The 117,006-nt window shown below is 41.9% G+C and overlaps 5 protein-coding genes across 10 annotated transcripts; 2 read left to right on the top strand and 3 right to left on the bottom strand.

Moving 5' to 3' along the window:
- Positions 1 to 7,657: 7,657 nt before the first annotated feature.
- pak4 (p21 protein (Cdc42/Rac)-activated kinase 4) lies at positions 7,658 to 35,769 on the top strand. Of its 4 annotated transcripts, none has more exons than XM_047594136.1 (11): positions 7,658 to 7,876; positions 23,390 to 23,626; positions 24,094 to 24,293; positions 24,575 to 24,791; positions 24,888 to 25,115; positions 25,565 to 26,011; positions 26,109 to 26,242; positions 27,663 to 27,789; positions 30,118 to 30,243; positions 30,334 to 30,468; positions 31,911 to 35,769. In XM_047594136.1, exons 2-11 carry the CDS (start codon positions 23,426 to 23,428, stop codon positions 32,064 to 32,066), a joined length of 1,971 nt encoding a protein of 656 aa, XP_047450092.1. In that variant the 5' UTR covers positions 7,658 to 7,876; positions 23,390 to 23,425; the 3' UTR covers positions 32,067 to 35,769. The 4 variants fall into 4 exon arrangements, with proteins under 4 accessions (XP_047450092.1, XP_047450089.1, XP_047450090.1 ...); XM_047594133.1 differs by having other exon boundaries at positions 24,882 to 25,115; XM_047594134.1 differs by lacking the exon at positions 7,658 to 7,876 and adding an exon at positions 15,385 to 15,657 and having other exon boundaries at positions 24,882 to 25,115.
- A 3,748-nt stretch (positions 35,770 to 39,517) lies between these two features.
- Positions 39,518 to 48,928, top strand: zgc:152863 (uncharacterized protein LOC562658 homolog). Its single transcript, XM_047594150.1, has 5 exons — positions 39,518 to 39,955; positions 44,094 to 44,207; positions 45,285 to 45,488; positions 47,191 to 47,335; positions 47,447 to 48,928. Exons 2-5 carry the CDS (start codon positions 44,108 to 44,110, stop codon positions 47,757 to 47,759), a joined length of 762 nt encoding a protein of 253 aa, XP_047450106.1. The 5' UTR covers positions 39,518 to 39,955; positions 44,094 to 44,107; the 3' UTR covers positions 47,760 to 48,928.
- Positions 48,929 to 52,231: 3,303 nt separating this feature from the next.
- hif1al (hypoxia inducible factor 1 subunit alpha, like) lies at positions 52,232 to 70,082 on the bottom strand. Of its 2 annotated transcripts, none has more exons than XM_047594130.1 (15): positions 69,939 to 70,082; positions 64,323 to 64,513; positions 63,723 to 63,868; positions 61,408 to 61,492; positions 61,050 to 61,165; positions 60,085 to 60,269; positions 59,880 to 59,986; positions 58,088 to 58,235; positions 57,749 to 58,002; positions 57,459 to 57,649; positions 56,709 to 56,801; positions 56,460 to 56,623; positions 55,360 to 55,471; positions 54,943 to 55,066; positions 52,232 to 53,926 (listed from the first exon to the last, which is right to left on the bottom strand). In XM_047594130.1, the coding sequence occupies exons 1-15, from the start codon at positions 69,971 to 69,973 to the stop codon at positions 53,859 to 53,861; spliced, it is 2,019 nt and encodes a 672-aa protein (XP_047450086.1). In that variant the 5' UTR covers positions 69,974 to 70,082; the 3' UTR covers positions 52,232 to 53,858. The 2 variants fall into 2 exon arrangements, with proteins under 2 accessions (XP_047450086.1, XP_047450087.1); XM_047594131.1 differs by lacking the exon at positions 69,939 to 70,082 and adding an exon at positions 68,915 to 69,922.
- A 1,069-nt stretch (positions 70,083 to 71,151) lies between these two features.
- On the bottom strand, positions 71,152 to 81,117 carry zmp:0000000529 (WD repeat-containing protein 20). Its single transcript, XM_047594129.1, has 4 exons — positions 80,327 to 81,117; positions 77,249 to 77,431; positions 75,330 to 76,736; positions 71,152 to 75,136 (listed from the first exon to the last, which is right to left on the bottom strand). Exons 1-4 carry the CDS (start codon positions 80,723 to 80,725, stop codon positions 75,089 to 75,091), a joined length of 2,037 nt encoding a protein of 678 aa, XP_047450085.1. The 5' UTR covers positions 80,726 to 81,117; the 3' UTR covers positions 71,152 to 75,088.
- Positions 81,118 to 81,645: 528 nt separating this feature from the next.
- Positions 81,646 to 115,635, bottom strand: LOC125013439 (mitogen-activated protein kinase kinase kinase kinase 5-like). Of its 2 annotated transcripts, none has more exons than XM_047594122.1 (32): positions 115,319 to 115,635; positions 101,332 to 101,389; positions 98,988 to 99,078; positions 98,844 to 98,908; positions 97,218 to 97,273; positions 97,056 to 97,103; positions 96,568 to 96,610; positions 96,180 to 96,252; positions 95,444 to 95,575; positions 94,019 to 94,081; positions 93,746 to 93,827; positions 93,011 to 93,127; positions 91,629 to 91,710; positions 91,345 to 91,397; positions 90,844 to 90,890; positions 90,723 to 90,767; positions 90,514 to 90,534; positions 90,384 to 90,429; positions 89,203 to 89,362; positions 88,991 to 89,091; positions 88,035 to 88,076; positions 87,732 to 87,810; positions 87,557 to 87,633; positions 87,391 to 87,451; positions 86,666 to 86,768; positions 86,520 to 86,578; positions 86,214 to 86,317; positions 85,241 to 85,418; positions 85,080 to 85,148; positions 84,212 to 84,304; positions 84,013 to 84,139; positions 81,646 to 82,256 (listed from the first exon to the last, which is right to left on the bottom strand). In XM_047594122.1, exons 1-32 carry the CDS (start codon positions 115,424 to 115,426, stop codon positions 82,160 to 82,162), a joined length of 2,580 nt encoding a protein of 859 aa, XP_047450078.1. In that variant the 5' UTR covers positions 115,427 to 115,635; the 3' UTR covers positions 81,646 to 82,159. The 2 variants fall into 2 exon arrangements, with proteins under 2 accessions (XP_047450078.1, XP_047450080.1); XM_047594124.1 differs by having other exon boundaries at positions 91,629 to 91,707.
- Between the last annotated feature and the right edge of the window lie 1,371 nt (positions 115,636 to 117,006).

The following is a 117,006-nucleotide window of genomic DNA, read 5'->3' as shown; positions in this document are numbered from 1 at the left end:
TGAGAGGAAAAAAAGGAGAAAGACAGGACAGTTCTCAGCTGGGTTTTGGACTTTTATTTGCTAACTGACAAAAAAATATGAAAACACAGGAACTTTAATTATGAGAAACATGCAATAATTAGTCTCCATGTTGGTCAAAGGAGAATTAAAACTCTTAAAGCCAGATCTCTCTAAGGAAACTGTGATGAATTAAAGACAATTAAAAAACAAACTCTTTATCTCGACTTGAGCATCACTGCATTAGTCATTTATCTAAAGTATGATATAGTTTTAATATTGAATTCTTTGTCAATAACAAGAGAAACATTGTGTTTCATCCAAAGACATGTGTGTGTGTGTGTCTGTGTGTGTGTCTGTGTGTGTCCGTGTGTGTCCGTGTGTTTGTGTGTTTTTGTGTGTGTGTGCGTGTGTGTGTTGGCCCTGAAATAGACTGGGACGGGCTCCAACCTCACAGGGACGACTCCAAAGTACAAACAGTCACAAAAACAAATCCATGAATTAAACAGTAAAGTAAATTACACACAGACGTTACAATAACTTCATCAACTGGTCAGGAGCCGGATGAAAGGTACAACACAAACACAGGACGCAGGAGGAGATAACAAAAGATCTTTAATGAAAACTTAACAATAACTTAACAGAAAGCAGAAGACACTGCAGCGACAGGGCAGAAAGTCCAAATAACTAAAGATGCAATTTATTATATAACAGAAGAAACAAATAAAAAAACAAAGGATAATTATGAAAATGAACTTTAATCGACTCCTTTTATACATTATGTTTCTGTTTATAATACAACGTAACAGCAAAAGAAAATACATTTGCTTGATGTGACCTGTGGAGATGGGTCGAGATCATATAAACACTTCTCGAACAAAAAATTTATTAGTGGAAAAAGAAGAGACTGTTTGTGTTTGACATGATGTTGTTATATTGTTTTATGTTTGTTTTATTCTTTCATGTTCTTTTTACTTTTCTTTTAACTGACAGGAGACAAACACAGAGACATAGAAGTAGAACAAAGGCACTGAAAGTAAAGGACTTTTATAAAGTAGAAGAGGAAGAACAAAGAAAACCAAACAGGATTAAAAAAAAAATTGTTCATGAAGAAACAGAAGAGCTTAAAACCCAGGGTTTCGACCCATCTGTCCTCTCCGTCCTCTCCGTCCTCTCTGTCCTCTCCGTCCTCTTATTAACCGTCATGTCCAGTCATCGTGCGCTAATGTCATCACACGTGCTGCAGAGAATTATTAAAGGTGATTCTCGTCCAGCTGAGACGCAGGAACTCGGAAATGATCGAATCAACAGCTGCAGCTGAACGTGATTCAGGTGCAGAGATGATTCCTGAGGTTGAATCGTGGCGTCGGACAGAAGAGCTGCAGCCGATGGTTTAACTGTGTGGATGAACATGAGCTGGGGCGAAGTTAACGGGATCTGACGCCTCTTTCTATACTGATGCACCAGAAAACATCTTCACACACTGAAGTTAACTCCTGGTAAATTCAGGCCCGTCTCATTTTCATCATTTTCTTCCTCTACCAGAGTCATTTCTTCGATATTGGCTCAAATGTTTCATTAATATTCAGATTTAAACTGCAGAAGCCAGGACGGACATTTGTTGCAGGGTGAGAAGTGATGTGAAGGACGGTGACGCTGCTTCTCCTCAGGAAGGTTGGTCCAGAGCCAGACGCAGGGTTTAAGCTTCAGGCACCAGGACGCAAAAGGGCAAATGATTCGGTCAACACATGTCATCAGCTGAAGCATTTAAACAGCTGCAAACAGGAGACTCAAATGGTAGAAATATATAGCTGGGTCAGTATATAACTGTGGCACTTTTTGAGTGGTTGACAGGTTTCATGTCTGTTTTCAGGCCTAAAACCAACATGGCCGCCTTTAACCAGTCACCACGTGGTATATTTATTAGAATCAGAATCAGAAAAAACTTTATTTATCCCTGAAGGACAATTAGGAGGGCGAAGAGCGGTACATAAAATAAGAGCAGGAGAATAAAATAACAAAAGGATAAAAATTGCAAAAGTTGGCAAAAAAAAACAAAAAAAAAACCAGCATATTATGTACATGTGCAGATATGTGCAGATAAAGTATGACAAATAAATAAATAAAGTGAGGCTTGGTTAAAAAAAAATTAAAATTAAAAATGACATTGAAGTTTAAGTGACAGGAAAACATGGAAAGATTCTTCTAAATATAATATATACAACTGAGTCAATTGGACTTGAAAGTTATTTTTAAATATATTGTAGTGAAACTGTTGACATGTCTTGACTCACACACTACTTTATAGTAAATAAATAAGAAAGAGGAGGAAGAACAAACCTGGGAGCAGCTCATGTGTTTTGGATGTGACGTATAACACAGATATATTTTGTTATTTTCCATTTAAAATTTGATATATTGCCGAAAAAAGAAATATCTGTCATGATTATCTCAACTTAACAAAAAGAACACAATCAAGACTAATTTTATTATTGTTAAGCTAATTAGAAGGTGGTTGTTGTTAAATTTGGGAGTTTTTAGTGATGTCTAGTAATTTTTTTAATAATTAATTTTATTAATAAAAATATTTTTAATTTTAATAAAAATATTGACCTAACTGTTGAAACTCTAAAACAGAGTTTTCCTCCTTATATTTAAAAATAATAATAATATAAAATATATAATCCTCTGCGTCTTCCATTTATCTAATGTAACATTTCCAGTGTTCAGACAGTAAAACCTGAGATTTATGGGTCGTGATGAAACAGACTATCCAGTGGTTTCTCTCCTTCCTCTGATGCGCTCGACCTGCTGCTCCAGTAATTAGTCAGACCCCGGCAGGATTGATGATGAAGCTGTGCTCTGTACGACTTTCATTACATCAGAGGAGGATTGGAACCAGCGAGGCCGCTCCCTCAACTGCTGAGCCGAGTAATTTAGGAAAGAGTTTCCTGTTTGTTGATCCAGAGTGTTTCATATTTTAAACACAGAGTCAAACCTGGAACCTGAGCTCTGCTGGTGCCTTAAAACTTTCCTTTTCTACACTTTTTCTCTGCAACACAAACAAACAAAATCCTCTCTTCTGATATTTATATTCGAGGCATGTTCATATGTATAAGGATAGATTCAGTAAACTACATTTGTCTCCTCAACTTTGACCTTTGACCTTAACACTTCACATCTGGATTTATTCACAACAACATAATAAAGAGAAACATACATTCAGCCATAAGAAAAAAATAAAATACAGTAAGAAACTCAAACGTGATCCACAGTGTAAGAGCACAGTGGAGAATAAATAGCTTAAACCAGCTAATGCTAGCTTTACCCAACTAACAGTGACCTAAGCAATGTTAGCTTAGACCTACTAATGTTAGCGTAGATCTGCTAACTTCAACATAAACCAGCTAATGTTAGCCTAAACCAGCTAACAATGACCTAAGCAATGTTAGCTTAGACCTACTAATGTTAGCGTAGATCTGCTAACTTCAACATAAACCAGCTAATGTTAGCCTAAACCAGCTAACAATGACCTAAACAACGTTGAACCAGTGAATCTAAAACAGCTAATGTTAGCCTACAACAGCTAATGTTAGTCCTAGCTTAAACCAGTTAACATTAATCTAACTCAACTAATATTAGCCTAAACCAGCTAATATTGTTCTAAAACAGCTAATATCAAATAATGGTCTAAACCAGCTAATGTTAGCCTAAACCAGCTAATATTAGCCTACAACAGCTAATGTTAGTCCTAGCCTAAACCAGCTAATATTAGCCTAAACCAGCTAGTGTTAGTCCTAGCCGCAACCAGCTAATATTGGCCTAAACCAGCTAATATTGGTCTAAAACAGCTAATATCAAATAATGGTCTAAACCAGCTAATGCTAGCCTAACCAGCTAATATTGGTCTAAAACAGCTAATATCAAATAATGGTCTAAACCAGCTAATGTTAGCCTAAACCAGCTAACAAAGACCTAAACAATGTTGAACCAGTGAATCTAAACCAGCTAATGTTAGCCTACAACAGTTAGTCCCTAGCCTAAACCAGTTAACATTAATCTAACTCAACTAATATTAGCCTAAACCAGCTAATATTGTTCTAAAACAGCTAATATTAGCCTAAACCAGTTAATATTTGCTTAAATCAGCTATTATTATTCTATATATTAGCTGAGGCCAGCTAACCAAAACATAAATCAGCTAATGTAAGTAAAAACCTGATAATGTATCAGTCTAAACCAGCTGATTTTAACCTAAACCAGCTAATATTAGTCTAAACCAGTTAATGTTAGCCTAACCATATAATATTAGCCTAAACCAGCTAATATTAGTCTGAACCAGCTGATTTCAACCTAAACCTGCCAATGTTAGCCTAAGGAGGAAAGCAGGAGAAGAGCAAACAGGCTCAGCAACGCCTCCCTGGATAATTAACGATCGGAAATAAACTTGGAAGAAACACCAGGAATCAGCACTTTCAGCACATATTGATCCGAATCTGCAAGGTGACAAGAAAAAGTCGCTGTTACTTTACCAAACCTGCTTCCACTGCAGGATTTAATGATTTAAATAAATGGAGCTGGGCTTGTTTTTTTTCTCATGTAAAAGGTTAATTTCTCAACTCTTTTATATCTGTGATGTGATCTTTTCATCTTATGTTTCATTGTTGTGTTTGTAATTATAATATAATAATAATGTAGCATTTATACAAAGCTAGAGGTGCACAAGGTCAAAAAAAAGGAACAAGATGTTTCTTTCTTTCTTTCTTTCTTTCTTTCTTTCTTTCTTTCTTTCTTTCTTTCTTTCTTTCTTTCTTTCTTTCTTTCTTGTGTACATTTAACCACTAGAGGCCAGTGTTGTGCAAATTAAACTTTTAGAGACTTTAAGGCATATGACACAATAAACAGATAATTTCTAGTAAATTAACTGTTGTTTTTGTCCAAAAACACAATTTAGATGATTCATGCAATAGATGCTGTATTAAAAGCAAAGTGTCCTGTTTATAAAAGCACATAATATCACTAGAATCTCCCTGTAACGTCAAATTAAAAGAAAATTATCAGTTACATCACAATACATTACATTAAAGAGAAGAGAAGAGAAGAGAAGAGAAGAGAAGAGAAGAGAAGAGAAGAGAAGAGAAGAGAAGAGAAGAGAAGAGAAGAGAAATAGTAAAAAATGTAGAACAAATAGCAACTAACATAATAAATTGTTCCTTCTTCTTTTTACAGAGTTTCTGTGAATTTAATTTGAGATTAATTTGCATGTAATGCTGCAAAAATGCATCTTAAAGCATTATTTACATCCACACCTGGAAGGAAAACATAGAATAAGGTCTGTTATTAAAACAATTATATGTACCCTATATTTATATATATATATATCCCTATATTTATATCCCATGTTCTTTCAACCTGTCCTTATTTGTGCAACCTTTGCATTCAAAGCAGAAATCCTTCTTTAGATGTGGTACATTTATGTTTTTATAGCTCAGAGTGAGAATCCTCTCCAAGGTGACGTCTTAAGTTCAGGAGCAGTGTAATAATGACATCCCATGATCGTTTTACAGACTCCTGGTGCCTGTTGTAAAATAAATGTCTTCCAGCCTCCCTGTCTCTATGTGACAAGCTGCATCTGAGTATGAATAAACGTCTCTGACATGCCTGGATGACGTGAGGATGTTCTGGGTCGGGGATTAAAAACGGTTTTAGGGCCTTTATTTCCTCTTCAGTCGAGCCGAGAGATGCTTTTCTGTGCCACCTGCTTTGACGGCAGCGCTCCTCGGCATCATTAATTCCTGTGAAACATTTTTATTTCAGGAAGGCGAGGAGACTTGGTACAAGCTCCTTATCTGCTCAGAACCAAACCCTGAGCTTTTGTTCCCTGCTCTGGATGATCACCTTCCTCCTCTGCCAGCCTCACTGTGCAGCCACCTCCTCCTCTACCCACCTCTTCTCCAGCTCCTGCAGGAAAAAACTGCAGCACAGCGCTCATGTCGAACTCCTGATATCTGTCCTCAGAGGCCGTGTCCTGTCATTACTCCTCTGTCAAACAGGAGAGACAGAGAATAGGCCCAATGGGAGTCTGATAGTACATGAGCGATATCTGTCCCCACGCTGTCTCTGCGGCTGAATCAATAACCTGCAGTTTCCTCGGCACCGTGACGCCGTGACACCGTTGTCTATCACAGTTTTAATGAGACTAAGCTGAAGTCAATGTTTAGTTTCTGTCTCCTTTCTTAATTGAAAAGATTAACTGTTTACATAGCAATAAATAAAGAAGTAAATAGCTCTTTTAAGGAATAAACCAAATTAGAATCATAGTTATTGGGCTGAGAATGTGTCTTTGCATTAAATCTTCACTGAGTTTCTCACTGACCCATATCACTCTGATGAACCTTTTCAAATCCATTTCTTCTCTTATGTTAGAGCATAAAAACATATTCAAGGTAAAACGTCTACATTTAGAGCAGGTGTGTCGATTCAGTCTCCCATGGGACCAAATAACATATTGATTATGGAAATGATCCCCAGGCGTACACTGACCTCTGGTCCCCTCTAATCCACCTATTAACCTCTGACCTTAAAAACCTGATGAACCTCATGAGACTCATGAGACAGTCTCGACTCCTTATGATTGATTTGTGGAAACATTTTGACCATTAAACATTATTATGACTGTGTAACAGTGAGACAACACTATCACCATGAGGATAAACTGGAAATTACAACTTTTATGTTCTTTTCTTGTAAATTTTTACTGATGATAGTGTGTTAATACACACACTTAAATTATTATAACATTTCAAAAGTCCACCTTTTTAGAGTGGGGAGTACATTCAGTTTCTCTGCTAAATATTCTCAAACCTTATTTCATTATTTTGTGGAAGAAATTATTCAGAGACATTATCTTGTAAAGTTTGATTTGTTGTTTTGGTTTGGTTTCTTAGCTGATTTGGCACCGAACACTTCTTATACTTTTATCAGCTACATCATTGTCAGAAGCTGCTGAAAATTAATCCATTTTATTGGCTTTTATCACTTTATTACATTGTGCAACTGAGCCGAAAATGTAAAAATGTAGCAAATATCAAATCTAATATCAAAAAAAGTGTTTTTTCTTGTTTTCCAAAAACGTTTAAATGTGCCTCAGCAATTATGCTATTAGGCCAACGATATAAAAAAAAAAGGTGCTACAGATTTAGGCCTATTATTTAGATAATTGATCAATGGAGTTTGAAAAGTTAGTTTACAATCATTTTAAATTAATATCGAGGCGTCTACAAATTGGATTATTATATTATATTTATGTATGTTTGTCATGTTGTAATGTTTATATGTTTACTATTTGTTTGTACCATTAGTACCAGTCTTTAATCAGTATCCTTGATGATAATGAATATTAAATATGACAAGACGAAAAAGTAGTAGTAGTAGTAGAAGAAGAAGAAGAAGAAGAAGAAGAAGAAGAAGAAGAAGAAGAAGAAGAAGAAGAAGAAGAAGAAGAAGAAGAAGAAGAAGAAGAAGAAGAAGAAGAATATCGGTAAAAAGAAAATAAGCAGACGAATGTGTTTAGGTGTCTCCTATTTCATCACAACCATTTATGTTTTCTTAAAATAAATCAATATTAATAAATTAGATAAATAGCTTCTGAGCTGTCTTCCCAGTGGAGCGGATCGGCCCAGGCTGGGTTTCCATGGTGATCCACTGCAGTGTCCCGGATGTACTATTTCCCTCTGTCCAACATGGCGTCGGGAAAGTGAGACTTCGGCTAATGTCAGACAGTTTGCCCAAAGTTAACCCGCTCCCGCTCTTCTAATCACCGGAAAGTTTGCCACCACTCCGCGGTGGGAGCAGAAAAAGTTTTCCCGTGACTCCCTGTGTGAGTAAGCTATTTGGTTTCTCGTAACTTTAGTTAAATTGTGTTGTGTGTGTGTGTTTCACTGTTGACGAACGAGCGGCTAACGTTAGCCGCTCTCCGGTCTGACCAGGCTGCGTCTGAGACCCCTCCAACCACCTCCGGTCCGCTCTCTCTCTGCCTTAATTATGAGAGAAACCCCTTCCAGTCACGAATTAAGTTTGCCCTTCATAAGATGGGACAAAAGCACCAAGTTATGAGTCATTTCTTAAAGTTGTGGAACAATTAAAAGCTACTTTGTTTTGTGTAGCCGAGCTAATTTCATGTTACTGTTACTTAGCTAAGACCCTCGTAGCTCGGTGCACGGCTTAATGGGATATTCAGGAGACTGGTCTGCTAATATTGTCTTATCTTGTTGCGTTTTCTACGGAGCGCTTGTCTCCAGTGACGTTTCTCTATTATTTAACCGGTTCCTGTAAATCACGACTTTTGTTAAACTTCCGTTGTCAGGACTGAGTGTGGCTCATTTTCTGTGCAGGATAAAAAAAAAGGAACAGGACGGGATATATTGTCCATTCATCCTCCATATCCTTTTGTTTGTTTTGCTTGTGTAACCCCCCCCCCTCGCAAACTGTGATCCATCCAGATGATCTGAATCATCCAGTGCCCTGTATTATGCACATGTCTGCACTGAGCAATTGGTACTGGGCACAGTACCACACATTCCTGGGATACCAGAGCCGTATGCAAGGGTCTCTCCCTGTCTCTCTCACACACGGATATAGCAGCATCGACATCGTGTTTTGGAAATTCCTCAGACAGGAAAGCTATGTCGGGGAGGAAGTGCGCGTCCCGTTGGTAAATCGCCAGACTCTGCAGGTCAGATGACAAAACTGGTTGCGTGATGCATTGATGCACGTATTCCTCCTATAATTGTCTACTTACTCTTACTTATTCTTATTGCCTACATTGCTCTTTGTTCTTAACACTGGTGCAGTTTGAGTAGAAGCTGCTGTAACAAAAACTCATTTCCCCCCGGGATCAAGAAAGTGATTCTGGTAGATCTAGTGTATTTTAGTATCTGTTGATTTAAGCTTGATTTAAGCTTGATGGTATATAATTTTATAGATTCTAATTTGGGTTATTGAAATGAGAATCTCAGAATATACTCAGCTCCTTAGGTACACTGGTGAAAATGAGGGCATAACAGTCCTGCACATAATCTTGATTCAGATGTGGTTTTCACATCTTGTGGCTTTCTTTTGTGGTATTTTTTTTTTTTTTTTTTGTGTGTGTTGTGTTGCCCCGACGCATGATCCTATTATTATTATTATAAGATTTGAGGCAGAGGGCTGGGCTAAATTACACTTGAACCACACCATAAGCTCCATCCTCCAAAAATGATCATTCAGTTGAAAAACCACCTTTCTGACGCCGTTTCAACATAAACTGAAACTTCTAACAGACACGGAGCAGATTTTAGTCTAGGGCAGTTATATAAGAATTAATTTAGTGTACATAAGGTTCTGACAAATGAGTGCAGGAAGCATCCTGTCTTGCTTGGTGGTAGTCGTGGAAGCATTCAGATGCTGTGCAGTGTAAAAAAGAAGTGTGAGCATAAGTCATCATACAGGAAAAACAGGTTAAACGCTCCTCACTTAAATTCAGGACATTTGTTTGATTAACACAATTCAAGTGTGTCACAGTCAAATGTGCACTTGAGGTGACTTGTGGAAAATTTTATAACCTTGCATTCCTAATGATGGATATGGACCTTTTGGTAAATACGCGTTTTGGTTTTGTATTAGTTTTTTGTTTCTTCTGCTCCTGGCACTATATGATGTTTTTGAATAAGCTGGGACGTCCATAGAAATATCATTCAGGAGGCTTCAGTCACATCTCTTTTCCCTCCCTGCAGGAGTAAGACAGGGGCTCTGTGTGTTACCCTGGAGGCTGGAGAATTAACCTGAACAAAAAAATCTGTTCTTCTCTCAGTATGAGCTATTAAGCCTTTCCAAAAATGATTCTAAGCTCAAAATTTACTACAAGACTCTTCACGTCCTGGAAATTTAGGTGCATCTAAACTTTGTTCTACTTCCTGTTCAGTCAGGAAAAGCATCCATCTTAACTATATCTAAATTATTTCCATTTGATTATGAAGGATGTTCAGACTAAAGTAGACCACATTCTTTTACTCCTTCAATGAAGAAAAGTTAGAGGGATCTGCCCATTTCTTTGGTTTGATGAAACCTGTTGCTGACACATATGATCCACAGTAGCTTTTATGTAACATTAGTGATAATGACTAATGTAGTGGGTAGGAAAGGTGAGTTTCTGGAATCGCCAACTAATGTGTTGTCAGATTTCCCTGCAGGTCTCCCAGGTTTTGGAGGAGGGGTGTTTCTGGTGGATCACAGCAGGGAAGTCGAGCCGTGATAGCGGAGATAGTCAGGAAGTGTCGATGACTGTTGACAGACGAGTCCAGCAGGGGGCAGAGCTGATGGGCAGGAGGAATGTTGTCATTACTTTGATGCGAGCTGACCTGACCCGACGGTCCTTCAGAGAGTGAAAGAGGGTGAACACAGCTGCTGCTCAGACGTCTGCTGTGAACTCCAAGCAGCTTTCACGTTGGCACTGGAAGCCCGGGGACACATCACTGTGAAAACTGCCATGTGTGGTTATTTATCATCAAGCGTTAAAATTCTGATGCTGAAGGAAAATGTCCCTTTCTCCTGTGAGAGGCAAGTAAGCTAAGATAATCCTTTAAAAAAAAAAAAAAATCATGGACCAGAAGGTGTCAGTGAATTCTTTTAAAATAATTCCTGACTTCTTAACAAGTAAAATATTCATTGTTTTGTCCAATTCATTGACAGTTTTCTTCTGTCATGTCTTTGCAGTTTTTTTTTTTGTAGTGGATGAGCAAACATCTAAAGATTAAAAGTCTCTTACCTTTTCTCCTGGTATCAGGTTTCACAGAAAGGGGGCATTGGATTGAAAAAGAAGCAGGGAGATCTATTTGTGTGAGGGACGGAGACCTGGTGTCGAATTATGTGGCAAAGAGGGAGAGAGAGCGAAGATATAGGTGTAAATACGCAGGAAGGTGTGAGTGTTTGTTGGGAGAGAGCTTAAAGGGATTCAGAGCTAGACTCTGTTCAACAACCACATCTGCAGAGAAAACAGTGAAAATGAAAACAGTGACTTCACCGTGTATCAACAAGGTGATGGAGAAAAGTTCTCATCTTTTTTACAGTCACACAACCGTGGGGTTTTCCGGGATAACAGTGGTTCAGACCGGTTGTCTTCCCATGAGACACTACTGGCAGCAACAGACCAGTTTTAGTTGTGATGTCAGCGAGGAACAATCAACATGCTTGGAGTTAGCCTGTGACGTGCTGTGCTACCAGTTAGCTGACACATAGAAGGCTGAATATGAGCTTTTAGACAACATGATGACTGTGCTATTTAAGAAGTCGCATCTTAGTCTCTTTTTTTTGCTTAAACTTCTGGGTTGATGCTTCCAGCATAAGAGAAACTTTAGCAATGATGCAAGTGTTCATTGATTGTTCTAACAAATAAATGAAACACTGGCAGCTGCACTTTAATAAATGTAATCTAATGTGTAAACATTACATAAGCAAAGAACCACTCTAAAAAAAATATTATTCAAAACAGAGAAATGAACTGACCTCAGACACCAGGTTTTACCTCGCTGACATGCGACGCCGTATAACGTTTTCTACGTTCGGGTTATTTAGACGTTCGATAGAGACCAGCTACAGTTGCTCGTTAATAAAATGATCCCAACCCAACCCTTCAGAAAAATGTAAAAGTGTCTGGAGGATCAAGCTAAGCTGGATTAAATAACTCCTGGGTGGGGAAGAGAAAGGAGAATGGATAGGAGAGAAAGAAAAAACCCACAGGGGGTCATATCAGACGTGGTGTTATGATTCTTCCCTGTAACAGGGAGAAAGGGCCAAGCTTATTGCCTTAGAGGAAATAAAAATCCTCTCTGGAATGACTGCAGCCGCCAACATCAACAAAGCCCTCTAGGTGCTCAGGAACAGAGGCAAGAACACTGTATGAATTAAAAAAAAAAAAGTATCCTAACAATAGTAGGTTTTAATGTTTGAGTCTTAGTTTCAGCCGCTGTTTTGTTGCTGTGTGTTTGGTTTTATTTAATTCACGTGTGTTAGCATTGTAGATATTTTCTTTACATTTATAGACAAAATCCGTCTGTTGTCGTGTTTTCTAGGGCAGTCGTTTTAATTTTAAACCTTAATAAAAACAAGCTGGGGCCAGTTTGTTCTTTGCTATATGCAGGTTTCAGAAAACACAGGCACAGCACAGAGAGACTTTCTGGATGGTGGCCACGCTTCACCTCAGCTGCACCGGTGTTGCAATTGTAGTGAATCACTGTTTGCTACAGAGGGGAGGGAAACAAGAGGGAAAGATCTCCTTTTTTTTTTTGTTGTTGTTGTTGTTGACATTTTTTTTTTTTTTTACACCCAGACGTGGAATTATCTGGTTGACATAGACCCGCCTGTGAGTAGGAGTCTTTCTCACGGTCCTGCTGCTGAAGTGGGCCCTCAAAACATAAGACTTTGTTTATATATCCCACTTAGGGGGAAATTTTGCTTGTCACAGTGGTGCAAGAATGTATACAAAAAAACAATATCAAGATTGAAAGAATACACAAAATAATGCTCATAAATTGTCAAATATTTTAACAATTCACGATGGGATTTCTGTTTTTGTCGTGGATACCTGGACACCGTATTTTTCCGGATGATGTTATAACCATCATAACGGATCACGGTTTCCCACCCTCCTCAGGCTTATAGCCGTAACACGCTGTAAGCCAACGTGCTGCATGTGGCAGAGCTGTGTTTATGTGCTGTAATGAGTAGAACAGATGATGACTGGCTTCACTAATGGGGGGGGGGTCTCTGTTTTCAGCAGCGTGCCGTCATTATGTAATGATGGAGCTGCACCTGGTGGCTGGTGGCTGCTCTGAGTCACATGCTTTACAGTGTTCTTTGAAGTTTTAATACATTATACATCATACATGCGGCGTGGAGGTAAGTACACAGGAATGTTTGTCTAAATAAATAAATGAAATTCTAAAGAAACTGGATTGTACCTGCCCTGGTTATACATAACATAGTGAGCGTTTCTTATGGTGTTTGGAGCTTAAAATCATGTTGAAATCCTGCAGCTTTCTCTACAACTACTAGCACTTTTAGCACCTCTGTGTCATAATTAGTGCAGTGGGTTCCCACTAATAGTAGAGAACCTAATTAAGTAAGTTGTGCAGGTGTTAAATTTCTGTTATTGTGCCAGATTCAAGCGAATAACACGGTTTGCTTCATCATTTTTGTTCCAATTTTAGAGACTTTGACAAACTGTGATGGGTGAAATTTTTATACACAGCCCAGTTCCAAAAAAGTGTGATAGATCCGATTCAATAGATCAGCTACTAAGGTTAAAGCTGGTCCTGAACACACAGTGGATCACGGTTTTGGGCTGAACCCTGACCTCTGGAGAGGAGGTGGTTCTGGTGGCGCTTTCTGCAGCAATGTTCAGATACATATCAGAGTAACATCTACACAGATGGTTTACTTCTTGGGTGCTTTGGCGTAGGCGTGGACTCCACCACCTTTCACCAACCGCTGTGTTTGCTTAAGCAGTATTTTTCTTTCTCTTTCCCTCTAACATCCCGTCTTGTACCTGTAGGCTGCACATGGGCTGCAAACATATTTGTATCAGTCAGTAACTGTGAAGCAAAAGATGTGAAGGTCGTATTCGCAGTCAAACACTGTGTATGTGTGTGGTGAAATATGTGTAAGCTAGCTTGTGTGCTCTCTCTTTCTGCCGTCCTTATCATTGACCTTTCCACATTCCACAACCTGCCTCTGAACGTCGGCCCTCATTGGCTGCAACACTGCGTGCTTTGTTTGAACTCGGCCTCGGGATTGGCAGGTTTGTGTGTTTCTGGCTCTGATACGCGAGAGTGGATCAGTTCCTGCTGTATTTTTTTTACTCGGGAGGAATGTCAACAGGCCTTTTCCTCGTTGAGGCTGACACTTTGTAGTCTGTTCGATGGTAGATAGTGGACGATAAGGAACTCTTATTATAAACTTATAAACTCCTGTGTCATCTAATGCATATTTACTGTATTCTCATAAAAAGGGCAAAAGATTTTTAAAGTAGCGGGTTTATTCGTTCACCTCGCCTCCTTTAACCCAAAATAACTCCCATGAGAGCCGTAAAAAACCTTTAAACACTGTATTCATCTTAAATTGTCTCATTCACCTCTTTTAAAAACCAACTTTCCAAGCAGCATTTAAATATGCAATTAAAGCAAGAATACAGTGAGTGTAGCCCACAGTTCAGCTGTGTTTAGTCATTTAGCCTTGACTCACTATCTTTGTCCTCATTGGTGACATGGTTGTTTATATTGGCAGGCGGACTCGGTATTTCACAGTAGCCTGCCTCGATCAGACGTCTATGAATAGCGCTAATTTGAGCTGCGCTGTCAGCGCCTGTTGGTCCAGAGTGACACTTTTTAAAAGTTAATCTGTAAAAATTAAATGTGTGGCCTTCTCATTAGCCTAAATTACCGACTGCAACAGGCATTTCACCACTGAGTAAATGATTGTTGTGTCTGAATGAAACATGAATACTGATTCGATCTGTGTGCATATTAATATTTGGGGTGTGGTTTGTCATTAAAACAATACGGATTTATATGATTAGCCACTTAATTAATCGTATTTTTTTGTTTTTTAAGGTCAGTTTTCCTTTGTTTTATCTTTGTCTTTACACACAAGTGAGAAATGACCGTGAATTTTCCTAGACCCATGCGTATTCATGTGTCATTTATCATTAAAAACAGTACTGGTGAGCCTTAATTAGTCATATTATGTTTTTTTTATTATTATTGTTCTTGCAAAAATACCTAGACAATAATATGTTTTACGTCTTTGATGAACCAGGTCACGGATTGTCCAAAAACAAAGCTGGACTTGCCCACTTGAGACCGGCATGACTCAGGTCTGCTTTGACCGTCATGACAACGCATTGTTGTGTTTTTGTCTGCGTTTTTAAATCATTGTAAAGAAAATAAGTTTAGCCCAAAACAAACAAAACAAAAAAAAAAAAAAAAGAAGGTGTCATCTCTTTGTTTAGATGTCAAATTATCCTTATCTTAATTGATAATCATAGTATAGTTGCATTCCTGAAATCAACCCAGCAGGAAGTAGTCATAGAGTCAGAGGGAGTCACGTGACACGCACAGGTAAGAAAAAAAAACACCTGTGTCAGGAAGGAGGAGGAGGAAATGGTTTCACAGCTCTTCTTCTTTCTTTTCTAATTATTTGTAACCTTTATTTGACGGGTTATACGGAAATGTTATTAATAGCTAGTGTTAATAGACCCCCCCCCCCTTCCCTCCCTCCCTCCCTCCTCAATCCCTCCCCGTGACGTCATGATACTGGGCCGCGTTTTGCTGAAACCATAGGAATGCGACACACTTTGTATTTACAGCCCAGAGCTACGACACTTTTCTCTCTCGTGTGTGTGTGTGTGTGTGTGCGTGTGTTTTTACGCGGCTGTTCGCCGTCTTTACTCGTTTATTTATCTCGGTGTCTTTAACGGAGTTTAATTTGTCCGCGGAAACAACTTTGTTCCTGCAGAGACTCTGTTTTCTTTTTGTTTCTCCGCCTCGTCCTCTTCGCTCGTTTCCGACATGCGATCAGGTGGATAGTGTGTCGGTGCTGGATAAAGGGAGTACCTGTGTTTCTGACGTGAGTATTTTAACGCAGCAGCTGTCGGGTTTTACGCACTGTTTGTGTCGCGATACATTTACAGTTTTGTCGTGTATATATGTGTGTGTGTGTGGATTAAAGTTACAACTTCTCCTGCAGGAGGCTTGAGCTGTGACCGAGCGAAAGTTACAAAACTCACAGCGTGGATTAACTGTGAGTCAGAGGAAAGAAAAGGGGGCATAATAACTTTATTGTTTGCCTTGTGGTAGAGGGGGGGTAGTTTGAGACCAGGGATGATTTCTGCTGCCTTCCTTTAACTCTCCTCCTCCCTCCTCCTCCCTCCTTCTCCCTCCTCTCCGCTGCCTTTCAAACCTGTTACTGACTTCTCATATTTGTGGCTGTCATGACAGCTGCTGAACTCTTTGCACAAGTGTTGGTGACACATGGAGATGAGTCGAAAGGGAGAAAGGGGGTTCATTGTGTCTTTAGCGTCGGTCTATTTTAAACAAAAGGGAGTAGCCCGGAGTCTGCATCGAGAGGTGGGTTTGCTGATGATTTTTCTGTTTGTCATTCGAAAGCTGAGATAATGATGTGTTGTTCAGTGATGCGTTAGGTTATTGTGGGTGGTTGTGGATCAGTCTCAAAGTCCTTTATGTCCTGTTTGTTAGTTATAAATAACTAAGTTTCTTTGTTGTTGTTGTTTTTGAATTAATTTGATGCAGTTAAAGTATAACAAATTAAAGTCCTGATCATTTTTAATTATAAATATTCCACAAAAGAGTTGCTCAAATCTCCACTTGACGCATATTCCGGTTGAAAATATTAATATTTTAAATTGTATTAATACCTGAAGAGTTGCAGCCGAGTGGATTCAGGTTATTCCAAGATGGCGGCGGCCGGAGACGCCGCACTGAGCTTCTAAACTGCTCTTTAGGAATTTCTTGACGTGGATATGAGAAAATGTTCCTCAAACCTTTTTAAACAGTGAGTAGTCGTCAGTGTTTTCAAGCTGCTCTACTGTCTTTCTAGATTATACTTCTTGCTCACATATGCAGAGATTCAGTCAGAACTTCGCTAAGTTGTACAATCTGCGTCTCTACTGCCTTATTTACAGTACGGGCGGATTAAAACCAGCTCACTCCGTGTTATATTGCAGTTAAGACTGTAACAAACGCACACAATGTTGTTGTCGGAGTAGTCGGTAGCTCCAAGGTCACACTGTGCACAGTGTGTTTGTGCAGCACTTTGTAAATCTGGGAAATGGTGGGAGAGAGCTGCTGTCCTGTGTGTGTGTTTGCAGTAGTGAGAGAAGAGGCTATTAATTATCACCCCTGATTCAGCAGCAAGCCAATGTTAGCGCGCCACAACAACAGCGGTAACCTGAATACTGAGGTCTGCTTCTGAATCAGTGTCTCTGTTCTGTCTCTCTCTCTTATTACCGGTGGACTCGTCTTTCAACAAGCGTGAGAAACAGTCGTCTGGTATTTTTGTTTTTCTTTTTTGTCTTGGCTGGTAATTTTGTGTTTTCTCTGCAACAGTTTTTGTCTGGTCGGTTGCCAGACACCGTTTTCAGTCTGCTTAATGCCCCGATTCTGGAAATGTGGTGAGCTGTAAAGTTTGAGAGGTTTATCAAGGCAGTGTGGCCTCCATGTAAACAGTTTCTAGGCTTTAATTAAACGTATTCCCAAGCTCCAAAAGCGTGAGTTAATGCCCCCAATTAAACTCTTCAAGCATTGTTTTTTTGGTGATATTTGTTTTTCACATTGAGTTTATTATTTTAGTTTTTGCTTCTATAATGAATTTTGTAATGAATTAATTGGCTGCACACTTGGTAATTACATAATTTTATTTGCATTCTCTGCAGACTGTGACCTACAGATTTGTGTTGGCTTTTTGAAGTTTGTTTACGTTGGCCTTTTCAACCCTTCGGTGTTGTTAGAGTCCTCATGATGATAGTTATTCAAGGTATGCCTCAGTGCAGCCGCAGAGAGAAAGTCATTAGAGCAGAGCGATGAAATGTGGAATGCATGCGGAGATGTTTTCAACTAATCCTGTGTCTTTTCACATATCCATAAACGTATGACAAGACGGATCTAATATGGTGAAACATTCCTGTCTTTAATTAGGGAAAGGAACATGTGACCTTTGCGAGTATTTCCAATAAAAAAAAATTCAAAAATGTTACTTCATGTCCTGTTTATAATGAGAAAATAACTGACGGCTAAACATCCATACCACAAAACATCTTAATATTCTGCACATATCATCAGTTTTTCTTAAAATGCAGAATGCACTGAATTAAAAGCGTCTGTGTGCAGTTTTAAGCTCTACATTAAATCCTCTGCTGTGGAAAAATATCATCTCTAAGGTCGTGTCGTTCTTATCGAAAAACACGTTTCCAGTTTTGTCAATATTTGAATAGAAATAAAACCAAACAACATTGAAAGACGTGTGTGAAGTACCTGAGCCACTACACTGATTACTAAGGGCGGGTATCGGCAAAGGACGTCACGATACGATACGTGTGACGATACTAGAGCCACGATAACAATATTATGATATTTCGATATATTGTAGTTCACTGAGAGATTTTAAATACACATTGTATGTATGGACATCAGATGACAGTGATAATTCGTTGGACAAATTGAGTAAAAAAAAACCAATATGATCCATTTCCAATTTATTGCACTTATACAGAAAAAGAAAAAGTGTGTGGAAGTCGTTCACAATCGACCCAAATTGTGGCTTTTTCTTTTAAATTCTTTTTTCCCACTCCCACTGATTACACTGTACACGTGTTGCCAGGTTTTGTATTCCTTTCAGATATTAAACACATGAAGGGCGTCTTTCCCTCTCGACCAGGACTCGACACAAGCTGCATGTCTGGTGCAGCTCAATCACATATCTCACTGACTTTCCCCTCCCCAAAAGTTAAGGTTTATATACGTATTTGGATCTGGATCTGAGACCTGGCGCTCCACACCACGGCCCCTATCACCACACTGACTGATGGTGTGTTTTTAGAGTGCAGACCACCCATGTGCGACGCTCGATTGAGGCCAGAGGACAGCGGCTTCATCCAGAGCTCGTCAAGCCCGGCTCTGGCCCACTGACCGGACAGGCTTTCTCACTGCTCAGCCAGGCATAGCATACATGGCTGCAACGGAGCAATGCAAGAGGGGTCGAAGCTTAGGAGGGAGAAGGCACATGAGGGAGGAGGGTGGGAAGCTATTAAATGGTAAAAAAAAAAAAAAAAAAGGGAGTGGTGGGGTTCAGAGGGAGCTGGAGGAGGAGGATGATTATGATGATGATGATGATGAGAGAAGGGGGGACACACAGGGAAGCTCTTAACTACAGTGATTGTTGTGTTTAGGGAGGGATGTGTTTGTTTTGTTTGGTGAGAGGAGCGGCCCACTTTAGCATCTGGTGCACTCCACCAGTGTTTGAGTGGGTGGCAGCGGCGTAGCCTCCTGTTGACAGCACTTTTTTTTTTATAAGAGTGTCTTTTACAGCACATAATTTATACCTTGGCTTAAAATCAGTGGGAGCACTTTTTGGGGGCAGTTAAACTCAATCATCACAACTTTAGTGAAATACATTTGACTTGACAAGATGTTTTTGTTGCATTTAATCGTCGTTTTTTAAGTCCTTGTCCATTTTTTTTTCTGTCTGCTACTACTTGGGAACTTTACTTGAACAAGTACCTCTTAAAATATCAAACAGTAAGAGCATTTAAAAATAAATTGATTGCCTGGACAGGTCAACAGATCATAACAGGGGGTTAATACAGACACATGCATGTAAGCTAACTTTAGCTTTTGTCAACAGTGTGTCGACAGATGTGAACACTGTGATGACAAGTTGTTGAGATAATCTCTATCTCACAGTGGACTGTATGTCTCTGGATGTCTCTGTTTGGGCTGCTCAGATAAGTTTGAGGTGTTTCCTCCTTTTATTCAAAATGCTTGGACGCAGTGTTTGCATATTGACTTTTGGTTGTCGTATAACGCCTCCCTCATCATCGGACTTAAACGCTGTGCATCTCAAAACCATGTGCAATGCTGCACTTTCACTTGCCGTGCCCCGTCTTTTTGTACAGGGTTTCTGCAGAGTCTTAAAATGTCTTAAATAGTCTTAAGTATGAGCATGTTTTGCATCGTAGATCTTAAATTACATTTACTCTTAAATCCTTACGTCCATTTATTACGACTTCATTTGCGTAGACCCCCTCCTCATTAGTGGAATGACGATAAATTCTCTCTGATTTTTCTTATTTTTCATACTTTGTGTACTTAAATCTAACCCGCAACGGTCTCAAAAAGGTCTTAAAAAGTCTTGTTCTTGCAGGAGATTGTTCAAACCTGCAGAAACACTGCCGTCGTAATTCATTTTAGGTTTTGCCATAAACCGAAACCACACCCATGTAGCATCAAAACGTGGCAGAAGAAACAATACAGTCAAAATTAAGCTTTTTTTTTTTTTTAACTTGTGCAGGAGGTTTCTTCACCATTAACTTTGACAGAATATTTATTGGACCAAATTCAGTCACGTGTAGGAGAACGCGAGGAAGACGAGAAAGACCTGATTGGACTTGAATCGAGTATTACACAATATTAAAGGATTGGATCAGAGGGCAAAACAGCTTGATCGAGACGTCTCATCTGCAGTTTTTAATATGTTGTCGTCGTCTTTTTGCCCAAGTGTTTGTTCTTAATCTTCAGTGAGACCAGGACGTCCACCTGTCTCCTTAGCACCTGTCTCCCAGTACAAAGCGTGTATTTTAAGATAATACATGTGTATTAAATTATGTAGACTTTATTCTACTTTAATTCGCAGTATTTTGACGATGATCTTGGCTGAGTGAGTGTCATCACTGACTCGTCTCTGTTATCTCCCGTTGACTGAGTGGACTCACATGTCATGTAAACTTTGCACTCGCTCGGCCCACAGCAGAAATATTCGCTCAGCAGCTCGCTCTCTCAAATCAAACGTCGGATCTTTGGGGTCACGGCTCTGTATCGTGTTTGTCATTCAGCCTTTCCCTTCGCATTAATCTTATCTTCTTCTCTCTGGCTCCCGAACAGCGGCAGTAAAATTTTAGTTTTTTGCACCCACAGCCGCTTGGCTCGGAGGTTTTAGATATCTCCAGATGTAGGAGGAAAGCCGAGGATTTTAAAGCCACAGCGCTGTCGGCCAGACCGCTGTCTGTGAATAAGAGATGCTCGGTGTCGCTGTCAGTCCTCACATGACGCTGATTTAACCGATGTGGGAAGCTCTTTGTGCTTTTCATCTAATCACACGGCTCATGTAGTACAGGTTTCTGTTACTGTACTCAGTAGGTGTCATCATTCATTTCAGTAGATTAACCGCTATCTGTGTCCCATAGTTTAAGGTGCGTTGATTGATTGTGTTGGTGTCTCAGCCAAACAACAATGATGGGTCTTCTGCTGTGATTTATACGCCTGTTTTCTGTTCACCAGAGTCATCATAACTGGAACAGGCATTTACCACCAGTGGTATAACCAAAACTGAGATGGTTTTACTTCAGTGTCGTGTGGATGAATGTACGAAATGAAATAACTTTTTCAGTATCTGGATTTGGGAGCAAACTATTAATGTTTGATTTGATGTGTTTGGAACGGGACAGTTTCGCTCTGTAAGCTGTGGGGATGACAGCGATTGCAACATCTGGCACATTCATGCAGCTTCTAATACGTTTTAGCTGATGATTTATATTCGTATTCTACCCTCTCATTAAAAACTGTGACACTGAAGAGTAATTTATACGCGAAGCTGCAGTAAATCTGTGCAGTGAGCCAGTCATTCCTAAGAATATTAGCCGAGTTGTTGTTGTTGTTTTTGTAATGTCTTTGGCCATTTTGTCGCTAATTACCGTTCATAACTGGACTGGTGAGTGAAATGTTGCGTCCTCGCTGCAGTTTATCCTGATTTCCCTCAGTTTTTTTTTTTTTTTTTTGCAGCAGGGCGTGGTGGTGTTGAAGTTCTGTGTCGGGTCTGCGTTGTTGGCTGTGAACCTCTCTTTTCTCAGTGTGTTCCTGGGCGGGTCTTGGTTGACTTCAAACACTTCACGCTGTGAAAGACTTTATGAACACTGCAGTCAGTGAGCTCGAATATGACTCACGCCCTCTAACTTATGACCTGCCCAGAACACCCTCCATCAGCTCGCCCACCCTCCATCCAGCCGTCCCCGCGACCCTGCATCTTTTTCCATTCCCGCTTTTGAGCTTTCTCCAGTTTTTGTTCTTTTCTGTTCAAGTAGGGCTTGTAGACAACAAGACCAAACAGAATTTAAAAGGCCAAATGCTGCCCCAGCGCCTCATCTGGTCAGCTGCTTAGCCCGGATCCGCTTCCAGCACACGGATCACCAGCTCCGACTACTGGGAGTGTCTCTTTTGATACCCATAAACAAAGCAGAAAGGTTCAGCATCTGCAGCTTTTTGTTTCAGCCAAACTGCGCAGCAGATGATTTTAATTACTACACAACTGCATTTGAGAATGCAATACTAAAAAAACTGAGACTGAAACACAAAGACGTCTGCTATTTTCATTCCTGTTTATTGTTATTTGTTGCTGTCCCGTCTCATTGTCAATTAGTTGATAGAAGGATTATTTTTTAATGCTTTTCCTCGGGGTTTAGAATAACTAAACCACACCCTGTGTCTTATTTAGTCCTGCTTGCAGCCCTTTAGATACTATCAGGTTGTCCTCAAAGCAAAATGTCACCAGGCAGAATGTTTAGATAACAAGTCTGGGAAAGTTCTCCGAGCCGCCCTTCAACTTTCACAGTCCATTAAGTTCCAGTAGCAATTATTTTTAACTAATGCCGTGTCCAGAACAGACCATGCATCTGTTTTAATCTGCTGTTAACAGCGAAATGTTTTGTGCATGCACAGTATCTATATGACACAGTGCAGAGCTGAGATTGTAACGCTGCATTTTGAGACGGTGGGAAAAACCGGGGATGGAATAACTCGTTGAATGTGCTGCTCTGTGAGCTGTTTATCCCCCTCCAGGCTGGCTGGGCTGATGCCTGTCAGAAAATGCTAGAGCCCGGGCTGGGTTGTCTTGTCATCCGTGATGGGGGGGGGGCAGCAGCAGTGTGAGCCTATTGTGGAGCCCGCTGATGACCTTCAGTTAAAGGGCACAGCTCATTTTTTACGGCACTAAATGCTCAGTGGGCTGAAATGAACCAGTTGGGTGAAAGTTTATTGATCAAATGTGCAGACACAACACAAATCATATAGAATAAGGCTTTGAGGAGTTTAGTTTGAGTCGATAATTGGTTGAATCCTGGAAAGGACACAGCTGTCAGGTTTTGACAGATTCATAAAATCTTGCGTAGATCTTTTAAGTGTATGTACGACGTATCAGGATCCTCTTGTTAGAAAACTTACAAGGTTGTTTAAACGTGAAGCTCAAACTCTGAGATGATTGGATTTATAAAAAAAATGTGACAAAAGGGGAAAAGCTGCATGAAAGCAAAGCGATGATGTGAAGATTTTTAGAATTGCCAAGGACAACATTAATTTTGTGAAAATCTCTTTCATAACTTAAAACCTTGTGAAGCAAATTGAAATGAGTTCCCAGCTCTCGCTCTTGAAATACTTTTTTCCCCTGAGGGTGGTTTTTACTTTCATGCATCCTTAAGAAGTTTTCTGAAGTTTCTTTTTGTGCCTGTGGCTGTTATCTGCTTTACATTTGCAGGTTTCATTCCGCTCACCCTTCACCTCTTTCCTCCTCCGTGCAGGTCTGATGCTCGGCTGCAGCCGCCTCAGCCGCCATCATGTTCACCAAGAAGAAGAAGTCTCGCATCCAGATCTCGGCTCCATCGAACTTTGAGCATCGCGTGCACACGGACTTTGACGAGCAGGAGCAGAAGTTCGTCGGGTTGCCGCGGCAATGGCAGTCACTGATCGAAGACACGGCCAAAAGGCCCAAACCCTTCATCGACGCGACGATCATCACTACTGTGGAGCCACGGAAGGTGGGTCGAGCAAAAGTAGAATCAAATAGCCATAAAAAGTCATTCATAATAAGACTTTTATTCCTTTTATTTGTGATTATTATTTCATTTCTGATCATGCTCCACCTGCACTGAAAGAGGGAAATGATGTTGCTCAGTTTCACCCACAAGTGAAAGATCTGTTCGTGCACAGACTGATGTGTTTATTTCACAGATTTAAGGATGTTATTGTGTTGCTTCTGTTTTGTGCGTAAACTTCCTTTTATTGGAAAGAATCAAAAGAACCTTGCAGACATATCGAGTTTGTCTTATTCTGTAAAACCAAGTTTGCATGACAGTTATGTTTAAGTTTGTGATCGTATCTTTGGGTGATACTATAAAACTACACAGATAATTTGATGAAAGAGGAGGAAACAAATATCAAAGCAGTGACAGTTATAGTCACAGTTTCACACGAACGATTTTTCTTTCCCCCCGTAAACGTCCAGACGATCGTTCGTGGCACTAAGCTGGCGGCGGATGGTTCTCTGACGTGGCTGCTGGATGAGTTTGACACTATGTCCGTGACTCGCTCTAACTCCCTGCGGCGAGGCAGCCCCCCCATCCAGCCCCGCAGGGACTCCAGCTCTTCAGGAGGAGGCCAGGAGAACGGAGATCCCCACCACAGACACTACTCACACTCAGACAGGTGCTCAGGACTTAATTGATAATTGATCGTATACAATCATGCTGCACAGTCATAATGAAGCGATGGACACAGATTTACCACTGAATCTGAAATTATTAGGCGCTTTTTTGACTTGACAGACGGGTTTTTGTGCAGAGTTTGTAGAGTGGTGTTGTATGTTGCTTTGTATTTTTATTTTTGCACTATAGATGGAAATTGCTAAATCTGATGCACACGTATATTCATGTCTTTGACACTGTTTTAACGTACGTTCACATCGTCTGAATCCGTCTCACTCTCAGAGACCGACCCAGACAAGAGGCCCCGGGTGGAGGTGACCCCCGTCAGGCTCAGCGTGGCGTCCGCCCCCCTCACAGAGACGAGGGAGTCCAGAGTCGACCCCAGCAGCAGCCCCGGGGACAAGAGCCCAGCAGGGCCCACAGAGACAAACCGGGCTCTGGTCCTCCCCCCCCTCCCCCTCACAGAGACAGAGAGCATCGGGACCGGGACCGGGACCAGGTAGAGATGCAAGATGAGCCCAGACCCAAAGCTTAGTATTTATTTGTGCTACGGTCAAACCAAAAAATGTCTTTATCGTTCTCTCTTCAGGACCAGGTGGTTCGTAGAGATCAGTCCGGGGACCAGAGGCCCAAGTCCAGCTATGTGGTGCGGGACGGAAGTCCTCAGTCCCCCAGAGACAAGAGGCCTCTCTCAGGACCCAACATCCGCACCCCAAACCTGCCGGTAACCGAGGGGGTGATGAAGACAGCGCAGCAGAACACGCGTCCGTTCAATACCTACCCAAGGACGGACAGCGAGGGAGGACGCAGCCCCACGGGACAGGTAGGGACGGCAGCATGAACAATAATCCAACAGCAAACCGAGCCCAGCGGCTGATGGATAACAGCTCTTATCACCTTGGTCTTTGTTCTCTAGCTCAGATTTAGCCGCTTCTGTCCTGGTTCTCCCCTGAAATGTGTCAGTGATGTATGGGTGAGACTGTGACACAGTTCAGGGACAATGTTGTGTCAAAGAAATATGTGATGAATGAAACTACTCAGGGAGTTTGAGGGTAAACAAACCGGTCTTGGGTTTTAAGTTTGATGCTAGTTTTGTTTTTCCACTTTAGTAACTTTCATATCGGGGACGTTTAAATTGTAAATCTGTTAGCACTTATTACAGTTGTTTACGTTTTCCTTTCACACGATGAAATAAAAATGCAAGTTGAGGTCCAATCCTGTAAAGCAGCTCGTGTTGCGTTGGTGATTGCGTCTCGTGTTTTTGTCGTCCAGGCGGCTCGACACCAGGAAGCCTCCCCTCAGAACGGCCCCACCCGAGGCTCCTCGGGCTCCAAGCCTCCCGCAAACCACCAGCAGCCTCATCACATGTCCCACCCGAGCCTGAACCCCGAGGCCCCCCACCACCCGCACACCCCTCACCCCAGCGTTCCCGCCCCGCGGCCCCCTGCCCCCTCCGGGCCCCCGGCGTCGGGCGCCCAACCTCAGGGCCGCTCGCCCCAGAGGGAACCCCAGAGAGTCTCCCACGAGCAGTTCAGAGCCGCGCTGCAGATGGTGGTCGACCCCGGCGACCCGCGGACCTACCTGGACCACTACATCAAGATAGGGGAGGGGTCCACGGGGATCGTGTGCATAGCCACGGTGAAGACGACGGGGAAACTGGTGGCCGTGAAGAAGATGGACCTGAGGAAGCAGCAGCGTAGGGAACTCCTCTTCAATGAGGTGAGAGGTCGCCTGCGAATGATTCGCTCAGAAGAGTCAGGAAGGTATTTTTTTTTCCGCTTGTCTCTGTGCTGATGCGTTTCCACGGTGACCGCAGGTGGTGATCATGCGCGACTATCACCATGAGAACGTGGTGGAGATGTACAACAGTTACCTGGTCGGGGACGAGCTCTGGGTCGTCATGGAGTTTCTGGAAGGAGGAGCTCTCACTGACATCGTGACGCACACCAGGTGAGAGGTTCATTTATGTAAAGGAGACTGTACCTGGCTTGTTTTTATTCTACTGAAATCAGTTTAAGGTGAGACACTACAGGTGGATAGAATAAAATCTTTAACTATGAGATATCACCAGGAAACTCCTCCACGTCATTACTTGCGTAAATAAAATCATTGTTTGTATTACAAGTTTTCTGTGAATTTTTCTGAGGGGTTATCTACTTAAATATGCACTAATTTGCAATAAAAAGTCTGAATAATGGCTAAAATGAGGTTTAAAAATCTTGTTTTAACTTCTTAACATATTATATTATTCCAGGTATTTACAGAGGGAATTTTGGATAAAAACAAAGTCAGTTTTTTGCCATGTTTTTAGGAGTAAAATGTTGTATAAACCAGCCTCTGAGTGATATATGACTGAAGAATGTAGTTAGGAATAAATCTGTAAAGTTTGGTGTGTGTAAGTGAATCTGAAGTGGATATTTCTGGCTCAGAGAAGCAGAAAAAATCACAGCCTTTGACGTTTTACATTGAAAAATCATGTATATTTTTATTGGAAACCACTAGGAACCAAAACCAGATCCTCTCAAATCCTTCAAAATATATCATGTAATCATATTAACATGTGTAATATCAAAATATCAGATTCAATTTTTATTCAAGTGTGAAACATGAATGATGATTCATTGCTGATCGTTTCCACCTTCATCTCCTTTTACTAAAATAAAACATGAGTCAGATGAGTCTCTCTTCTCCTTCATCTGTCTTTTCTTTGACTTTTCTTGCTAATTTTAGCTGTAATTTTCTTCTTATATCAGACTTCACAGCATTTTTAAATGTCCCTCTCAGATAAATACAAACCTGCAGAATATCTGTTCACGTGACACTTTTGAACGAATCTCGTTGTCACAAATCGGCACCAACCGACGAGAGTGAGAGTTTAGCTTCGGATCGGCATTTCTGCTTTTACGATTGGTTGCTTATACGAAGGATACGAACATATTAGGACCTGACTGACTTCTGCAGGAGATTAAGAGCTTCACAACGTTACCTCATATGTCAGGGTAAAGGTCACTTTTAGCCAATTTAGGAGAAAACTAGAGGCGCAACACAGACAAAGTGTTATGAAATAAACACCTGACTGTGCATTTTTATAAACTAGTTTGATAGAAGACATGTTAATGAAGCAACTGATCAGTCAGTGGCAAAAAATGTTTCACTTGACATGTGTTGTTGTCCACAAGGGGGCAGTGTAACCTCATGTTTAGTTCATAGTGTAACACCGATACTTTCTTTCACTACCGGCGTCTTTTCTGTAGTTTTTTTTTGTATCGAGTTGCAGGATTTCACATCTCTGAACTGTAAAACAAAAAGTGAAAACTGCTTAAAGCGGCTGAAATAAATAAAATAAAGTCTGATCTGACTCCGTCTCCAGGATGAACGAGGAGCAGATTGCCACCGTGTGTCTGTCTGTCCTGAAGGCGTTGTCCGTCCTCCACACACAAGGTGTGATCCACAGAGACATAAAGAGCGACTCCATCCTCCTCACACATGACGGACGGGTACGTTAAAAACACCTTCTCACTACGATTCCTGCAGGATAACGTAAAACTGCTGCATTTTAGTTATTTTAAAACATTAAAATATGTGTTCTCTCAGAAAAAAAGATGTTTGTACGATGTATCTGCTTTTACATATGAAACCGCAACTCTGTGGTTTCCAGGCCATTAGCTTTGTACCGTAATCGACCTTTTTAAAAAGCAGATGCCTTGATTAGATAGAGGAGAGGAGCACAGGTGACAGTCATAACATTATATATATATATATCATGCCCCCCCACCACCACACCTTTTATTTTTACTTAGTTGTGTAATCTTGTAGCGCAGCTCTGCAGCCACAAACTTGACCCACTTATAGATAACTGGGAGGAAAATGGTGGCTGAAAAAGAGGAACAGCAAACCACTATTGTAGAGCCGAGGCAGATGCCAAATCACTTCCTGTCTGGTTACAGGCAAGTTTCTGCTTTCTACATAACATGAAACCAATATGGTTGCACAGCAGGACTGGCAGAAAAAAGGAACTCGGCCTCTGTCGTGTCACAGTTACCGGACAGATAAATCCGATCAGTCATAACATTATGGCCACCTCCCTAATAAAGTGTAGGTTTTGCTTGTGCCTCCAAAACAATATGAGAGAATGAACATGGGCCTTCTGAGTTTATGGTAAAGGTGTTGTTAGTGGGGGCATATGAAGGGAGGGCAACTCTCGGGGAGTGTCACTGCTATGAGGGTCCGAGAGTTTCCCAGCAGAAAACCGAATTGTGTTTCGATGTTGTTTACTCGATTGTTTACTCTCGATCGCGACGTTGCGGCCGATGGGGCTGTGTTTCTCTTTGAGTCGGCGTGCGATGCTGAAAAATGATGCAGCGCTGCAGCTGTGTGCGTCACACGTTCGATGTTCTGCAGAACTCACAGCTGTGAGATGCAAGGGTCGAGGTTTCACACCATTACTGGGCATTTCTGCGAGGCCGTTAAATGAGGTCTGCGCTTTTCGTCACAGCGTTACGGGGTCACATGTTTGTTAAACAAGCTGCTACACCTTCAGTTTGTGAGAGAGTGCAGATTGAGGGGACGGGAGTTATTTCAGGCCTTCACATGTGTTGAAGTTGTTAATGTTGGAAAGGATTCCCCTCAAACTTAGGCTGTTGTTACAAAAAAAACCTACACTGACACACGAGCCTGTTAGAGCTGCGATGAGCTCCACGAGCAACACATTCATTTTTAACACGGTTCGTATAAACCACAGCATCCTTGATAACGGAGGATGAGTGTCTGTGGTTGGATGTCTTTATATGCTGTGGTTTCACCCTTCATCTCAGCCTCCAGCTCTTTGCACGGCCTGGTCTTCCTCCTCATTTACACCAAAGTGCTGACTGTTGTTCTGATAAAGATAAAGAAGCACCCGAAGCCACGGTTTCATGTTGCCTGTGCTGCTGCTGCTGCTAATGAGGACGTTTGCATTGTCCACAGCGCTCTGTGGTGTCTCGGTGCATGTGACAATGGCCTTCAGTCATCTAGAAGTTACGAAAAAGTTAATTTATCCGAGCACAGTCGACTTAAATACAGTGAACAATATCAAAGGCTAATGCTAAACCGATTTTGCATAAATTCAATGCACTTCCCAGTACGTGCATTCTGCATGAAACACTTCAAAGAAAAGAAAAAGTTTGGTTAGTTACACCTGTGAATGGTGGCAGAGTCTCACTGAAAGTCCCCTGCAGCCAGCTGTGGTGTTTGGGTTTGACTTGTTGCTCGTGGTTTGTTTTGGCCCGAGAGGGGAAGCAGGTTCAACCAAGCCTGAAGCGTTTCTCATCAGTCGTGTGACTGAGTTCGTTTTGGTGTGTTTGGTGCGTCTGAATGCATCTGTGTGCAGGTTTTCATGTGTTTAATCTCTAAAAAAACAAGGTCCAGACACTGGATTTAGTTTTAAGAGTACAAGCACTAATAGCTGGATTAGACTGATAGTGTTTTGTTTCTGTGGAGCTCAGCCCCGTCGGTGGAAGCCATCGTGTTGTCTGCAGCACTTCTCTTATCTAGTTCGTTTCATTTCTTCTTACGTGCCATCTGGGGTTATCACTCAGCACTGTGGCCAAGATTAAAGTCAGGTTCTCTGTCTAAATATGCAGCCATGCACAGACTTTCTGAGAAAGAGGTGTGGTCAGCAGCAAGGCCACTGAAGTATAAAAAAAAAAACATCTTATACTGTTATAGGAAGTAAGATGTGCTTAAGATGCACCACCCAATGTAGAGTTAAAAATATAAATATTACAGGGAGGTTTTTATGTCACGTTAAAATAATCCACCTCTGTCTGGTTATAATCTCTCTGCAGGTGAAGCTGTCAGACTTCGGTTTCTGTGCTCAGGTGTCGAAGGAAGTGCAGAGACGGAAGTCTCTGGTTGGGACGCCCTACTGGATGGCGCCGGAGCTCATATCCAGACTGCCCTACGGACCGGAGGTAACTCCTTCTTCTTCTTCCTCTCTTAAGATTTTTAACATTTATTCGTGTCTTTCCACTCGCTGACTGTCCCTCTTCACCGCGTCCCAGGTGGATATCTGGTCTCTGGGCATCATGGTCATAGAGATGGTGGACGGGGAGCCGCCTTACTTCAACGAGCCGCCGCTCAAAGCCATGAAGATGATCCGAGACAACCTGCCTCCAAAACTGAAGAACCTGCACAAGGTACAACGCTAGAAACCTTTTTAGCCGTCAAGATATACATAGGATATCAGAAAGTCTTTGCATGCACAAGAGGAAGAGAAACAACATCAGCTGGCTTCATGAAAAAGGGTGTAGCTATAAGTGTGTCACTGTTTTATTGCAGCAATTCAGAGGTACACTAGATTAAAGGAGTAATCTTTGACCGTGCATTGACCTCGGCTGTCATAGTAGAGCTGTCGTGACTTGGGTTAGGTCCAGTGCTGCTCAATAATCATCCCCTAAAGACGACGCATTCTCATAATTAGAAGGAGTGAATGGCCGAAGCGGAAATGTCTGGCGTAGACGGAGAAATAACACCGCTTCCTCCTCCTTTGAAATGTGGTTCTGCCAACAGCTGCATAAAATGTCATTCTCACATCTATATTAATCACATCTATATTTATTTAGGCCTATATCAGCCGCCAGACATAAACGTGACCAAAACGTAAAGTATTATCTCGGTTATTTTAGTTGGAGGAGTTTAAACGGGCACGTGTGCAGACTTCAGTACAGATGTTGGCGTCTGAAACAGATTGAATGGATGAACTAAGACCATTGTCGTTGTTTTGAAACCGAAACTGAAACATCTGATTTTCACTGCTAGAAAATATGATCATACTCACGTTTTGTCGATGGGGCGCCAGTCAAAGTCCTCTGTCTCTGTGAGACGTCTTCAGTCTGCGCCGTCGCATCAGGTTTCAACGTTTAAGACTGTTTTAGTCTGTATAACTTTATTAGAGAAAAACGCTGAAAGAAAGCTCACTTTCTCTGGTGCTGTATTGCTACTTAGATGTGGTCTGATTGACTCTCAGCATTCATAGCTACTTCCTGCTTGACTTCCTACCACGTAATAGATTTAAATGATCCTATCAATACTGTCTTAGTCAGTGCGTTTACATGCACGGCTGAATCGAGATGTGCATCGAAATTAAATTCCACTTTTCTGAAATGTGGTTCTTGTCCCCGTTTACGTGCAGCTGAGATAAAACGAATAAGTAACGGGAACATGTCCCCCCTCCTCCACACTAGGTGGCGATATGTGTGATATGGTTGACCCATCACGTCATATAATAAACAAGAGTTGTTCATGTGTCAGACCGACATTTCAAACAACAACCAGATGGATAATAGTTCATCTTATGGTGCAGATAGATGGCGCTATCCCTCAGGTGGTTCTGCTACCGGCTCTGTTTACCTTCTTCTTCTTCTTTGACCGACTTTCTTGGATGTTCTTGTGCATGCACACATTTGTTATCCACAGAAAACTGATTTCTAATCTCATTGGCTATGATTTTAGCTGGACTAACGTGTTTACGTGCACTTAAGTTGTCCAGTTAAAGTCTAATTAAGGTAATAGTTTCTTTTGTTTTTTCCGTGTGCATGTAAACCCACTGATTGACTTTGATATTTCTATGTTTGTCCAGGTCTCCCCCATCCTCAAAGGCTTCCTGGACAGGATGTTGGTTCGGGACCCGGCTCAGAGGGCGACGGCCAGCGAGCTCCTCAAACACCCCTTCCTGGCGAAGGCCGGCCCTCCGTCCTGCATCGTCCCCCTGATGCGGCAGAACCGGATGAGATGAGACGAGACGAGACGACGCGCGGCGCTGAGACTTCGCCCGACTCTGGAGGAGAAGAGCGTGCAGGCTCAGGTGGAACAGAATACTCCTGCACACGGAGGAGGTCACAGGTCACAGGTCACAGGTCACAGGTTCGCGGACGAGAGGAACTGAGCCTCCAGTCGGACCCTGAGAGACGTGTTGAGAGCTGTGAAGCTTTATCTGGGTGTGCAGGAGTATTCTCTTTTCTGATGTGAGTCACTGAACCGTGGGGAGTGAACCCCCCCCACAAAACAAGAGGCAATAAGTTGGTGTGTGTGTGTGTTTGAGTGTGTGTGTGTGTGTTGCCATGCTGTTATAACAGTGTTTCATGGTGTGTGTGAGTGTGAATGAGTGGGAGAGAGAGAGAGCTCTCACTTGGAGTCATGAAGGTGGAGTAAACACAGCAGAGGAGCTACAACTCGCCTGTGATTTTAACTGATTTCATGTAAACGTGTGTTTTAAGTGAAGAGCTTCACCTGGAAACGTTGAGCTCTTTCCCTTTTTGTTCCCGTTTTGTTGGATTTTACCTGGATTTTTTTTTTTTTTTTTTGCGTGTGAAAGTGGGAGGTTTGCACACGGGGTCCGATGCTCTTTAAAGGAGCCCGGGAGCCGGAGCGACGTTTTTATTAATCTCACCGTTGGACAATCTGGAAGCAGGTTTTATGTTTTTTTTTTTTTCCACTACGGAGACGTCCCTCAAGGACGGACACTGTCCTCTGTCCTCGCCACACCCAGAACTTACTACTGAGAGAGGAAATGTTTGGACTCTGGAAATGAGTCGGACAGACTTTTAATTTTGTAGACATGACACAAAAAAAAAAAAAAAAATTGTTAGGTTCCTGTTGTAAAGAAGCAAACGTTACACTAAGTGAAAAGGTAAACACTGGAGTCGTGGATGAATCTTTCTCTTATTTCCTGTGTAATTACAATGAACATAGAGAGATATATCGGTTTGGATGTTTTACTATCTCTTATTTTTGATTGTTTTTAATTGTTTCCAGGTTTATTTTAGAATGAGATGTGATGATTTTTTTTTTTTTTTTTTAAAGCACTGTTGATGAGAGATAGAAGCTGCACTCACCCAGGTGATCTCAGCAGATTACACACACACTACACTTTAGTTTTAGACCGGATAGAACGCAGCCCCTTAAAAAACACTGAGACTAAATGAGTCGTTGCTTTTAGAAGAGAGGAGGCCTTTTTCCACGCCCTCCGTTAATGAACTCAGCTCGATGTGGAGGATGAATTATCAGCTCGTCCCGTTGTCCTGCTACGCCAGCTGTCCAATTAATGTTCGGTTATCAGGTTAACGAATCCATCAGGCTGCTGGTAGTTTGAGCTCTAACCCAGAGATGAGGAAAACTCTACTGTGCAGGAAGGAGGAAGAAAAGTGGAGGTTTATATCACTAATGTACTTTGTGTTTGTTTGTTTGTGTGTGAGTGGAAATGTGGGATAGGCCATTATTGTAGTGTTTTGTGTGGGATCATTAGGCAGACGAGGAAAATCCACTCGAAATAATAGCTGGCTATAATATTCAAACATTTATAATCAGACCTGCAGGAAAAAAAAAAAACAATGATACAGCCTCAGCAGCTGAGCAAAAACACCCTGCACAGCTAAGAACAGTTGAGCTGGTTATTATACGCCCACTCGCAGATAAGTGGAGCTTCTTGCTGCACCTTGTAGCAGTGAAGACGACACTGAAGAGAAGGATGTTTCTCTGGTGTAAGAAGTCCTCCCCTCTCGCAACATAAAGAGCCTGTAGATACATTCGTGCCTCAGTCAAGGCTGTTGTTTCCATTCCTTCTATGTCTCCCAGTTCAGAGACGCCTCTCGTCTCCTCAGAGCCCAGAACGCTCTCAGTTTGAAGCTGAAACAACAACAACAACCTGGAGGTTTATTAGATGACTCACGTTACGTTGTCCTGCAGATTTTTTTTTTTACGTGCATACACCACTACAAGTGTGAGGCCTTGTGCAAAGCGCAGCAGCGACAGTCGGATGCGGACGTCGTCGTCTCTGGGCAGGAAGTCAGACGCTAGTTGTCTAATATTGCTGGTAATGTCTGCAAAGCGCAGCTGGGAGAGGTTTGAACCGAGGTTCCTGTCTAATGTTGTGGAGTTGCAGTGTTGTTTGTCACTGTGGTTACTGTTATGATGCCGACTCCATTATCTGCACCTTAACCTCAGTAGAAATACTTCCTCTCTGCTGTTTTTGTTTCTCTGGGCTCAAAGTTGAAAAAAAAAAATGAGAAAATGGTAGTTTCCATTTCCGTGATTATTTCCATGCCCAGGCCTTCGCTGTTCCAGTCGCTTGTAGGTTAATTGTAAACCTGACACTTTTCCCTTCACCCAGTAAAAAATGTGCAGCAGGAGTTGTGTTCTTTGCCACCGTGCCACTCGCTTGTGCGTCTTTGTTGTGGTTTAAAGAGGGGGAAAAACCTGCAGAAAGAAACGTGTCAAAGTTTATCGCGTCGGTTGGTGTTTGCTTTATAACGAGGGGGAAACGGCCGCCGCGCGGAGAGAAAATCAGTTTGGGCTGTAAAACTTTATAATGACACACTTTGAACTCTTCTGTTTTCTGTGAACAGATCACAGCTTTGAAAAGATGAACAGAAACTACACAGATTGATTATAGAACACTAACTAAGATTTCACATCCTGGTAAACATCTGTGAGCGGCCTCTCGGTGATTCCTGCTGTATTGATACTGTTAAAAAAAACAACTGGATCGGACGCAGCTTCAGCAGAGTTTCAGGATATTTTGTCATGAAAGTAGAATTATTGGAGGAAACGTTTTCACTCATTTGACACAGAAAAGCTGAAGCGTACGCTAATGTTTTATTTTTGGTCCAAATAACCAACTCCTCACAGAATATTCTCTCTTATTCTCTGAACTTTAGACTCTTTCTCTGCTGTGTCCTACTTTTCTTTATCAATGTGAAAATCTCCGGATCTGTTCCCTGCCCTGGTGTGACCGACATTACGTCGACTCTAACTGTGTTATGTGTTTGTTTTTTATTTTTTTATGGACCACATCCTACTGCTGTGTTTGTGTACGAGTGTGTCAGGTTTTCATGCCTTAACATTTACAACCGTCACCACATGACGCATTATAAGAAACTCCCGCGTAATCTCAAAGCGTCTCGGAGTAATTTCGATGCGTTTAAAGAGTCATTAACATTCCTCACTGTCTTCACATTGCTGAGCATCGAGGAGTTTCTGGGTTTTATTTTATTTTAAGAGGCAGAACTACTGGGGTTCGTTTCTCTGTCGCTTCCAGAGGTTTTCTGTGGATCTCTTTTTATAATTTTTTATTTTTTTAGTGCCTTTCTTTAGCATCATCTTTCCAGACATTTCCGGGATCATTCTGCTTTTGTCTTGCGTCTTTGAAACTCCCTACAGGATCTGTGGCCTCTGGATTCTACAGAAAAGTGAATGAGGTCATTTCCAGAAACCACTGAGACTGAAATGAATTCTCCTTATCTTCCTCCTCTGATGGACTCTTCTGATTCACACTGACTCACCTCGTGTTTAGACTCTGTTGATGTGATGTGTCAGATACACAAGAAACTGAACCTGCACCGTCTTATTTTTGTAAATTTCACTGGTATTGTAAAAACATAGACTTCACTTTGCAAATTTTACCTTTTTTTTTTTTTGCAAATACAATTTTTGTAAAAGATCCGCGGTGTCTGTTCTTCTGTTCCACTTTAACGTGAAGTTTGTTCCGAAGGGGAAACCACGCGTTCTCCTGGGACGTGTCGACCTGGTAACAGCAGGTCTGTGATTACATTTATTATGCAACACGTAGCATGTTGGCGTTAAAGGTTTATGTGAATTAACCGAGACTCCAGCGGCGCTCTGACACCGTTTCTGCAGACGAACACAACATAACCACACTCCACCAAGACCAGCGTCTGTCTCTGCAGAGAAGCAGTTCGATCGCTGCAGACACTCAGAACGAAATATTAGCACATTGCTTTTGCACCATCCGCTCAGTCCTGAGAGAGTTGTTGAGATCTCTGTGAACATTAAGGAACAAAACTTATCGAAGGAACTTGACTTGACCTTGACGCCCGTTTTGAAAAGCCGTTCCTCTTTTGCTTTAGAAACAAGAAGGTGCTTAGCAACAAGATTATCTGTGTTTTAAAAATATTCATGACTTCACAGAGTGAATAACTATGAGTGCACATGTTCAGCAGATGTTCGCTGAGCGTATGTTCGTGTGTTCGATGGAGTCGATGGAGTCGGTGACTCTGTGGAGCCGTAGAAAGAACTTGAACTTGACACTTGTTTGAAAAGCAGCGTCCTCCTTCCTGAGATGCTGCAACCAGATATTAATTATCACACTTTAAAAACAAGAAGGTACTTAGCAACAGAAGTAAATGCAGCTTCAGCGTGATGAAAGTTTTATTTTTTTTTAGCCGTTCTGAACGTTATCTTGCAGGATGTTTACATGGTGCTGATTTTAACCTGTGAAATCTCTCACATACTGGGGTGATTGTCTTTTTTTGTGCAGCATTCTGCAGCATGTGATGTCATGACCGAGGGTTTATGGTCGACAGCGTGTGACTTAAGATGATGCAGTTATTTATTGCAAGATTCCAGTGGCTGAAAAGTTTCAGAAATGCTCAAATCTGACACCAGCATGGATGCAACAGGTAGCGTGTCACATTCTCAGGCTTTTACCTGTAACACATGACGGGATAAACTGCACCTGATTAACAGGAGCTCGGTGAGTGTAGAAACTGGATGAATCCACAGTCGTCCTGCAGCGTATTTATATCCTTTATAAAGTAAAAAGAAGCCGGCAACAAATTAAAACCGGGATCAACCATTTCAGACAAACTGTCACAGTCAAACTCGCTCCGATCACATTTATTTCAGGATCAGAATCAGATTTATTTTATTGGCCATGTATGTGAACACATACAAGGAATTTGACTCCTCCTCAAGAAAATAAAAAACAACATTTAAATAAGCATAAAAATAAAAATGTACGCAAAATAGAAATACCATGCAACATAAATAAAGACTTTCAGAATAAAAAATAGTATATCTGTATATAGATTTATGCATCTGCATATAGTATACATAGTGAATATGAGCATGAATATGAACAGTCGTATGTAGAAAGCTGTAATGAGAGTTTCTGGGAGCGGTCAGGTCACATGCAGGACGATGTTCTCCTGTAGCTGGTGATTGTCAAAAGGTTTGAAAACTTTTCAGTGTAGTTCCTCTTTGCTGCCTTTTTGCCTGAACATGCAGAGTTTTCCTTATGAGTGGATGCACACAGAACAAATCCTCAAACCTTTTCCTCTTATTTTAAACAGTGACATTAAACGTGCATTAGGTAGATTTGGACTGGAGCTTTTTTCTTTTTTTGTTCTCTGTAACGTGGTGTCTCTGCTCGGTGTCTTGCAGCTTCCTGCAGCCTGTGGCGCCGTAAACGAGGATCTAAAGCCACGCGTTTAGAGACGAGGAGGCGCTTAGCAATGTGAACGTATGCATTTTAAAAAAACACGCACGACTCCGCGGAGGTTAATGAAAGATTCGCTGAGATCACGTGTTTTTCTCCCTCCTCTGAAAATGAATATGAAACCAGCCCACCCGACACCAACATGGATGCCACATTAAAAGCAAAAAAAGCTGTTGTGAAACCGAGTGTGGGTCTATCACGTGAGTGGAAGACTGCGCGCGATAAGCCGAAGGTTTGTTTGGACAAAATACTCAAAACTTTTTGTCAACGAGTCTTCGATAAATCAGGATGGTTGACTAAAGCTTGTGGTCTTCTGTTCTGACTAGCAGCATCCTGCCTGTGAAACTGTCACACTGTATAAACCTCTATAAGAGGGTGCTAACCAAAGCGAAGTCCTGGGCCTTAAAATGGCACATGATTTAGAAGAGATGGATTCGTCGTCACGATTCGGTGAAGAGACGTGAGCGCAGTGAAGTCACTGCGAGGCCAAAATGAAAAGCGGATCCTTCACAGTCGCCCTAAATGACTGATGACCTGCCTCTCACGCTTCCTGACGAGCAGATTCAGCCGCCGGTGGAAACCAGAAGATGCCTCCCTCTCTTTCTTTCTCTCTGTGCTGCATCACAGTAGCAGGCACAGTCAGCAGCGCCGTATTTTTAGCACTTCCGTCAAGTCGAACCTGTCAGTCAAGTGAGTAGTAGCTGCAGCCCTGCAGCCTTCTCCAGCGCAGCTCTTACTGTAAACCATGAGGCCCTGGAGGGTGGGCCCCTCAAAACAATGACAACTATTATACACCACAGTACAGCTGTGTGCTTGTGGTCGCTGTCAGGGTTTGTGTGACTACCACACAGACGGGAGAGAAGAGAGAGCACCGTGCTGGTGTGTGAGTTTAAGATTTAACGTTGTGTTATTATGGACGGATAGATGGGTGGATGCTGAAACCTTCCTCTGAGTTTCTGTTTGATGCATGCAGGAGATAGACGTCGGCGGCTCAGACAGACGGACGGATTCACTGCAGGCAGTCAAGCTGAGCTTCCTTCTGCAGCCTCAGCGGGAACTGGGGTTCAGCAGACCAGACCTGGTTTAGTCCTGGCCTAGTTTTTTGTCTGGGACCTTATCTTATAATGCTGGAGTTGATCTAGTTCATGATTAATTAAGTTCCACTGGATGTTTTTATGTTTAGTTTACTCACCGGTCAGAGTAAACAAACCGTCTTAGGCCGCATGCACATCAATGATCCCTGGCTCTGTTTTTCATTTTTAGATTTATGATCATTTCAAATGGTTTATTTATTGAGTTTTTAACTGAAAACTTACTGCACAACAATGTCAATTAAGGAATGGAGATTTGATCCCGACCCTGAAGAGGAACTGAAGCTGCTGACCTTTAGTGACAGGACTTTGTGCCGCGGCCGTTAGCGAAACATTATTTCATGTCACAGCCAGCGAGGACGGTACGTTTGTGCTGAGTAACATATATTTCTCCTTCGTCGCTGTGGCTCAGTCTCCTGTCATTAGTCATTTGTTATTTTTTGTCACTTCCTCTTTTCTAATAAAGTGCTCATATATTATGATGTATGTGCATGACGGCTAAATAAACCGGGATCATATGTCGCCTTTGTATAAAAATAGGTTGTTTTTTCTTTTCTTTTCTTATAATAACAAACACATTTCACACTAATTCCCACCAGCCTCAGCTATACTTGGTATTTACCACCAACATGGCCTGCAGCCACCATGAATAGAATAGAAATGTCTTCTCAGAAAAACTAAAAAGGTCTAGTCTGACTAGGTGTAAGTTTCTTTTTTTTTTTTTCCAGGAAGTGACTTTTCATTGGTATTCAGAAGGATATGTAAATGTATTTATTGCTGTGACATATTGCTTCAGGTTATTTTTATGCAAGCATTTCCTTTTTCTTCTGTGTGTGTGTGTGTGTGTGTGTGTGTGTGTGTGTGTGTGTGTGTGTGTGTGTGTGTGTGTGTGTGTGTGTGTGTGTGTGAGCGTGTGAGAGGAACATACTGGGTGAGGTGTTGCAGCTCTGTGGGTTTGTCTCTGTGGCATAAAAGGAGCGTTTCCAGAATATGACGGAGCGGCACACGAGGGCGGGGTCTGTGGTCCGCACCGGCCAATGCGGAGCCCGGGTGGCGCTGTCAAACACAGCTGATCGATGAGTCAGGGGGACAGACGCCGAAAAGGTCACACTTGTTGCTGAGCAGGAGCGGCTATCGTCAGCTGACCGCGCGGCTCGGATCCATCCTGCACCGTGTGCGCCCCCGAGAGCGGTCCGCGAACGCAACAAGGAGTCCTCAGCCCCCCGATTCGGAACCCGGACCCGGATCCCTCCAGGAGCTGCTTCCTCCTCAAACCTCCTCATCCTCTTAGGTTTCCAGGTGAGACACTGTTTTTATCATTTAAGGTCCTTGATTAATGGAGAGGAGGTTTTAACTTTGTGGGAGCTGCTGAAAGAGGAATAAAGCCTCGACACATGCGGATTTAACTTGACTACTAATCATCATTTTTATATTTACTAAATAAAATAAGAAATAAAATGCATCGTATATGCATTTATCTATTTGTTTTTTTATCGCTATGACTGATTATCACCTGTGTCAGTGGAGAAAAGAAAGTCGGTTCCTTTAAATGAGGGGCTCCACCATCACCAGAATAGACTGTTATCATGAAGCTGACACACACCACCGAGCAACGAAGAAGCCTCTTCACACATTTAATGAAACAGAAAGAGGCTCCAGCTTGTGGAGAGGGTTTTTCAGAGGAACATATTCGAGATGATTCACGGGTTTGATTCTGGTTTTCTCCCTTTAAAGCAGCTCAAGGGTTAAATTAAAGGAGCTCACACTGTCTTAGAGGCTGTAGTCCATGCAGCTATTTTGACCGTTCATTATATTTTCAGCCATTTTTTTTCTTTCCTGCAAATGCACCTAATGATATTTGTTAACATTGAGGGAAATATAAAAGGCAAATCTACTGAGGAGGAGTGTGACTCCAGGCAGCACAGATAAAAACACTTTAATCCCATCAGCAATAATCAAAGAGTGACGTTTAAAAAAGTGAAGGTGAGGAGGGAGGAAAGTAGTTTGAGTTGACTAACATCAAGACTTTACTGCTGAACCGTTTGATGAGTGTTTTTTTATGAGTAAAAGCTGGAGCACAGAGAAAACACAGAACCTCGCTGCATCCCTGCGGCCGGTCCACAAACGCAACATCAGCACTTCCACGGTGAACTGCTGCTGCTACTGTGTGTCCTCTGTTCATTGTGTGCATTTAGGTGCACAAGGTTTGTGTTTGGTTACATTTGTCTGAAAAGAACCTGAATCTCTTGTGTTTTCATCGTAAAGTTTCTGTTGTGCAGCTTTAAAGCTCCCTTTTTTTTTTTTAACAGACTGACGTCTCAAAAGACTCATTTGAGTATTGTGAAAACACAAAGTGCTGCAAATGAGATGTAAATAATCAGGTTAAAGCCTGTTTTTAGCCGAGCCTCGTAAAGTGATTCAAGTCTGGAAACTGAAGCAGTTTCATTTCGCCAGCCACCAAAAAGCTGCGAAGCACCAGAGAAGAAAGAGCAAAGTTCAGGTCTGGTGGAGTCTGGAGTCTCCTGCTCAGCTACTGATCAACCAGACCGTCACAAGTGGATCAGTGGGTGAGGAGGCTGTTTACTACACGCCTCCACTGACCTCCTTTTCCCTTCTTCTTTTGTTGATTGTTGTCGTCCAGCTCTGTGGACGCGGGCTCTTCCTGCAGCGCGTTTTTTTTTTTTGTCTTTTCCTGGGATTTTTCCTCAGTGGAAGTTTCTGAGGTGCCTCCACGCTGTGATGCAAAACCCACCCAGCGCTTCCTCTGTTTGCGCCAAACAAGAAGCTGTTTTGGCTGGAAACATTAAAACGCATCACTTCCTGTGCGCCAGAAAATATTTCCAAGAAAATGACAACAAAAACAGAAGCAAATTTACCTCGTTTGACACCATTAAATGCGTGAGTTTACTCATGAAGGGAGGATATAGACCACAGGTGTCAGACATAAACAAACGGCCCGCGGGCCCAAAGCAGACAATTAAAATAACTTCTATTCCTAATTGTTTTAATATGCACTTAATTTTATTTAAAAATATTATTTGTCATTTGTTTAAAGGATATTTTCTCCTAATTTTCTTGTTTTGTTTTTTTTGCACTTAAACAACTGGAAAAAAAACAGTCCTTACTTAAAGCTTATTGTTATTTTACTAGTCCGTCCCACTTGAAAACAAATTAAAATAATTTTGACCCTCCTGCTCCAGGAGTTCTACTATTTTTTTTTATAATTATTTCATAATTATTATTATATTTTATTATTTGCAAAATTTCTCCTGAAATGTGACGCCTCAGTCGTATTTTTGTGCAGCGCCGGATTTTCCCAGCTCACCCTGAACTCAGCAGGAAATGTGGCGTTTTGAGAGTTTGTGGTGACGCATCACATCTTTTTCAGCAGGAATTTAATCCACATGTTTTGTGGAGCTGTGGCCGGAGCGAAGCCATAAACAGACTTTAGGCACGAAATCTTGTGACAATAACGCGACACGGTGCAGCAGAAGATCTAATATCACACGGGGCCACGATGACTAAGATGCAAACCTCCCACACAAGTTGTGGTGGTTTAACATAGAGCTCTGAACGTGTGTGTTTCAGTGTGTTGAACCTCAGCGATGTTTGGTTGTGCGTGACCTCTCTGCTCTGAGGCTTTCCGGCCTCCCCCCCCACCCCACCCCTCCTCACTGCCAATCAAGAGATGACTGGCATCTCCCTCAACATGAAAGCACAGAAACACACACGAAAGGCAGCTCAGCACACCTACCCACACACACACTAACACACACATCTTCACACTCTCCGGTGCATTCAGCCTGGCACTCATCGGTTCATCGGCTCGTCGTCTGGGAATGAGGACGCCGAGTCATCTGGAGCGAGGGTTGGGGTCGTTGTGGGGTTTCGGTTGAGGGAGTTTGTGTTGCTGCAGTTTGCTGCTGTGGCCTCAGGTGTCGTCAATATGGGCCGTGTTGAAACAATCAACACACGGAGGTGATAGTTGCGCTGTGGGTCAGCTGAGGGGTTAAAGTCAGACCCGGTTCACATGCAGCGGCTGGGACAGGTGAGAGTCAAAGTGGGTCAGTTATTGAAACGGAGACTTTTTCATTTCTGTCTGATGAGATGATGAGATGATGATGATGATGATGATGATGGATTTTTGCAAATTTTGAGTCTGAAGATGAACCGAGAGTCACATCGTAAAGGAAAGTTGTACCGTGGGATTCATAGTGAAGCCGACTCACACAGATCAAACCAGGTCCCCAGAGTCTGAGGATGAGTTAAAATCCCCTTTACGTGTAGTTTATTGTATTGTAGTTTTTTGTTTGTTTGTTTATTTGTTTTTTTTCTGACAAGATCATGCATCATCAAGCGAAGTTCCTCCTGATCTGTTGGTTAATTCAGCCTCAGGCGCTGATAAGGACAAACGTGTGCTTTTCTGTTTTATTTATTTTTTTTGATAACTTAATGGTAGTTCTGCTTTTTGTTCTCATATTCGTCAGAGGTGTCTATATTTCAAACTCACAGTGTGACCGAAATTGCTACATTGTTACTATTAAGGGACAAAAGTGTCGTCTTCAAAAACGCCCGAGCATATTTTATAAATTTATAATTTTTTTTATCTTTTCAGTATTAATCACAAATACACAAATTTTAATTAATTTCTGACTTTTAACTTTACTTTTACTTTTGACATAAAAAAAAAATTCTAATATATATATATTTATTTACAAAAATATAAATGCAAAGTGGATTTTTTTCTTTGGGGGATTATTATTATTAGAGCCTTGAACGTGTCAATGATTTACAGAAATTTTTACATTGTTGCCATTAAGGGACAAAAGTGTCCTCTTCAAAACTAATCAAACTTTTGTTATTTGTGGTTAAGAGGGTTAAAAGAATTATGTAAAAAAAATAATAATAATAATAATTAAAATGCCATTTTTAGGGTGTTTTTGAAGAGGACAATTTTGTCTCTTAATGGCAACAATGTAACAAATTTTTAAAATCATGTTTGAGGGTGAAACAATTAGTTGTTCAAGTGGAACTTAATCATTGAGTCTCTCTAAGGAGGTCAGAGGAAAATGTCAAACAGCCACCGTGAAGCAGAATAAACAGAACCACTATTGATTGCTGTTAATAATAATAATGATAATAATAATAATCAGCTTTGACACGTCTGTGGCTGCAGGACGAGTGAGTCCAAGTAAAAAAAAAAAACCCCAACAACCTTTCATAGCTCTGGTGTCATTGACACTTTTAATCTTTTGATGAAGAAGGAATCTTCAAATAGAACTGCAACATTAGTCAAGTGTGATTTCTGCCCCACATTTAAAAATACCTTGACCGCACATGTCCCCTGCATGTGTGTGTTTAGAGTGCGAGGAGGCCGCTGGCGTGTTTGTGTGTGTTTTCTACCTCCTCTGACTTTTGCTCCGTGTTGTGTCATCAGGAAACACTGGTTTGATGTCTGCGTCAGCCCCGTATCCATGGCCGTGTGGACGCATCAGTCTGCTGGGTGGACTCCTCCTCCTCCTCCTGGCCTCCTCCCCGATCCTCGCTGCAGGTACGACCTCTGACCCACCCCCCCAACACACACACACACACACACACACACACACACACACACACACACACACACACACACACACACACACTCCATGACAACTCTGCCAAACCTCTACCAGACCCACATTCATTCATGTACCCAGTCAGGTTTCACTTTCTAACGTTGTCACTGTGGCGACAAGTTTCCCCTCGGCTGCACCGCTCGGCTCCAGAGAGTCTGGCCCGGGCTGGTACGTCGGAGCGGAGGAAGGCGTCGTGTTGTCGGCCTATTTGCACGCAACGTACGCGAGCCGCTTTGATTTGACGCTGTGCGTAAAGACCCTGTGAGACCGAAAACCTCTTGTTGAAAGGAAAACAGTTCTGTTCTTAAGCATTTTTATTGAGAAACCGTGACACGTCTCATCTGATGTGGTTTGAGGAGAAGCTCCATAACGACACAAAACGCTTCACAAACGAGTTTCATGTGACTTTTAATACGAACCAACTGTAACAACTGAACTTTTTCTCCTGTGAGGTGTGAAACTGACTCAAAATGAGTCGTTCATATTGTTTCATGATGCGTCTCCTTCCTGTTTCTGATTGAATATCATTGAATATATCATTGCACCTAATCCTTTGAAGGGCTCCGGCTTCCCTCAGTGACTTTCCGCTTTGGGCCTCACACTTGACCTACTCCTCAGGAGCCGGGGAGCGAAGTGTGCGGCGCGATCGTGTGGGGGAGGAACTGTCATTTTTTGCTTACACAGGCTTTTTTTTCAAAGAGGAAGTTAGTGACAGTGCTGGTAGCTCTGGAGAAGTAGAGCGTGAAGCATCCATTCACATGCAGCTGCGGGTTAAAAGTCAGGACGCTCCATCGTCGTCATCTCACCCGGACGCCGTCTCCTCACGCACATCCGGGCCTTTTATTAACCCTAAAACATCAATTTAAATCAGTTAATGATAAGAAAATAGACATCCTGCACAGGCCTCATACCCTGCAGAGGCACAAAACACGAAGAAACCAAAGTTTATCCTTTTCAAATCACATGCACATGGTCCATGCACGCTAACCGTCCCCTCCCTGTGTCTCCTGCAGGCAGACTGAGCAACTGCTCCCACCCTCTGGTGCCGGAGCACGGAGGTTTCCGCTGTGACCCGTCGCCGTGCCGAGGCTTCCCTCAGAGGAGCTCCATCCGTTTCTTCTGCGAGCCCGGGTACCACATCAGCAGCAAGGTCCCCGTCTCCAGGTGTCGGCACGGGAGGTGGACGCCTCCGATACCTTACTGCCTCACCATCAGAGGTAATATAACATGACATACATCTGTCTCTGGGGTCGACACTTTGCTCCTTTTCCTCTGTTGGTAAATAGAAAATATTTGATGTAGGACTGTAGGTCAGAAAAGAAGATGGTTCCATCCCAGGCTAAAATGAATCACCTATTACTTAAAAGAAAGTTAATCTATAATTAACCTGTATAGTCGGCCAAAAGCTCTGCGTCTCTTCAACAAACATAAATAAAGGTGCAAAGCTACGTGCCCGGCTCGGTGTTTGTGTATGAGGGAGAGGGAGGGGGGAGGAGAGCTTTGACATTTGTGCTTAGAAGAAATCAACCAGGCTTTATTTATGTTTTCACAATGAAACGTACCAGAATCTCTGTGTGTGTGGGTGGGTGTTTGGTTCCTTCACAGTAATTTTCCTGGGGTTCACAAAGCAGGATGTTATTGGAGGGTGAACGAAACTACCGCTAACATGTCATCGATGACGATGTCATCTTAAAAAACAATAAACTAAGACCCAGCAGGAGCTACAGAGTCTCCGGTTTATAAAGCTGCACAAAGATCAGACTCAACACGGGCCGAGTGTCTCATCTGGTGGAGCTGTAGCTCGGTCCCATCTGCTTAGTTGGGTGATGTTCACTCCTTGTCATTTCCCTGCAGCAGCGGAGATCGCAACGTTCCTCACCGATTACCTCAGTTTATGATCTACTTGTGACTCAGAGCTAACCCAGACGGGCTGAAGGCCACTTAGTCACACCTGGTTTTCGTTTTTACTCTGAAGAACATGGATTGCGTGAGATTCTGGTTTCAGAGTGTAAATGTGTGGGCTTTACTCAGCAGAACACATCAGGGCGTATTTTTCTTTTCCTCCGTTTACTGGGTAGCTCTGCATGGTCTGATTCGCTGTATTTATAATTAAGAGGAAGCGTCGACCTAATTCTGCGCCTGCGACTGTTAAAGGGCGTTAATATTATTAATCATTAAACATCATAGTATCTCGGGCCTTTAATAATCGACAGCAGCGGGTTCAAGGTGTTTTTCTTTTGACCTATTTAACAGATCAACACAGGCTCCCGCCGATGCTCTGCAGGGGAACCAGAAACTTTACTTTCCTCAGACCAGGTTGACTTCCTCTGTCGCCATTCACTCAAACGCAGCAACAGGAAGTCGGAGTGCAGATAGAGGAAGCTAGCGAAGCCACTATAATAACCATTAAACACTTCCTCTGCGCTGACGTTGCCTGAGCCTCATGGAAAGCTGCCACTGTGTTGTCACGGGCACGAGTGAACCGCATACAGTAACTAGACACAAAAACTTCCTTTCATAGATCTTGTATTTGATCAGAGATTTCCGCTAATCCATTGTACCCAGAACACGGCAGCAGATCGTCATCTCTCTGTGCCAACATAACCACCAGCTCGGCTTTGAAGCTGCGTGCAAACACTTTCCGTCACGTCTCCATTTCCATTGCACCTGGAATATTTTGCCCACAAAACGTTTCACTCCAGGGTGACTGGGCTCGTTGTCCTACGGAGGAAATAAACCAGATCTCTGCAGGATGTTGTACAACCAAGATGAACTGTTTCCCAGCGTTTTGTGGCTGGACGTTGTCTCTTCGCTGGGAACTGATGATGCTTCTGCAAAGAGGACACAAGTGTAGCAGTTGTCATAAAGTCTGAAAATCTAAAATGTCTAACGTTTGTCTTTGTCTGTCCTCCTCCTCAGACGGCCCCAACATGAAATCCGACGACAGCCTGAACGACTCGATGCCCAGCATGGCCACGACGGCGGTGGGCGTGTCCATCTTCCTTCTCACCACCACTGCCTGCTTGGTCATCAAGTCCCGCCTCTACCCCTGTCAATCACACAGGTGAGAGGACGCTCTTTCCTTCTCGCACCATTTAAGTCCATCACAGTCAGTGTTTTAACGGTTCAGGTCGGACGTCAGGTGCTTTAATGTTTTCTCTTCCTCCTCACGCAGCCGTCGCTCCTCGGACCAGCTGGACCTGATGGTGGACGGACTCCCCGTGTCCCTGCCGTCCTACGAGGAGGCCGTGTACGGGAGCTGGGGCCAGCGCATCCCAGCGTGCTCGGCCCCCGGACCCACGCAGCTCCTCCTGGCCCAGGAGGCCCCCGGCTACCAGCCTCCACCGGACGGCAGCCACCGGCCCCTCCTGTCCGGACAGAGCCCCGACAACCCGCCGCCGCCTTACGAGGAGGTCCAGTCCTCCCGTCCCAGGGACAGGGCGAGCGGCAGGCAGCTGCACTCCGTCTCAGACGACAAGGACACTTGATCGTGGGGGGGGGGGGGTTTCACGGCACACACCGAAGTTTGACAGTTGATTACTGCAGCGTTTACTCTGCAGATAAACGGGGACTGACAGCAGACTCCTGTACTGCCTGCACTTTTCCTGGTTTGCTGCAGCTCACCAGCATCAGGACCTCTCACATGCTATTTTAGACAAAGCTGATAAGTTCTGAATTGGCTGGTTTGGTCACAAACGCTTGACAAACCGATCAGGACTGGAGCACATTTAGAAAAGAGAAGCTGATTGTATAGTGTATTTGTGTGAATGTGTGCGTCTCTGCTGCTGAGATGCGGCCTTGTGTTCACGACGACGCGTCTTAAATGTTCGGGACCGTGAGCTTTTTCACAGCAGTGATGCGATTGTGCGACTGTGTGTGTGTGTGTGTGTGTGAGTGTTTTCAGTGTCGTTCTGGAGACGTTGTTCATCCTTCCCGTCAGTGACGGGTGTTTGATCCAGGCTTCGTTCGTGAAGTCAGCATCACGCTGTTACAGTAAACCTGTGTGTTTCCATGGCGACCGTCTCCGTACCGCTTGTGTCCGAGGCGTTTTGTCTCCGAGAATGCGATGAGACTGTGGAGCGCAGGCTGTTGATCTGAAGCCAGCGATGGGACGCACAGACGCTCGGGCGACTTCGTCACAGCAACAGCTTGTTGGGATGTTAATTTAAATAAATAAATAAATGAATTAAATGTTCATGTTTTGTACAGCAGATATTTAAAGAGACACTGCGTGGAAACCAGACTCTCAGGTCTCTACGAGTGTTTCTCATGTGTTCATTCAGTGGTGAGTGAAGTAAAAAAAAAAAATTATTTAATGTTTTAATTAATTTAAATCAATCTTTCTGTTTACTGATTGAAATGAAAAGTAAATCAGAGGAGACACACGAACACTTTAATCAAGATGATCATCAACGAGTTTTCATTCCACAGCGTAACAGAGAATAATGATCTGGTTCCTCTCGGTCTCTGAGCGACCGACGCCTTCACAGACCTTGAATGTATTTTATTTCCTATTTTATGATACAGTATATATATATATATAAATATATATATGAAAAGCTAAAGTATTAAATCGATTGTGATATTTACAGAATGATTATTTGTACATTGCACAGAATTATATGATCAATAAATGTCGAGGTGTTTCTTTGTTTGACATCGTGGCCTCGTCTCTGACTTCATTAACGTTGATTAGGATCAGCTGAGCTAATCAGACACAAATATCCTCCCGTCCCTGAGTTAAAGATTTCCTGCTCTCATTGACCTTTTCCCCATCTCTCCGGTTCACAAACACAGCGTCAAGAAACAAAGTCAATGATTTCTTCTCAGGGAGCGATTGAGAAACTTTCTCGTAACTGAATCAGAGCTGAGAAAGAACAGTTGAGCAAACGAGTGCTTTCTAGATTTGTTGAAATGTTACCGCTCGGTTTCCTCCTGTTGTTTTAATTTGACCTGATGTGAGAAATGTTTTCCATGTTGCATCGCTGACAGATGTCTCATGTTTAACTTTTGAAAGAAAGTGTTGCGTCAGCTGTAAAATCACAGGGATTAGATAAACGTTAGCATTCCTCACAGACTGATTCACACAGGAAACAATGAGCACAGTCAGTGAAAATTCCTTTGTGTCCACACATCAAACTCATTCCTAGTATTAAAATAGAGTTCAGATTCATGAGTTAACGTATGACAATATGATTCAACCTCTCATCATTCCAACATTTTTTTCCCTTTTACAAAAGGTCAAACCCAAAATAAACTGAACGCTGTTCGTGAACATTTTGGAGCTCGTTCATGGTCTTGGTCTCGTTTTAAAGTCAAGACTATGAAGTCAGAAGTAGTTTTGTTCTTGAGGAATCAAAGTTGGCACACAGTTAAAATTTGGTTGAATCTTATAAGACCTCCTTCTGCCTTCAGCACGGCCTTAATTCTGGATGTTTTCTCTTTTTCAGACCGTTCTCTGTTAAACCCAAGAGATGTTTGTGTGTGAAAATCCCAGTAGATCAGCAGTTTCTGAAACACTCAGACCAACAACCAACATCCAGACCACGTTCAAAGTCACTTAAATCCCCTTTCTTCCTTATTCTGATGCTCAGTTTGAACTTCAGAAAGTTGTCTTGATCACCTCTACATGAATAAATGCATTGAGCTGCAGCCATTTGATTGGCTGATTAGCTATTTGTGCTAACGAGCAATTGAACAGGTGTGTACTTTGATCGTTAGGTTAATTGGTGATTCTAAATTGGCCATAGGTGTGAGAGTGAAAGGATTTTCTCATTAACTCATTAATGGCCAGAAATTAAAGTCTATTTTGTTCATTCTTAAATCATTTTGTAAAGCGGTCAAAGTAAAGCAGTCAGCTGCTGTCTCCTGTGCTACTATAATAAAAATACAAATACTTCCAGTAGATGTTCCCATATTTCCGAGCGATAACATCTTGTTTATTTTTTGACTTCTCCTAATAAACTTCCATAAAATGCATCACTTCCCATGAGGCTCATATCTGGAACATAACTCAGGCGTTCATTTACAAAAAAAAAAAAAAAAGCCCTGAGTCATCTTCCTCAGAATAACTCTTAAAGAACTCATCGCTGAATGAAGCGGATGCACGGAAGGAGTCATCATCCTACTTCCCGCTTCTCTGGATGCGTTGGGAGGAATTCAACCAAAAGGAGAAGTCGTCGGGAAGATTACAGGGAGGTGTTGTTGACTGTAAGCACTCAGCTGGGATCAGGCTCATAAATGAAGACGGTCGGAAACAAAACTTCCATTAAGAACTGAAGCTTTCTCTGAGCTCGAGTTTGAAGAGTTTAAAGCTTCAGAACTCATTGACCCTCATTATGCCATAACCAGTTCATGACATACTGTACTGTCCCTGAACACTGAGCAGCAGTGACTCGACATGACGGCCTGAATTACACAAGTCTGAGCTGTAAGAGAAGCTTCGTAAGTGTTACTAGAAATTATGAAACAAAGATTTCGAAGATTTTTTTTTTTTTTTTTTTTTAATTTCTTCGAGTCAGTGACGGTTGAGTGAGTTTCTGAAAACAGGAATAAATGAATGCACAGTTTCTCAGACAGTCACTGTTTTTTTGTTTTTTTTTTACATCTGCTCTGAACAAAGTTGATGATCCAACATAGAGAGTTTCAGTGACTATGAATAAAAAGTAGAAGTAAAACCCAGTGACTTAGCAGATATCAAGTGGGTGCACACTGAGCTCCACCTAAACATCAGTTACCATGTGAAAATAAATAAAGGTACAAAAGAAGGCGATAAGAATAATTAACGGCTAACAGCAGATTATCATGCACATGCAAACATAAGTTGAATTCTTTGATCTGGTCGACTTTAAAACTGCACAAATTATGTAGAAAGCAAAGAATAATAAACTCCCAGAGAGAATCTAAGACAAGAACTGAGCAAAACAAAGAAATTAAATTATGTTATTTAAAAATAATAAAATATAATTAACATTATGACGGTTACTGATGAGCATGTGTTTCTGTTATGTTTTCATAATTTTTTTGTTCCGTTGTTATGAAAGATAGTTGACGAAACTGTATTATAGTAAGAAGGACAATCAGCACAATAAGTTCGTAGACGACACGTTTGTAAACAGTGTGATGTTTTTTAAGGGGGCGGGGCTTAACTGGAGGCAAAAACAGCTCAAACACAACAGCCTGTAAACGCCTGTTAGCATGTTTCAGTGGATTGTTTTGGCAAGAACGGACGAGGAAAACGTATATTTTAGAGAATATACTGATACACTCACTCTCTGAGAACGTGACTGTGAGTGTTATTCTGAAAAGTTGACTGATGGGACTACATTCATTATTTCAGTCACAGTCTTACCTATAACATTACAGGCTGAAAATAATTACGTGTTAGATATGAATCTGATCTGATATCAAATGTGTGCTGCAAACAGAGAGTTGTTGATGACTATCTCTCTCTAATCTTTTATCTTTTTTTCTTTTTTTTTTAATCACAGTTAACCGAAGTTTTCTACGTCTGTGGCTGGTATGTGATAATACTTCAAGTCAGTGGATTTGGTTTTTTCGGTTTCAGTCGGTTCGGTTTTTGTCTCCAGCTAAAAACCGTGACACCACAATGACGTAGGCCACGAAGGAGCCTACACCTGTACCTGTTTTTTTTTTCTTTTGTATTTGTTATGTGCACACGTTGCAGATCTTCCTCATTAAACTTCTCTCGTCTGAGCCTCAAATGAAACTGATTAGAGAAGTTCAGAGGGGAGTGTGCTGCGGTTGTTGTTGTTGCTGTTGTTGTTGCTGTTGTTGTTGGGCGTGACGAAACACCCAGACCCAGGAGAGATGCAAACAAATTACAGGTTTAATATTTAAAAAAATATTTAAAAATATTTACAGTTGTAGAATAAATTCAGTTTCTGTGCTGTGGATTAAAATGACTCCTCACACACAACACAACACATCACACTGCAGCTTCTGCTTCAGCAGCTTTATTTAGCTCAAGGATACATACAGGATAGACAGTAATAGTAACAATAATAACAACAGTAAAACAGTATTTGATCTTCTCCGTCTGTGTTAAAAATCACATTTGAAGCTGAATCCTGTGTGAAGGTAACAGACCAAAACAAGACGAGAGGGAAACGTTTCCCTGTTTTCAAAAAAGGCACAAAGAGCTTTGAAAGAGCATGAACACAAAAATAAAGACAAGATTTCGTCAATCAAAAAAAAAAACAAAAAAACTGAGGAGTACATGTCTACTTTCAGCTCATTACATCGAGGTAAAATTTTGTAGTAACTTAAAGACAAACTAAAACTAGTGTTTCTAACAGCATATAAACAAGCCGGCTAATGGATTCAAACAATTAATAACATAAAACTGCATCCGTCTATGGTTTGACGCCGCGTTTCACAATCAATCATTTTCCCCCTAAACGTCTTTTTAGGAAACGGCTTCAGTTAGATGAGATAAGCACCGCCCGCCTGGCACCCCGGGAAGATTAAAAACAAACACCAGGAGTAATCGATTCGTAGATGACACAGTAATAAACGGTTATTATAGTAAATGCATCATTTTAAAAACAAAAAAAAAAAAAGCGTATAAAAATATGTAAAAACATGCCACTGATATGAAGAATGCCACTGATACTCGCAGGGTTTTTTTTTTTGTTTTTATGTTTGCAGTGAGACTTTTTATTTTTTTTATTTTTTATAAAAAGACAGAGAACTGAGTTCATACTCGGCGGATGTTGCACGCAGCTCGTTTTAAAACCACGACAGAATCACTGAAACAGACGAACGTGATCGGCTGAATGTAGCTGCATAGAGAAACACGTCTCCATCTTCATTTATTATTTTCTTTGTTCAACCCACTCTGGATTATTAATCTGTCACACTGGTAGCATGAAGGAAATTAGCACCACCTGCTGTTTGCTCCTATAATCTGTGAAATCATATAAATAGGTGTTTAATGTAAGTGTGTAGGATTCAGGGCGAAACCACAAACAGAAATGGAATAAGGTTTTAATCTGTTGTGTATTTTTTTAGATTAGAATAAACCATTTATATCTATTTATATCAGAGCTGATCATGTTTCTGTAATAGCCTGAGTTTTCCTCACTAACTGTATAAAAAGAATTTGAAACTGTAATTATTTCCATTTCCACATTTTAGTTGTGGATATTTTAAGGTTTCAGCTCGACTCTCCTTCGTGTTTGGAAAAGAAGGAGCTACTTGTGAGACTCAATCCTACACACTGGAAACACTTGAAAATTGCTAAGTGTAAGTGAAGGTTAAAGGTTAAGCAAAAGCAAATCTTAACAACACCTTTACAAACTTGTTCTGATCTACAACAGGTCAGCAGCTCTTGGTTTCACAGTGAGAGATATTTGATGAGAAAAGCCGACATAAGAGGCCGTCCCGGTTCAGCTACAAACAGCGGGGTCGCGTCGGGCTTCGCTGCGTGTTCGTGCCGTGGGCGTGAGGCTGAATTTTGTACGTTTGTTTGCGGTGTGTGTTTGCGTCTGTGTGTGGGCGCTCGGGTTAGCGTTTTTTTAGCAGACGGATCCGGCTTCACTCTCGACTGGTTGGTGGGAACTCCTTCAGGTCATCGGTGAGAGGGGCGGGGAGAGGTCAGGGGGGCGGTTCATGAATATGTCCCTCATCAGAGCTGAAAGAGACACGAACCGAGACTGAGTTCACATCTGAACGGCTTTGATGACAGATTTCTTTGATATATCGTGACTGAACGTGTGTATGTGGAGATTATCCAGGTCAGACTATAATCTAATAAATAATAGTATAATCACACAGGTCACAAAACCTTTGGTTGGTTGGACATAGTTTTTATATATGTATATATATATATATATATATATATATTTTAAAATTCACATTTACGTGAATGCGACATATTTTAATAAAGGAATAAATGGAGGCAGAAGACGTTACCGGCACCCGACTGTTGCACAAAATAAAAAAATGAATATTTGAACCTGTGCATTATTTAAATAGCTTAATACTGAATGCAAACTGAAAATAATAATGGATATTTATAAACAGGTATGATAAAAATTGTGCTTGAACCTCAGTCAAAGGAAAATAAATCTGTATTCGCTGGCTGTCAAAGAGCTACCAAATGATCACTGCTGCTCCTCTAACAGATGTGCACGCCGATCAGGCATAACATTATGACCACCTCTCACTCATGAGAGGCCTCTCAGGGCAGACTTCATATCAGTCTGGGATCTAGAGGCCAGGTCAACACCTTGTGCTGTTCATCATGTTTTTTTTTTAGTTGTTCCTAAAGCGTTTTTGTATCTGTGCTGCATTCTGTGTCACTGCTATGGTCTGGTCTAGGTGGCTGCTACGTGTCTAAGTAACATCCATACGATTGAATGTCAGGTCCAAAAGTTTCACCGGCAGAAACACTGAATTGTCACAAGATACTTTAAATGTTATTCACTTTCCCTGGTCATAATGTTGTGGCTGATCTGTGTTGTTCACATGCTTTAGTTTTATTCTGCAAATAAAAATCTTGACATTTGTTTAAAAACAATTGAAGTTGAAGTTCTATAACATGTCAACTAGAGGGAGACAAGTCAAGCGAGGTCCAATGTCTGTTGTTATTATTTTCTTATTTTCTGTGTGTGTGTGTGTGTGTGTGTGTGTGTGTTTTAATCTTACCTGCAGTATCACACAGTCCCTGGATGCCGCCCAAAACAGGGTCTCGGTCCGTGAGCAGCTGACTCCGTCCCCCCGAGCTCGGCTTCAAGACCAGATCTGATTGGTCGGTTTCCTCCAGACAACGCTGAACATGGGAGTTTAAAAAGAATGAACAACACGTTAAATATTTAAAAATCTGTATCTCATTCTCCACTGATGTTGTGTTTTTTTTCCTGACATTTAGAAAGTGTGTAACAGGGTTTGGATGAAAGCCTGATGATTAATAATCAGCCTGTGCTCTGTTAGTATTTAACTCATCTGTTTGAAACCAGCCAAATTTTTAAAAAAAAATTATCTACTCGCAGATTCTGTAAGAAAAGTCGAGACTCAGAGGGGAAATTCCTTCAGCTATTTTGTGTAGTCTCTTCTTCCGCTCACCGACAATCTGTGGGTGAGAAGAAGTTCCTCTTCTATTGAGGAAGGATCTTGTTTCTGTCTTTTGTCCTGAATCATCAGCTGAGATGGCATCTCTTCATCTGGGTTGTGGGTGCTGAACGAGAGAAGGACAGAGATTATAAAACCTGCAGATCAGTCAGGGTTTAATATTCACATTTTATGTAGAGTCGCGCTCTTCAACTTATTTACTGTACGACACATAAGCATTAATGAACAGGTGACCTGAGCATGAATAACTCTAATATGTCCTGACACAGTCACCATTCAGATAATATATATGAAGTTTGAAGTTAGCCTCATGCTAGCTAGTTATCTGGACTAAAGGCTTAGAAAAATAGCAGCTAGTAGCTTAGTTACTACTCAGTTATTATGGCTAGCATGCTAATGCTATAATGATAATACCAAATAACAGCAAGACTAGTTTATTTTTTCACTATTTCTGAGTATTTATAATTTTTCTGAGTAATTTCAGCCTTTTAACGGTGATGGATGAACACGGAGACTGAGGAGAAGGTAAACACAGCTCCATGACTGATGTATTTAAGATATTTAAAGTAAGTAGACACTGGGATATTTAAGTGAGGACCTTTGACATATTGACAGACGTTGGTAATAACATTTATAGGAGCGTTAATGGTGAAAATTAGACATTTATTTTAACATAGTCCATAATCCGCCTCATAGGTTTACACTGTAGAATCTAACCTCTGATGTAGCAAACATGGCGCCATGATTTGAGTTGCACAGACTCTCTCTAATATACGGCTCTCCTCTGGCGCCACCCTCTGGACAAACATCAGATCTCAATTTCTTAAAATTTCCCCCAAAGCTGTTTTTTATTACGAAATTAACATTTACTAAAAAAAAATCTGCAACTTGACAGACAAGCTGCTGAATTCATGTGTGCTTTACCAGATTTTGATGTTTGCAACGTTAGATATATCAGGACTGAACACAAGTATGATTGAAGGACAAGGATAAAAATAACAGCCGTCGTCCTCGGGGTCCACTCTACATCAGAGACGTCCTCACTTCTAACATTTACGTGAACCGAGTCCTCAGCGTGAGCCGCAGCCTCTCACCGTTTCCTGCTCGCTGTCGCTGGAGGCGCCACAGCCGCGGGTTCAGACGAACAGGCCGGAGGGTTGTCGGCTGCTTCTGGCAAACTGCTGAGGAAGGTCAGCTGGAAGTCATCGTCCATGGAGATGTAAGGAGCCAACATGTCCAAGTCCATCCCCTCTATGTCCTGAGGAAGTAAAAAAAAAAAAAAAGAGATTAAAGACACTGAAACTTTCAGGGACGTCCGTTTTCTTTGAAAAAAACGTCTCTACCTCTGGAGCTTCTCCTTTCTTTTCTGCATCTTCAGGCCAAAGAGCAAAGAACTTTTCCACCTCACTGGTGTCCATCACCTCCTCATCAGGGCTCTGAAGAGGAAATAAAATATAAAGATGAGACGGTAACTAGAATGTAACATTTATTTATTTTTGAACAGAATGACTTTGCAGACAAATTAGGAATAAAACTCTTTTAATTGTTTCTCAGAGGTAACTTCAAAACACAAACTATGCAATAAATGCATATTTAATGCATAATGCGTATTGTATTTTATCTTAGGAGTGGGTTAGGGTGGGGTGGGCGGTATGCTATGCTATGCTATGCTATGCTATGCTATGCTATGTGCTATGTTTGTGCATGAATGAGGGTCTGGATTATGGGGGTGTTTCTTTTTAATATAAAACACTTTGTGTTGCATCTTTCATGCATGAAAAACGCTACATAAATAAAGTTTGATTTAAAAAAAACTTATTTACATATATAAAAACTACAAAATATATTTAACAAATTAAAGAGAATCCCTTTTTTATTTTTTTGGAGGTAGCGCAATACAATGCACATGTCCTCTTCTTAAAAGAGAAATTATATTCTATCTTAACAAATAAATAAATAAAAAAATTCTTAAAATAACTAAAAGAATGATACGAATAAACAAACGAATGCTTGCATGTGTTTCTGATTTTAATTGTCGCACCTTTGTACTGATTTAAGTGTCTCGTGATGCATTTCTACTGTCTTGTATTTACCGGCAGTGGCTCAGGTGAGGAGGCCGGTGGTGGTGATGATGATGACGGTGACGATGGAGGAGGAGTGATGGGGTTGAAGATGGGTGAGAGGAGCTGTCTCAGCACCGGAGTGCACAGATCCTGAGGATGTTCCGGCAGAGAGTCCGGACTGGACGGATTCGAGGGGCTGGCGAACGACAGCTCGACAAAACCTGACGGACACAAAAGCGCAAAAAAGTTCAGAGGTGACATCAGACGACGAGACGAGCGGCGGATAAATAACCGGGGGAGGCGACTTCTGTCCGTCTCACCTCCCGTCAGAGGAACGTCGGCGTCTCCGGCATCAGGAGCCAACTGGAGCAGCTCCTCCGGCTTCTCGCTCAGCTTCAGGAAGAGATCGGCAGCGTCGCCGGGAGTCGAATCTGCATCATCTTCAGCCGCGCTGTCAGACTCTGAAGTCCCACAATCCTCTGCTGCAGGCACCGGCGAGCGGGGTTCGTCTTTATTCAGGCGGCCGCAGCGCGTCTGCTCCACGGAGAAGACGACGTCCGGCTGCTCCACGGCGCTGCAGATAAAAGAGGAGGAAGACGTTAAAGCCTGTGTCCCCGGCTCTGTTCACATCGTCGCCTCCCTGCTGCTCGATGAAGCACCTGAGGATGAAGTTGAGGCAGACGACGGCCTCCGGCTGCGACGTCTTGCTGCTGTAGAGGACGGTCGCTTGGGTCTCGGCCCACACGAAGCCGCCGCTGTTCGCCAGGAAGCGGTAGTGGCTGGTGCTCACCTGACCTTTGGACAACACTGCACGGTTTGGGAAACAGAGAAACAGATGATTAAGGAGAAGAAAACCGACCCATCGTCCATCTTATTTGATCACATGTAGCACAAACGTCTGGAAGCAACATCACATTTGTACATGAAAGATCAGAGTTTCATTGGTATTTTTTGCATCAAAATAAACATGATTATTATAGAAAGAGTAACTTACTTAGTTTTTCTTACTTCAATCATGACATATAGGAGGAATTCGTATGCAGACTCTCAAAAGCCAAAGAGTTAAAGTAAATAATCAAAGCTGTAATTTGATTTTTTTTACTTTTGCACTGAAGTTGTGACTCTCAACCCTAAATCTAAACCCTCCTTCTTTTCTTTTACTCACATTTATTCAGCAATGTTCTGGTAACATCAATGTACACCTAAAGGTAAACTGAGGGAAAAAAGCGAAGTCTGATCGTGCAGTAAATACATCTAAACGTACACAGAACTCATGCTGGTTTTTAAGGAAGGCATTAAAAACAGAAACTTCCAGTTGCTTCTAAACGTTTGGCCTCTTGTTTACTTTCCACAAAACCAAGAGCAGTGACTCATTGTGTGTCAACAGAGAGAAAAACTCATATCTTAAAAGATAAAATGGGTGTGCATGGAAACCATTCAATGTTTTTATAAAAAAAAACAGTAACATAGCAAAGATTCTGCAGTCTGACTAATTCATGTTAGAGGTTTATTTGCTACTGACAGGATGTGGAGAGTTGGACATAATCCTGTATCTATTTATGTTTTTGCTGGATGCCATTGATTTGAGTTGCAATATGCACTTTACATTAATACTGTGATAGAACCGTTGTAATTTTGTACTTTGAGTTTGATAAAGGATGTGTATGTTAGCGTCATACATGCAGTAACAATACTGATACTTGGTGCTTTTCTCTGCACTGTAAAGAAAATAAATAAAAAACTAGTTAAATAAAAAAGGAACAGAACAATGACGCCCATTTCTGTGTGTGGCTGGAAACATACTGCAAAGAAATTCCCCATAAAACAGCCAGAAACTGCAAAACAGCATCAGCTTGTGGAAACAAAACACAAAACAACAGCCATGGAATGAGCCACAGATACAAGCATGAAGCCCAGCATGACTCTCCAGCCGCCCTGAACTTTACTGGACATGAACAAGTAACGTCGATCTCCCAAAATACGTCCTCAGAGAGAAATGTATTGTATTTCATCTCTAAACACAACGACACCTGCTGGACTAAATGATGATTTCAGTTTGAGATGTTTATTCTCTAGACAGGCTGCAGAATATTTAAAATTAGAAAAAACCTGAGGCCTCCGTCTTTAACGTTTAAAACTTTTATTGCTTTTACTGTAATTCACCTCTGATTTCGACAAAAATGGTTAACGTGTGATTATGTATGAAAAAGAAAATCATAATTTTGAAAAATACCTGTATATATTATACTGTATATATCCCCGTATATAAATGATGATGCCACCACGTTAACATGTGGTTTGACATAGTTTGGTTTGACAGCTGATATTAGGTGATTTTGGTTTAGCACCACAACACAAAGCACTGGGACGGTGCATCGAAATCAGCTTCTAATCATCTGTAGTGAAGATACTGACTCCTTCCTTCCATGCATGTAAAACACTGAAACTCACACGTGTGCAGACTCTTGTTGATGTGATCAGAGTCGAGCGCGTGATGAAACCCGTAGGCCGAGCGTCCAATCAGATCGTCAGGTTTGTATCCGACCAACTCGGTAACCCTGGAGACGGAAAAGGCGGAAGAAGAAAACTGTTAGAGATAGACTCTCATATTTCTATTTCTATTCTCTCTCTGTCTGTGATGTGAGGTCGGTGTTACCTGCCCTCGCAGTGGGTGAAGCGCAGGTCCATGCTGTGGCGGGTGAGGAAGGTGCAGGTGTCCAGGGGGAACTCGACGCTGGACGGGTGAGGAACGGGCTCACACAGGAGCGTCATCACTCGGTCGGCAGGAGGCGACGTGGAGACGCCACCGAAAGGACGGATGTGACCTGTGCAGTGGAGGACCTGAAGGAAAAAGAAGAGAAATTACATTTAAGTGGAGTGGAAATGAATTAATAATAGAATTAATTAATTAATAGATCACAAACTTGGTTGGAAACCACATATAGAACATAACAGTGGCACATTATATGTATGTGTGTGTATATATATATATATACATATTTCTTCCATGCAACAAAACACCAAGGCAAATTCCTTGTATGTACAAACACATTTGGCAATAAAGTCTACTCTGATTCTGATGCGCCACATAACTGGGTAGATAATGGGGGAACTGTTTATAAATCAAATTTACATCACATAATTAAACCACAATAAAAGAGCTAAACAGGTAACAAATAAAGTGGGTTATTCAGAACCAACTAATTGATTATTATTGAAGGTGGCACATTAAATTTCTTAGGTATAGTTCAATTAAAAATATAAAATAAAAGCTGATTGTGTTCAACATTTTTTCAAATTAAGAGTGGGAAGATATTTAAGAGGGCACCTTATTTTTGAAATATATAAAGAAAAAACAAATTTAATACATTGTAAGATGGTTGAAGATTATAAGGAAAGGGAATAGAATTTGAAGTGATATAGCTCAGATGTTGTAGCAACTGATTTTGTTTTTTCTTTTTTCTATATTTATATAGTTTATTTGACTTTTGTATTTTTCTGTAGATATTCGCTTGGATTGATTATATAAGATAGGCACATACTATAAGCCTATAGTTGAGATGTTATGCTGCGTATGACCTATATATATATATAAATAAGCATGTTTGCGTGCTAGCACACCTTCCAGGTAGCAGACTTGATGTTGACGGTGCGCCCCCTGCTGGTCAGGGTGCTCTTCATTCGCAGGAAGAAATTCCTCTCAGTCAACTGCTCTGTCTGCGATTTTTTATTCACACCTGAAAACAATACAATAACAATTTCTTTTTTTAATGATGACGCCTCAGGAATAATTAGTTTGAAATAACTTTACGATAAAGTTTAAACTCTGGACACAAGGCAGATGAGCTGATGTTATTCTCACATGATTAAATCCTGTTTTAGCCAAAGGCAGAGGGTGTGTTTGTTAGCGCTGCTTTATGGTTTTAACAGGAAATCTTCTTTAAACAGCTTCATTGTGATAATAAATAACATGTCTGACCTGGGCGTGGAGTCAGCAGGTCTCTCAGCTCCTCCTGATCGCATGGATGCACAAAGTCATAAATACTCTGACCCAGCAGCTCCAGCTGTGGAGAAATAATAATAAATAATGATAATAAAAAAAAACATGTCAGAGATAAATTAACTGATGCAACAATGAGGCTGGAAATTAAAATGTTTTTACTTTGTGTAAAAAATAACGTGTTTTGGTTAAAGTTGTATCTGTTCTTCGTTGTTTTTTTAATCAGTTTGCATTTACTTCACTACATATTTTCGATGAGTTTAATACTTTTACTCTGATACATATTTAATGTTACTCGCTACCATTGGACCTTTCGTAAAGCCCCGCCCCCAAACAGTCATCGTCCAATCATATATCCTAGCAACCGTTACTATGTAAACAAGGTCCCGATTAAGCTGCCGATCTCGGCTAAAAGCTAAACGGTGAAGCGGTAAATCAGAGTTTGGCTGGTGGTGGTTGAGTTCTTCCCAACAGGAGTGAAGCCTTAAGTGGATCCACAATGTTTGATCCACTTACATTTACCTGGAGTGTAAATCTCAAGAAAATAAACAAGCTACATACGTCTCTTCCAGGGTATGGCTAGAATATGCTAAAGCTATAGCGATAGCTAGCTAACGTCCAGCTAGCAAGATTACTTGTGGCTAATGTCATTGCTAACTAACGTTAGTTAGCTTAATATTAGCTTGCTAGCGAGTTCGCGCTAGTTAGCTTGTTAGCTGTGTTTGGCCTCAGTACTGGGAGCTCTTTGTAAAGTTTTGTTTACGTCAGTTTACATCAAAGTTCAACATAGTCAATAACAGGCAATTTTATACTTTACGTTTTGTTTTCATCGTTCAAGTCGTATTTCATGTAGCATTTTGTGAATGAATAGCCTACTCATGGGCCTAGCATGATATTCAAACTTTTACATAACACAATACTTAGTACTTTTAGTTTCAGTACTCGAGTAGTGCATATTAAAGTAAACTACTTGCAGTCCTTTAGTACTAGTAATTTTGAATACTTTAGTACTTCCACTGAAGTGTGGTGCTTAAAGAACTCTTCAACTTCTACTCTAGTGACTTTTTTGATAGTAGTTGTACTTTTACTCAAGTCTGAGTCTCCAGTACTTCATACATGTCTGTACAGATGTTGCTAATAAAAACTATCCACATCCCATTTCCATTGTTTCAGGTTTGGTAGTTTTTTTTTGGAGCCTGAACAAACTAGACAGGATTAAATCCTCAGCAGGTAAACCAGCAGGACAGTACATGTCACTGTGTGGTTCTGTCCTCTCGTGTAAGCAAGCTGTGTTTCAACCATAAACAGAACTAATAATAGACGTTAAGGAATGGCTCCTCCATCCTGCTCAGGTTACACACAATCCGTCCCGGAGGCTTACAGTAAAAAAGCGGCTAATTAAAGCACACAGCTGGTGTAGTAAAACCTGGAGCCACGAGGTAGGATGAGAAAATTACGTGAATTCTTCATATCAACCGGGCAGAACTTTTTTCTCATGTCGTATCCTGGTATTATTCTATGTTTGGTCAGAAATTGGAAGTAGGTGTGGTTAATGTGGCAAAGTGGAAATGCTAAGTGAGCTCCCAGATGCTAATAATCGCAGTGTGACTGTGTGTGGGTGAAAGCTGAATGAAGGGTGTGATCCTGGCCGACATCTAAAAAAATAATAAGAAAAGTGCTTCTAGTTTTCTGTCTCTCACATTACCCACAATGCTTAGTGTGTGTGCTGCAGTGGGAGGAGCCTATGAGGACTTCAATCTGAATAGCTGGTTGGTTAACATGGCTTTTTATTGATACCGGTGCCATTATTGATCTGATTCTTTATCAATTTCTCCTGCAAATCTTGTTTTAGAAAAAGTAGGCATTCATGGTTTTGTGTAAACAACAGAAATTTTGTTGTTTTAAAGAAACAAAGCCAAACAAACTTTCCAGTGCAAAAAACTTAGAAAGCTGGAAAGTTGGGCCGATTTCCAGGCTAATTTACATCTGGTGACGCACTGAATCCTTCTAATTAGAGATTCTAACTTAACTTTTTACAATTCTCCAAACTTTATATTCAGCCCTGAATGTCTAGAGGAGGAGAAGAAGAACTAAGATGTCTCCAACTTAGTTCATCTTTTTTCTACGTCCATGTTTCTGTCATGTGGAGCCGAGATGCTCAGAGAGGAATCAGAGAGAAACCAGTGCATCAACAGTCTACCAGGTTATTAAAGGTTTACTCTACATCTGGTTATTTAAAATCCGTGGCTACACGAGGCGTTTTATTCTGATTATTAGAGGAATAAATGTGTCACCTGTGTGATGCCGATGTGTTTGTTGACGTTTTCCGTCAGGTAGATCATGTCTCCCTCCTCCGTCATCACCATGATGAAGCCGGCCAGCGCCTGAGGATAGAAAGAGTCCATCGGATCTTCGTCCTCCTCCTCTTTCTGTTCTCCATCTGTCGTAAAAGTGTCAGGACGTTATTACAGCGGACAGTTAAAACATCCCGTACATATTTCTTTAACTCAGCGACTGCGCCTAGTGGAATTTAGATGAACATAAATATTTGAGTTTCCCTCCCACCTTCTATTTCACTCAGTCACAGCATAAAATACAGCTGAGTCAGGTGAATTATTTCTTATTTCCCTTCACTGAATCAATTCTCGGACGCTCACGTCCTGCAGCATTTTTCATCTCACCAGAATAAATTCAGCTTCATCCTTTCATTATTGATAAGTTCATTATTCTGTTCCCACACTTGAAGGGAAACAACAGCTGCTTGTGAGTTTCTATCCATCATAAAAGGGAAGATGAAGGCGAAGGAGGCTTGAGACTAAAGAAAAAGGACTTAAGACTGTTTTGAGTTTGATGAATTTTCATCTGATTAAAGCTTCAGTCAAGCAGCTTCTTACCGGGTCGCAGGAGGCGGTTCATCCTCAGGAAGCTGAGGGTCACTCTCATGATGGCGGCTTTGTCCATGTGGGTGGCGACTCGCCGTGGGAGTGGCAGGGTGTGGGCGAGCTCGTAAAACACCTCCGTCTCCTGACTCCGCCTACACCTGGCCGCATCACGGGAACGAAGCTTCCTCTGCTCCGAACTGGTCCTGGACGAGAAGGAGACAAAAAAAAAGGACAGGGAATTTAGCAAGCATAAAGAGATGGAAAGAATAAGATAAGAAAATGGTGTGTGGGAGGGAGGAATGGAGGACATGTGGGAAAAGAGGGGGGAGTAAATATGAGAGTCAAAATAGGACCAAGAGGAAGAAAGTAAGACGTCAGTGAGGAGACAAGAATCAGCAAAGAATAAAAAAAATAAAGATCGTATCTCACTCTTGAACATTTACTTCCCTGTCAGTTCATTCCCCACAATGCATCTCTCCCCTGGTTCAGTTTTAATTAAACACAGAACTATAAACGGGTTCAGTCTTTCAGTGTGAATTCAGAGAACCAGGTCAACACTTTGTTTTTGTGAGTTGTTCCTGAAGCCTTTTTGTGTGTGTGCTATGGGGTGATGGGTGATGGGTGTAGCCCTCCTCTAGTCGAGCTCTGGTGTTGTGGACGTCTCCATCTCTTCGTGACCACAGAGTTCAGCTCCGTTAAACATTCCTGGATATTTTTATTAAAACTAATGATGGTAAAAATAGGGAGAAACGTCCAAAACTGGAGGGAACAGAATGTTTCTTATTTTTCAGCCACTGGGAAAATGTCCAGATCTGTCCTCCCCTCTCGTCCCTCCCTCCCTCCCTCCCCTCCCCGTCTTTTCTTCCCTCTCCGTCCAACTAAGACATGTGCTGACAAGAGACAAGCTGGTTTCACTCGTGTGCTTGTTGAACACACATCAGATTAGAAGCAGACGGGATGAACTTCTGCCTCCTTAAAGACACTAAGACAGAGAGGATCCAGATAATCATGACATATTTCTAAATAATCATATTTAAAAAGCAGATGAAAGATTAAACACGTTTAGATATAAGAGAAATATAACGTGAACCATCACTACTGTGTTTATAACAGTAAATAATCAAACAGAGTTAAAGTTCATGCTCTACTTTGTAATGAATTCCCACTAGTACTTAGATCCTTTTTGAAAATTATTTTGCAAAATAAACTAAAATAAATGTAGTGGAGTAGAAATCTAACGAAAAAGTAAATATTCAAATAAAAAATAATACTAAAAAATCATAATAATATAAAGACACTTAAGGATGCTTTACAAGAACAGAGAAGACAAATTAGACACGACATAAAATATAACTGCCATAAAAAGTATATTTACTCTAATTACTCTGAGTAGTTCTCACAAACATGATATAAAACTGATAATCAGAGCTGTGTGACTATAAAAGATAATTCATCCTGAAAATAATAACTAGTCCTGCTCAACACTGTCCCACTTCAACTACAACTATAGAAAAATGCTTTAACCTGAGACCTGAGCTTTTGTTTGGTATGATTCTTAATTATCTTAAAAGTATTTGGGATCAGCAGGATTTAAGACGTATAGAAATATATGTGTCCTAATTTTTAGACACAGGGATTATTTCACTGTATGTTACAATAAAGTCACCAATCTGTAACAAAATATGAAACTGATTATTTTAATAACGAACGTTGCTTCTGCAAAGACAGAAAGAAGACTAAATGAAGCAGAATAAGCTGCTACAAATATAAATAATCATGTCCCCATACAAGGACGCCAGGTCTCAGGGGTAAAAGCAGAAGTATTTATTTTAAGTATATTTATCTGATTACACTCACACACTTTTAATTAATTAAAAGTCTTAAATGCAGGTTTGGAGTTCAGTAAAGTCTTTTACATTAAGGAGTAAAATGCTGATCAGTTGTGCTCCTGCAGACACACCCTCGCTGCTTCGTCATCGACACAAACAATTGATCCACCTGCAGCCTGTGAGAACAGATGAATTAATTACCACTTCATTAGCTCTGACGACGCAATTTCCAGAAAGCTTCTTCTCACGTGCCAATAAACAAGAGCGAAGCTATTACGACATCCACATGGCGGCTCGTACACAAAGGTTAGAGAACACAAACAGACACGAACACTGGTACAAACGTCTGACTGCAGCCAAGTTCTCCTCTCTGGGAACATCGTGATGAAAGATTAACGTCCTGAAGTCACGCTCAGCACTCGGAGGGAAGCAGGACGTCACTGTTTCACTGCATGTGGAGGGAGTTTGTTTATCACCAGAGTTTAGATTAGAGAGCACGGACGAATAAAAAGCACCGACGGTCAGCGTTTGCCCTCAATATGTCACGTCTTGCAGAGATGTTTGTGCAGCTTGAGATTTCCTCTGCTTTAAACCACCCACTGCCTTCTAATCCTCCTTTCTTCATTACACATGATTAAAGCAATGTTTGTTACAACTTTGCAGACAAGTTTCCTTTTTGCCCCATATACAAGGAACTGAATGTACAAAGGGCAGGAAGTGCTGGTATGCAGAAAAAAAAACAAAACAAACAAAAAAAAACGTGTCAAGTGAATAAAAACAGTGAATGAAACAGCCCTCATGTTTTATTTTATGCTCTATGACAGTCGACATACATGTGACACAGCAGCTCATGTCAAATTGATTTTTCTGACAAACGTTAACCAGTTCCACCACAAACAAACAAACAAACACACACATATCGAGCGTTAAAATGAGATAATATCCAACTTCATCACGTTTCTGCTTCAAACTGCTGCTGAGGAATGTGACCAAATGATCCCACACCAACAAAAACCTGAGAATCACACCAGCAGAGTCGAATCCTGAGGGGGTGAACTGGGAATGTTTGGGGTCGCGGCCCCTCAGAGGGGAACTTAAGTGGCCGAGACAGATGATTGAAAGAGAAAAGAAACGAGATGGGAAGGAAAAATAAGTTCAACTTGTTCAAATCTATGTGGAAATTTCTGCCACGTGATGGAAACTATTGCTGTAATTTTGCAGTTTTACAACAACTGAATTTTATTCTGAATTAAATAAGCAAAGGGTCAATACACCCTTATATAACACACAGTCAGTGTAAAAATAATTATTTTTATTTTTAATTGTCTATTTATGCTTATTTATGTCTCTAGTTTGACTGAACATGCTACAGCGTCGCTAATTAGCAAGTACCCATTTGAGGACATTGGGATTAAATGTCCTGCTCAAAGATGATGCTTAGTTTATACACTCCTTAGGTCCTTGGAGAAATTAAAAACACATAACAAATAAAAACTCAGGTTTCAGGAGGTTAAGTTATAACAACATGGAACTAAGTGTCCGATGCATTTAATATCTGCTGCTAATATTTGCGTTAACGAGGTGCATCTACGCCGATATCGCGGCTCCATCCTCGTACTCAGAGTCGTGAGATAGCGCAGCTCGTATCCCCAAAAAAGTAGCATCAGTTTGGCAAATTACAGGAAGATGGAATGCATCGTGCATATTTATATACAGTCTATGCACAGGACGCACTGTAAAACTCAAGGCAATAACAATCTGCTTATCACCAGGGAAAGAAAAACAATCAGCCCTGGTTTGTGTTTCTGTGATGAACTAATTAGCAGCAACATGGTGCAGGTAAATGCGTCTAAATGCCACAACTACTGTTCCTATAATAGGCTCCTACAATCACACAGCTGGTAGGAACCTCAGAGAACACAGTGTCCTCGGCCAGAGAGCATGTTGGCGGCTACTTCTTATTGCTCAATATCTGTGTGTGTGTGTGTGTTTGTGCTGGGTGAACGCACAAAGGCCTGATCGTGCTCTGTGAAGTGTCAGGAAAACACAGTGAGGGACAACCCTCCTCCCTCCCTCCCTAATCAACTCGAGACAGTAAATACAGTGTGTACAGTAACCAGCAAACTGACCTAGTAGAGTTAGAACACAACGTCCTCAGCAGCTGATACACTCACGACGTCACAGGCTGTTAAAGTGAAAGCTGCAAGGACAAAAACACGCAACCACGCACCACCCACAACCTGAACCTGAAACCAGGACTGAACTCTCACAAAAAAGGCCCTGAAAAGAAGCGAGGACCAGGACGTTGTCCCTTGGCCACCTGGCTGCAGGCTCTGAAAAACAAATGAAGCTCGGACTTGTTTGTGTTGGAAGGAGCCGTTGAAACAAGTTTCAACACAACTCGCTGCAAAAACACAACTTTTAACCTCAAATTTAAACAACTTCACACTCACATCGGCTCTTGGATGCGTTTGAATTGCTTTGTGTAAACTAACTTTACGGCCACCCATGAACTGATTAAACCGCCCCCGCTCTTCTTCAAAACACAAAACTTCCTCGTCTTGGCAAACAGCAAACACACCAGGTCGTAAAGTTTTACAGCGTCTCAGAGGCGTGAAGGACTCGTGAAGGTTTGGGCTCTTTAAGAAGCTGCACATTTATGGAAGAGCCTGCAATGTTTTCACAGGCGTCACTACTTGGCCTGAACGCCTGCAGTGTGGGGGTAACGTAAGGACAGCGCGCACAAGAACCAACACACACCGGCTTCAGTTTCACCTCATTTACATTCCTGACGTTTAATCCCAGTTCCTCCTCGGTCGGTTGAAGATTGCTGCTGTGTTCTGATCACTTCTCTCAGCTTATATGGGCTTCGCCACAGCGGTTCAGAGCTTTACACATTCCTCCTGAGAGGCCTTGTTTGTTTGCCCCACTCGTTTATTAACTTCCAGCTCTCACGTGACTCGATCACACCCCCACAAGGACATCTGAGTACAGACTAATGTGAATGGAGGTGATAAATGTTGTTGTCGTGTGACTGAGCTGAGCTGAGCTGAGCTGAGCTGAGCTGTGCAGCGTGGGTCATGTCAGGTCCTGGACATGCTGCCCCCTCGGCGAGGACAAACACAATAGGAGTCCACACCCACGGCTATTCCCAGCTCACTGCAGACACTGCAGGCTGTGGATTAAATATGGGTCAAAACACCTTGGGGGGGAAAACAGGAAGTTCTGCTTTTCTTTTTTAGTCCGTTAAGTATAAGCCAACAACATTTTTTTTTTTTTTTTATAATATGCAAACATCAACTCCTAACCCTAATAGAAACCACATCTGTGCAGCTTTTATTATTATTTATTTTTCACTACTACTCCTCTGTGCTCTAATTTAAAATCCAGACCAAATGTTAAAAGTCACAAACAACCAGTGAACGCAACATAACATTAAAAAAAGGGGTCACCTTGGATCCATCTGTTATAGTGAACAAAGACTCACACACACAAACACACACAACTGAAGCCTCAACCATTCACATCTACCCACAACACATGTTTACTTCATCACCGACGGATCAATTAAACGCGCAGCTGATACGAGATTTCAGATTAAAAGCCCGTGCAGAGAGAAATGATTTGAGAATAAAAGCAGAGCTGCAGAGCTGCTGTTGTTTCCCCTCAGTTTGCAGCTTTCATGTCTCTCTCTCTCTCTGGGACTCGTGTCGGAAAGTTGCAGCAGACAAACAATAAAAGATAATAAATATTCAGGAGACATCACACGCGTTGTTTTATAAAAAAAAATGCTTCTCACCGTTTGGCCGTAGCCGTCCCCTCTTTCTTCTCCATGTTCCGTCTGAGCAGCTGTTCTTCTTTTCTCTTGTTTATTCTGGACAGAGAAGACAGTAAATACCAAACCAGAGCGGACGTCAAGTTTAACACCGGCAACACACACGCTGCTTCCGCTTCGTGTTTCAAAATAAAAGCTCAGGAGACTTCCTCTTCACGTGAAAGATAAGATCTCTAATAATAAACATGTGGTCAACACTCAAGTTTTGGTGTAGTATTCTAGTTTAAATATATTTTGATGAGACATAAGAGTTGCACAAACTACTGAAGGGATTCACCAAACCCCCAAACTAACTATAAAATAGGTAACTAAGTTATGATGCTTTTATTTGTAGACACAAGGTAAACAAATATAGTATATACGAATAACTGAGAAAAATGAAATAAAATATAAAGCAGCTTTGTGAATAATGGGCAGTAATGCAGTGGTACTTATTTAGTAGTTGTTTGTGAGCATTTCTTTTTTTTAATCCAGTGGTTACCTACGTTTTGTGCATTAATTGTGGTTGTATTCTGTATTTTTTATATTTAAATGTTATTTTAGCATCACATAGCCACAGTTCAGACTACTTTGATGTCAAGTATTGATTCATGTTTAAACAACAAATCAGACACAATGTAAATCAAAGGCGATATTCATCTTTAACACGCAAATAAAACCTTTTAATCTACAATATATTAACCGTTTGACAACATAGATCGTTTAGTAGCAGCTGAAAGAATGAACTTCAGGGTCAAAGCGGGTGAACGTAGCGCTTTTATTTTGCTTTTCTAGTTTTCGGTATTGTGGACGACCCTCCTGCATCCTCTGACGTCACCGCGCACAAGCCACGCCTCACGTCACGTCGGCGACATGAAGGGGTAATTTTCTTCTTCGGGGACTTTAAATAAGTAGCGCAGCTGCACTTTGCGCTTGTGTGTGTGAAGCTCCCTCTGGTGGCGACAACAGGAAAGAAGAGAAGTATTAAAAACAAGGTCAAAATATAAACGGTTGTATTTTATTTGTTTAAATAAATGAACATAAAAGTATTGATACGACATTTTTTTTTAAAATTATTATTTTAGTGACTTAGTTCATTCATTCCTCCTCTTTTGTGTTAGTGATACTTTAATAACACGACTTAAATAATTAAAATGTGTGTTTGTGTTGCTCTGACAACAATCAGACTCCGGGACAGTTTCAGCTTTGACGTTTTAATAACAGATCTTCATTTACAAACTGAGTACAGTGACGTGATTCTGCTGTTCCACCAGAGCAGGCATAGACTGCGTGAAAGCGCGTGTGTGTGTGGTGGCTGTTCGTTGGTAACTGCATATTTTATACATGCACACACACTTGCACGCGCACACACACACACACACACACACACACACACACACACACACATACACACACACACATACAGAGAGACAGGAAAACTTAAAGAATGAAGACAGAAGAAAATCCGTGATGATGTTTGTTCCCCTGCTGCCGAGCGTTTGAACTGTTGCTGTGCAGAGCGAAACCTTCAGCGTTCAGTTTGTTTTGGCGTTTGCATCGTTGGCTCTATGTGTTGTTTGTCCCATTTGGCTCCATGTTGTTTGTTTTTGTACTTTCTGTGTGTGCACACACACAAACACTGGTGAGAGGTGAGTTTTTGGATTAAATCACGTTGCAACCCTGTAGTTGTGCAGAAGTAAAGCTGCTCCTTCACCCACATCATCAACATCTGTTTGAGACTCTGACCTCTCGACCTGCAGGTTCGTCTCGTGGTAAAAACACATTTATGAAGCAACTTCTGACTTTTTCAAACCTGTCACAAGTTTTAAAAATTAAAACAAATTAAATCTGAAGTTTGCTGATTGAATGACAGAAGCCACAGACACTTTAATGATCCTCTCATGTTTGTTCCCGAGTCAAATAAACTGAATCCAGCAACTGAACGTTTCAAACTATCAAACTTTTGGCTCCTGTGCAGAAAAACAAATGTTGAACTATTCCTCCTGATCACGTCTAGACAGCAGCTTCACGTCTCCCACTGTTGCTTGAGATTTGATTTCACCTCCAGCTCCAGTTTCATTTAAGAGCCGGACACAGAAAAATTAACATGCAGCGTCGTAGCAGAGCTTCACTTTCTGCTGCAAACTCATTTACTTTAAACATGAATAAATCTCTGATTGATTTCACATTAAGACCTGAAGTTTTTTCCTTTCCTTTTTTTTGTTTTCGTTGCGGAGAAACATTAATTTTTGCCTCAAAGCCGACAGCGACTCCGAAGCTCACGTCTCCGTTCGAGACGCGCTCCACGGATGTGCTATTGCTATGACAACAAAGATGAGTGCTGGGATGTAAAGAGGTTCTACGAGGGCAGAACCTGGACTAACAGAACAAGTAGCTACGGGAAGCTGCTGTTTAGAGGACGAACTGTCAGACAAGGCGACACAACAACAACACAAACAAACAAACAAACAACTGGATGAAACTGTGTCGGTGGCTGTGATTTTTTTTTTCTGCAACTTTCCCTGAAACCTATTCTATAAACTACACATTTTAACCAAATATCATACACTTGAAGTCTGAATACATGAAGGAAAGTAATCATGAATGTCTGCAGGAAATCAGTCGCCGCTGATAAAATTATGAAAAAAAAAAAAAAAAAACGGCCTGAAGCTGCTGCAGCATCTGTGTCGTGAAAATGGAAATAAAAGAGAAATCAGCCGACACCAGGATGAAAGCGTCAGACATTTAGTCGGATTATCGGTGCACGACGTCGCTCTGAAATGAAAAAACGATTTCATGCATCCATCAGCAGACTCCAGCTTCAACACACGTCGTTTGTTAGAATGTGCAGCTATTAAATGTGCTTCATCTTGCATCGGAAAGATCATTTTAAAAACCAAAACATTTAGTTCTTATTCAGCTCTTTTGTTGCATTTGATCAAATTACTTAAAATATTAAAACATGTTTAGAATTATTACAATAATTCTGCCTCAGAGGAGCTTCATCATTTTAAAATGTTTGCTTAAAAATGACTTTAACAGTGGATAATTACTAAAGTAGTTGCCAGTGCTTTGTTTTAATCAATGCACTCATTGATAAATCAACTTATTTAGCTCGGCTGAGATGTTTATTAATCTGTCCGTGGTCCAGACGTGATGATAATACGAGTTTTTAGTTGCAACGAATGAAACAGTGAAGCTTCAGTGAGTGAAACCACAGAAATCCAGATCGAACGTGTGCATCCTTTAAATCCTCCGTACGGACGCTCTGCACTGAGCGTGTTGATGGTGGGAGAAGCCGGTTTCTGCACAGGCATCAGATCAAACATCAGACCTGCAGCTCTGGACGCGGCGGCGGCTCAGGAGCGACTCCGGGTTTTTTTATTCTAATGTGCAAATTCTTGCAAGAGGCAATTCAGGTGCAACAGGAACGGAGTCCAAGACACGGTTACATGTGATGCTACACCACCAGGGGATGTGTGTGTGTGTGTGTGTGTGTGTGTGTGTGTGAGCCTTTTAAGGAATGTGCGAGAGAGAGAGAGAGTGTGTGTTAGTTGTTATTGTTGTTAATCATTGCGATGCTGCAGGATGTTGAGGGGAATGATGTTCAGAGTCTTTCAGGTGCAGCTGTGAGGCCCGTCACACCGGACCCTCACGAACCCACAGACCCACAGACCGGAGACGCTCTATCACACCAAATAAAAACACATTGACATCTTCAAGTTCCCTAAAACAGCAGACATTCGGTTTATAACGCGTTGCTATGTACAATAGAAGGATCTTCATATATTAATAATCTTCATGTGTCCGGCTTCGTCTTGGTCACTGTTTCCTGACGCGCTTGTCCTTGTTGTATTTATAGAGTATTTTCATTATTTACAGTATAAATTACTACACAGTCTCGTGACAAAATAAATAACTTAAATACAACGGCCGTGGCTCCAAGTGTCTTTATGCATGAGGGGGAAACGGGACGAGGGACGGAGGAGGAACCCGAGGCTGGTCCTCTGCTCACTCCTCCTCACGTCAGGTTCATGGCGACGGAAACTCGACTGATGCAGAGAAACAGGGGGAGGAACGGGAGTAAATGTAACTCCCACTGAGGCACGAGGCGGGAAACGCTTCCTGAAACCAGCGGAACGGACTAAAACCGACCTTTAAAAGTTTAAGGTTTCTTTATGTGCGGACCAGGCAGACCTGAAGGGAGCGGGTCATACGCTAGAAGCCTGTAGATACCGAGGTGTTTTAAGCCAAAAGTACACGGACGCCTGAACATCTTCAACACTAGTGGAGAAAGAGCTTCTGATGACCCTGTAAAGTTTCTCTCTGGTTCATCTTGTAAAATGACTCCTGGTCTGAGATAAAGTCGAGTTTATGCTTTTATGTTCTGGGACGTTTGAGCACATCTGTCTATATTTATTTATTTTGTCTATGAAAAGAGTTAAGTAGAGACTAATTTCAATCAGGTTGAAGGTTTATTATCCTTCACCGATCAGCCACAAGATTAAAACCACCGACAGGCGAACTAAACCATTAGGACAATTAAACGTTCTTCTGGGAAACTTTTGACCTTACATTCATTCATTCATTCAGACTCCGTCTGTTCTCTGATGAGTCACAACCTACACAGCATAGTGGTCATAATGTTATGCCTGATCGGTGCACACTGTGCTGAATGAGGTGAAGTTCTTCCTGTAAAGTTTCATTAAGACTAACGAGGTGTCCACATACTTCTGGCCATGAAACTGTAGCAGGCTAGCAGACGTTAGCATTAGCTGCTTGATTATCACAGGAATAAAAGCTGCTCTGTCTATTTTATACGTGTATATGCAGGTATTAGTATTTATTCAAATGTGTCGGATTCAGGAAGCGTTTCCCACCTCTGAGTGATGGACGGGGGGTGAGGACGAGGGGGTGAGGACAGGGGGGTGAGGACGGGGGGGTTATACTGAGGGAATAATACTGTGGTGGTAGTAGGTACGGTACAGTCTCTGGTTGTTGGCCCCAAGTTTGACACGTTTGTTTGAAAGTTGGCAGAAAAGACGGAGAGAAGACGGCAACAGACGAGGGAGGAGATGGATGGAGGGATGGAGGGATGGAGGGAGGGGGGGGTGAGTGCAAAGCTTCTCCTCCAGCTATACCACCGTGCCGCTCGGAGAGTTCCCGTTCTGTGCTGTCAAATTCTGAACAAGAGAAAGAGAAAGAAAGAGAGAAGACACAAAGGACCGTTAGACACCGGGGACAATCAGACCGAAGACTTTTAAGTGGAGGAAGAGGAGCCAAATACACTTAAATCAGCTCCTCTTCCTCGTCACGTCCAAACACTGAATAATGAGGTGATGGATGAGGTTAGGGGGTGTGGCTTTGAAGACGTACCGCCTTCCCGGGCCGCGCCCAGGTGCAGATGAGCCCCTCCTGACAGGCCGTGATGATGCAGTCGTCCATGAACACCAGCACCGTCAGCCTCTCGTGCGCGATCTTCTTGCAGACCAGCGGCTCCAGCAGCGGCACCTCGTGCATGCGCGGGCACAGCGTGGTGCCCAGGACCTTGGCGGCGTCCAGCCGGTTGCTCCTCGGCGCCACGTTGATCTTGTCGTTGCTCTTGCTGATGTTGCCCAGGCTGTGGTAGCGCTTGTGCTCCTTCTCCACCCCGCCGCTGCCGGACTTGTCCGACTTGCGCTCCTGCAGGGACAGCGTGGCGAAGCGGCCGATGCTGAACGGGGTGCTGTTCCCTCCCACGGCGCTCCCCCCGCCTCCTCCGCCTCCCCCGCTGCCCTCGGAGGCGCCGGGGCCCTTGGAGGCGTTTGCCACGGCGGGGTGGGGCAGGGAGTTGGAGCGTGACAGGGAGCGGGGAAGTGGTAAGGGGAGCGTTGGCGGGTTGGAGGTGCCGGTGTTGGTGTTGGGTGGGTGGTGGTGTCCCTCGACCCCTCCGCTTCCTCCGCCCCCTGAGGTGCTGTTGACCACCCCGCTGCCAGAGTTGGACAGCGAGGGCCCGAAAGTGTTAGTAAAGGCGCGGGACAGCGGCAGGCGTGGGTACAACACGTCGTCGGTCAGGTCCCACAGGCAGAACTGGGTGTCCTGCCCCACCGAGCCGAACCGGTACGTGACCGACGCCGAGCCGCCGCCTTTAGAGCTGTGTCGAGAAAGACGAGACAACGTGCTGCTTGTTCGAACCCGGCCAAAGTGCATGGAGTTATTTGGCGCCCCCTGGTGGAGGTCCTCCTCGCTGCCGCTGAGCTCCATGGGCTCCTCATCCTCCAGGGAAGTCGTGAAGGGATCAAACGCCACCACGTTGACCCACGACTTGTGGCCGTGGCCTCTCGCCACCACGCGGCTCTCCGCAAACGACCAGACGGTGACCAGGTCGTCCTCCCCTCCCGTGGCCAGGTATTTCCCGTCGGGGCTCCACGACACGCACAGCAGCCCGCCGAAGTAGCTCTTCATCACGCCCTGCAGCTCCATGGAGTCGAAGTGGAAGACCCGCAGGCAGCCGTCCTGGCCCACGCACGCCACGTGGACGCCGTCGGGGGAGAACGCGAACTCGTTGAGGCCGCCCTCGCCCACCGCCCACCGCAGCAGCGGGTTGCGCGGCGTCTTGGTTTTGCAGGCGTAGACGGCGAAGCCTTCGCCCTGGCGCAGCAGAGAGTACTGCGGAGCTGTGGTCCCGCACGGGTGGTCCACGTTGTAGAGGTAGAGGTGACCGCTGGCGTGGGACGCCAGGAACAGGTTCTCCGACTTGGGAAGCCATTTTAGACACGTCACCTTAGATTTGTCTATCAACCTCTGGAAAAAACAGGAAGGAGGTGGACGGAGGAAAGTCGGGGGAAGAGGACAGGGAAAAAAAGAGGAAAGTCAATGTGGGAAAGAAATTATAAGTGTTATTGAGAGCAAACACTCATACATTTTTTTTTAATATAAACTACTGAGAGATGAAAATGCAGAAAAGAATTCAGCAGAGACCAAGAAACAAACATAACAGAAAACCAGGAATGAATCCCAACGAGGTGAACAGATTCTGCAGACACACAAATCAACAGAGCGTGCAGTAGTTAGAGTAGATAGAGCCTCCTAAATTTAATAGGGAATCCCATTAAACAGAAAGAACCAGTTCAGACGACACTAAAACTACAAAGGAGGAACAACCTGACAGACTGAAGCTACCGTATAAATCGAGGCAACATCACAGCTTCCAAAACTAGGGCACAAAAAAACAAGTATGAAGAATGACAAATGAGTTGTGCTGTGTTGCAGCAGGATTATATCACGATGCGGAGGGAAAGCTGGCAGGTAAATACCTCCTCGTTGAAGAGTTTACTGGTCTCCTTCTTGATGGGGTCCAGATACTGGACCTGTCCCGCCGAGAAGCCCACGATGAGGGCCACGCTCTCCGCCGTGGCCGAGTACTGGTTGAAGTCGTGGCACGTCGGCTGGGTCCCCTTATAGATCCTCTTGTCTATGGGTTTACTGAGGTCTACGGCCTGCGGACGACAGCGAGCAAAAAACACAACAATGATGCACAAGCAAAACATCGGCCAAGTCTCAGGGACGTTCGGAGGTCTTTGAAGCGGCGCCCAGCCTCCCCCGGGGGGATCCATGGGAAATCTACCAACAACAACTTTCTGCTGTGCAACATTTCTGGGTCATTTCATTTTTTTCGTTTTTAATGGTAAACATCAGGTTGGTGGATTCTTTTGTTGTCATTCACAGAGAAAACTCATGAAAGGGGAACAGAACGGACGTCTCCCGGTGACCACAGAGGACCTGGAAAACGCTCCGGCTGCAGGAGCGTTTCAAGGCCACGAACGTGTCCGTGTTATCGTTCTGTCCGCTGACAGCTCGCTGAAAGGTCACACCTGCTCTCTGAGGGTTTGCTGGAGTCATTCTGGATCACAGTGTAGTGCCTCGCTGTCACGGTTCAGGTGGAGGGGAAAGGAAGTACTCCTCACAGCAAAACCTGCAACCGGACTCAAAAGGTCTGGACGTTTAAAGGTTACGCTTGAATATTTGAACGTCTTGTCCTGTCCTGACAGTGCTTGTGGCACAAAAAGCAAGAATTACTTTTCATTTCATATATATATATTTATATATATCTGCAAAGAGCAATGATTGAGAAACTCCTTTTGTTTCCCTCTGAACTGCTCCATTAAGAGTCGCAGTAGACCAGCATGAATCCACTCGATGTGAAACGCCAGAATATCTGCTGTGAAAAGATCTATGTGTGCATTTGACTGTCAGGCTGCAGCCGGTGCTCTGTCCTTCTGGGACAATTTATTTGAGAGGAGCTTCCTGTTGAAAGCAGGAAGTCACCAGAAATCGATGGAGCAGCTGAGTAAGGATAATTTTCCAGGTCAAAAACCGGGACCAGCTGCTCTGGTGAAGTGGAGGTTTTTGAGAAACAGCCACTTAAACGCATCTAAAAGGGTTAGATGACATGTGGCATTGTCCAGTGTCTAGTTCGAAAACCCTCAAGTTGCTTCGCAGATTTTCAGAATCCTTCACTGGTTGAACACTTTACTAAGTCATAATGGATAAAACTGGAGGCTCTCGGTCATACAGGTCTAACCCTGATATCAAAAGAGCCAAACTGTACAAGGACGACTGGAGTTGTTGGGTTTCTAGAAGATGTAGCTTCTCTAGATGTGAAAAGGTTGGTGGATAAAAGCAATGGTTAGTTTATCAGGAATATCTGTCCACGTGGAACTCACCTGACAGGAGTCTGATAGCGACTGATACTAACCCTGATACTAACCCTAAGGAATCAGTTTTCTGTCCGTGTGATCGATTCTATGAAATGTTTTCAAGAAACCCTTCAAGTCCAGATGTTCCAGATTTTTAGATAGTTTTTAGAGTTTCAATTCTAGTCGAGTACGAGGGTTTTTTATTTGAATTGTTCTTGAGATGTTTCTACAACTTGACCGGAAACCAACAGGTTTGAAAGCTGCTCACAATTCACATCTTTGGAAGCAGCCGTCACAAAACTGTGGTGACGCATCAACCGAAGCAAAGATGTGAAACCACTTCTGGAGTTTTAACAGCAAGACGGAGGCCTCAGTCATTGTGAAACAGAAAGAAGTCTGAACCAGCAGGACTCCTTTTACATTTAACCAAACATCGAGAGTATGTGACCAAGAAGAAAGAGCCTTGGTTAGGGAAACATCCCAACACGGAGAATCCAACTTAGAGATTTCAGTTTGTGAGTGTAATAAATTTGGAAAACTTCCCTTTTGCTTTGCTATCATGGGTTATTCTGTACAGACTGATGGATGACAGTTAGCAGTTTAAAACTAAATCTGCAACACTAAGAAGTTTGCAAAAGGTGAAGGGGTCGTCTTTAAGTTCTCCTCTTGACTGTGTGTCAGTAGCTTAAGTTCAGGTGAATCATATCAGATTCATTCTTATTGATAATCCGTTGACATTTCAGGGGAAGCGTTTTAATTATTTCCCCCGTGGCTACAGGGGCCATCGCAGACCTCTACACCTGAGAACCCCTCAAATATATGAGGAGTATGATTTACTGCACGTCATGCCGGCTCAATGCACGGCTCCTCACACTGTGTCTGTCTCCTGAGTGTGTTTTTCATTTCCTGCAGAAACAGTTTGAGCTCTGTTAAAAAGAGAAGAGCATCTACACACGTCTGCATCAGTAAAAAAAGGACAAAACACGAGCTCCTGGCTCATCGGCTGCATTTATCGAACTTGTGGAGCAAAACTGAGAGTCTGAAGGTGACTGAGGCTTTTAGGTTCATGATAGAGGAAGAGGAGGAGGAGGAGGAGGAGGAGGAGCTGCTTTTTCCATTTGTCCTGCAGTTCCTCTTAAATGGGTTATTAGCATTCCTCATTAAGAAGCAAGTGGTGCAGCTAACAGACGGGTCCAGCTCTCCTTTCATGATTCAGAACACAAGATTATATTCATATTTTAAAAGAGCTGTCGTCTCCCGTGTGAACCTCTGAGCTGCTTCTCAGTGATCTTGACCTTTTAAACCGTCTGCAGATAAATAAATCACATCTGTTCAGCTACAGCGGCTCCAAACACATCATTAGCACAGAGTCACATTGAGACTGAGGGCTCCAGATCGGATGGTTTTCCAGTGGAGATGCAGTGAATGGAGGCTGCTTCCTGCCCTCCTGTGTAGCCTCCACTCACACCGAGCATCCGTCTGCACGATGCACCACTCACTGTCTATCAGCAGCTCCATTTTGCATTGCATAACAAACTGTGAAATGTGGAGTGCATGGAGAGGCTCTCTTTAAAGAAAAAGCATGGAGAGAGAGAGAGGGGGCATCACACTAGCAGGTTAGCATGTTAGGCTAAGTCTGAGCATCCATCCTGTCATTCTGGCCGAGCGCGCAGGGAGAAGGAGGCGCAGGCTCACCTTCTTGATGTTGGTGTACGTGTAGAAATACAGCTCCCTGCCGATGTTGAAGCACACCCGCTCCGACTCCTCGCCCGGGTCCTCGGGCTGCAGCTTGACCATGGAGACGCGCACCGGCGGCAGGAAGCCCGCCGGAGAGGAGTTGGCTGCGGCATTGGAGGAGGAAGAGGCGGCGGCGGCGGCGGCGGCCCCGGGCCCCTGCAGCAGCCCGACCCCTCCACCGGGGATCGGACCCGGTCCAGCCCCGGGCCCCAGCGTGGCTCCGGCGGACGGACCCCGCGGCAGCCCGCCCCGCTGCTGCGAGTCCGAGAGGGTGAGCAGCTTGTAGAAGCCCTCCCTGGTCCGGAACTGGGATTTAATCTCATTGATATCCTTCAGAGCGCCGCCATCTCCGGCCATTTTTAGTACAAACAAGCCGCACAGGAAACTGAGATTTTGACCTGGAAATAATAACGGCGCAATAAAAAAAAAAAAAGTCCCTAGAATAGAAATGGGAGAGGAGACGAGGAGGAGCAGCAGCCGAGCTCTGCGTGGCCGACCAGCACACCCGCTCTGCCCCGGCGCATTTTACACCCGAGCCGCTGCAACCCGACGGATAAAGCCGCAGAGACAGCCCCTCTGAGCCGCTGTAAGCAGCATCCTCGACCGGGTCCTCTGCCTCCGATCAGCCCCTGTGCGTAAAGTACGTGCGCTGCGCGTCTGCTGGCCCGGCCTGGCACTGCGCACTCCCTCTGTGGTCGGGGGGGTAACGAGAGGACATCCGGCCCCAGTCAGCGTGATTTACCCCCCGTTTAACCCCCCCCCTCCCAGTTTAACTCCCAACAGGAGCATCTTCAGTATATAAAACTACTCCACTCACTGTCCCACCTTTTCTGCACTAAAAAAAAAAAAAAAAAAAAAGAGAAAGTTTTGCGGCTTAAATTTAAATTGAATCTCGGTATCTTTTTATAGCATCAGATTAGTGCCACCAGAGGGGATCCATTAGAATTGCAGAGTTCTGACACAGTCATGCTCACTCTGAGCTGCTAAATATTAACTGAATTAATTAGACGATTGTTATGCAAAACTGAAGCTAGATGCAGAAATAAAACAGTGTTTTTTTGCTATACGTTCTTGTATCTATCGGATATTTATCTACAGAGGATTAAAGGATTTTTGCATTGGACATGAGCAGATTTCTGCCTGCACAAACACAAACAAACTGCATCCTCAGTCCACCTAAACGAGCTAACCCCAGATGACTTAATTAACTATGCTGTCACCTTTCATTAACCCATTTATCCCGCTCCCCCTCCCAGATCAATAAAGTTCACCTCGTCTTGTGTTCATTAACTTTATTACAGTGTAACAGCAGTAAAAAGGTGTGCATCTCTGATCCAGCACTGACATACAAGCTCAGGTCACCAAACACACAGCATGAGCAGCGCCGCCGTGTGCTGCAAGTCCTTTTTTTCCTCCACAGCGTTCAGTCTCTGCAGGCAGCTGCTGATCGACAACACTGTGACAGACGGGAAGGAGACACTCGTCGCCTCCCCGCTCTGTTCACTTAGGGTTTTTCTCAGCAGTCAAGATTGTTCTGAATCTCACAAACCAAAGTAACATAAATAAGAGTGGACTCCCTCAGGCTGAGGGACAAAGGCAGCAACACAACAATGCCATCACCTCCTTCTTCCTGTTTGAAATTTTAAACACTGTGGCACAGTCGTGCCAGTCAAGCCTAATGATGACGGACCCAAATGTTTCTGTCCTCCTCCCTCGAATGCTTTGAATCCCGGACGAGACATTCACACAGAATCAGGGTTGGGGAGTTTCCCCACGCGGTGCAGGGGGAAGTCAGGGCAGCATGACATAGTTCTCAGCAATTTCCAGGACGTACAGGTTGGACAGCCCCGACTGGTCCTCGGTCTGGTGTGTTTCCAAGACGACCATCCTGCAACGAGAAGGTCACACGTCAGGGTTCGGTGTTAAACCTTTAGCTTAACCTCCTGAGACCTGAGCTTTTATTTGTTATGTGCCGTTAATTCCTCCAAGGAGCTAAGACGTATAAAAACTAAACATTCAACCATAAAAATAAAGATTTTGCTATCATGCTTTCACACTGACTAGTGTAGTGACCCTTTGCTACCACTAGATGGCAGATAAAGGTCTAAATGAAGCAGAATAACAAGCTACACAAACATAAAACCTGTCCTCATGTGAGGACGCAGAGTCTCAGGAGGTTAAAGTCAGTGGAAGCTTTACAGGCTTCAACAGTGTGAATCTGACGTGAATGGAAGGAAGCACAGCTTCATTAATAACGATAAGAAACATGGTTTGGTCGTCCTCTGGTTTATGCTATGAAATGCTGCACAGAGACGCAGGCACCAGTCAGGTGCAAATGTTGATTCATATTTATTTCGTTTTTAACCTGAACTGGTCTCGGATGAGCAGACTCACGTCTCACCTGTTTGCGTTTCTATTCTGTTCTACATATAAACAGTTTAATCGCCAAAAGCAAACGTTAGCACGCTAACATACCAAACACCTTACACATACTCAACACCAGCGTGTTTGCATTCTCAACTAAGACGATTTGTTTTCAACACACAGAAGCTGAGCTGATTGTGTGCGACCAAAGACAAGAGGGCGGTGCCTCCGTCTCCTCCTTCTATTGTAAGAGAGTTTGAAGCATCGGATTCAACATATTAGATCAGATTCAGGAGTAAAGAGCTGCTGCATGAGGAGGCGTAGTGAAAACGAAGGGTTTATGAGGCTTTATCTCGGCTTTCTAAACCATCTGCAGATAAATAATTCATGTCATAATGAGTCTCTTCAGCTGCAGCAGCTCCAAGCGGAGATAATTCCATGTGATCCGAGTAAACTGAAATATCTTTTTATTCATCACCAGGTGGAAGTTTCTATTTATCTAATACTTTGAGTTGGGATCACATGAATCATAATTAGCCAAAGCAAACGTTAGCCTGTTGACATCTCAAACTATGAGTCTGAACATCACAGACACACTCACAGAACTCTGTGATGCATGAGCTGACACACTCTAAACAGGGTATTTGTGTAGTAGCTGAAGTAATGTAGTGATTCCTGACACTTTATTGTTTCTGGCTGATTCTACATCTCTCAATTTTGCGAATTAATTGATTTGGATCAATAAAGAATCAGAAAAGAATCGTGACGTTGTTCAGATTTATTCTCTAATATAAAATAATGCTATTGCCCTGGTTGAGATTGTCGTGGGAGTAAGAGTTCATGGTTTTCTCCAAACATGTTTCTGTATTTCTGTATTCGTGGGGAAACGTTTCAGTTTCAGTTTTGACTTGTTCCAGAAAGAACCACTTTTTCCATCCTGGTTGGCTGCACGTGTCGAGATTGTTAAGCACGTTGTGCATATTTTCATAATACTCTGTTGTGCTACTTTGTTGACAACTTGTTAAATCCATATATACTTGGTGCATAACGGACAAAAGGGCATAAATTTGTCAGTAAAGGAGAAAAGAAAATTCTAATTTGAGTCCAAGTTTCTGAAGACGCCTCGTCAGCTGCAGCTCAGTTGCATTTTCTTTTTGTATTTTGCATCAATGACAAACCAAACTGCCTGTAGAAGCCACAGCCTGAAACCCCCAGAGCAGGAGGGGAGGGTTCGAACACGACGGAGTGACACGGAGCGGAGAGCGAAGACTAAGCCGCACCTGTCTGACTGCACCAGTCTGTAGATTTTCCTGTGGTCGGTGGTTTCCTCCAGCACGTCTGTGAAACTTCTCCCTCTCCTCTGCCAACCGTGACGCCACACCACCAGCAGCGTGTCCTCAAAATAAACTGGACAGATGCAGAGAGTCAGCACGGAGCTCGTTAACGTCTACGAGGCGAGTCGCCGGGTTAGTTTCTCACCTATGGAGTCCACGTCGTGGGTGAAGGTGGTCTCGTGGGGCTGGAGCCTGCTGCCCTTCAACTCCCCCTCCAGACCCACGATTTGGACGGTCTCTGTGGGGACGGAGGTTCAGAACTTATATCACAGTGGAAATATTAAAGTAGACAGAGCATGTGGTTAAAGGGAGGGAACAGATCTGATAACGAGGAGCTGAGATCCTTAAACCAGAACACCACAACTTCTTGTAGCATTATTAGGACAAAACTTCTGACATATTTGTAGCTTTTAAATCACCTGTTAACACATTTATATTGCATTTAATATTGTTTAATATATATTGAATTTTTGCACTTGAATTAGTTTTTTAATTTTTTGCTACTGATTTTGCACAATGTAGCTTCCGTTCATCTTAATTTCCTCCAAATTTGTGTATTTGTATCTACATATATGTGTGTGTGTATATATATATATTTCTTTCTGTCTTATTGTTCTTTAATTTTACTTTACATTTGTAGATAAGTTTTTCCTTTTTTGGCTTCCATCTCTCCTGCACAAGTTTATGCAGGAGTTTATTTGAATATGTAAATTAGGATGTCGCAAAATCTTGAGTTGATTTTTTAAATTTTGCCCTGGCCCGGCCACTGTACTGTTGCACATGTTTGAATTAAAAACGGAATATTCGAATCTGTGCAAAATCTGAATAGATTCATATTTGATGCAAAATGATAATAATAATATATATTTATAAACAGCGCTAGGCCGAGTTGGAACTTGTGTTTGTTGTTGCAATGTGATTTGCTGAGATGCATGAACCGTGGTTTAACTGGAAAACACTAATGAATATGCTGCTGAATGATAGTGACACATGTTAAATGAAGCTTTACTTACTTTCCATGAGGATGAGCAGAGAGCTGCTGTCCAGCTGGTTAACCTGGACAACATCTGGACACGGTTTCTCTGTAACAACACACACAGCGTCATTAACGTCAAACTTCCCTTAAAGTTCTGATTTCTGCTGTAAAGTGTTTTCTCGTGCAGCGTCATCCTACCCAGGCCGGCGTTGGTGAACCAGGACGTGTTGGAGTTGAGGTTGATATATTCTACTACGACCGGCAGGTTGGGGCTGGACCCCCGAGACACACCGATACAGACCAGGGGGTACTCCTGCTGGGGCACCACCACCATCTCAAACACCCTCAGGGGGTTGGGCAGGGGGAAGTCGAAATGCTGAGGGAAGAGTTCAGGTGAAGAGTTTCATTTAAGGACATTTAATCCTGTAACACGGTAAAACTGGCTCCGATACTAAAGCTCTTAACTCAAACGTTTATTGGTGTCAATAAAAAAACTACTCAAAGACGAGTAGGAGGAGAAAAGGCTGTGATTGTTATACAGTTACAAATATAAAAGCTTCGATTATCATCAATTTATTCATCTCATGAAACATTTAAAGGTTTCTTCCACAGTTTGCCTTCACACCGACATCTAATAATCACACCTCAGAAACCAAACGCACTGAAAGCAGATGTTATGTTTGTTTGCAGGTTAATTTGGGGGGAATGAAGGACAGAAGAGACGTCCAAACACAAATACATTCAAAAAGTCGTACAAAAATAGGGTTGTCATGAAGAACAGAGCAAAGTGTCTGATCACAGCTGGTGTTTGTTTATTTATTTCTCTTTTCTTTCTCTTTTTTTTCTTTTCTTACTGTTTCAGCTCCCTCCTTTTTAGGCAGTGAACTCAAAACTGCAAAGTGCATGATTTTGTTTTGATTTATTTTTTGTATGCACTGTGTATGTATGTACATGTAGTCAAAAGTTTTAGAATATTTCTTTTTTTATTTAAATGTATGTAGTTTAATGTCTTGTTTTACTCTGAAATGAAAGCATGGACCGAGTAAACAACTGAAGTTATACATATTTTAGTTTTCGTGCACCTCTTCTTTTACCACAGTCACTATTAATGCGCTGAGAGGTGGTTCACTGTCCTCAGGAGTGATTCACACAAACACTTTGACCCACGTACCTTAATTAGCATGAACTTGTGCATGGGCTCGTACCACTGCAGCAGCACCACGCTGGACTCTAGAGCGCAGCACAGGAACGCGCCTCCTCCCTGCATGTTATCAGCTACAAGAGACACAGCAACACACAATCAGATCAGCACTGAGGCTGCAAACAGAGCTACAGGAAGCAGGGAACTACAGCTACAGCACATCTGAGCATCATTTCTTTTATACGACGATGATCATCAAACTTTTCATAACAAACGCATCGCAAATTACAACATTACAACATAAAAGCGATTAAATAAAAGCCAGTTTGTTCTCACCAGCTGAGCAGGTCTTGCAGCCTTTGGTGTCGGGGATTTTAGTCGTCACTGGACATTTTCTAAACACAACACAGACCATGAAGTTTTTAGGAGATTTTTTTCAGCCTCGTCAGTGAAAGTGATATAACACAGAGTCCTGGCGTTACCTAGGTAACAGTCTGTGAGTCGCCAAGGGGACCATCCTCTGGTCCCTCCTCGCCTGCTCGTACAGCTCCTTCAGAGTGTGTGAGTGGAGCTGCGAGGATTTACCTGCAAACACAGAATCAGAATCGAAGTTAAAATGAACGATCATGTATCAGTCGGGTCTTTAAAAAAAAAAAAAAAAAAAAAGAAACACCTGAAAAAAGACACATGCAAACCATCGTAACCACAGAAACGCAGAGCTTTAGCGTCACGTGTGTTAGTTTATTTGTGCAGCGCCATAAGAACAAGGCGCGATGTGGTTAACGTGACATGACGTCACGACAGTTTTTAAAAGAGAACAATATAGAAAAAAAGAACAAGACAAGAGAATAAAAATGACAGAAAATTAAGCTAAAACAAAGACAAGACCTATAGAGGTTCTTAAACATGTTTCCTTCTTCAGTTCTAAATGACTGGTGGAAGATCTTTATCAATCATGAACTCTTTGATGATGGATGCATCCAAATATAGAAGTAGAAAAATATGAACAACATCTTCTGATTGACACAGATGTAACACAGATGTTCCTAATAAAACTCGCACCAGCCACTTAGATCTGAAACCTCACCCGGCTATTTCAGTTTCGTTTCATATCTTTAGTCCGTCATACAGCTGTTGCGGCTAAAATAAACCCTCAGTGAAGTGAAACTTTCCAGCATCCCATTAAAACGTTATCGGCGCAGTTTACCTGATACAGACATGAGGATGTTTTTAATGGTGTAAACCCACGTGCACTTCCCAGGATACAACTGGAGGAGGAAGAGGAGACATCCATTCATTCTTCGTTCATTCATTCGTACTTAGAGGAGCTGTTTAATTGAATGTTTGTCATTTAAATTAGATAAAGCTTGTACCAGCTCCATGGTGGCCTCGGAGCCGTTCAGGTTCAGGGTGTAGATCCCTTCCTCCGCCCCCAGGATCAGATGATGGTCTGAGGGAGGAAGAGGAGAGAAGAGGAGGCACCGGATGGTCAGACACAAACGTAACCAGATAAAAAGTTCACTGAGTTCTTCTTTTCTGTGACACAACCTTTGGAGGCGGGGTTTTCCCAGGTGGTGGAGCAGTTAATTTTGAGAGGACATCCGTGGAAGATCTTTTTAAAGTAGACCTGCAGAGAAGGACAGAAGAGAGGACGAATAAACATCTTTCACTTATAAAAGATGGTGAAAGAAAATGAGAGGAAATCAGACGAAGGAACCAGTTTTATCTGTGTTTTAATTGTTGATCTGATAATCTAATAAATGCAGAAGCTGCTGAGTTTAAACGAGTCACCACTGAACAGTCTGAAAAACATCAGACTCATGTAAGCTGCTGTGAGGAGGAGAAACTCACGGGAGGTTTCTTTATGACGGGGCTGGCACACTCAGCACGGTCCTGAGAACGAGAAACAAGAAAACAAAAACATGACGTCGAGAAAAGACGTGGGGACTCGAAAGGGAAACGAGAGGATGATTTTTCCTCCATGATCGTATGAGTCTGTAGGTTTCCTGTCACACACATTGATTCTATTTCTTTTTCTATTTTTAAAAGCAAACTGAAAACCTATGTTTTTAGTCTTAGTTTCTATTGAATTTTATTTACATTTTAGTCTGGTTATTTATTGAATTTTACTTATTTTAATAATTCATGTTTTTTAGTCTGATTTTTAACTGAATTTTACTTTTTTTTAATTATTTTCGCGTTGACGTTTAACTAATTTAATTTTTTTTAATCTTTTTAGTCTGATTGTTAATTGAATTTTATTTATTTTATCTTTTAGTCTGGCTTTTAACTCATATTTAACTTATTTCGTTAATTTTATCATTTTCTGGCACTTAATTTTAACTTATTTTTTATTATTTTTATCTTTTTATTTTGGCTTTTAACTTGTTTTAACTTATTCTATTAATTTTTTATCTTTTTAGTCTGGTTATTAATTGAATTTTATTTCTTTTATTATTTTAGTCTGGCATTTAACTCATTTTAACATATTTTTAGTGGCTTTTAATTGAATTAATAATTTTAATACAGTTACTTTTATCTTTCCAGTGTTTCCTTAACTCCAAAGTGATGAGGGTAGGATAGCGTTTCCTCAGTGTCTTTAAATCTGCATGTGTGAGTGAGGTTTCTTGTGTCTATTGTTTTTTGTTGTTGTCTTGTTGTTGTTTTTATGTAAAGCACATTGGGCTGCATCTTTTGTATGAAAAGTGCTCTATAAATAAAGTTTGATTGAATGATTGGCTGATTGAGGCAAAGAGGAAATAATATAAAAATAAAAACAGAAGGAAAGACAAATCGATTTTTTTCACCTTTGATGGTGTTGGCCGTCTGCGAATGCCTTTAGGGGGGAGCTCAGGAGGAAGGAGGTCTGCTGGGATCTCATTTACGTGGACAGATAAGGATGCAGGGTCTGGATCACACACACACACACAATGAGAGAACGATGTTAGTTTAGTATTTTATACAAAATACTGAAAACACCACAGGGATGTTAACTGCTCCGCTCTGCGTCTGGTCTCACCCGAGTGTCTGGAGGCTCGTGGGTGGGGTGGAGGTCGGACGTGCGTCCCGCTGGACGTCCGTATGAGGGGGGAAGTGTTGGGGGCGTACAGGGAGCAGGGGTTTCTCGTTCGATCGTCTTCGCTCGCCATGCTTTCCTCTGAGCTGGTCCGAGCTTTGGGCTGCACACAGAGACATAAAGACATACAGGTAAACTGAACGCTGTTCATGAACATGTTGGAGCTCATCCATGGTCTCGGTCTGAATCAGTCTAAGTGGTGGAGGGATGTTAAAGGGTTAAAACAGTTTAAATCGGCTCAGATCTGCTCAATAGTTAATGAGGATTAAAAACAGTTCAGCGGTAGCTTTAAAATCAGTCTGCAAGAGTTCTAGCAACTTTGGATTTCTCATTATAAGACTTTATTCTGCAGCACACGTCTACACTATAAAATATTCCAGCCCCATTAAGTTATGTGAACATTTTTCTTCTCTTTAACAGTTATATTGTCCAACATATGAAGTTTTTTGATATTTAACTCAATTTAATACAACTTGTAAACTTAAACCTAAAGTCATTCATTGTCTTGATTTCTTGTGAGTTTTGTCGATGTTGATTTAACTCAATGGTCTGGGCCCATTTTTGGTCCAATTTAACAATTTCCATAATAGTTTTATTAGTCAAATGACATTTCTAACCAATATATAACCTCCTCAGACCCAGCGTCCTCATGTGGGGACATAATGTTTTAGGTTTGCTGCAGCTGATTCTGCTTCATTTAGTCCTGTTGTTGTCATACAGAGACAATTTTGTCTGATATGCACTGGTAGCGAAGGGTCAATACACTTGTTTATTTATGCTTATTAACTTTTCTGGTTTCATATGACATGAAAATTTAGCAAAATCGCATGTACACATTTGAGGACGTTGGGATTTCACTGTTTCCAATTCCGCTTTTGCAATTAAAATAAACAGTTTTATTGTTTGGGGACTTAAACTGTAATATACAGTGAAATAATCCTTATATCCACATATTTCTTTACAAAAACTACTTCCAGTGCAAAGATGATTTATACTTCCTAGGTCCCACTAATCCCAAATACCTCAAGATCTTAATCTAATCTTAAAGAAATGAAGCTTAGATTTCAGTCAGTAAAGTCCACAGCGGTGCCACATATATGTTTTCTGTCCCAGTCAATATTCACCTTTGGAGGAAGTGGAGGTGGCGTCTCATCGCTGTGCATTATGAGGCTGTTGGCAGAGACACAGAGCGTTGGTTCAGTCTGTTTATGAGGTTAACACACATTAACACAGATGTGAGTTTATTCATCTTACCCGGTGGCTTGCATCGTCGGGCTGAAAACACACAGAAAGACGGAGTCAGGACAATTTAATAAAGAATACAACAATAAACTGAGTAATGAGAGAAAAAGATGAAGGGATGTCTGGTGGAGGGCGCTGTGGTGTGTCAGACACTGAGCTCCAGTCTTAACAGATTCATTTGGTGAATTTGGATTTGGTGAAAGTGTGTGATGATTTCTTACACGTCCACATCGTCGTAGTCATCGTCTGATTCTGTGTCCTGGTCCCTGAGAGACAAACATTAACATTTTAATCATGTACGGGGAGTTAAGTGCGTCTCAGAGACTCTGGGACTGGTCGTACCTGTCTGGACTCTTGGAGCTGCCTGTTGATCCAGTCGCTGGTCTTAACTATAAGAGACAAATAAAACAACAAGGAGGTTTCAATCAGAGACTTTTAGAGCCGTGAAAATGTCTGCACATTGCATGTGTCTCCTGTGTTTCCTCTCCTACTATACGTAACTACACCGAACTGGCACATCATTATGATATTATAAGTATTTGATCAGTTCAGGATCTAGGGAATTTGGAGGAATTTGGAGTTGTTCCTAAAGCATGTTTGTGTCAGGCTGCATCCTGCTGTCATCAAGGAGTGTCATTGCTATGGGGTGGGGGTGTTTGGTCTGGTCTTATGTGGGGGCTACATGTCTAAGTAACATCCACACAAATGAATGCCAGGTCCAAAAGCTTCCAGTCAGAACACTGAATTGACACAAGATGGTTTAAACGTTATTTACTTCTCCTGCCAGTGGTCATAATGTTGTGGCTGATGTGGTGTGGTGTTGTGTATATGTCACAAACTTGCCGTTATGCTTGGTGACTCTCTCTTCGAAGGCCTCTTAGTGTAGATCTGTTCCACTGAGGATGACACAAGTAAAAAGGCTTAAATAAAACTTAAATAAAATAAAAATGAATTGAAACAGAATTGAACCAGAAACAGAGAATGAAACATTTCACATTTCCTGCAATATTAAGTGTGACTGACACGTTGAATGAAAGCTGAGAAGTAGTTATTGTATGTGCTTATATTTTTGTATGATAAGTAACTAAGCTACGGCGTCGAATGATAAAAAGTAATGGATTTCTTACAGCTGATGTCAGAGTTGGTCCTCTCTGCTCGGTTGTGTTTGTTGATGGACTGAATCCTCCTCAAAGATCCAGGAGGCGTCTTCTTGAACCAACAAGGAACACACTCGGGTTAACGCTTTCAGACACTTCACGACACATTAAAGACCTGAACGCTGCTTTTCCATCCCAGAATGATTAACTCTCCTCCTTTTTAACAGCAATATAGATCAACTAAATTATCTCAAGAACAATATAATTGTTTATAACAGGAGAACCTGTGGAGGTATTTTGGTTGATTAGACATTTTTCAAAAATTTTTTTTAAACACAATTTCACCTCACAAACCTAAATATGATATTATACTATCAACATGGATGCAACATGTTTCAGTAAAGCGATAAATGGAAGCAGAAGACGTTATCTTTCAGTCAGCACTTCACTCCTGTCAATCTAAGTGCTCTGTAAACAGTAAGCCCCGCCCCTATCACTGGCGAGCCAATCACAGGGCCCCATATTACGCGCTGTCTCTGCCAGGTTTCCCCGCAATTGGCCGACACCCTTATTTAGTCCCCAGGGGAAATTCCAGACACGCGCTGCAATATTAGCAGGAGAGAAGCTAACAGTGCATGATATACCTGTGTAGTATTTGAAAAGCTTAATATTGAATATAAAATGATGATAATGTATATTTATAAATAGCACCAGGCCCTGTTATCTCCCTCTGTTCTCCTCTGGCTCTGAATCCAGATTCACCAGCACAGATTAGGAGTCAGATACTCACTGATCTCTGACTCTGTTAAGTCATTCAAGCCAATCAGGGCTGATTTTTAAGTATCTTTAAATAAATTCAGCACTTTACGGGGTCTCTCTTGTGGCCAAATCTCCCCAAGGACCAGTTTCCAAGATTTCTAGTTTACTTTACTTTATTCTGATTCTTCAGGCTACGATTATCTGAGGCTGGTGATGTGGAGGTGACATTTAATCCTCTAGACTGTGACAAGATCTACAATGGGGATTTTCCCCCTTAAAAGTCTACTTTTATCTCTTTATATGAACTGAACTTTAAATCTTTTTGAACTTATTATACACAGAGTACGTGTACTCTGACACCTCCAATCGTTCTTAGAAATGTAAGATACTCAAAGATACATTTATCTACTTGTTGTGGTCATGTGACCGCATCCAGACTTTCAGGAAAGGGCTTCACTCTGTAATCCAGGAGGTCATTGGTAAATCTTTCTGTGTACTTAACCATGCTACAGATAATTTGGTGGACACAGACACTATATACTATACTGTTACTTAATGTTTTATATGCTGTGTTCTTTTTCTTTATGTTTGTGGTGAATATGACCACGTAAGGTTTAATCTGACGGGTTTCTTTATTTAGCTGAGAGTCTGACCTCCATCTCCTCGTCCTCGGACACGTGGCAGGTCTTCAGCTTCTCCGGGTGTCGGAATTTCTCCAGCAGGTCCAGAGTCAGCTCCTGGTTCAGACACTGTTGCGTCAGAAACATGTGCTGCAGAGGGAGAAAGGGGAGGAATAAAAAGTGAAGAAGATGAAGAAGGTTAAGACCGAGAGAAGAAGAACTGAAGCTGACCACCTGGTGGCAGCAGAAAAAAGCTGGTTCGAATATGATGTCTCATTAGCAAACAGTTGCTTGATTCAGATCTGTGTCTCTTCTCCACGTAAACTAAAATACAACTCCTGAAGGCAACATCTGGTTCTTTAGTTTTAGCTCATCTCTAACTGTGTGTCTGCAGTTGGAGCTGCTTCTAAGAGGTTTATTTCTTTAACTAACAGCCTTCTGGGGTCAGAGAATGAAACAAAGCGTCTGAAACGATCGTCTGAAACAGCTTTACGTTGAGGCTTCATCACCAAAAGAGAGCACGGTACTTTAAAATAATGACATGTCTGTGCAAATCAGCGTTTCACATGTTTCGTTTTCGTAATGATGCGACGTGAACGTGTCGTGACGTTCTATGATCAACCGTTTCCCAGCTCTGCTGACACCTCGTCTTCTTCTGTCCCTTCTCTGTGCGCCGGTCTTTTCTAGAATCCCCTGATTAGTCAGTCTGGGGCAGAAATGACACCGTGACGAACCTGAACGCAGCACATGCGAGCGAGCGGTACTCACCGAGAGCATCTTGGCGGCGCTGGGTCTCTTCTTGGGGTTCCTCACCAGCATGGCCTTCACGAAGTTATAAAAGTTGGACGACCTGCAGACGAAAGACGTGTTTATTGAGAGACAGTAACACTTTAAATGGGCAGAAATACGCACATGACATAAACGTCTTGACCTTTTCAGACGATGCTATTTTAGCTAAGGGTTTGTTTTTCAGACCGGCACAACTAAAGGTGTGAATGACAGTCAACTGATGTCTCGTTATATAGCATCTGTATTCGTTACCATTTAGACTTGTCCTTCAGTTTCGGAGGCTGGTAGCCACTCTTGGACATGAGAAACAGGACTCTACAGGAAAAGAAACACAGAAAGACGCAATCAGTGAGAATCGAATGTAAAACACCGCGTGTGCCGCATTTTCCTAAGGCTGGACCTGAGAGCTGAGATGTTTGTTGCAGCTAACAGAGTACACAGTGTGTGTGTGTAAGGGGGCGAGTGTGTGCATGAATCTGGACGCGTGTGGGCGGTGGAAACACTTGATATTTTTTTATGAATGTCAGCGAGCTCGGGTGGGAATGTGAACACATGCTGCACGGTGGCGTGTCCGCATGAAATCTGATGCAATGAGGGGAAACATTTGAGGTGAGCTCTGCTGTGCGTCATCGACGTGCACCGTTTTTTATTTGTTTGTTTGTTTTAAAACGCGCTGCAGGGCAGGTTTATTATGTGCGACTGCGACGGAGATTAGAGCTGGAAAAAGATAGTACATTGTTCTATTATATGATATATGATATGTTCAAATGCCTCAAACACAGAACGTTTTAAATTCCTGCTGGTTCAGGAGCAGAGGTCACTGAAATATAAAAATAAGATCTTGACTTTGTCTTCATCACAGATGACATCCGTTGTGCATGGGAAGCAAAAAAAAGAAAGTCTAAGATGGTGTGAGTGTAAGCGGCGTAGACAGTTTCTGTTTTTTTAGCTTTAGTTTCCTGCTTATTAACAGTTGTCATCAGAACATCTATTACTGAAGAATTAAATCAATTTAAAACAGTTTATTATTCTTCAGCTGGGTCAGTTTTCTGGGAGGGATTCCTATTTTTCTTCCTCTGTTTTCACAGATCAAATTATCCTGTGCAAAAAAAACAAAAAAAAAAAACACAAGTCTGTCGTCCTAAATTAAGGAAAACTTAAGCATATATTATGTGGACTGTCCCTTTAATATAAATTATTTGTCTACAAGAGAGGTGATTCATTTTCATCCTGAAATAAAACTGGACAAAAGAGATGCACGTGTCTATAAACTGTTTATATCAAAGTCTGAACAATACCTGTGTCTGACTTACATTTTCTTTTCTTCTGCAGCAGAATAACTCGTAGTGGAAATACAGTGAATCAAAACTAGCACAGACCCTTTCTGCTCCACACGGGGCCTCAGACCAGGGGTTAATTTAGAAACCTGCTTCCTGTGAGTGTGTTGTGTGCGTGTGCAAATAAACACGTCGAGCCACGACACATTTTTCTGATGCAGCGGCTTCATTATCAGTGACCTTAATTCAATGGTCACAACAGGAAACGTGTCGCCTCGGGTGAAGGAGACACATAAATAAACAAACACGAAAGGTAAAGAGTTGTGTCTTGTGCGTGGATGAGCTGAGGTGGGCAGACGCTCGAGGTCCGTCTGATGATGCTGATGTCGTGAGTCTTTACCGCAGCGGGTGGACGTCGAACATTGGCGGCTGCAGCTCTGCCAGCTCGATGGCTGTGATGCCCACAGACCAGATGTCGCACAGTTCGTTGTAGCCGCCTTTTATTTCCACTGCTGCCACCTCTGGGGCCATCCTGAGGACGGGAGGAGAACAGCAGCATGATTTAAGGGGGTAAACAAGAGGCTTCTACTATAATTCTGGATGCATCTGCAGCACTGGTTGATGTTTTGCATTAAATGGAGCTAATGGAGGTGATTTGGGTGGAACATGACTGTGCTGATGACTGGGAGAAGTTAGAGGTTCAACCAAAGTGTCCTTGAGCCTCTGTGACTGTAAAACACTTTGAGCACCAATAGATAGAAAGGTGTTATATAAAAGCAAGAACATTTATCATTTATGTAACAGAATAATCTCCCGGTCAAAGAGGGAAAGAAAAATCCATTCGACCAAACTAGTGATGCAGTTAAGTCGTGTTTGGTCCAGTGGTCACAAGAGTAAAAGCAGCTTTTTGACAGGATGTTTGAAAACTATTTGTTCGAAATAAGTATTTGTAAAAACACGTTATTTGTTCCTTTCGGGTTCGGCTCCACCTCTAAAGTCTAAAAGTTTCCCAGCAGAACAGTGTATCTGCATTTATTTTGTGCCTTGAGCATTTGTGCATACGTATTATTGCATTTACTATATGTTTACGGCACAAAATAACTATTTAAACGGATGTTTGTATTTGATCATCTTACCAGTATGGCGTCCCGATGAAGGACATCCTCCGGGCCAGAGTGGCTGTGATCTGAGCTGAGATCCCAAAATCAGCTGCACCCCAGAGGAAACAAACATTATAAAAGCAAAAGACAAATTAGCCACTCGGTCGACACCCAAAGAGCTCATTTCCTTCTGCTGCTGCTGTGCAAAAATAACTTGAGAAAAACACAAAAACTGTTTTCTTTTACTGCAAACTGCTGCAAAAGTCAAATATTTACAGAATAATCCCATTAATTCAGGATTCAGTCGTCGTGTCGCACTCTAACGACACAGCGGAGATGTTGTTATTCGAGCCATCGCTTTGTGACTCATGTTTACCACACACCGGTACAGTGCAGAGAGCAGACAGTGCAAACATCCACCTACCCAGCTTGACCTCGCCCTGATCATTGAGGAGGATGTTGGCACCCTGGAAGGAAAAAAGGGTGAGATAAAACAATAGAACATCTTATTATATAGTAGAAGCCTCTTGTTTACCCACTCAGTGATCTTTAACTGAACCCACACAGACACGACGGAAAGAAATCAGCTCACTTCAAGTTCATAAGGTTAATTCAGAGGATTTTTTTTAATGTACTCTGAGTTTAAACATGATTTTCAGAGATGTGTAATGTCCACTGAGCTTAAATAAACAGAAAGATTAGTTGCTGGATAATGGAACAAACTATATTTTACTGTGATTCTTCAAGAACACATTGAACCCGGATCTTCAGATATCTGCTGCCGCTCAAATCTGATTCTCTGCTGCACTGACCCAGTTTTTCCAACAGCAATCTGAACGTTTCATCTGCCAAATTCAAATGTGCTTCACCACAAATAAACACAGCTCCCTCCGAGCTGCCTGACAGACTCACCTTAATGTCTCTGTGGATTTTCTTCTGTGCATGCAGGTAGTCCAGGCCCTGCTCACAAACACAAACACACACACACACATGCAGTGAGCTCCACGGAATAAAAGCCTATTAAAGATTATTATTATTATTATTATTATTGTTAAAAGCTAAATGTGTGATTACCTGTAGCATCTCCCTGCAGATGTAGGCGATCTGTGGCTCAGACAGAGGACCGGTCACTGTGGAACATGACTCAGTTGTTTAATATAAAACATGAATAAGAAGCAAACAGAAAAGATTTCAGAGCACTTTGAATATTGTTTTGTTTGTCACAGCGTTATACAACTGTTTTAAAACTGTGTATGAGTAGACAGCTGCTGCATCTGTAAAATAAAACCATCATTTTTGCTTGTTTTTTGGGATAATTATTATATTCTGATATCATGTTATAGCAATAAGTGCACGTTTATTTTTTGCACTTTATATGTCGGTTCTGGAATAAACCGGAGAAGAGGGAGACTCCACAAAGAGACCTCAGAGAGACGGTCACATTTTCCAATGGTTTCCTGCTGTAATGCATCTAATTAAAGTTAAAGTCACCTATCACTTCTCTCTTTAAGGCCGTTAAACGTTTTGTCAGGAAACCTCTTCATTTTCATTATTGTAACGTCCTAAAAAGAGTCTAATATGTTTATGGAGAAGGATGATGAAGGAGAGCTCTAACTAGAAGTAACTGTAATGTACTGAGGCATCGAGCTAATCCTCCCAAACGCTCTTATCTGTAAGAGGAACACATTCCTGGAACAAGTTCCCACCACACATCTGAAACTGAGACAACTACTTACTTTAAAAACAAACACTGGTTAAAAATAAATCAGACGTGAACTCACACAGTCTATTGTATGATTGTTGTTTTAAAGTCTTCTCTGTTTGTGTTGTGTAGTATCACTGTTCATTACTGTGCGTTGTCCCAATTCAATAAACTAACTTCATATTAAAACGTGCACAGTGTGTTTCTCAGCTGATGATTAATATCCACCTTTACTCCTCTCCAGCTCTTCCCTCACATCTAAACTGGGCTCCACAATCAACACTCGTAATATTGTGCAACATTATTACACTCACCACTGTGTACAACCCTGTGCAATATCTGACAATCATTATCTGTTTGCAATTACTTTTTGTATATGTGCCAAAGTTTATTCTATTCAACTTTTTTTATCGTATTATTTATCGTTTACACAGTCCACTCTTTATTCTTGTTATTTTGCTGTTGCAAACTGTAATTTCCCCTGTGTGGGACAAATTAAGGTTTCCTAATTCTAATTCTAGTTCTACTATTCTATTCCTGGCCCCAAAAAACTCAAAATGACGACGTTAAAATAACAAGGCTGCAAAACCACAAAAAAACAATCGAGTCCTCTGCCGCTCATATACAACAAACGACACTCTAGACTTTAACAGAAACATGTAAGAGATATAATAAAAGAATTCCCCATTTTTTTTTGTTTACCCCCAAAGCAGCTTGAGTTACTTGAGTAGAGGGAAGAGTGACATGATTTAATCTGGATATCTATCTGGATTTGAAAAAAAAAAACAAAAAAAACAAAAACATCCTGGTGTATCAGCTATGAAACCGTGTGCAGAGATGGTGCATTTCTGCAGCAGCATTGGTGACTGAACTAGTTCACCTGCCTGCTAATAATCAGGAACTGTAGGATTTCTTTGGTTCTTCCATGCAGAAACCTCTTACACCCCCCTGTTATATGCTGCATGTGTCTTTAACCGCGGTTTCTTAGCGCTGCTCACCGTGGTAGATGTCCTGCAGGGAGCCTCCTCCACAGAACTCCATGCAGATCCACAGTTTATTGGCTCTGAGGACAGAGGAGGACGTGAGTGAGTGAACCTGCTGCGTCTCAGATGAAGAAGAGGAAACGGAAGCGGGCATCTCACCTTATGTAGCTGCCGTAGTACGCCACTATGTTGGGATGTTTGCAGCTCTTCACGATGACGATCTCCTGCTGGATGATGGAGAAATCGTCCTCTGTGGAAACAGGCAGAGACAGAACGGATTTATTATTATCGCTGTCACGTTACACCACACCTGGAAACAGACGTCTTTCCCTCAGCTCGTCTCAACGACGGGTGCCATGCTGTTGTGTTTCTGGTTCCTCTGTTGTCATCCTGTTTGGTTTCTTAGTGTTTCCTGTTTTTATTTTCTAAGCTTCTTCCATCGTGTCTCTTGTCTTGCTTTACTTCCTGTGTTTTTCCACTCGTTGATTGTGTGATTGGTTTCTGGTTGTGTGTTCCGCCCTCATTAGTTTCACCTGAGTCTCGTCAAACCCTCTGCCCACGTGTGTGCTTACCCCGATCAGCCGTAGCATTATGACCACCCTCCTAATATTGTGTAGGTCTCCCTTGTGCTTCTAAATCAGCTGTGACTCATCAGTGAATGGACATGGGTCTTTTGAGGGGAGGGGTTTCATTGCACGGATACTTGATCAACACCTTGTGCTTCATATCTATCTATCTATCTATCTATCTATCTATCTATCTATCTATCTATCTATGTGTGTGTAAATATATATTGTTGTGGCTGATTTGTGCACGTAGGACCTTTTGGAGTTCACCCCTCAGAGAGAATGGATTTATTTATTAAGAGACTTTACATGGTTGTTAAAGGTTTACACCACCTCTCTACGTCTGATCCGGTCGGTCTCTTCTAGTTATCAGAGAGATACTAGGGTCCATTTTCTGGTTGCAGCCTTGACCTCATCAGACGGAAGCTTCGTTTCATCATTTACATCCGTTTTCAAATCGGGAATATACGTAATGCACTTTAGTTTTATTTTCCTTTTTCGTTTTGTGTTGAATGATATTAGTCTACTCCTTTTAGTTTGGTTTTGTAATTGAAAAAGCACCCGTGAGTAATATGACTGTATTCAGTAGCTGCTGCTAGTTTCTGGGAGAGCGTGTTTTCATGTTGTGTCAGGGTTTCCCCCCCATGACCAGAGCGTAACAACATACAAAGTCAGAGACTGTTGTCAGATATTCAAAGAGCCTCTTGCTGCTTCACTCATGTTAAGAGTCTGTCTATCTAGACCGTGGCAGAGGTCGATAAATGTCTTCAGTGACTTCACATGAACGCTGCTAATCTTTACGCCGCGTTTATATAATCTGCTAATGAGCCCCAAGAGAGTTTAAAACAGTAACGGACGACTGGACGTGTTGCAGCTCCATGTGGCAAGAAGAGTTTTTGAAATAAAATAAACTTTGCGTTCCTAAACCTGCATTTATCTGCTCATGGGGTCATTTTAAGGCCTGTGTGTTCTCCTCGAAAACGAACAGAAACTGTGGTCTGTTACGACCATCGCCCACGTGAAACCACCAGGAAAGACAGGGCAGATAAAAACTCAGATAATCGTTCGTTGTGTGTGCAAGTTAAACGATACACAGGGCACATTGGGTAGAAGACATTTTTTTTTAGTTTCATACACAAAAATTTGAAATACATTCCTGCTGGGCCTTGTTCAAAATAGTCTAAATTACAAGCCTGACTTAAGCTCATGCATTTTATACCACGGTGCAGCTTTAATAATGAACTGATGAGTCAACGAGGTGTCTCATCTCTGCAACACAAACTAATTAACTGGAAAGATATTATTCAGTTTATAGCCTCTATTTGTTTAGCTGGTGAGGAATAATCACTCTCCCTCTGTTTTTCATTGCTGGCTCAGATATTTTTGCATTTACTGGAGTTTCCATAATGAGCACAGGAGCCACCACACTGAAACAAGCTCAGATCAAATTAAGCCTAAAGAAAAGCTTGATGTTATGTTTGTCCAGAGGAGCAAGAAGAAGCCAAAGCTGCTCTGCAACTGCAACGTGGCCACGGGAAATGGCTTCTTGCTTTGCTTTGGAGAACTTAACAGACTTGGTGAGAGGAAAAAAACAGTAAATTCAAGAAATATGAGACACCTTCATGCAATTTTATGAAAATTTGATTTATTTATTTGTATTGTTATATTTACTTTCTTATTATTTTATTTAATTTACGTATCATTTTCTTTACCTTGAGTGTTTGATGGTGGGTGGGGGTTGTTCAGAAATATTTGTGTGTTTAGAAATGTTTGTTGTTGTGTTATATATATGAAAAACTTTTCTTTAACCATAGCCCCAAACCTCAGTTAAACATCCGCCACGGCAGCATCGTAAGAAATGCAGAAAATGCGGCAGGATCTTTAAGACGAGGTCAGTTTATCCTGAAAAAATTTAAGTGTTGAAATAAAATTCTCACCCGGCTCCATCTTGATGACTTTAATAGCTGCCAGTTCTCCATTCTGTTTGTTTCGAGCCTGAAATGAGTAAAAAAAAAGAAAAAACACATCATTATTTCAAGACTTTTTTTTTCTTCTAGCTTCATTTGCATGTTTGTTGTCCAGATCAGTGGAGTGAAAGAGAAACAGCCAACCGCACCGCGCTGTGGCAACAAACACACAAAAACACACACACAACTCAACTTTCTATCTTTTCCACTGACACAATGGATTCTCAGCTCTTTACTTCACCCGGACCCTGACTCAGAAACCTTCACTCTAAAAGTCTTTACAGGTTTTAACATTCGAAAAGATGTGAAGCCCAAAATATGACCACACACAAGCGCTTAACATGCAACATACGCACGCACACACAAACTAACACACACACACAGTGACCTTTAAAAGTGTGATACCAAGAGGTGGAGTCATTTTTTTTTTTTTTTAGTTTTTTTAGTTTTGTCCTTGCTCTGAGTATTTAGAAAGAGGAACTATGAAAATAACGTTCATTACATTTATGTGTAGAAAAAAATAATGACAATGTTGGCAGCCGACCAGACGCTGTTAAAAATACACACACACACACACACACACACACACACACATAAGTCTTGCTCTATACCATCATAGTCAGAGCACAGCGTCGTACGATCCAGATGCTTTTTATGATTAAATGTCTCTAACGAGGAGTGTGAAATATAACAGAAAACCAAAAGATAAGATAGATAAGATGATCTATTATTTATGCCACAGTGGAGACATTTGCAGCATCACAGCAGCAGAAAGTTTAAGGATAGTAGCGTAAGAGAATAAAGCACATCTAAACAAATGTTACTGCACAGGATATAATAAAAGTCTAGCATTGCTTCTCAGTTCATATATTAAATTCACACTTAGCTGCCAGTTCTTTAACTAGTGAAATAATATAACAGCCCTGCAGTAAATCTTCTGTTCGCTGAGGTTTAAATATTCAGCTTAAACTGGGAACTGAGAAAAATAACCATTGTTCAGTTTGTAGAGCTACTGAACTACAAACCGACCCACAGTGTGTGGGTTACACTAAATAACAGGAACATTTCAGTGTTTGAAGATTTACTACAGCACCGTTCCACTGGTCTTCACTAGTTAGTTCTCCTCACTGACATGTGACCGAAAACTTTTATGCACAAAGGCTAAAATTAAAGGTTAAAGACACAGAACAACGATTAAAGGCGACAATGAACAGAAAATAATCCTGGCACAAAGTACTTTGTTGTGTTCTCAGGTCACGAAGACACCGTTTCGCTCTGTAATGAGGTTAAATTCCACTTTGAAGTGTTTAATGTCGGCTTCACACATTTCTAACCGCTTAAATTAATATTACTGAACAATATTTGGTGTTTAAGATTCAACCCCAGATAAATAGGAGGATGCACAACAAACAAGGAGGAACAACGATAAAGATAAAAAGAAAAAAAAAATAACTTAAGAGGAAACAGAGATGACCTTATGGATATTACAGACCAGAGATTAGCCCTCCCACTGTACTACCCATTCACATGTTGTTACGCCTTAAATAAACCATCGTCATTTGAGGAGGATCAACGAGGGAGATTGTGAAAAGGAAACTTTAAAACCATGAGGCATTTCAAGGACACCTCTGTCCACAGAAGACATGAGTGAACTGTAAAACAACCGCTCCGTTTGCTGGAAAGTTCGAAACAGAAAGTCGGCAAATGGTGTAATGGAAGTCGACATTTCAGTGAGAGAGAGGTGGTCTCTGCTCTTCTCAAGGTCTGTCTTTGGCACTGAAATAGCAGAATGGAAAGCTGCTGTGGTCGAAGCTGCTGAGGTTTAGACTTAAGAGCTGCCTCTGAGATTTCCACCAGTCCACCAGAATTCATTCTGGTTTGTGGCAGTCGCAGCTCTGAAAGGCCGCTGTTAAAAAAAGGACACGGTGAGAGCCTTAAAAAACAATAAAGTCCGCAGCACATCAGACAGAACGAGTTTCAAAAGAGTTAATATCATAAAACATAAAACAGTGGATACACAGAGACTATGTCCCACTAGAAATAAACTTAAAAACAGTGACGATGAAGCTGAATTATTCTTTCTTTCTTGATGTCTGCGCAGTCAACATATAACAAGAGAAGATTAATAAATAATCAGCATTCGGAGTGACGCATTTGCAATTACTGTAATGCAATACTTTTTACTGTAACGCCGTCATGTAAGGCGTTCACTTTGAAACCAAAAGATCTCTGCACCTCGTGAAATAGCACAAGTAATTTAAGGAAACATGTAGCGCGGTGCAGCTTTCTTTAGGTGTTTGGTTGCAATGTACAGTAGTAGCTTCTAGCAGTATTGATTTCAGTATGAATACACCTACATTTACATGATCTCTACCACAATATGTGTTGAGCCATGAGCCACAACTGCTCCATTATATTGTGCTGTTGTTAGCGTTAGCCTAGCTTAGTCACTATGTCATTCTACATCATCTTGTACTGGATGGAAACGAGCTACACTGAATGTAATAAGATCTATTGAGAACAAAGAATCCATGTTTCCAGTTATTTTGGTGAAAGTATCTTAAAAGTAACTTACAATTCAAAGACAGTAATATTATCAAGTAACTAATTACTTTCCTCAGAGCTCTGACTGGGCTAATATGGACCTCGTTATCTCTGCTAGCATGGAGGCTACACCTACTACCAACCGCATGGCTTGCTCATTGACATATCTGACATTTTAAAGAGGTTTTCTGCTTTTGATGCACTCACTATCAGACTGACCTTTTCCACATTCTCTGCAGAGTATGACAGATATGGGCTGATAAACGACAGTTTAGCGTAGCTGCCTCCTGTTTCACTTTGATTTAAACAGTTAAAGATAAATATAAGAAATGTCCAGGTTTGAATTTTTAAATGTGATTTAACTCTTCGGGTTAGTCAGCTGGTGAGGACCGTCCTCCTGATGACTGATTTAAATCTGCTTAGCACTACATCTCGATTTCATCATGGAGTTTCAAATGATCAGATCCCAACAGAGACACTTTAAGTCAACTTTCCACCACGAGGAATTTGTTGGTGAGGAATTTGGTCTGACCTCTCAGCTGCTGAAGTCGCTTTACTGGCTCAAATTGAAAGCTGCACCAACAATTTTAAACCAGAGAGACTGGTTCACAGGTCTGACTCTGACATCGTCTCTATCCTTCGTCTATAAACATGGACGGTGGAACAGCTTCTCAAAAGTGAAGCCAAAGCAAAGTAGAGCTCCCCCTGGTGTCTGGAGGCTGCAGTTTAGGTCATAAGCTCCACCTCCTCCATGTTAATGGGCGGGACTTGGGGAAAAATACAAAGATTGACGTCAGTTTTTTTTTTCTTCCCAAGGATAGTTTCAGTCATTTTGTTATTTGATCTGTGGGAGAGTGAGAGAGAGAAATAAATAATAAAGTAAGTACAGTGTGTAACGTTTCCACGTTTCCTTGTAACTGGTGAAGGTGGCGCAGAGCGCAATATTAATTAAAGGAGGAAGTGTAGATATCGTGGCTCCCTTCTCAGACCATATTGCACAGACCAGAGCAGAAAATAGCATCAGTTTAAACAATTCAAGGAAGTGGGGTGTGTTGTCTCTATTTATAAATAGTTTATGCTACTTTGAATTCACTCTGCTTGTCTGAGCTTTGACTCGTCTACAGCTACAATCTTTGCAAGCTCAAAAGAAATTGACTACAAACAAATAAAGCTGCTCAAAGCTCTGTTGTCGAACCTTTATATTAAATGAACAGATGTCAGATTAGTGGGAAGTTTCTTAATGACATAACACGTGTTTATTATAGGGTTCACTAAGCATTCGCTCTCGGCAGAAAAAGGTGTTTCCTGTGTGCACCTGACGATGAGCGGAGGGTGGAAGCTGCACATGATGCTCTGTGCAGTGTGCTTCTGGGAAGGTTTAGTCACGCTTATCGTCAGAGAGAGGGCAGATCTCAGGTACCTGTGCAACACCCCAACCCTGACGCTTCTGGCTGAAACCGAGCCACGCACGACTCTCAAGGTTGCAAAATATCTGCTGGGAAGCTGAAGAGAAACAAGCCGCTCTAGTCATAGCGCGTCGCCACTTACACACACACACACACATGTGGAGAAGAGAACAGACAAACAAAGGGCAGAATGAAAGACAAATGATGACAGTGGAAACTCCATTCACTCAGGGGAGTGTGTGTTAGTGTGTCAGTGCGTCCAGAGAGGTCACAGAGAGGAAAGACGCCCTGCGAGCGCTCAGCAAACAACCAAACACAAACACACACGGAGGAGAAAGAGAGGGAGGGGTGTTTCCTCTCGCTGACCTCCGAGATGACACTCAAATCATCATGGTAGTTCATAATTACAGTAATCTTCTTTTCTATGGCACAGGTTAAGTCAGCATTTTAAAGTGCTGCACAAAAATATGGAAACAGGCAAAGAGGACAAAGGTCAGTAAAAAAAAAAAACAATAAAATAAAAAAAACTCAGTTAAAATTTTAAATGAAAAGTATTTCACAGCAGTGGGGACCTCTTAATCAGCCTTCTGCAAGTCTGTGCAGACCCCGACGCCGTAGACTAGAGCTTGTATGACCAAAAATGTACATCACGGTACTTTTCAAAATTCTGACGGCATCTTCTATACAGGCTGAGAGAGGAATTAATGCAGTAGATTGACTGAGGATGGACTACTTTACTGTGATGATGAGCAAATATTACACTAGTAGTAAAACAGGTTTGCATGGCCCCGTGTTAACACTGATGTAGAAATCTGGTGACATTTACAGCTCAGAGATAAAAGAATAAAATGTTATCAAGATGAAAAGGGGACAATTACGGTTTCATTTATTTTGTTATATTTATTCGTATTTAAATATATTTAAACTGCTATGTCTGTAATGTCAATAGCAGCTCGACTTTCTTTCTACTGTAACAGTTGTAGTCGGCGCACAATATTTTTTTTCTCATTCATAAAAAGCTGAAGTTGGGGACATTTTCCAGGACATCTATAGTCAGAGGACAGGTCATACAAACTGGGAACTGTCCCCAGAAATCGTCACCCTAAAAAAAAAAAAAAAACTCAAACAACCGACACAGCGCCTTTTTTCTTGGCACAAGTCTTCTCGTTCTGCCGCTTCGTATTTCCGACCTTTCCTTCTTCACCACGCCTCAGAGTGACACAGTCGCACCATGTGAGCTTCGTCTCTTCGTCTACCGGTATTCGGTGTGAACCGGTAAACAGAGCAGCCCTGCCAAAGCGTGACGTGCACCTCCCCATCTCCACTTTTGAATCGATGGTTGTGGATCAATAAAGGTGGAACACATTGAGGAAAGGTACAAACATTTGTATGACTTATCTTTAGAATGTTTCATTGTAAAAAGTGGAGCAGGAAGTAGAAACAAAAATGAACTCAACTGACAAGAAAGACGCGGTGCCGACTAGTTCGTAGCCAGACTGAGGAGCGTGCAAGTATAAATAACTCGTTACACATTTACATACAGTTGCACACTTTAGCTAATTGTATTCTTAGATACTTTAGCCAAATGTTTTATCCATGTAAACTGAACATTTTTGCAAATCTTATTCTTATTTTGTTTTATCCTTTCTGTCTATGTTCTGTCCATATAAGTTTTTCTTATCTCATGAATCCTTGAATAAAATAATGTCCCTGCAGTGATCAATAAAGTGATCTTGAATCTTGAATCTATGTCCCACAGAGGAACAGACAGTAGACTTCTGCCGGAGGATGTCACGGTATGTGCCGGCCACTAGTGTGATAAAAGGTTAATGAAAAGATTTAAAAGTATTCAGTAGGATCTTAAAATCAAGTCCAAGACAAACTGGGAGTCAGCGGAGATCTAATAAAACCAGAGACATATGATGCCTGGTTCTGCTTCTGGTTAAAATCCCTGTAGCTGAATCTTGAAGAGAGTCTGAAGTCATGAAATTTATTTATTACAAAGTCCATACACATGTAAAAACTCTGGAGCCAGAAAGGATTGATTTCTCTTACGCTCAACACACACAAGAAAAGAGATGAAGGAAAATGAAGAAGTGGATCCTGATAACTTCCTTCCTCAGTGAAGATGTGACCTGGTGACATTAAAGTCCAGACGACTACTGAGAAATGCAAAAATGAAAAATTAAACTAATGAAAATGTTTTGTCTTCTTTTCTGTTTCAGTATTTTGTTTCGAGTGGGTGCTGTACCAGGGCTCCAACCACATGACGCATTACACACTTCTACCAATAAAACCACATTTACACAACTCCAGATTGACTTCAAGTCTCCCAGGCAAACCCAAATTCAGATAAAACCGAAATCTCAAACTTGCTGAGCTCTATTCTAATGTCAAACCTCACCTCAGACCACCAGCGCAGATGAATGTCAAAACATGAGCATCTCAAGGTTGTTCAATTCCCTAAATCCATTATTTCTATTTCAAAGACAGTTAGAGATCATATCTGTTTCATAACCCTGTCTAACCACCATTAGCATAATATAGCTTAGCACAAAGCCATTTAAATGGGAATAATTATCATGTGTAATGAAAAAAGACTGATGAGCAGTTAGCAAACATGCTAAATGTTACATTACTGAATTTCTAAGTGAATCTGTAAAATAATGCAAACTTAATACACTTAATTTATTGTTTAGGTGAAGCAAACAGAATCACAGCTTGAATAACAAGAGAATAACAATAAGAATGACGGAAACCATTTTAAAAAATGAATGAAGAGATAACAGGAGTCTAAGGAGGTCATATTTGTGGAGGTTTGATGCGGGTTTGAAGCTGTGATACTTAATGACTCATTTCTGCTTGTCCGTTTATTTTAATATGATTTAATAAATAGACGATACTCTGACGAGTCCTGTCACCATCCTGTCTGGGTCTAATTGCGTCTGTCTGTTGAGTATTTTAAGCGAACAGCCAACATTTCTGACAACACCTACTTATTGCAGCCTTCTAGTGGGCTCCACATGTGGTCTGTCACATAGAGTTTTCCTTTCTAATTTTATCTGAGGGAAAATGTCGATAATCTCAACAGTCTCGTCCTTTCATCTGTCTTTGCAGTGAGCTACAGTCCGTTACAGCTGTTAGCCTCTGCGGCTTCTACAGCGCTGTTTTCACAACTTGCTGCTGATCATCGCTTGAACTGAATTAAAAGTTCCTATTTCATCACCACGAACTAGAAATACGTTCCGTGTGAAAGCAGCATCGTGGCCATGTCACTCTAATGACACATCTTGGGTTGGAGCTGAGACTGAGGGGCAAATGACTCAAACGAAAAGCAAACTGATCGCATTCAACATTACTTTGCATGTATTTAGCTCATGCACCACATCTGCGTGCGACCTGCTGCTCTGTACTTTAGCAGCATAACACCATTTAAACAGCCTCTTCCCATCTTCAGCTTCTTAATGATCAATGAATTTAGCAAGAAATTGTCACAAAATTACATAATTGCTTTTTGTCCTTTAAACTATATGATACAATCTTGTTGTAAGTGTCTTTTATTTGAATGAGTTTCATGTTAGCTAGTTGCTTGACGCTATAGAAACAGGATGTGACATAACAGCAACTACCAGTTGCCATGCCAACCGCTCTGTATAGCCCTCGTAACTGGTTTAGGTACAGCAGAGCGTAGTATTAATCAGGCGAATGTGAGAGTGCATCTGGAGGAAGTGTGGGCGGGGCATCAATATCGTGGCTCCGCCCTCAGACCACACTGCGCTGCCCGTGTCCCCAGGAAAGTAGGATAGTAGTGGATAATGACAGGAAGTCTATGCTATGCTAGTATACGGTCTGTGCTTCAGACTAACTTTAACTTCATGAAAAAATGTAGGCGGAGCTTCCAGGATATTCTTTTTTTATTAAGATGATAGCATCAGGACTTGGTATCGGTGGTTAAAAAGAGTGACCATCCTAAAAACAATATGAAACCAATAATTCATCCGTTCACTCTAGGTCAATTAATAAATGATCTTATTCCTCCTTTAAGACATTTAATCTCACCAGTTAATATAGTTCCCTCACACACACGTACACTACTCCACTTCTGTCCTTGGCAGCTATTTGTTTAATATTCTCTGCATCAGAAATGATCTCTCTTCCTCTTTCTTGTGTTAAAGATAAATCCACATCAACCAAAGTTCAAGTCCATTTCACTTTAAAGACACACACACACACACACACACACACACACGCACGCACGCGCAGAAAAACCACAGTCTTTCAGCAGAAACCTGACACAGGTTACATACATATAGAATGTGCCCTGCAGGCACATTCTGTGTATATGTGTGTAGTCCGCTGCTCATTTATCTCACTTCTTCATTTTGAGTCTGAGGTTGCACACGCACCAGGTGCAGCCCACAGCTTCTGTTGTGAGGACTACGAGTCTGAAACTACGGTTGCACCGTGTTGAACAGCAAGTCAGTGTGCAGCTTAGTAGCACAAGCCACATCAGATAAGGAGAGTCAGGCTTTTTACTGTAAGAAGAGGAAGATCCTGACATGATGAGTTGCAGAGTTGCACCCGGCTTAGTCGAGTCTGAGTCAATTCCCAGAGCAAATCAAAGCCTCCACGACAAGTTCAACATCTCATTGAGCTGTGAAGGAAACAGCAACAAAAACTTTCAAATTCAACTTTCAGAGATGCAACGGAAATAAAAATGACACAACCGTTAGTGGGCAAAATTAAGTCTGAGTCAAAACAGGCCCCAGTGACTTCAAGAGCGACCAGTCCTGGGACTGTGATCGAATATGACTGGAAACACTCAAGTGATTTCCTGCCATAAAACCACCACAGACACTGATTTTGTATTAAAAGGTGTTTGTTGGTGCACAGTTAGGGCACTAGACTTCATGAAGCTTCATGAGGAATTAAGGTTTGGTTGTTTGCTCAAGCGCAAATGGTATCTGTGGGTCATGTGGGGAAGACTTTGAAGATGAGAAAGAGATAACAGTTTTTCAGTTAGAGGTGTGATATGAAACATAAAAATAATAAAAAAAATAACCATAAGAATAACTTTAGGAAGCATCTCTTGAGCTGATATTAAACTGTCAGCAAAGAACAGTGAGAAGACAAAAAAGAAAGAAGTTCGATAACATATAAAGATGTAAAATATGAAAAATTGTCCTGAAACATTTCGTTCGCGTTGCAGGAGACCAGAGCAGTTTATGGTGATTGACAGCCATGTGTATCTGAAACTAAAAGTGGTGTTGAATGAAAGTTAAACTCACGTGACCTCAGAGTCGTGTTCAGAGTTGTGTATTTATGAGCGACTAAACTTTTAGGCTTCATTCAGAAAAATAAGTAAAAATAAAAGGCAAACAAGTCAAATGCTCAGGCACCACAACTGAGACCTCACAGAAATAGATGCAGACCTCTTACATTTAGTTCTTTGTCTCTTAGATGTGATGGACTAACAGGATTCACATCCACCTCAGCTGTACTTTGTTTTTTTAGTAGCATGCTAACAAACCAAAGCAAAGAGCCAAGCACCAGGTCTTCAAATAAACCTTGCTGTGTGTAAATTATTGATCAGTGTCACTGTTGCAGCTGTTATATTCTGCACATTGAAGAACCAACAACAACAAAGACGTGACTGGACGATGTCATGCAACATTTTCATTACAATTCCTTCCTTGTTAGCACATTAGCGGCTGAAGTAGCTAATGTTAGCTCATGGATTGATGTGTCTGTGTGTCAGGAAACCAGAGTTGGTTCTGGTTTGAGGTGAACACAACCTAACTTCTCCCACTAATTTATTCATTTATTTATTTATTTCTTTTGTGGTGGAAAGACGGTTTTGGCGTCTCTCCTTTGAGAACTAGAGAGATCTACTCGGCCAATCAGATCAGTTTGGATGGGGCTTTACGAGGTGATGGACAGAAGAATGATAATGAGTTGAATTTGTTTACGACTGAATGGCTCTGATTGTTTGGAGAAAACACAATGGTGTACTCCCTTCATTTGTAATTTGTGCTTCCAGGAAACAACACAAATGCTTTTATGTGTGAATACCGGTCAACTTTGTGAAGTTGCCCAACAGGCATTTCCAGCACAGCTGCCAAACGCAGGAGTTAAACGCTTGTGTCTTGTGAGGCAGAAATGTTGAATGGCTGGTTATCACTGAATCTGCATCTGTCACTACTTCACATCGACTTCTCAATACGCAGGTTTCTCTTTCTCTTTTTCATGAACATCTTCAGGTTGCCTTTCAAAAGTCAAGACTGAGTTATCCCGTGTGCAAGATCACTTCACCGCATATATAAAAACCATCAACGGCTGCTTTGCATTCATTTGTTTGCACTAGATTTGCTAAGCTATGACGCGTGTTCCTCACAGAACCTGATATTGCTCACATCCCACATCTCAGAACTAAAACTAAAAAGACATGAACATATTCTACACAAGCAGAAACGTGGCCACAAATATGACTCATGCAAGTCGTTCGACATTCTCTGGCTGCCTTCATGTCACCTCATACGTAAAATCCACACATGTACACACATGCACACACACGCGCGCGCGCACACACACACACAAGTAAAAGTCCTACTTTCTCACTGCTGCTGATGGTGTTGCATTTGCAGGATTGCCTCAGTTTTTGCTCTAAAACCAACAGTGCACAGGCAAAAGAGCAAAGCTCCATGTGTGTGGGTGCATTCATATCTGTGCATGGGTTTGTGTGTCCATATGTGAAGGAAGGGCAACCATGCAAATGTTTCTCTGTAAAAAAAGAACAAGGTCAAGGGGCCTCTTTAGAGGAAGTGTGCTCCCTCTACAGATAACCTGCTTTGCATCGGTTACAATTACCGTTTCTCTGCAGAACACCACGGTACAGCAGCTTGACTGAGAAGCACTGAACCAGAGCGGCTGGGAGGGAAAGCCCAAGCCGAGGCTAAAATAGACGTACGTGCTGAACGTTGCCACCCAGACGAGATGCAGAGACGGCGGAGAACAAAGCTGTCGATCTAAACGAGAGTTTTTGAAGTAGAAGGGACGTAACAAAGCAGTCAAGGAGGTTAGAGCCTTGTTAGCATCAAAGCTATTAGCGTGTTAAACCCTAACCTCTAACCCTCTTAGCTGAAGCGAGAATTGAAACCTTAAATAAAAATGGAAAAACTCAAACTCCTTCTGAGTAGTGGCTGACTCCCAGTCTGGTGATGCTAAAGCAGACAGATAGCACCCTGTAAGGACGCCCACCTGTCACTCAAAGCAGCCTTAACTAACTCTGCATGATTCGAAGCCCAAAAAAAGGTCAAATTTAAACAGAAACTCTTGAATGGAGAAATTTGCAACCCCGTTTTTTTGAACACTGAGGTCTAAGGTGACTGACTCGCTTTTTGTGAGCGATCCTCGAGCAGACAGTCGCAGCTTATGGCAGCTTCATTTTCTTTCACAGAGGTTGGTGCATCAACCCAACACTAGTTTCAAGACATTTATCATGAAAAACGTATTCTTCAAATCTGGATCCATGTTTTAAAATCTTACATTTAACCTCCTGAGACTCAAGCATTCGTTGGAATCCATCTTAATTTCTTAGCTTATGAACTTTAGTATAAGTATAAAAAAGAAGCATCATTTTTGCACTGGGAGCCGTTTTTGAAATAAAATACGTGGACACGGGAATTATTTTACTGTATATTACAAGTTAAGTCCCCAATGTGAACCAACATGTAACTGTTTATTTTAATGCAAAAGCAGAATTGGAAAGGATGACGTCCCAACATGTTAAATTTGCATGTTTTATGAAATTAGAACAGTTAATAAGCATAAACAAACAAGTGCATTGACCCTTTGTTACCAGTGCATGGCACACAAAAGTGTCTCTTATGAGCAGAACAGGACTAAATGAAGCAGAATAAGCAGCAAACAAACCTAAAACATGATGGCTCCATATGAGGGTGCCAGGTCTCAGGGGGTTATAAATGCCAAGAAAATGAAAATAAAAGGAACTGGTGTTCAGCCGTGCCTATGGTAAGTTATGTGTCAGTATCACAGGCTACAGTGGCCGCCAGAAAAACTGTTAATCGCAGCCTGTCAGCTTCTCTGACACCTGCGTTATAAATATAATCTGACATCGTCAACCACTGTAGGGTGAAAGACTTCAAATACGGTTCAGCTATTCAATTAAATTAAACACACGTTTCAACAGGCTTTAAGACACCAGCCCCGCTGTAAAGTCCTCGTTCCTGAGCTTCAATGTGCTGCACATCTATTCAACTTGTCTTTGCCTTTCAGTTCAGAAAGGATGAAAATGCAGATCTGAAGCGTGAGTCAAGTGCTTTCCGTCCACCCTGACCTCCGCACATTTGAATGTCACAGTGAGCTGAGCTTCGACGGGTTCTGACAGGCATGACTGGCGGCACGGCTGAGCGCGAAGTGACGGGAGCGTTCGGCCTGATTTAAAGGTTTAAAAATCTCATAAATGAGTCTGTGCTGATCCACCCTCATGGAGGATGGATCTCTTCAGACGCTTCAGACTCACATTCGGAGGGAAAGCAGTCCGCACACATGACCCTGACTCTGATGGGAGCCATGACAGTAGCACCTGACGTAGCTTTTCCATTCAAGATGTTTCAGGTGTGACGAGCTTTGAGGAAAGTACCAGAGAATCCTCAAAAATACTCTTCATCTACACAAGGAGCCACGTGTTTGGGTTAAAGCACAAAAAATAACAAAAAAATGAATATATTTTCATCATCTGGCCCCAATAATATATTTTAAATATGGTAATGTGTCTTAAATCTGATCCAAACTGTAAAATGTTGCAGTAGACCTGTCAAAGTCACCATCTCACCAACACCAGCTGAAGCTGCTGCAGCAGGTTTGTAAAAATACAACTTCAGCTGTTGTTTTTTTTGTTTTTTTGTCCTGTAGGTCAGTCATAGGATGCAGCTCTATTCTCCTTCTCCACGTCTCTCTGCTGCAGCAACAAGTAGTCTACATGTCATTCATGTATTTCTATCAATGCTTGCAGCTCTGCAGACACCGATCCATGTACTTCCAATGTGAAGTTTCCGAAGAGATAACTTCAAACCTCAGCAAATAAAACTAAAATCTGATCTGAACGATTAGACATCGCTGACGGAAACCGTGTGGATTTGTGAATTCACCTTTAAAGACGTGGACAAACGACAAACGTCTCTCTATCGTCTGTCTACCTGAGAAATAATCATCCTTATGCTGTCTCCATAAATATCAGGCCACCTGACAGATGCATGTGTGAGTAGATACTGAGATATTAACCTGGAGCCTCAACACATCTGACTTTTCATTTGTGTTAACATCAGTTTTTGATTAGAAATGAGAATGAATTCACGTTAAAAAGATATCAGAGCTGAGCAGAGTTATCTCAGTTTTCTCTGAAACTAAACTACGATACAGGCCATGATTTCAAAGGAACTGTTAAAACGTGAAAGCAGCTCCTGAAAAGAGGATCTGCGAGACGAGACATTTACAAGTAGATTACAACCCCCGAGTTCAGATAGACTTCTTTTTCAGCTGGAGTAAAAAACTCTCCAGAAAGCAATCAGCTATTCACAAGAATACTTTCACTTCTTGTAAAACCACTTCCTCCAGCAGGGCTTCAGTTGCACTGGGGTTGTGATTGCAATGAACCAATGAAACTAAAATATATCACACCTATATTTCCTCTTGTAGCCATCAAGAAATTCCCTGCAGAGCACGACCCCACAAATTTCTTACCGAACCCTTTTTGTAGAGTGAACTGTGAAGGGGCGTAGATATGTGAGCGACTCGTGAAGAGGAGGCAGAAGTAAGAAGACATGCTTGAGTTGAGATGGCAGAAGATTCAAATTTCGACTTAAAAAAAAAAGGAAAACTCTCAAAAATGTGAAAACTGTGTCAACATGTGGTTCTTTTTAACCGATTCCTCACATGTTTTTTTGTTTTTTAAAGAAAGCTTTTTTTAAAATAAGGAGGTGACCGACCTTGTAAACTTCTCCGTAGGTTCCTCCTCCGACTCTCAGCAGGATCTCAAAGTCGTCCTGAGGGTTCTTGGTGGAGATATCCAGAGCTGCCCTCTGTTGGAAATCCATCTTGTGGTTTTTCTGTCACTAATGTCCCTCCTCAGTCATGTCACACAGCCTCACACACACACACACACTCGCTCACACCAGCATCTAAAAAGCGATAAACTCTCAGGATGAGGAGAGCTGCCGCGGAGCGACGCTCGGACTCTCTTTGCGCCTGACGAACACACACACAGATGCACACACACACACACCTTCCTGTTTCTGTTTCTCAGCCCGCTATCGATCCTCCCTCCCTCCCTCACACCTTCCTCTCATTTTTTTCAGACATTTTTTTTTTTCTTTCAGCTCATTTGCATAATCCAATTCCTGTTGGGTGTGTGCGTTTTGACACAGACGGAGGCAGGTTTAAACTTTGTGTGTGTGTGAGTGTGTGATTGTGTGTGTGATTTGGAGAGCGTCTGCTTGTCTTTGCTCTGAATGTGAGCGACTGTGAGTTTGATTAATTGCAGTTGAGCTGTTTGGGGTTTTTACAGAGTAAGTTTCAGTCTCAGCTTCACGCCTACTGAAGTGTGTGTGTGTGTGTCTGTGTGTGTGTGCATGTGTGTGTGTGTGCGTGTGTGTCTGTGTGTGTGTGTGTTGCAGCTCTGCAAAAAGACTCACTCGTGCTTGGAGCTCCCTGTCAGCTTCCTGTTCATATGAGGGGTGCCACTGACATCCTGTTAACGAAAAGAGAAACAACTTTATTTTAATTAATTAAACTCTCTCATCTCTCATTAACTGTAATTTAATAATATCTGCCGAGAGGTGCAGCAGGTGCAGAAAAGTCACCTTATTTCAGGACTGTCCTTGAATATGATCACATCTAAGTGAGAGGGACAGCATGAAACATATTTAACCTGATGATGGCGCTAAATAGAAGGTCAGGATGTCCTCATTCATCAGTGTTCATCTTCTGGGCGCCATGAACGTGTGCCCTAAATTTAAAGACATGCCACCGAGCAGTCAGTCTGAGTCGAAAACAGGAAACATAACGATGAGTTTTTTCTCAATTGCTTCCTATCTGATGCTGTTTTGCCATTTGGACGTTGCTGCTGCTGCAGAACATTTAAAGTTTCTTCAAGTCCCGGTGTTTGTTTGTTATGGGGTTAAGTAAAAAAAAAAATCTGCCATCTTGTAACAATAAACATCTTAATCATTTGACATTTATCCTCCCTCTTCCCACGGGGCTCGTTTGTGCCTGGTGGCTCTTAAACGCCCACACGTGACAGACACACATCACAGGGCAGTTAACCACAAATAACTGCCTCGACCTTCAACAGCCCATGGAGCATGGATGAGGATATTCATAAAGATGCTCATCGTCAATCAAAACGCACGAAGCATCTTCAAACCCCCTTAACGGCTGAAGAAGGAACCAGACGTTAGGAGTGGGTACAACCTCCTCATGTCTGCTTGCGATTCCTCCTACAGAGCACAAACTAATATATATGTTCTTTAACATTCCTCTTATGTTATGTTAGCATGCAACATACTATGCCACACACCGATCAGGCATAACATTATGACCGCCTGCCTAATATTGTGTATTGTGGTGACTCATCAGAGAATGCACATGGGCCTTCTGAGAGTGCCCTGTTGTATCT

The sequence above is a fragment of the Mugil cephalus genome, chromosome 9 (assembly GCF_022458985.1).
Source record: "Mugil cephalus isolate CIBA_MC_2020 chromosome 9, CIBA_Mcephalus_1.1, whole genome shotgun sequence".
In the NCBI taxonomy this organism is placed as follows: domain Eukaryota; kingdom Metazoa; phylum Chordata; class Actinopteri; order Mugiliformes; family Mugilidae; genus Mugil; species Mugil cephalus.
The sequence above is the reverse complement of the archived record's forward strand: the minus strand, read 5'-3'. Positions and strand labels throughout refer to the sequence as shown.

What these genes read in the sequence shown, in the direction of transcription:
- pak4 (XM_047594133.1), top strand. Translation starts at nt 23,426, where the DNA reads ATGTTCACCAAGAAGAAGAAGTCTCGCATCCAGATCTCGGCTCCATCG. An exon ending in GACATCGTGACGCACACCAG is followed by an intron (nt 26,243 to 27,662) that starts GTGAGAGGTTCA and finishes CTCCGTCTCCAG; the next exon opens with GATGAACGAGGAGCAGATTG. An exon ending in AACTGAAGAACCTGCACAAG is followed by an intron (nt 30,469 to 31,910) that starts GTACAACGCTAG and finishes ATGTTTGTCCAG; the next exon opens with GTCTCCCCCATCCTCAAAGG.
- zgc:152863 (XM_047594150.1), top strand. Translation starts at nt 44,108, where the DNA reads ATGTCTGCGTCAGCCCCGTATCCATGGCCGTGTGGACGCATCAGTCTG. An exon ending in TTACTGCCTCACCATCAGAG is followed by an intron (nt 45,489 to 47,190) that starts GTAATATAACAT and finishes CCTCCTCCTCAG; the next exon opens with ACGGCCCCAACATGAAATCC. An exon ending in TACCCCTGTCAATCACACAG is followed by an intron (nt 47,336 to 47,446) that starts GTGAGAGGACGC and finishes CTCCTCACGCAG; the next exon opens with CCGTCGCTCCTCGGACCAGC.
- hif1al (XM_047594130.1), bottom strand. Translation starts at nt 69,973, where the DNA reads ATGGAGAAGAAAGAGGGGACGGCTACGGCCAAACG. An exon ending in GGGACGGCTACGGCCAAACG is followed by an intron (nt 64,514 to 69,938) that starts GTGAGAAGCATT and finishes CTTCTCGTCCAG; the next exon opens with GACCAGTTCGGAGCAGAGGA. An exon ending in GGGACTGTGTGATACTGCAG is followed by an intron (nt 53,927 to 54,942) that starts GTAAGATTAAAA and finishes TGTCTCTTTCAG; the next exon opens with CTCTGATGAGGGACATATTC.
- zmp:0000000529 (XM_047594129.1), bottom strand. Translation starts at nt 80,725, where the DNA reads ATGGCCGGAGATGGCGGCGCTCTGAAGGATATCAATGAGATTAAATCC. An exon ending in CGTACACCAACATCAAGAAG is followed by an intron (nt 77,432 to 80,326) that starts GTGAGCCTGCGC and finishes TGTCGTCCGCAG; the next exon opens with GCCGTAGACCTCAGTAAACC. An exon ending in GTAAACTCTTCAACGAGGAG is followed by an intron (nt 76,737 to 77,248) that starts GTATTTACCTGC and finishes TGTTTTTTCCAG; the next exon opens with AGGTTGATAGACAAATCTAA.
- LOC125013439 (XM_047594122.1), bottom strand. Translation starts at nt 115,426, where the DNA reads ATGGATTTCCAACAGAGGGCAGCTCTGGATATCTCCACCAAGAACCCT. An exon ending in CCGAGGACGAGGAGATGGAG is followed by an intron (nt 91,711 to 93,010) that starts GTCAGACTCTCA and finishes TGTTGGTTCAAG; the next exon opens with AAGACGCCTCCTGGATCTTT. An exon ending in CCACGACGTGGACTCCATAG is followed by an intron (nt 84,140 to 84,211) that starts GTGAGAAACTAA and finishes GCATCTGTCCAG; the next exon opens with TTTATTTTGAGGACACGCTG.